The following is a 144,179-nucleotide window of genomic DNA, read 5'->3' as shown; positions in this document are numbered from 1 at the left end:
ATATACTACAGATAGCCACGCACAGTGGTAGTTTCTTAAAAAGTCAAATATATACCTGTTACACGATTCAGGCATTCCTCTCCTAGGTATATACCCAAAAAAAAGAAAGCATATATCCTTATGAATGCCATACAAATATTCACAACAGCTTTATTTGCAATAGCCCCAACTGGAAACCCAATTGTCCTTCACGAGGTGAATGGACAAACTGCAAATATACAAAATAGAATACAATTGAGTAATAAAAAGGAATTACTGATATACTACACAGATGAATCTCCAAATAATTATGCTGAAAGACACCAAAGACTACAACTGTGAGTCTGCTTATATAAAACTCTGCTCCTTCTCTAAAGTGTTGCCTTTTTCTTGTTAATTTTAAAAGTGCTTCATCTTTTAAGTATAACTTAAGTATTCACAAATATTTTCATAAAGCCTGCAATTTACCTCTTAACTTTGTTTACAGGAATTGATTTTGCATTTTATTTTGGTTTGGTTTTGGTTATATCACCTCATTTTATGATAAAAGTTTCAATACGTGTTTATTGGTCACAATAAGGACTTGGTAGCAATGTGAACCTATGAGTGTAAGAATCCCCCGCTTCTAGAAAAACTACAGGTGTATACATCCTAATGAAGCAAGTCAAAAGCAAAGCCATGGACTGGGGCTGTAGCTCAGTAGCAGAGCACTTGCCTAGCATGTATGAGGCACTGGATTCAATCATTGGCACCACATAAAAATAAAGGTTTTGTGTTCGTCTACCAAAAAATAATAATAAAAAAAGCAAAGCCATCCTACATGAAACAAAGTACAGTAACTCTCCTACTTTAAATAACCTACTTATCATTTTGGGAAAGACTATAGAATCCTAATTTTGAAAATAAATTCTCTGCAAACATTTAACTAATATTCATAATAAGATTCAGAATTCCAGTTGGAATTTCCTAGAGCCTACTCAACCAAGGGATGATAACAATTAAGCTTTGTGCTCTAATCACTAGCACTTCACCTTTCTTCACCCATGGTAGACATTGCTGATTGATCACCGATTCTTTCAGAGCCCTGATGTGATCTAAAAAGCTTTCTCTGTGTACCTTTCCGGGGAGATAGAGTTGGCATGTAAGACAAAACCTTTTGCTACCCTGGTTCTAATCCAATCTTCCATATTTAGAGGAATAAATGAAGGGCCAGGTTGAAAATGTGACTGAACGCATATTGTCAGTAAGTTAGTTGCAAAGCCAGAGCTCAAAATCAGTCTCCTGACCTCCAATGTACTGCTATGGCATTGCTGTGTACTGCCTCTTATGTGTCAAGAACATCCCGGTTGGTTAGAGCCAGATTAAGGAGGAGCCTCATTAGGTAATCAACGGTAGCAAAAATGCCCAAGAGATACAATGATAAATGCCACAAAGTGAAATACCTGTCGTAGGGAGAGCTCCAATATGGCATTGCACAAAATACACACAAAAAAAATATTTGCAGAGGGAGAGGGGAGTAAGGGTCACCTAACTTGAGTATTAGGCCCAGTACCAACATTCAGTCTCCAAGCTAGTGGTCTGATTAACATTTCTCTGCAGAGCTGAGCAGTAATAAATTTTTAGGAAGAGTAAAGAAGATAAAGGTTAACAAAAGCTAGCTTTCTTCTTTGTCCTTCTCCCACACATCATCTACTTCTTCTATAAACTTATTTTGAACAAATATTTAAAGACCATCGATTTAAAGGACCACCATATTATAGGCCTACCTTAAATACCAAATTATTGATTCTTCATAAGCTCTCCTATGTCTCTATCCAGCTCAACCCCCACATAAATTCTACCCATCCTTCCATCTCAACTACTCTGCAAAGGCTTCCCCGACTCCCACCCCACCTATGGTCACCCATGTCTCCTAAGTCTGTTTATTATCTATACCAGAGTAGACTCTGGGATGGGCCACCTGTTATCAACAATAATCTCTCTATGCAAGTACATCCTGCTGCTTCTCCTCAAGCACAAACTGTGCCTTGCCTTGTTTGTATGCCAGGCAGGAGCCTGACTGATACGATCAATGCTCAGAAAATACCTGTTTGTTCAACTGCAATGAGAAGAACTCACGGTAACTTCTGGGCTTGACTTTCAAAAGGTCCATGGAGATCTCTGAAGAACACAGAGTTTCTTGTCTTCAAAGGTCGTATCTGACTGGGTCCTGAGTCATCTATGGAAGGTTTATGCTTGGGGAGACATTATAGAAATTGCCTTACAGGTTTCATGACTGATTCTCATTTCTATCACACTTTATACATATAGTAACAACATATGTCTATTTCCTCTCACATCTAAGGCCAGTAACTTTGTGGTAAGAGCCTACAATGGAATATATTTTATCCTCTATCAGGAGGGTTAGAATTGGGGAGTGAGATAAGAAAGAAGAAATTGTTGATGGTTAATAACTTGGGCAGGAGCCAGGCACAGTGACTGATGCCTGTAATCCCAGCAGCTCAGGAGGCTAAAGCCAGAGGATCGCGAGTTCAAATCCAGCCTCAGAAACTTAGTGAGTCCCTAAGCAACTTAGCGAGACCCTACTCAAAATAAAAAATAAAAAATGGGCTGGAGATGTGACTCCTCGGTGGTTAAGCACCCTTCAGTTTAATCCCTGGTACCAGAATAATAATAATAATAATAATGTGGGCAGAAATAAGAGAAAGATGAGGTGGTTGGCAATGTGAGTTCATTGATGCATACAAATCTTTATCTAGAACAGGTTTCTAAACTAGGGAGAAAGTTTGCCCTTCCTTTCCAGTAGATTGCCAGATTATATATAGTACACCACATTCACACATCCTAAAAATTATTGTTTCTCTGAAATTCAAATTTAGCTAAGCATCCTCTATTTTTATTTGCTAAATCTGGCAACCCTACCTCAATATCTTAAGACATCTTTTATTGTTGCAACCTAGGGATCCTACTGGTACCTAGTAGGTAGAAGCCAGGAAAGCTGTTAAACATTTTACAATGCATACTCAGCCCCCCACAGCAAAGTATGATCTGGTCCAAAATGTTAACAGTGTCACTGCCAAGAATCCTGATTTGGAGCATAATTTTGTTGGGCTGGGATGTAACTCAATAGTAGAGTGCTTGTCTTAGCATATGTAAGACCCTGGGTTTCACCCCCAGCATCATCAAAAAACAAACAAATAAAAAAAAAGGATAATTTTATCATTATAAAGTACCCAGCATCACTAAAATAGCACAACAAAAAAACAGCACACATAGATAAGCCCAGATGTATGTCTGCCCACTACATCCGAAAACCTGTTTGCCAAGTTTCTTTTAACTCTAAAACTAGTTTTATAATGAGCTAGTTTTATGATGGTAATTTCTACAGCCCTGAGATGTGACAAAATTCAGATCATATTTGGGGGTGGGACTCAGAATTATTAAGTAATTTCCAAGGATTCCACGGAGCCCTAAGACAGAATTAAAATCCACAACTGCTAAATATATTGCTCATCCCAATAAAGCCTGCCTGTCTGCTTGTATTGCTCAGCTCTCTATGTTCAGAATGAGGCCATTGTAAAGCATTTGAGTTTTCAAGAGGAGATCAAAAGTTTTCACAACTGATTAGCATCCAGAAAGTAACATCCTCCCTTAACCTTGAGATGCAAATAGCCAAAGATTGTCAAGGGATCTGAAGGGCTGGAGGATTTGATGGAAGATCAAATTCCCCACATTTCCAGGGCAATTAGTCTCACATGCAAAGTCACAGGAATGGGCTGCCCATTCTCCATAAGCAGTAAAGCTGTGATAAGACTCTGAGCTTTAGGAACCTGGACTAATTGGCTTACACCCACCCAGCAGAGTTCATTATCGTTATCCCCATTTCTTAGAGCAGAGCAGGTAAATGGAAATATTTTGACTCTACCACGGAGGCACTGGTCTCTTGAATATTTCTCATTTCAGATCACGGTAACTAAAGTTCAGGTACCAATGGTTGGGATTGCTCTGTTAGTTATTCATATTAGTGGGAAGGAAAGGTCTGGAATTAGGCCAACTCTCTTTGCAGGCACCTCTTAAAATTATGCTTGAAGGTGAGTCCTGGACTCCAAAAGGTTTAAAACAGTTCAGCACTTTTATCTTATGGACACAGAAACCTGGGAGGAAGTTGCTGTCAATTCCATCCAGGACTTTGGAGCATGAGCTAAATTGATTTTGAAAGATCTGATTGCTAAACCACATCCCTCTCACTGGAGCCCTGGGCTGGAGTCACTGCTGACTTCTTCAGATAGGCCATGGTAGTCGAGTTCCAGCCATGTGGCAGAGAGCATTTGGTGACTCAAATGCAGTCTGTTGTCACAATAGATTTTCCACTTGCAAACATAGTTAAACATGTTTTTTGTCATCACCCTGGCTCTCTAAAGAGCAGCACATCAGCATCCCCCAGGACTATTCAGTGACTAGGAAATCTTCCATTGGGAGGCCCTGCACCACTGGAGAGATGTGACAACCTGACAATCAAGGGCTTTCACCTTGATATTTCCCATTCCCCGGTACTGATGCGGCTTTGTCTTATTGGAGCTGGCAGTTGACTTTCTCAAATCAATCAGCCGAAAGATGCTGGTTGCAGAGACCTGCTCTAGGAGAAAGTGGTCATTAGAAGAAGCTGGTAGAATCTACACAGGCAGGGTCAGCTATGGGTGGAACAGCTCATGACTGGCACCTCCAGCCTTTTGGCCTTACACTAGCTTTTCATAAAGAAGGTGAGGCTGATAACAGGCAGCCCTGCCTGGGGTGTTCGTAATAATGAGGTATAGTCATTTAGAACAAGGTTCTAGTCTTTTGTCTGTTTACTAGCTTTGTAACCTTCCACGAAGTTATTCTTTAACCATAGTTTCCTCCTCATCTATGAACATGAGAATGATACTTAGACCATAAGAGTCGCAGGGGGCAATAAACAAACCACTGGTATATGGTAAGGTCTCAATAAATGTGAACTGTGTAGTGACAGTGGTGGATGGGTTTTCCTCCTCCAAGTCACAAGCGTATCTGAACCTGCAGGCCTATTCAATGACACTCACAAAAATGCAAAAATAAACAGGAAAAACAAACAAACAAAAAACTCCAGGTTGTGTCATTCTCCTGTTTGTCCTCTATCCCTATCCAGGCCCAGTGTTCTCCTTCTGCCCTGTTTTTATCAAACATCTATACCAACCCGTTGACCTTGACTCAGCCCTCCCAGAGGCATTCTGGCACACAATATAAAAGCCCTGTCTCTCCTTACTTCAAAACTCCCACTGTGGCCATTGCTTTGGTCTCCTCAGCCAACACAGCATATATAATGAACAGGATCTGGGCACTGGCAGATAACAATGCTACCCTGAAAGGAGGACCAGGAGGCCAGGCACGTACAATGGCCTCCCCCAACTGATCAGCTACAGAGCCATTCTTTTGTCCTTACTGGCCCATCCAGTGGGAAACCTCCCAGTTGAGGCCACATTGTCCCTCCATAGGCTACTACAGAGATATTCATAAAATCTCTGCAGCAAAGAAAAACCACTGCCCTTGCTAGGGAGCCAGTAGGCCATAAGTTCACAAAAGTTAGTAAGATCAGTACAATGAGAAGAGCCAGGCGAGAAAACTGGGCCAGGGCATTGGGAAGTTTGCATTGGGGTCAGAGGAAGAGAATCTCTTACTGCATGAAAAGCAAGCAACTCTGGGAACCATAATTATCAGGGGACAAAAGAAGGCACCATATCCTAGAATGAGAAGGTAAGATGCTCAAGGTGGAGGACCGAGCTACAGAAAGACCATCTTCTCCCACTTCCCCTTCTTATCACCCAGGACCTACTTCCCTGAGCCAAAGGCAGCAGCTGTCGGGCTGGATATGCATATTCATGGCCCCACACTGCTGCAGACAGAGGCGTGAATATTTTAAATGAACGTTTTCTGTTTCTGTCATGAGCTTGAAAACCTTTGCAATCCAATTGGGGAAAGCAAGAAGTTTGAGGGGAGAAATTATAAACTTTGGGGGCTTAATGAGCCACAGACTTTTCATCTTCAGGGATTGTTGGGTAACCGATAGGACAGAAAAAGGGGGTGCTTTATGTGGGGCTTTTATCATGCCCCTCTGGTAGGTCACCTTATCTGGGAAAAAGAACTCAGAAAGAATAAATGCAGAATAGAGAAACACAGGCTCCTAACGTGACTCAGTTTATAAAGTCATTACTCACGATTAGCTGAAGCAGTTGACATATCAAAAGTAATTTTTACTGACTTCAAAGGGTGGCATTAACATTTAGCACATACCTCCCCAATGCTTCCACACCTAAAAATTAAAAGGAAGAAAAAATAAGGTAAGAAGATATTTTTAGAATACCACCGACCCCCTCAAAAAATAATCTCAGTGGCTTGAGAGAGAAAAGTGTACTCCTCATTGCTAGTAAAGTTTATTGTTGCATGCAGTCACCGGGAGCCCAGATCCTTCCAGTGGATTCTTTGAATGGAACTGGTCAATGAGAGGAAGAAGGAACACAGAGAAGCTTGACCAGAGAGGACTCACATGCCAGCTTATATTACACTGCTGGGAACTGGTGTGTGGCCCAAACTCAATGCAAAGGGACTAGGAAAACAGTCCAGATGCATGCCCAGGCAGAAGAGGGGAAGGACTGGTGAGCACCCACACAATCTTTACACAGAAATCACCCTTAACTTTGGCACTGAATGAGTTTCATGTTTGGTTTTCTCCTTCTTGGCAGAATATAAAACGCAGACATGGCTACAATTAGCAAGATTGATACTCACAGGATCCAGAGGAGTGATGATCCTTCCCTAGACTGACACATCCTGTCAGGTCTGCTGTCACTTCTTATTTCCTGACTGTGGCAGACACAGTTAATTAATCATGAAAAGCTTCCCTATAACTCCAGTCACAGTGGCACAATCCTCCTGGTCCAGAACCACAGACACTGTGGATCAATGGATTAGAGTTGGCATACAAAAACAAAACCAATTTGTATCCCAGGTTCTTTCCATCCCTCAGATTTTGTTCATGAGAAAATGGAAACCTAGGAAGGGAGAATAATTTCATTCATTCATTGATTATTCAAGGTTATACTGTGCCCCTACTATATTCCAGACACTATGCTAAGCTCAGATGATGTTACTTCGAACAAGACTCAGACCTGTCTTCAGGACTTAAAGAATGGGAAGTCACATGAGTGAACAGGTGATTATAATACAGTGTAACAAGTGCTAAGAAAAAGGTGAGGGCAGGATTCTATAAGAAAACATGACCATGTTAAGATGACATGACACTTGCTTAAGATGGTAAAAAAAGACTTTATTCAGGAACTATTGGAATGGGGTTTTGCAGTAGGGGAGAGATTGGGCACAACTCCAAATCCAAGGAAGAGTGGGAATTTATAGCTAAGAAGCAGGGTTCAGGTGTCAGTAGAAGGGAAATTCCTAAAAGGATAGGATACTTGTTTCCAAACTGACATCATTGGATTCTTGCTAAATGCAAGCCAGGATGACCAGAAATCAAGGGTGCCAAGTTCTTTCTAAATGGAGTTAGTAGGAATTTTTGCTAAATTTGGGCCAGGCAGGTCTGACAAAGATGAACCCTAAAGGGGTCAGTAGTGACAGTTAGCCTAGTCATGATGATAGTTAGCAAAACTTTCTGGGGGAAAGACCCATCCATTCATTCTCTTAAAGAATGAATAGACTTTAGCCAAGCAAAGGGTGAAGCTGGGAGATAGGAGCATTTCAAGCAGAGAAAGCAACCTAGACAAAGACCAAAAGGTGAAGGAAGATGTCATCTACAGAAAACAGCAAGAAATTCAGCCTGACTGGATCCCACAGCATAGAGACATGAAATTGATAGTATATCAATTAGCTACTGCTGTGTTATAGCCAGTTTCAAAACTCGGTGGCTTCAAGTAATGACAGCATTATTATTGCCCATGAGTTAAGGGGTCAACTGAGCAACTCTAGGCTCAGCCAGGCTAATTCACAGCTAAGCAGCTCTAACATGTCTGGGCATCAGTTAGGTGTAGACCAGGACAGCTTTGGCTGTGATGACTGTCCTCTCTTCCAAATCCCCATATTCTAGCAGGTTAGCCTGGCCCTGTCCACTGAACAATGACAGGGTTCTAAAGTACTCTCAGTTCCAAAGTGATGCAGTGCCACACCCAGTGTATTTCATGAGTCAAAGCAAGTTACAAAGCCAGTCCAGAGTCAAAGGGTAGGAAAATAGGCTCAACTCCTTGAAACCACATCATCTTTTTGCAAAGCTTATGAATACAAGAAGGGAGAATTATTTGCACCTATGCACTCCAACAGTGCATGCAACAGACATCAGTAGCAAGAAGGAAATCTGGAGACAGGTAGGCCCAAATCATTAAAGTTATGTGTGACAAACTCAGGGAAGCAATGGAAAGCTGTGGAAGTAACATGATCAGATACACAAATCAGAATGGTGTTGCTCTAACCTGAAAGAGAGTTGAGGGAGACCTGGATAAGGGCAGGAGGGATGGAATGCAGTGGTTAGTTTCAAAAAGTAATTAGGGAGAAGAGGAGGAGCACTTAAGGGTACATCACTGACCAACAGCAAACAGATTGAAACAAGGTCTCCATCACACTCTGATGCCACTTCCCTTATGGATGTGTTCAGTCTGGGATTTTTCTATCCCTGCACTACCAGGTACTGCGTCTCCTTAGCCTCTCTCTGAATCCACCACCAGGAAACAGGTACACTAAGGTCACTGCAAGTAGTAAACCTCATGCAGATAAAAATTCCAGCTTATCACACCAACAGCCAGAGATGGAAAGCCTTCAGAGACAAGGAAATGACGATAGACCCCAATAGCTAGCAAGTCTGCCTGGCATGGCCTGGATAATCATTAACCACTGGTAGATAAATAAATCCTAACTGTTGCCTGCCCAGGAGCTTGTTTCTCAGGGATTTATGTGAGAAGCACCTCGGTTGCAAATCAACACCTTCCATTATGAGCACCCACCCTTTTGACTTTCGATCTGGGGCTTACATTTGAAAAACCAGTTTGTTCTCTCTTAATCCTTTGGCACCTCCTCCCAGTCAGCAGTCTTCAGACCTCAGTTCAATCTCAGCTGCTCGAGTGAATGACTTCTTCAGAGCACCTCACAGTGAATTACATGCATGCAAAATAAATATTGCCTACATTTTGTCTGATCATTCTATCTGATCATTGCAACCACACCCTCCAAATCTGATTAAATCTACCTAATTCATCTTGTACACCATGGTGACAAACTGTTTCCATTTATGGCACAAGTTTGCTCCTCTATCTTGACCATACACCACACTTTTCTGCCAAGTGGCTCATAACAGTTTGTGAAGGTTGTTTCATTTAGCATTCCTCCTTGGGGGCTGGGTACCAGCCAGCTCTCACCATTTCTGTTTACTCAGGTGTGGTGTGATAGTTGATCTGCAAAGACAGTCTCAGTAATTCCACCCAGCCCTCCTATGCACATAGATGGAACCTGTCTCCCCACCTCTTGAATATAATTTGACCTCATCATTTCCTTAAAGCAACAGAATAGGGCACAAATGACAATGGGCAACTCAGTAGGCCTTGCAATCTCTGGTGTGACCTTCCTGGAACTCCTGTGGTGTTACTTAACAAGAACCTGCCAGATACCAATGGTAGCTTGTCTGAGCGAGATTGCTGCAAGAGTCAATGAAAGTGAGCATGCCAAGTCCCCAGCACATAGTAGGTATTACAGTACATGTTAGCTTCTTGCCTCACTTTCTATGGTAGTTTCTATCTGGGGAAGACTGGAATTAATTTTTTTTAAGAGTAAGAGAACAGCTTTTCCCTTTTCCTTGCTCAGAAATGTATTTAGAACCTCGCATGCTGATGGCCAGTTCAAGTGTGTCAAGTATGATTACCGTCTGAAGGACAGCAGCAGGGTTCTTCAAAAACCCCTGCCTCTCACTGGGAGAAAGGGCTCACTTTGTAATACATTCGCAAGCAGTGAGAACAGAGAGTACTTTGAGTTCTGAATACTAAGTATAGTTCAAAAATCCAACTCATTGGAAGGGAGAAAGGAAAATCACAGGTTTTACAACAAAGTCACTTTATAGGTTCTCAGAATCACTTGAAAAGAGCTATTTTACTGTTTGCCTGCCAAACTTGAGTGGTATTTTTTTTTTTTTTTTTGGTCCTAACCACATAGGTCTCCATGGGTCACCAGGGCCTCAGATGTACAGGGACTGGGCTGATTTAGCAGGAAAAACCAGTCTAACTACTGGTAGGCACTACAGCAGGTGGCAATTTGCTCCCTTCTTGGAGCCCTCTGAGATTCACAAGGAGAAAAGGTGCAGTAGGTGGATGGGGGTGGCAGAAAGGGTGGTGTGACATTCTCTTGCCAAGACTGTGTGCGTGTGATGGCAGTACCACGGTTAAATTCAAAATCTGGATAGCCATTAGTAGAAAGAGTGCCTGCTACAACACCTTGGCCACCATCAGAAAATACAATCCCTCAGGACCTGTAGCCTTTCGAAGGCCCACATCCAAGACCCCGAGGCAGGTCCTTCCATTCTCTGAGACTGTGCCAGCACAAAGGCATTGTGGGGACAGAGAGCAAACAAGGAAGGATATGAGAAGTCAACACCCACAGTCAGATGTTTCTGCAGGGCACTTGGGTGGGGAAACTTCTCCTATGCCAATATTCCTCCACCTAGGAGCTAGAACTGGACAACACAACCCATGAATTGAATCCTGCACAGAAGTGGCTTTAATGAGGAGAAATTGTGACTCAACACTCCAAGTTTGAGCAATACCACATTTTTAGTTTTCTAAATCCACCTTCCACCCCAACAAACCAAGGTCAGGGAGAAACCTAGTAGTTGTCATTTCTGTTTTAGTTTCTTGCTCTCAGAACATGAGCGCTGATACAGTCCTGGTAAAGTGGAAGTCAAGACTCTGGGCTGGCAGTCGATGGCGTGGCCATTATCACCACTTCTCCTTCTATGACATGCCATGGCTGGAAGCTGCTCGGGGTTCCCCTGTCTTCCTCTCCCTGGGTCCGTAGGCCACAGAAACTGAGATGCTCTTCTCGAGAGCCCAGAATCTGCACAATCACCCTCTGGCCAATGGCCTGCCATATTTGAAGTGCTTTATAAGAGATGGCCTCTAATTGGTGCACTCTACACAGAAGCCTACAATCCCTACCCTTCATAGTCTCCAAGAAGGAAGACAGGGCCCTCCTCCTCTCACCCAGAAAATGAAGAGTGTTACCAATGCACCTGCACAGCAGAACACAAAACTCAAGTTTACCTATCCTTCCCTTAGATATGAATGGAAAATTTACCTGTTCATTCTTTGGCCCTGATTCTACCACAATGAATGAGGCAAAGCATAGGCTAGATAATTATTAATGACAGCCTGCCAGATACAGAGCCATGACTGTTTCTCCCTCCTACCACTTTTGGTAAAGAGCAGTAAATTTGTTCACGAAGTTGTTCACACTTTTTTTCCCACAACAATGTGGACATTTTACATTTCCTCACCACAAGTTCACTTTTCAATATAATTACAATAGGAGGCACAGTTAGCTTACTATTTGTGATGATCCCTCTACTTATTACCATCAGCAACATTATCATGCATTACCATTTACTGGGAGCTTATGTGTGGTGAGTACGGGGCATAAAGGCTCACAGCTGATACTCCTGTAGCACAAGACAGGTTAACAAGAGAGAAACATGTAAACTATTTGAATGCAGTTTTAAGTGATGCAGGAACCTTCAGATGGAAGACTCAAAGACCCAGGGGAAGCTACTGGATTTAGGTTTAGGTTTGATGAAGCAAGTACAGCCATATTAGAAATATAACTGGACAAGGTAAGAGGATGATAGACAAGAGCTAAAGGAAGTAGATTGCGTGGGGAAACCCAGCCCAGCAAGGTCTGTTCAGATTCTTCTTGGCCCCTCAAGCTGGGTGCAATGCCTTATGGTTATCTGTAATCCCAGATACTCAGGAGGTAGAAGCAGGAGCAAAGCAAATTCAAGGCCAACCTCAACCTTAATAACTTAGTGAGACCATATCTCAAAAAATAAAAAAGGGCTGAGGATATAGTTCAATTCTAGTACAGAGTACTCCTCAGTTCAATTCCCACTGCAAAAAAAAAAAAAGGAAGATTTTTCTTGGCCCCTCAGTTGTAGCCTTCTGTGGAATAGGGATCATATGACCTACTTTCAAACAAAATAGATCAAAAAATTTATTTATGACCAGATTTTACACAGAAAAGCTGGGAGAAAGAGAAATATTTTTAGGTTTTATGGTTAGCAGAAAAGGATTTTTCCAGATTCTATAAGCTGCCTTGGGAAGTGAATTCCAATTTCAACAGCTTTAAACAGCAATGGAGGGTGAGAAACAGGAGGCAGAAGAAGGTGAGAGAGAAATTCTGTGTCTGAGGACTTTACTGTGCAGTATTGATTTCTGAGCCCCAAGATCAGCATGGCATCAAGAGCTGTACGTGTATTGCCTTATTTTATTCCCATTACAATCTACTAGAGTATGCATTTTTATCCCCATTTTTCAAATGCAGAAATCAAATTCAGAGAGATTAAATTGTCCAGTATCACCACCTAGTATGTAAAAGAATCGGTTCACGAATATGTGGCCTGAATCCAAAACCTTAGCCTTAACCCTCCACGATCCACAGTGTTCCCACCACTGACAATATTCCAAGGTGCCTCGCTGACATTCTTTGATCTAGCCACTCCTACCTCTCCAGGCTGGTGTAAGGTCGCATTTCAGGTCTATCAAAGAACTTACAACTTGCCTGAACCTGCCCTACAGTTTTATACCTCACTGTCCCTCTGCCAGAGTCACCTGCTGAGCAAATCATACGTCCCACACCAATCAGCTGAAACAGGAGCTCCTTTGGGAAACCCAATCTTTTCCCTGCCTTGGGTTTTTGTCCTCACTCTGTAGTCCCCTAGCACCCCAGGCATTCTGCAATCACTGTCTTTACCACATTTTAGTGGAATATTGCATTTTCTCATTTATTTGTCCTTCTAGACGTTAAGCTCATTTAAAAATATGGAAGATATATATGCATGTGTTTATATATATATATAAAAATATGTGTGCATATATATGTGTGTGTGTGTGCATCCCATGTTTTGGGGAGTTATATATTTATATATCCACATACACCCATAAGTACACACACACACACACACACACACACACATACACACACAATACCTTATACCTGCATCACTTTTTTTAATCTCTAGCCCTTAGCACATCATCATTACTCATTAGATATTAAATAGTTGCTAACTTGCACTGCTGATGTTAAATGAGTTTCCAATGCCTATCTAAATATATTACCTACAGATTTGGACCAACAGATAAAAATAATCATCATTGGGTTGAGGATATAGCTCAGTTGGTAGAGTGCTTGCCTAGCATGCACAAGGTCCTGGGTTCAATCCCCAGCACCACCAAAAAAACAACAACAAAAAAAATCATCATTTCATTCAACCAATATCACAAAGTCACTAAAAGAAGGAACCTGAGAAGATACTTGATTACCTCAAAATTTAGTTCCCTATGGTACATAGACAAAGATAACAGGATAGGTAATAAAATAAGGAACTGAGTTCAAGTTTCTCTTAGCAAATTTTCAGCTAGGCAATCTTCTTGACCTCTCTGTGCTTTGGTTGGTTCATCTGTCAAATAGGGTTAATTGTATCTCATCATCAACCACAAATGGTTAGTGAAAGTCTCAACTAAGATCATGTTTATGGAAATACCTGGTATACTGAGAACATCAACTAATGAAAAGCTTTTGTCTTGTTATTGCTTTTCACAGAGCCTAGAACATAGTAAATGTACAATTGCTATTAAAATAAGTTAATAATTAAATTCTCTGTTTCCTAGTTGAGCTATTAATAGATTAACTAATTTGCCTAAGAGTCCTTCTGTACTTTAATTGCCTTAAGAGAAACAGGTTTTGTTTTTGTTTTTGTTTTTGTTTTTATTTCCAGCACCAAATACAGTGCCTAGCCCTGGGTAGGTACTCCATGAACATCTGTGGAAGGAAGGAAGAAAGGGAGGAAGAAGGAATATTGCATAGCTAGGAACAACTAAAATTCCAGGGATGACAAGATCCTGGTCATAGATCTGTTCTATGATGTGGCATTAGGTGCTTTACGGGTAAATGGTTCTCAGAGTAAGGATTTCGACCAGCAACAGCAGCAGCCTCTGGAAACATGAGAGATGCAGGTTCCCAAGTTCCACCCCAGATCTTCTGAGTCAGAATCTCCGTGGTGGGGCCCAGCAACCTGTATTATAACAAGACCTCAGATGATTCCAAGGCACGTCAAAGTTTGACAACATTGTTGGAGGAGAAACTTCATTCATTGCTTATATTTGATAATAAGTGGATGGGGGGAAAAGTGAATTTATAAATAGCTTTTAATAATTTATCCTAGAAACCTAAATACATTACTTTGTCATTCCCTATTATTTCAAAACATTTTTTATACAAAGGAGATACATTTCTGTAAAGAATGTGCTGATAACAAAATACTTAATAATCACATTTTTAAAAATAGCTAAGAGAAGGTTTTAAATGTTCTTACAGAAAGAAATATTTCAGGCAACAGATATGCTAATTACCGATTTGATTATTCTACAATGTATAAATGTATTGAAATATCTCGTGTTACTCTATATAAAATTATTGATCAACTAAAAATAAAGCTAAAATGCTGTTTGGGGTTAAAAATAACACTTACTGAATTTTTTAAAAGGAGAGAAGACTGCATGTTCTTTGCTAACTACATGGATAATATTGAAAATTATAGTGACACTTACACGCTATTTACTATGTGCCAGGCACTATTCTAAGCACTTTTTCTATCTTATTGTTTGAAAAAAAATTTATGAGGCAGGTACAATTTTTATTGTTCCCATGTTACAGAGGAAATTGAGGCATATAGAGGTTTGTATAATTCAGAAAAGGTCACAGAGACAGCAGACGGTAGGACCAGGATTTAGATTCACACAGTCTAGTTTCAGAGTCTGTGTGAGTAACTATGCTGTACTACAGATCTACAATTTAGAGATAATAACTATTAATATTTACAGAGAATTTAGTATTTTCTTCCAGATTGGTAAACATATATGTACTTATGTACACATGCATATGAAAATACATTGATAATTATAATTATTTACAACTTATTTACTTCCATTAAAATAACTTTATGTGGTTTTTACAACTTGGAATTTTTTTTTTGGTACTGAATAGAATCAAGGGTTGTTTACCCCTGAGCTACATCCCCAGCTCTTTTTATTTTGAAATAGGGTCTCCCAAAGTTGCACAGTCTAGCCTTAGACTTGCAATCCTCCTGCCTCAGCTTCCCAAGTCACGGGGCATGAGTTTCTGCATCTCATTTTTTTAAAGCTTTTTTAAAAACAAATATTTATAAATTTTAAAAGAATGTTGGGTCAAATGCTGTTGTAACCTAGTTCTTTTAATTTATAAAATATTGTGAGCACATTCCAATGTTATTATAATTCTAAAATAATTGTAATGGCTGTACTGAATTCTAATTAATTTAATCAATTCTGTTGTATAATCAGATCATAACCAGTGTTTTGCATGGTAAATAACACTGTCATGAACATCTCTGAATGTAACACATGATGATTATAACCTTCATTTTTTAAATCTCTGTATCAATAATAAAAGCTCATCTAAATAATGAAAACTAATTTTCTCCAAACAGTACATACAGTTTATAAAGTTTCTCACTTTAATGCTTCATGACAGTGAAACCAAATTATACCCACTGCCCAGCAGCAATGCTGCTTGATAATTACACAAGTCATTTAAAAATACTTTGAGTGATAATTTTATTAGTTTTATATTAAGAAAACCACTGACACTGTATCATCAGTGATTCAGAAATGCAGTATTGGAAGAAATGAGTGGCAATAATAGGTTGGAATATTAAGAACAAACAAAAGCTCTCCTTGAACGTGGATTCTTCCCAGGGGATAGGCAAGGTCTAGAATATAGCGAATGTTTGGTGAGTGAATACTAAGGCCCAGTAAACAATAAAACAAGCAAACAAACGAACAAAAAAAAAAAAAAAAAAAAAAGGAAAACCCAGAGAAAGGGGGGAAATAAGGTCCTCTTCTCCAACCTAGTTGAAAAAGGTTATTCATTCCAGTGTGGTAAATAACTTGAATATGATTCACATGCCAACTATAGAGAGGAATACTTAGCAATATGATAGGTTTACATACCACCACCTTCTAAGGCCTCAACCTCTTTGAATTTGACCTGGAGGTCTCCCAAATACATTGCCCAAGGAACTTGAGGGAAACCTAAATATTTAAACCAAATTGGAGAGGCCTGAGACTTCTGCTCTAAGTTAAAAATAATAGTAGCTCTGTGCCCACATTTATTATGTCAGGAAGGGGAAGTATAAATACTAATTCAGACCTAGCAAGAGGGCTCAGCACTGGGGAAGATTTTTTTTTAGAGAGGAGACAGGTTGATATTGTCAAATGTTTCAGTCAACTCTTCCTTTCTCTATATGCTATGTGGGGAAATCTGGAAAATTCAAACACTCAACACTTTGCAAAGTCAAAAAGACAGTATAGTATGGAACCGGGGCCTCGTATTCTAAGCAGATGTTAAACATGAACTTGGAGAAGAAAAGTTGTGCTGACCACAGTGAGCAGTTCATTTATTTCAGCATCAGAAACCTAAGGAGACCTCTTTCCCCATAATTATCTCATTCACTTTCTGCCAGAGGAAGATTTGGTATTGTGGAGAGACAGGTTCTACTGGCATCGCTCAGACTTTAGATCATGTAATTAAGCCTAAAGGTGTGCCAACTGTTGACTCAAACATTTAAGAATCCTAAAATGCTGAAGCTGGAAGTTGTTTCGACAAATCTCATTCTAGTATTTCTCAGTCAAGGAAATTAAGGCCCAAAAAAATGAGGTGACTTTTCCAGAATGGCAGAGTACGTTTGTGACAGAGTCAGGAGGAGAGTCACAGTCTTGATTCCCATTTCTGTACCACCAGACCACTCCTCTCACTGTCCTTGATCTGGTGAATGGGACCACCATCCACAGTCCCTCCTTGTCTGTGGCGCTCTTAGACCATCATCCATTGAACATTTTACTCAAATGCTGCTTGACTGGTTTTCAGCCCTTTACTGAAATCCTATGTATGGAGCACTGTCTACTTATCAATGTTCTAAATGTGAGTAAAGAAATGATTAGCAAGACAGGAACTTGTCTGCACAGAGGGGAGACAGGGAAGCAGACAAGATGTAACCACATAAACAAGATAATTTCAAGTTGCGATAAATACTATGAAGGAGATGAAACAGTATGATACAGCATAGGTGTCTAAGTTTGAGAAAGGTCACTTAAGGGATGGTGGCCTGGAAAGGTTTCTCTGTGGAAGTGACATTCCAGGTAATACCTGAAGTGCAAGGAGGTAGTTGACAGATCAAGGTGAGGCTGGGGATGTGGCTTAGTGGCAAAGCACTTGCCCAGCATGCACAGGGACCTGGGTTTGATCTTCACATTGCTAAATAAACAGATTATAAATAAATAAATCTAGGTTAAAAAGGTCTAGGGGGAAAAAAAAGCAAATATAAAACCCAGTTCCATCTCTGGCTAAAATGGAATAAGCACCATCTATCTTTTCTCTTCCACCAATAGCTATAAAACCTGGGCAGAAGCACCAAGCCATTTTAATTTAAACATTACATAGCAAATTAGAGAAGAATAAAATTTGAAGTATCCCTGCATCAGCTGTGAAACCTACCACTCTCTATCCTGTGTCTTTTTTTTTTTTTTTTTTTTTTTTTGGATTTCCAGTCTGTCTTCAAGACATCAGATCCCTGGAGCTAGGCACTAGGCACATAGGAGAGATCCAGGGACAGTTCTCTAGTTCTGGCTTCAGGAGAGGGGAATGGAGCTCCTAATGCTAAGTAGGATGGGGAAATCCTTTGGGTTTTTCTTTTCTGTTCTCTCTCATGCCAGCCCAGGGCAATCCAATGGCCATGGGAATGAGAGGACAGTAACAGCAGTAGCACCCACAGGACCTAACATTCTGGGGAGGGGACTCTCCCTGGCTTTGGGGAGCTGTGGTTCCAAGAAGATGAGAGAACACCTGCGGATTTAATTTTGTTGTACCTCTTGTGCAAAGAAGGCACAGTTGCAGGAAGTTAACAGGGAAGCACCAGGGCCTTGAATGACTGGAGAGCACAAGGAGGAGGAGCGGGCAAGGTGTCCCACCCAGCTGTCTATGATGGACCCCAGTTTGCATTACATATAAAGAGATAAACATAGAGAAATAGAGTAACCCTACGGAAAAGTGGATGAGAGATTCAAACACGCGTCATTGAAAGATATAAATGATTTTTACACACTAAAAGTATCAGTCTTGCTTAGAGTGAGAGAAATGTGAATTACAGCTGTGCCAAGATACCATTGTTCACTTACGAAATGGCAAAAAATCTTATAGAAGAAAAAGTAGGTCCAGAGCTTCAACATGTCGGCTTAGGACCAGACTTCCTCAACAGGACTCCCATAGCACAAGAAATAAAAGCAAGAATTAATAACTGGGATAGATTCAAACTAAAAAGCTTTCTCTCAGCAAAGGAAACTATCAGCAATGCAAAGAAAGAGCCTACAGAGTGGGAGAAAATCTTTGCCAATCATACTTCAGATAGAGCGCTAATCTCCAGAATCTATAAAGAACTCAAAAAACTCTACACCAAGAATGTAAATAATCCAATTGACAAATGGGCTAAGGAAATGAATAGACACTTCACAGAAGAAGATATACAAGCAATCAACAAACATATGGAAAAATGTTCAACATCTCTAGTAATAAGAGAAATGCAAATCAAAACCACCCTAAGATTCCATCTCACCCCAATTAGAATGGCAATTATCAAGAATACAACCAACAACAGGTGTTGGCGAGGATGTGGGGAGAAAGGTACACTCTTACATTGCTGGTGGGGCTGCAAATTAGTGCAGCCACTCTGGAAAGCAGTGTGGAGATTCCTTAGAAAACTTGGAATGGAAACACCATTTGACCCAGCTATCCCACTCCTTGGCCTATACCCAAAGGACTTAAAATCAGCATATTACAGAGATACAGCCACATCAATGTTCATAGCTGCTCAGTTCACAATGGCCAGATTGTGGAACCAACCTAGATGTCCTTCAATTGATGAATGGATAAAGAAAATGTGGTATATATATACAATGGAATATTACTCAGCCATGAAGAACGATAAAATTATGGCATTTGCAGGCAAATGGATGAAACTGGAGAATATCATGCTAAGTGAGATAAGCCAATCTCAAAAAACCAAAGGAAGAATGATATCGCTAATAAGTGGATGATGACACATAATGGGGCGTGGGAAGGGTTAGTGTTGGGGTTGGAGTTGGGTTTAGGGAGGGGGGCAGGAATGGAGGAAGGAAGGACTGTATAGATGGAAGGGAAGGGTGAGGGGGGGGAGGGAAAAAATGGCAGAATGAATCAAACAACATTACCCTATGTAAATTTATGATTACACAAATGGTATGCCTTTACGCCATGTACAGACAGAGAAACAACATGTATCCCATTTGTTTACAATAAAAAGAAAAAAAAAAAAAGAAAGAAAACATTCCAAAACAAAAAATATATATATATATATATATATAAATAAATAAATAAACCCAAAAGCCTGACAATGTATTCTGTGATAATACTACTTTGGGCAAAAGATCCTTCCCATTCATTCACAGAAGGTAAAATGTTCAACACCTCTAGAGGACTACCAATGTCTACTGAATCTGCATTTGTATTTTTCCGTGACCTATAAATCCTATATCCAAGTACCTATCCCCAAAATATGCTAATGGGAAAATGAAAAGTTGTGTGTATATTCTGCCAAGTATAAACTGGAATTATTTGGACTAGCAAAAGACTAGAAACAACCTAAATGTCCATCAGTGGGCAGTTGACTAAATAAAAGTTCAGAGTGCTACAGTGTAAGTATGTACTATTATCAAAATGCCATCAAGTGATACACAAGGGATAATAATGTGCAAGAAAGCAAGGCAAAGTTATTTGAGTAAACTATTGTTTAAATACACATGTACTTATATGTGTACTATATGCACCTATGTGTTTGCGTATATATGCACATGTGTATATAGATAATATGCTTATATATAAATTTAAAATAGAATGTTAGGGAACAGGGTGGGGGTGACAGTGAGAAGCTAGACTTCTGAATGTAACTTGTTTTATAGATTTAACTTTCAGCCATTCAAATGGTTAAATAACAGACAAAAATAAAAATGGAAACACTCCTTAAGAGATGAAAATAAAGTGAAACACAAAACTAAAATATAATGAGAGGAATCATCTGGTTTTAGTAATTTGACTGTGTATCCCTAGTGGAATATACTCTAAGGAGTAAAATTCTTAAGGAGAAAAAGAACTGCAAGAAAATTCTTAAACTATTTTCAATAATCATATATTGTTAGTAATGCTATTATAATTATTTCAAAACTATTAATATTTATTGTAGAATAGGCTAGATAAGTCATTGCTAATGTTGCTAAGAATCAAGATTCTCAACTGTGGTGGTGCATACTTATGACCTCAGCTATTTGAGAGGCTGAGGCAGGAGGATTACAACTTAGAGGCCATCCTCAGCAATTACTGAGACCTTATTTCAAAATAAAAAATAAAAAGAACTGGAGATATAGATCAGAGGCTGAAAAGACAGCTTCTTTCAGTGGGAGAGCATTTGTATATCATGTAAAAGGCCCTGGGTTCAACCCCCAGAACCAAATCAAATCAAAACCAAGGCAACAATTTCAATTAATAGACATGAAAAATGACCAAAGCAATTCTAAGCAAAGAAAAAAAAAAAATGCTAGAGGTATCACAATACCCAGCTTCCAATTATACTATAGAACTATAGTAACAAAAACTGTATGGTACTGGCATAAAAACAGACACATGGACCAATGGTACTGAATAGAAGACAGGGACAAACCCACACAGATACAGTCACCTGATCCTTGACAAAGGTGCCAAAAACATACAAGGGAGAAAAGACAGCCTTTTTAACAAATGGTGCTGGGAAAATGGGTTATCCATATGTAGAAGAATGAGACTAGACCCTTATCTCTCACCCTGCACAAAAGTCAACTCAAAATGGATTGAAGATCTGAGAATGAGACCAGAAGCTATGCAACTCCTAGAAGGAAACTTAGGGTCAACATTGCAGCATATAGGCACAGGAAACAACTTTCCCAAAAGGCCCTCGACAGCTCAGGAAATAATGCCAAGAGTTAATAAATGGGATGGCATCAGATTAAAAAGTTTCTATACAACAAAGGATAGAAATGTGAAGAGAACACACAGAATGGGAGAAATATTTAGGTACTTTTCTGACAAAGAATTCATATCAAAAATATATAAAGAACCCAAAAACTTAACACCAAAAAAAAAAAAAAAAAAAAAACCAACCCAATTAATAAATGGGTACATGAATTAAACAGAGACTTCTCAAAAGAAGAAATACAAATGGCCAATATGTGAAAAATGTTCAACATAATTAGCAATTAGGGAAATGCAAATGAAAACTACATTGAGATTTCATCTCACACTAGTCGGCATGGTAATGCTAAAGACTACAAACAATAATATATTCTGGAGAGGATGTGGAGAAAAATGAACACTTGTTCATTATGGGTGGGACTGTAGATTAATACAACCTCTACAGAAATCATTATGGAGGTTCCTCAAAAGACTAGGCATGGAACCACCATGTGAACCAGCTGTACCACTTCTAGGTATTTATCTAAAGAATTAAAGTCATCATACTAAGTGGTACATGCATACCCATGTGTATAGCAGCACAGTTCACAATAACCAAACTATGGAACCAGTCTAGGTGTCCATCAACAGATGAATTAAGAAAATGGGGTATATTTACACAATGGAGATTTATTCAGCCATTTAAAAAATGAAATTATGTCATATGCAGGAAAATGGGTGAACTTGAGATCACTGTGGTAAACAAAATAAGTCAAACTCAGAAGGTCAACGGTCATGTCTTCTCCCATATGTGGAAGCTAGAGAGGAAGAATAAAGGTAGAAGCATCTCATGTAAATCAAAGGTAGATCCATAGAATAAAGGAGCTGGGAGTGGTATTGGCGAAACAGTATTGTTACATTGTGTGCACGTACAACTATGTACCAACAAATCCCCCTATTATGTACAACTGTAATACACCAATAAAAATCAGGGGAAAAGAAAAGAAGAACAAATGATAAAAGCCTTAGAACATGACTATTTTTGGAAGGCAGGTATGTTCCTCACTATATCATAATGCCATCCTGGAACATGACTATTTTTGCAAACTCCAGATGAAATAATTAAGGCAATAATCATTACTAACGCGAATGTTACAATAGAAAGAGACTACCTCCTGAAGAAAACTCCTATCCCCACCCACATTCGTTTGCCAGGGCTTCCTTAATGAAGTACCACAGACACAGACGGGATGGATTAAGCCACAGAAAGTTATTTCCACACAATTCTGGAAGCTAGAAGTCAAAACTAATAAGTTGTTGACAGGGTTGGTTTCTTTGGAGGTCTCTCTTCTTGGCTTGTGGATGTAATCTTTTCTCTGTGTCTTCAGGTGGTCACTCCCGTTAACTGTCAGAATTTTCCTTTCCCTCACCCCCTTGCAGTACTGGGGATAAACCCAGGGCCTCTCACATGCTAGGCAAGCATTCTACCACAAAGCTACATCCCCAGCCAAGCCCAGCCCAAATACCCTTTTCTTTGAAAGGATACCCGTCATTTTATATTAGAATCCACTGCATTTAACTAAATAGCTTCTTTAAAAACCCTACTTTATTTGAAGGTCCCAATATGAGGTAAGAAGGGTTAGAACTTCACACATGGTTTTGGAAGGACATGATTCAGCCCATAACCCCACCCTGAAATACTCTTGCCAAATAAAATAGAAATCAGATGAAGCCCTCAGACCTGAACACCCATTTACAGGGAATATGGAGCTGATGTAGGAAGAAAACATGTTAAATAACACAATAAGAATGTCATCAGTAAAATTCAGGATTCGGAAAACTCTTCCAAACAATTAACCTGTTTCAATAACAAATAAATTACAAGGAGCCCCACCCCAAAGAGGGCCTTGTATGTAATCCAATTAAAACTTATATTTATTTATTTAGACAAGAGACATTGGGAAATCTGAACATTGACTAAGTATTGTTGCAGTGCTGAGAAATCATCATTTGTTTTAGGTGTGATAATGACATTGTGATTGTTTTTTAAAGCACTTGATCTTTAAGATACATGTTGAAATATTTACAGATGAATGATAAGATGCCAAGGATTTGTTTCAAAGTAGTTCTGTGGAGGAAGGCAGAGGACACAAGGGTGGCAATGTGTTAATGGCCTTAGCAGGGAGATAGGCATGTTGGGGTTTATTATAGTAAATAAACGTGTTGAATTTAGTATATGTAGTAAATAAACACATTTTAGTATTCATTCTACTTTTATGACTAAGTATGTCTTAATAAACATTTATAAATAAGTACATGGATGAATGGGTGCTCAGGCCATTCATTCCACCAAGCACAAGAAAAACCACTGAAATGCAAAGAAGGAAAAATATGGATCTAAAGGAGTACAACTGGAAATAAAATGTGGTTAACAAATGCTAGCAGCCACATTTTTAGCACACCAGCCAAATCCCAGGACAGGCACCAGGCAACATTATCTACCTATATTTATAGTTACAAATCTCCACTGCATTTCATCTTTATTACATTGCTGAAGCAGATAGGAAATTGGGTCATCCACATTTTACAAATAGGGAGTGCAAGACTCAGATGCCTAAAACCACAAGTTGGGAAGCACCTGACACAGTCCACGCCCAGGACCTTGGCCTGTAGCTAGCCTCCCTTCCCTCACTCCAACCCAGCTCGGGGGCCCAAAAGGGTGTAAAGTCAAGGCGGATTCTGGAGTCAAGACAGAATGGTCTCAATTTGGAAATAAACCTTTTGGTTTTCTGTGTTAGTGTTTAAGGAAATTTACTCCAAGAGTTTAACTTGCTTTGTCTTCTATGATTGCTCTTTCCTTTTAAAGGAAAAAAAAAAAAAAAAAAAGTAGTTAAAAAGGTCTTCATCCAACAAAAGTGCTTGGAGTCACATCTCTTCTGCAAGTTCACTTTTATGGCAATGAATTCCAAAAATGCTCTTTATTCCTGTGATGTTGTATCTTAAGTTAAGACACGATATGAAAACATGAAGGAAACCAAGTTCTGGGAAACATATGTACACCCTGCATCTTCTGCTTGGAACCACCAGATACTCCTCCAAGGCAGAACAATACTCCTTGGACACAATTCACACCCACACATTATCTCAAATACATTGATCTTTTTCATTTGCAGAGTATGTTTTGTTCTGTTTTTTAACTTTCACAATGCTCTTTTTAATAACATAGGGAGTTGGACTCCATTTTAGGAAGATTTCCATCAAAACAGATAAAAATGAAAGTGTCAGCCCATGAAGCTGAAGCTTGACGCTCCTTAGATGCTTTTGACTCAAGCTACTGAAACGGCAGTTTTTCTTTCTCCAAATTTTTACCTCCCTAGTGGATATTAGGGAAAGAGTTTGTCCCTTTCAGAATTGTCATCTTGACCTTGCTCCTCTAAGTTGTTTAGTCTCTGACCACTTGTCCCTCTGCAGAATGGTGAGGAGCTTCCCTTTGTGAATTTCCTTTGAGTCCAAAGGACTGGGCACAAATGAGGACATTTTTGTCTGTCCTCTCATTCATGAGAATACTAAATTTTCCCTTTCAAGTTATTTTTAAATCAAGTTATGTAAAAGTTAGAAAATAGGCTGACAAACCTACAAGATGTTGATGTTCACCTTTCATTTTAAAACTCATATCCAATCCCTGAACTGCAGTGACCACAGTGTATAATTTGTGTCCTATGTGATTGCTCTGTAAATAGCAGTTCTATTGCATATATTTCTTCGTGTAGTAAAGCATTAATTTGTTGCACATAATTGTGTAAAGCGAACCACAATATTTTGCAATCTTACTTTGTAATTTCCTTATTTTTAATATGCTGGTAGCTTCAAAAAAATGTAAGTGGCCCTGGCCTCTCCCAATATCTGAAAGGCCTTGAGAAAGGTATCTGAAGATCCTCAATATCTGAAAGGCCTTTTTAAAGTGGAAGAGGAAGTCAAAGCATTATGGTTTTAACAGTCACAACAGTTAACCTACACTGAGCACTTCTTGGTAGCAGGTGCTGGAGGGTATCCTAACTAAACTCACATAGCACATCTAGTATGCACAATTCACTTAATCCTCATGATGGCCCTACAAGGCTGGTATTACCTCCATTACACAGGTAAGGAAACTGCTAAGGAGTAGTGTTTCACACTTGCTGAAGGGCTGCCAGAGAAAGCGAAAGGAATTTGGAATAAATGCAAACCATTTAAGTAAAATGCTACTAAGAGGCAAAACCCTCCATAATGGAATTTCCCTTTAAAAGTCTCAAGATTCTAATCTTGTTTCTTGATTCTCATTTTCTCATATGAGAGTGCTGACTTCCTCTTTACCACTCTCTAGAAAATTCCATCCATCTTCAGCAGGGCTGTTCTTGCCCCAAGTTCACCCTTCTTCCTTTGCCAGGTGCAATGTGTTCCCTGAAGTAGAAAAATCTCAAAGTCCGAGTTACTCATTCTAACATACCACTCAGAACATGGAGGTGGAGGATGTCAGTATTCCAGGGGCCTGGTCTCTTTGGTGTCTCTCTGACAAAGTGACAATTAAAGATCTTTATTCTATCATGGCTCATCAATAAATGTTGGATCATCCTTGTATTTCCCAAAGATTAACACTGATTGTCAGACACAGTTCTAAGTCTAAACCAACCTATAAAGGTGCAAAATGGTGGAATGAGACAGATATCATTACCCTATGTACATGTATGATTACACGAATGGTATGAATCTACATCACACACAACCATAGAAACAAAATGATGTACCCCATCTGTGTACAATGAATCAAAATGCAGCCTGTAAAAATAAAAAAACTTAAAGTAAATAAATAAATAAATAAAAAGGTGCAAAGAAATGTCTGGAGAAGTTTCATAATTTGCAAATGTAACTTCCTCCACAACACAGGTAGCAATTCAAATTGTGATGACTGGTTTTATCTAGGTATTTCCTTCCCCCTAAATTGGATTCCCTTGGGCAAACCATCATTATCCCTATAAACGCACAGGGTGGGTAAAGACTCTGGTCTTTCAGCTCCACTACAATGCAAATAAGGTCATCTGAGGTTTTATTTTAAATTTTTTAAAATACACTTCCTCCATATTCTTAAGTCATCAGTAAAAGACTATGGTTGATATTCTTTGGTCACATTCTTCCCCAACATCAAAAGTATTTATTGAGAGTTCCCTGAGGACCTGGTTGTTATTAAACAAAGTATAACTACTTTCTTTGAGCCAAGTCCCAGGCCCTGGAGCTGCCCCAGAAAAAGTGGCAAGAAATCTCCTGTTAATGTGTTATTGTGGTAAGCTTTGTTTGTGGTTGGCCCCAAACAGGGATAAATCAGGCACTCTAAACAGTTCAAAGACTGTTTTGAATAAAAACAAGTAGTTCTCCTTGAATTGTTCACAATGCCCAGGATAACAACTTTTCCAAAGTACATTTCACATACTACATTGTTTCAATCTTATAATAACCCAGAGAAGTCTTTAGACTTGGCTTAATTGCCTACATTCAATAGACCAGGAAATTGAGACTCAGAGAGAATAAGTGACTGGACAAGGTCACTGAGCTAATTAATCACAGAGCAAAGTTTATCTTCTGACATCTTAGTCCAACTCCTGCCAAAGCATTGAAGATTGCCTTCCTTACATCTGTAAAGCATTTTACAATTATTCCTCCTAGTGCAGAGTTCCATAGGCATCTTTAAAAACTCCTTTAATCCCCATAACTGGCCTATCTTATGATCCCTGTTTTATAGATGAGGAAGGTTCACAAAATTATTTACTAATGCATCCTTATATAGTCACACTTGGAATAACTCCTAGCACCTTTAAGCGCTTTGTTAATCAAGAACACAAATTTGAGACACTGAAATAATCTCTGGGAAAAAATGACCTCTGAGTGGAAAGGACAAAGGTTTTTGATATAAATCAGGAGCCATCAATAATTCTAGTCATTATCATTGACATTAGGAATAACTTCTGAAAATGATAAGCTGATTTCAACAAGACACTAAAATCATTCACTGGGGAAAGAGTAGTCTATTCAACAAATGTGCAAGGACAACTGGATATCTGCATGCGAAAGAAAGAAGTTGGGCTCCTACTTCACAACATACACAAAAATTAATTCAAAAGAGACCAACCTGAATATAAGAGCTAAAACTGTAAAACTCTTAGAAGAAAATTTAGGGATATATCCTCAAGATCTTGGATTAGGCAATAGATTTTAGGTATGACACCACACATACAAATAACCAAAGTGGGGGAAAGTAGATGAATTGGATTTCATCAAAATGAAAAAGTGTTGTGTTTCAAAGAACACTCTCAAGAAAGTGAAAGATGAGAAACAGAATGAGAAAATATTTGTAAACCACATATCTGATAAGACTTAAATCTAGACTGTATAAAAACCTCTTACAAATCAACAATCAGAAGACAATCCAATTAAAATATAGGCAAAGGAATTGCATACTTTTCTGAAGAAGATACGTAAATGGCAAGCACATAAAAAGATGTTCAGCACTATCAGTCATCAGGGTAACAAATCAAAACCACAATGAGATGGGTAGATGCTTACAACCTGCTTAGATGGTTATAATTTTGAAAGATAGACAATATCAAGTACTGCTTCAGTGCTAAATTTCTGAGGGCAGGCTTCAACCTCTACATCTGCAGGAAAGACCTTCCTCCACAGCTCCAACTTCCATTGGTAATTCCATTTTCATCCTTGGTCTTCTCCTACCTAGGTATGTGTGGTAGAGTATCTGCAAAGACAGCCCTTAATGACTGATTTCAACCCTATATGCAGATGCTGCTCCTTCTATTAAAAAGTAGTATCTATTTCACCTTCCCTTGAATCTGAACTTGGTCTTGTGACTTGCTTTGGTCGAATGTGACAAATATGATGCTGTCAGTTCTCGGACAAGCCTTTAAGGGTCTGGCAGCTTGCAGTTTGACTTGTGAGATCCAGCTATCTATTAGGAACTTGAATTAAATGATTAAATAAGAAGCTACGTGGAGAAAAGGAGAGAAAATACTAGCTCGCTCCTTGCTGTTCCAGCTCCCTCAGCAGGACTACTAGACATTTGAATGAACCATCTTGGGTCTTCCAACTCTAACCTAATTGCTTCAGTCTACTCACAAGGTGCAGAGTCCAGATGAGCCATTTTCAGCAAAACTGCTCAAATTGAAGAACTGTGATAAAATTAAAAACCCACCACCACTATCACCATTGAAGTCATTAAATTCTGGAGTGGTTATGCAACTGTAGATGACTGAAACAGGTGGTAATAGCCTTTCACAGTGCTAGTTAGAGGTGCATGGAGAGACCCTGACCTTGCCTCCATAAACTGTCCATCACTTCATTCACTTTAATGAAACCCTGTTGAGTTCTGCTTCCTGCTGCAAACCCACCTAATAAAACAAACAAAACAATCACAGATTTTTGTTGGAATCCAGATGAAAATAAACAGGCTGCAGTGATACAGGATGTCAGAGAGAACAAAGATCAGGCACAGTAGTTAAGGAGAGCCTTCTTGAGTCTACCTATGTCAGCTGACAACTGCAGCAAAGAGGCTGATGGGAATAGGATGCCGGAAGAAGAGAGAGGGGAACAAACTCAGTGGAGGAGATACATCAGGTGCAAGTCATTGTTTGGGGTCTCTAAATGCCTTTGGATCTCTGAGGCATCTCTCATTTGTTAGGATGAATATTTGAAGTAGAAGAAAAACTAACAACAGGAATGATTCCCTGCCCCATTCACCTTCCACTACACATCAGGTGCAATTTTGAGGGGTCTGAACCCTACTGAGCATGCAGAAACAAGACTGAAAAACAGGGGAGGTGCTAAAGGGAACTTTTAAACCAAATATGAAAGCATAGGTTTACCTTTGTTACAAAAACTTGTAATTAAGGCAATATATCTTTATCAATTCACCAGGCAGAAATTTAAAAGTTATGGCATCAAGTGCTGGCGAGGATGTGACAAATGGCTTGTGAACATGCTGACTGGCAAAAGTGGAAATGGCTGAAACCTCCTTGGTCTATGTTCTGCCAATACAGCTGACCCTCCCTACCTGCGGACTCCAAATCCAAAGATTCAACCAACTGCAGACCAAAAATACTTGGGAAAATTGCATTTGTACTAAACATTTACAGATTTTCTCTTGTCATTATTTCCTAAACAATACAGTATGACAACTATTCACATTGAATTTCCATTTTATTAGGTTTTCCAAGTAATCTAGAGATGATTAAAGTATGTGGGAGGACATGTGTAGGTTATATGCAAATACTACACTAGTCATATGAGAGACTTGAGCATCCAAGGATTGTGACATTTACACACAGTCCTGAAACCAACCCCACAGATCTGAGGGAGAACTACATATAATTAAATGAGAAACATGTATCCTCCCCTGTACCCATGTTTTAGAATCTATTCTAAATACTAAATATAAAGATATATACACAAAGACCTATTTTATTGCAACCCTATCTATAGTGGTAAATAGAAATAAACTATTAATAAGAGCACAGTTCAATAAATAATGATACCTTTTTGGCATAGTACTAGGGATTGAACCTAGGTCCCTTACACGTGCTAGGTAAGCACTCTGCCACTGAGTTATACACCAAGTCCAATGGTATATTCCTATTAAAGAATTGTGCCATTAAGAAGAATGTGCAACACCTGCATTTATAGACGTGGCAGCTGTCTGAAACGTTATGGAGTATTTTTATTCTTTCAATTCATAGGGAATTGAACCTAGGGACCCTGTACCACTGAGTTATATCACCATCCTTTTTTATGATTTGAGAAAGGGTCTCACTAAGTTGCCCTCAAACTGGCAACCCTCTTGTCTCAGCTTCTTGAGTGACTGGGATTCCAGACTTGTGCCACCATGCCTGGCATATTATGCAGTATTTTTAAAAGCAAGCATTTATGCACAACATGATGCTAAAACCTACTTATGCACATGAATATTTGTTTATGTCTGTGTGAGCAAGAATAGTATGTGGAAAAATACACGTTGCTCTTTTAACACAATTACCATACAGCATGGAAATGTTAACTTTTTCTCGACACATTTTTGGATTGTTTAATTTGTTTAAACATGTACATTTACTTTTAATCCCCTTATTCCTACAACTCTTTCTGCCTCAGGCAACTATGCTTCTAATTTCTTTCACCTTAGTTTTTCTTGCTCTTGAATTTTATATAAATGGAGTCATAATTTTTTTCTGTCCAGCTTCTTTTGTTCACTATTAAGACCCATTAGGGTTGTTGAATATATTAGCAATTCATTCCATTCCATTTCTGAGTCATATTCAATTCAAATGTTGTACCACAACTTGTTCATCCATACCCTGTTGATGGACATTTCAGTTATTTCTAGTTTGGAACTATTGTGAATAAAGCTAAGAACAGTCCTGCATGATAATTTTATTATAGCTTTTCATTTCTCTTGGAAAAACACCCAGGAGTTGAATTTCTGGGTCAAAGCATAACTAGATGAGGACATATGGAACACATCTTACTTTCATAATTTAAAAAACATTTTAAAGAAAAAAAAATTGAAGACTAAGTCTGTATAAGCAGTAGTAATATTTGCTTTCTCCCCGCTACTCCCTTTTCTCCCACTAGATGTTTGGGTTTGTCAGATCATAACTTCCCAGGCCAGGTCAGTGACCCACCGCTTTCCAGGATGAATCATCAGAGATGGGGAAATGTTAATGCTACACCTACCCAAGAGAAACTAGGTTTCATATCACCACTCGAAGCCAAGAGACTCAAGTTATAATTCAAAAAACTGCTAGCACATAGGAAAAGCAGCTTCCACCAGCAGATACCACCTGCAAACAAAACAAAACTCATGACGCTTGTATTCTACAATAACAGGGCGTCACCAGAACACTCAACACTAAAAAGAAGAAGAGAGAGTAGGCTCTGAAACTAGTCAAATGAACACATGAAGAACGAGAGTAGCAACAGCCACTCCTCCACGAGGATTTGAAAACAAACCGTAAACCAGACCTTAGTAACTTCCAAATCCAAACTTGGATTTCAAGGTGCTACCCAATTCCCAACAATACCACAAAGACCCGTTCTCAGGAAGAACTGACAAGAATATGCTGTAAAATGAATGTGAAAGAACATGGATGTAAAAGAAAAATGGACTTATACGCTGTCGATGACAGATTTTAGTGGTGCTGCTGAGAATTAGCCTTGGGTACTAACCTACAGGAAGGTGAGAGGGTCACTCTTTCCTCCCATCTATAGCTGCTTAGACCAATGCTGGACACTTGCTCATTGAAGTTTGGACTCTAAGTGCTGTGGGAAACCACTGAAGTTTTTGTGAAAGCAGTAGCATGGTTCAATTTATGATTCCAAAAGGTTTTAGTGGGGCCAACTCAGAGATTTCTGCAATGGTTCAGATCTCAAAGATATGATCCTGATTGAAGGCAAGGAGAAGGGGAAAAGCCACACAGGCCTCTCCAACATCTAGAAGCAGGGAAGGAACAGAAGTTTCCCAAGGAACCTGAAATATGGGAAGAACCAGATGACTATGGGGTGTTGGAAGCAGAGGGAAGAGTTCTGAAAAGGAAAAAGGGATCAACTACGGCCTAAGAAGTAATAATGAAGAGTCTGTTGGTGACAAGGACAGCCTTTGGTTAAAAGAGAAAAGGGGCTGAAGCTGGAAGAAAATAAAGTGACAAGGAAGTGACTATTTCATGCTTGTACCTTCTTGTCACGCTTAACTATTTTAAAACTCCAAGGTTGGGCTGGGGCTCTTGCTTGTCCAGCATGCATGAGGCCCTGAGTTTGAGCCCCAGCACCACAAAATGAATAAATAAATAAATAACGATCAAATAGAAAACCAAAAGGCAAATCCTCAACTTGAAATGCAAGTCTTTCCGTGTGGTGACCCTGTCATCCATCAGGGTCCCAGCAGCAAACACTGGCATCCTCAGGGAGCATAGCTAAGGGCAGTGTAAGGAAGAGACAATTCACAGAAGGCCAGGCAGGGTGAGGAACCAGGATCTTGGAAGCACCCAGGAGTTAGCATCAACCTGAAGAGGCAACGGAAGGACACTCAGAACTGGAGCCATGGAAGGAGGGACACCTGGTACCAGCAGGAGCCACAGAGTGCTCTAGACAGAAGTATGGGACCAAAGTAGGAGGCAGGAGGCAGGGGCAGTAAGACCACCACCTCTTTCATCTTCTGATCCCCTCTCCCTAAACTGGCAGAACCCTCTGAAAACTGGAAGCCATAATAATGAAGGCCTTGGAGATCAGAAGACTGAGAACCATCCCACCTTGCTCACTTACCAGGTTCATCTTGGTCCATTCAGTCCCCCCCCCCCCGCCCCCCGACCTTCTTTCAGGTCCCAGAACATACCAGGCTGTATCCCTACCTCAGGCCTTGGCACAGGTTGATCCCTCCACCTGGGACATTCTTCCCCTCTCTTCACTGATTCCACTCAAAATTACCCTCCCAGCCTCTCCTTAAATGTCACTTTCCCATTACCTGGCCCTTGCCCCTATCCAATCACTGTTACATTCTCTCATTGTACCCTGTTCTTTTCTTCTGTGACATTCAACATAGTTTGTAATGGTAGACTTATTGTGGCATTATTTAATACCTATCTCCTCCATCAGACTGTAAACTCCATGAGAACAGGAATTGAGACTATTTTTCACAAAACAATTTTTGGCAATGAGGCAAATGCCCAAACAACAATTTTCTGAGAGACTTCATGAACCTTCTCCTAACACCCTTTTCCGCATCACCCTGGTCTCTGGCTGCAAACAGTTTGGCAATAACAGACCTTATAATTAATAGGACCATTTAACCTGCCAGGGGCTATGCTAGAAATTCACCATGGCATCTTATTCATACCTCACAATGACTCAAGAAGAATGGGCCTCTTATCGGTGCCATTTTTACAATGAGGGGGCTAAGATCTGAGAGGCCTAGCCACATAGCCAGATCACATAGCTGTGGAGTGGAGCTCAGGTGTGAACCAAGTTCCTGCAGGCAACCCTCCTGCACAGGGCACTGCCTCCTTATGTCTCCCCCTGTGGGGTTTGTGTGTTTCAACACATATCTTGTTTATTAAACTCTGGGGTGACATACCAGAACCCCAAAGTTGGTATCAAGATTATTTTAAATTGAAGACATTTGATATTCAACAGATATAGAAAGAAGCAGTCTCAGACACTCCCTTATCTGACTCAAAGCAGAAACCTGTGAGAAAAGAAGACCACCATAAATCCCCTCTACTCTCAGGACAGAAATGGAGAGTAACCTACCAAAAAGCCCCACCCTCGGGGTGAGGAGCATTTGATGGGTCTGAAGATAACAGAAAGAACACTCACAGTTCTACAGAAAAACATTTCCATCAACTTTCTAATCTCCATCTGTTCTCCCCAAAACCCCACTTGTCCTTCCTAAAGAAACCTATTTGTTCTTTCCATGAGAGTCTTTTCTCCCCGCTCCTCTTCCCCCGGTTAAGTTAGGTATGTAAGCCTCAATTTCTAACCACCTCTCTGAGTTACTCATCACAGCGTTCCTGCTTGCATGCACATTGCATAGATAAACTTTTTTTTTTTTTTTTTGGTGGTAGTACTGGGGATTGAACCCAGAGCTGCTTTTTAATATTTTATTAGAGACAGGGTCTCAATGAGTTGCTAAGCGCCTCGCTAAGTTACTGAGGCTGGCTCTGAACTTGCAATCCTCCTGCCTCAGCCTCCCAAACTACTGGGATTACAGGTGTGCACCACTGATCCTGGCTTAGTTAAACTCTTCCTTGCCAATGTGTCCTTTGTCACTTTAATTTGCAGGCCCCTGGGCACAGATTTAAAAGGGTAGATGAAAAGTACCCCCCCACACACATGATCCTAATTTCCTTGGGTTGTATTTATCTATCCCCAGGGAACATTATAGGTGCCCAATCGATGTTAAGTGTTGACTCTTTCCCAGTAGGAAAGCATACTTAATGCTGATTGCTCCTACCCCCAAGTCATCAGCCACATATATTCTATTTATTAAATAGTCTCTCCATCACTCTTTGGACTTCACTGCAGTAAGCTCTTTCTCTAGAATACAATTTTTTTGAGGAACTGATAGAATTTGGGGACTGGAGGAGCCTAAGTACAACTCAGGACATGGGGGGTTTTCTCAGGATATGTGACCCTTATCCAGAAAGGCCTGCCTCAGAAACCAGCCAGCCCATCCTTTCTGACATCCATCCCATGCACCCCTGAACCTGACTTGACCACACAGGATGCTCCCAGTCAAATGCTGCCAGGTTGCTTCACTAGGGCATCTTGACTTCCAATAAGTAGCATCTTCAGAGGTTCAGACACTAGGAGCAGCATGGCCACTCTGGGCTCAGACAGAGTGACAGAGACATGCAAGAGCACCTCTGTCTCCATCTCTCCTCCTGCCAGCACCTGCCCACACTCACAGAAGGCTGCAAACATGGTAGCCCTTTAGAGCACTACCAGTCGTTCTGAACAGGCTCACCTGAGCCCTGCTGACAGCTCCGAAAGGGGACTCAGTTTCACTCAAGAAAAGCCCAACTGTCAGCAGAACAGAGTTAGTCAGCTTACCTTTTGCCCAATGCGGGCCCCTCCGTGCCTACCTCGGGACTCTCAACTCCTCCATTGCTTCTTTTTTGTTTACTATTTCCCATGGCATTCTTTTCTGCCTTGTGCTTCCTAACCCAGGATTTGTGGAATTCAGAAAGCTAGGAAGGGCCATGTATCATCCAGCCCAGGAATCCCAAAGTTTGGCCACTCTCCCTTCAGGGTTTTGTTTTTTCAAAATGCAGATTTCTAGACTTCTGCTTAGACTTATAGTTGTGAACAACAGTTGCCTCTGTCTGCCAAGGTATGGCTTATCTTCAGAGTTTCTTTGGAGAACTCTTCTTTCCCACTTTGTGTGGGTCTACTGGGGCTACCAATTCCATTTTGTTGTCCTTCCTGGAGGTGATTGGCCCTGAGATAGGATTGTGGTTAAAAGTGGGCCAATCAGAGTTGTCTCCTATGATGTTAGCCCCCCCCCCCCCAGGATAAAAGACAACCCTATCGCTCTCCCTGTGGATGCCTAATTGAACACAAATGGTCCCTAGTCCCTATAAGGTAGGAGTCCTATTTATCACAAACTGCAATTAGGTAAAATGAGCATCAGAGAGTTCTGACAAAACTTAGATTACCAAGGCAAACTCCTGTTTCCGGTGTGAAAAGATTTCCTTGTTCTGCTTTTTCTTTCTTTAATTTTTTGCTGTTCTACTGTTGGGACCCAGGCTTGCGCCTGGCACGTGCTAGGGAAGCTCTTTACCACTGAGTGCTATTCCCAACCCCTCTTACTCTGCTTAAGCTAACTTTAATGGAGTTTCTGTCATTTGCAACCAAGTGTAGAGAATAAACCAAATCAGAAATTCAAGAGGCAGGACAAGAGAGTCTAACATTTTTAAATAGGTCCATACATTTCTGACGTGTGGCTAGGTTTAGGGCACTCTGACACATGAAATCCTCAGTTTATAAGGAAAAAAATGAAATCCACACAGTGGATTTGATAATAGCAATGAGGTAGAATTTAGGGAGTACGACTGGCAGGACTCATTATAAAGAGAATTTATATATATTATTGCATTGTATCTTGAGCACATCACTCTGAGTTTACTATGCTTACCTATTAAGCATCTATTTAGTTGTTTCTGTTGTTCGTTTTATGTACAGTCGTGTATCCACCACCAAGCACAGTGCCTGGAACATAGGAGCCAACTAAAATACTTGAATATTAAACAAACTTCACATAGGTATTATATTATTACTAGTAATTGTTATTACTATTATTAGCAGAATAGTAGTAGTAACAGTGTTGCTAACATTTACTGAGTGTTAATTTTGTGCTAGATACTAAGTTCTTTTTAATATTGCTTCAATTATTTGTCTGAAAAAAGTAGGTTTCTAGTATCTATCATAATATGCTTAGAAACAAAGTATCCTTACTTCTGAAAAGGAGGCAGGTATGATCAAAAACAAGACTCATGGCCCAAATACTAAAAGCAAGATGCACCTGTTTCTCTGCTGGGCCTGTTTGGGTAGTGCAGGAAGCAGAAGCCAAGATGGAATTAAAAGAGTAAGATTTATCAGCAGACAAGGGGAAGAGGGAGCAAGAATAGGAGGTGAGAGATTCAAAACACAAGGAAGTTCTGACACCTGTCAAGAGAGAGAAGAAAGGAAGGAAGATTGGGGAGGAAAAATGTCCAATTCCCACAATGCTCTGAGGAAATTGGACAGCCCAGGGCAAGGACTGTCCAGGAAGAGCCCAGCATAGGGCAGAAATGGCCTGGATCCAGCAGACCTTGAATATGGCCTTGGCAAAAATGATTCCTAGAAAGAGAGGCTGTTAGGAGGTATCAGACAACCATGCTCCTTGAAACTTCTATTAAACTCAGGTCTGGATGGTGCTGCCCTGGTGGATGCCATACCTTTGTGCCATGAATTTAATTTCTTGGGAAGGAAACAAACACCAAGGAGCCTACCACAGGAGACAAGTTAACCATATGAGATCAACAGTCAGCATCCATTGTCTACCACTATTCCCCACATGCAATTAACAACTGAGGATGTTTTCTTTCAAAATGCATTGGATTGGCCTCACAAAAAGTGTCAGTTCATTTACCAAAAAATGGTTTCCTGAAGATGGGTGGGTGGGGCATTTTCTCATTAATTTTTTTTTTTTAGCAAGGACATATTCAAATTGCCACAAAGAAGTTACTATGGAAACTGCTCCCAAACTTGCAAGACAAAAGATACAAATGAAACACTTTGTTGACCTGAAAATGTGTAGTATCTGGAAACCACTTTTGAACAAATCCCTCTGGTCTGGTTTTTCAGAGTCCTTTAGGGACTCTCCAAAATGAAAGGTTGGACAGGCAGGTATTTAGAGTCACATTGTAGATAGTCCCAGCTAACTTTGAAAAATGCCACAGGTGACAACTCTGGAGTAAGTCCAGATACACTCAAACTTGGTATTGGAATGAGAAAATGAGACAATGATGTTGTACTTTCTGGATAACTCTGGTAAGGCTAACTGTGCACTGCTGTGAACAAGCAAACAGGTCCAGGGCAGGGAAAGGTGGTTATTTTTGTGCCCAGCCCATTCAGTAGGTGTACTCTGGACTTGCTTGTTTGAAAGTTAACTTGGCCTGCTCTTATTTATGCAAAGTGGTTACTCTTTCTTATCTCCTCTGGCCAGATTTCATCCTTTGAACCTTTGGCGGGACATCCTTTCAACTGGAAACAAAACTTTTCATTTGAAAGTCCCATTGCTCTGCCTATCTCTATTTATCTTTTACCTGCCCTCCCCACCCACCACTCCAACTCACTTTGTGTGATCCCAAGCCTATCTTGGTAAATCTGAGTTAGCTCTGTCTTGATTTCTATTCTTTGTACTTCTCTGCCTAGCAATTCCGTCAGCTTGTGTATCTCTGCGTCTTCCTTCTCTGAGCTTACTTCAGCCTTACCGAAAACCCTTTTAAAGCGGCCTCCAGTAACTAAGTAATTGCAACTTGAAGGGAGGGCTTGAAAGGTCAGGGTTCAGAGGTTCTGGGGTCATTGTTACCTAGCCTCATCACTAGTAACCTTCAATTTCACTTCTTTGTGAATCAATCTTCATCTATTTTCTTCACTGATAATTCTTTCCTTGTAGCTCTTTTCTTACGACCAGTTCCTTTTATCACTCTGGTTTCAACTTAAACAATGCACTCCAAGGGGTTCTAAATATTCCCTAATGTTATTTTCCTCTTGTATCATAGTCTATAACATTATCTTATTGTTTACTCAGGCATTTGCTATCTACAATTAAATGCGTTCTTAGTTCTGATCTGTTTCTTCCAATGACCTTTAAGCTCCAAGGAAACTGGGGCCCCAGCTCGATTCCCCACTTTTGGCACACGAAGACACTCATCAAACAGTTGTAGAATGAAAAGAACTATACAGTTTAAGATGTTTGACCATATAAAATATGCTTGCTATATTTTGAGCATTGATAGCAATGAATAAATGCAAAATGAAGCAATGACAACTATTGCAAAAAAACCAGGAAAGCAGTGTGTATATATAGATATATATATTTACACGTTCAGAAGGTGAACCTGCCAAGTTCTTGGGTGTATCACATATGAAATACATATGTATGTTTTTGTATAGTGATGTCTTTCTAGTTTCCCGTGGAGCGTGAACTGAGTTTCTGACATTTATAACAAAGTATCTGATAGCTATGTAAATATAAAACCTTTGTATCTCAGAACCAGAGTGAAAAGGAATTTGGAATACTTCAATTTACAGAAACTACGGCTCAGAGATGCAAATATGTTTGAACACTCGGAAGCAAATACAGTCATTGGTCTGCCAATGAGGAATACATAGGCTGATCACGCTTCTGTGTAATTATTATAAATAACAGCAATACTTTACATTTGAAAAGAATGAGTGTGACTAGATTTTACACCCGTGGTTCTTAGATTGGGCGTGATCAGAATCACCTGGAGGGCCTGCTGGAGCACGGAGAGCTGGGCCCCGCGCAGTTTCGGGTTCAGGGGGTCGGGCTGCAGAGCCACCTCTGCAAGCTCAGCACGCCGGCGCTCTCGGCGGCGGGGAAAACCACAAGTCCCGGCGTGCCGCGCGCGCAGCGGGCGGAAAGCCGGGCGCTTCCGCTCCACGCAGCGCCTCTGCCGCCGCGTCTCGACGTGTCACCGGCGGCGCCGCGGCTGTAGCAAGGGAAGGAGCTGACTTGGGGAGTTCGAGGCGGCAGGCGGCGGCGGCGACCCCGGCCTGGACCTGCCCGGCACGGAAGTGTTCCGGGGTCCGTGGGGAACAGGAGAGGGAGGCGGCGGCCCGGCCCGCGTGGGACACGATGTTGAACATGTGGAAGGTGCGGGAGCTGGTGGACAAAGCGTGAGTATCGGGGGGCAGTTGTGGCCGAGGCCCTCGCGGGGGAGGGGAGGAGGGGGAAAGGGAGCCGGCCCTGCGCGGGGTCGCCGGCGTCACGCCCCCCGGCTCGCCCGGCCCCATCATGGCGGCGGCCGGCTGCCACCCGGGCCTGGGCCCTCGTCCCACCAGCGGGGCTGGGGAGGAAGGGACCCTCCCTCGTTTCAGCACATCTTCTCAGCCCCCTCCTGTCCAGCTCGGGGTCTCCTTGCCCGGACCCCAGGCCTTGGTGCGGACGGAGGAGGGGTCGGGTTGTCAGGAGCTGGGTCACTGCTCTGGCAGGTCGACTGTCTGTCTTGGCTCCAGGCTGTGAGCTTTGCCTCCTGAGCAGCAGGGAAGACTTGCGGGTGGGGGAAGCAGCGCACTGGCCCTCTGGGTCCCTCCGGGCATAGTACAGAGACCTTGGGCCTGGTCAGGGTACGCTTGCCTTGCTGTGCTCCTCTTAATTCCTTTCCTGTGAATCTAAAGTATTGGAGTGGGTGGTAGGTGTAACAAGTGGCCATTGTGGTCAGGCTGAAGTTATTCGAGGAGACTCACCTTTGCATTTCTAACACTAGTGAAGGTAGATCACCATATAGCTTCTTGTGATTCTTTTCCCCTAACTTTTTCACTGTACTACTTTTTTGGTGGCCTGCTTGTTCCACTCGTTTTAAGGTGTCATTAAGAAATTTCCCCTAAAGAATCAAACCACCCACGTTTGTATCCTGTTGACCTGTTTTTAACTTTCCTGACGGGTAAAATGACCAATGCATAGTTAACTCCTTTAAGACTGAAGTAACTTTAGTGATCTACTACACTAGGAAAACCTTAGCACTTAAATCGAGTATATGGGATATAACAGTAAGATCTAGGCCAGGAGGAAATAAAGTTTGAGAATTTAACCAGTCCTCTTCCTTTTGGGTTTTAGTGATTATGCAATAGAAAGCATGATGAGAAAAACAGTTCATTTGTGCCCCCCACCTAACCTAAACTCAGGAAGTGTAGATGGCAAACTTTTCTTGGCACTAGAAAACAAAGTAATTTGCAGTGACTTGGATAATGCATCAGATAGAACTAGAGTTTGACCTTAACTTTGAAATTTTCTTTGCTACCAAGAAGGCAGTAGAGTGCCTACAAAGCTGAGTTCAAACTTTGTGACCTTGGGTAAGTTACCTAATCTCCCAGTACTCCAGTTTTCTTTGGGGCAAAATGAAAATAACTATGCATATCTCCAAAGGTTGTGGATTATTAAGGGCCAGAGACTTAGATTGCTATATATAGCCCTTATGGAATATGCTTAGATCAGTACACATTAGAACCGTAGCAATGTTCTGCATTTAAAGCAAGATAAACCTCATTGAGAGTGAAGCTGCAGTTTGAAAAGTGATTCACTTTAATGATGTTCCTTTACAATTATTCATTTGACCATTGAGCCCTCATACTTTTTTGGGCTGTTTTGCTGTTTATATACCCTTTATTTTTGCTTACCAAAAAAAAAAAAAAAAGGTTCTTTTCCATTGGGTTCCAAAGTGGTGGTTTATTGTGTTTAAAGGAGTAGGATAGCAACTTAAATAGTTTCAACAGTCAAAAGAAGTCAAAACAAAACTGCCTCTTTGTTTGCAAGTTGGAGGATAGCAGAGTAAAACCAATAAAAACACATTATTGCCTTAAAGGACTGAATTTGTAGTACTTAAAATTTTGAAGAGACTGTACATTTTGCAGAAGACAAATCAGCACACTTTTCCTGTTATTGTTGATCCTTTCATATTCATTATCACCGTTTACTAACCATCAAATACTTCATGTTGTTTGCCATGTAAATAGTTGAAAAATAACTTCTGTCTTCCTTTTTACTACCCAATTGAGAATATAGTCTTGAACTTAGTTATTTAAGAACATTTAAGAGTGTTGCTACCAAGTGTTGTAATGCTTTTGTGGGTATCTGACATAATAAGGCTAAAACTTGAGGTTATTATACTGATGAGTACTCATTTAATTTTCATCTTTCATTGGCAGGAAGAAATTCTTCCTCCCAAAAGTAAAAGCATTTTATAAAACCATGTATTGTGGCACTATATCCAGTTAGACTGCACCTTAAAATGCCATAATGGAGGTAAAGTTGAGTTATAGAATGGTTACTCTGATTTTCAAAGGGATAAAACCACGGGGGATCAGGCACATGAGAGAATCATGAAGTAAGGACTACTCTGCTAGCTGGATTAAATTGATATGCAGAAAGACCATTGGTTAGAAAGTTTGGAGACATGAGTCTCTGACAGTACCATTTTGACTAGCCATGCGTTATGATTTGAGGAAGAATGACATGAATCTCAGACGTTGGGTTCCTTGTCTATAAAATGAGTAAAATCAGTGGGTATTTGAAGAAATGTTTCCATCAAAGAAAACTAAGTGGAACTGTTGCTTCACAATAGCAAATAATAATTTTAGAAGGTCACCCTTCAGAGACGTTGAGGCTGAAAAGGGCAGTTTTTTTTTAATGATAATCGGATGGGGGTATAGCTTTGTGGTAGAGTGCTTCCCTAGTAGAGTGCAAGGCTGAGGTTCAGGGGTTCAGTCCCTCGTGCCACAAAAAGAAACTGGTCTTCCATACATGTTTCATTTAAACGTTTTAGGCAATAAATATAGTCCATGACTCAGGAAAACTAAGACTTTTAATATATATTCCTATTCAGTGAGATTTACTTGAAAAGGAAAAATGTACTCTTTCAAATTGTGTTCCTTTGGAGTTACTCTTAGATTTAGTATAGTAGCAATTCTTAAGTATACTGCCTTTTGAGACCTTGAAAACTTCCTGAAAGGTAGGGAGATGTTTTCCACAATTGTTGCACCTCCTGGTTGTATGAAATGGATCTGTGTTGTAGAACACATTATGGAACTGAGGGAAAACAGATAAAGCCAGAGGCCAGCCGGAGTCTGCAGTGCCAGTTTCCTCCCCACTTGTAGTCAAGTTGCCTAAAAGGAAACTGTGGCAGGAAAAGATTGAGGCACCATTCCCACAACTAGGACTAACTTGACCATTGTCATTCTGTGACCTGCCTTTCTTTATTTGAAACAGTAATAAAATTAGATACATTTCTATTTGTCATCCCACACATGGTATAAATTGAAAATTGTTGCAGTTCTGTAATATTTTCTCTCCATATTTAGGGAATGTAATGAAGATGACATAGTAGTAGTAGATCAAGACTGCTACTTAGAATTCAAGCCCCAGGAACCCTTCTCTTCCCTCACAGGGAGTAATATATTAATGGTAAATCTGTTTCATCAGCAGCTCTGTTTTTGATAGTGATTAAATAGCTCTGGCTAAGGTCTTACGTATAGCAACTGCTGTGGATAGTTCATTTTAAGTTACTCTTTTAATTGTAACTTGCATTTTTTCCCAGTAGTTATTTTCATTGGTGTATACTTGCTTGTTTTTAGTTCTTAAATGTTTAAGTAATGTAATAGCTATAGAAACTATTCTCATAGCCTTTCTGACTGCTGAGGGAGAAACTTTTGCTTCTATAGATAATAGTTTCTTTTGTCGTTTCAATAGATAATACATTTATTAGTTTTTAGATCAGTATATTTTCTGAACTTGAAAAGTACAATATCTGCCTTTAAAAAAACTTACCACTACAAATATGCTGCAACATGAATGTATTACTGGTACTTTCCTCTCACCCTACCTTTGTTTTCCCTATCTTATTGGTAAATCTCTGTTCAGTTTACTTCTGGGAAACTTGAAAGCAGAGATTATAAGATGATTGTCAGCTTTCTTGTTTTCCTAAATCAACTTTTCTCTGAACCAATTATAGGTAATTCTTATTGCTGAAACAATGAATTAATTATCTTTCTTTTTTATTTTTTCGGTAACTGAACACAAGTGGATATCAAGAACTTAATTCCAAAGAAAGATGAGCTTAATTTACCACCCTACAACCCATCTTTGGGATTCAGCCCAGAGTGTTCTACCTTTGAGTGGAATCCCAGCCCTTTTTATTTTTTGAGCTACGGTCTGAGTTGCCCACACTAGCCATAATCTTGCAGTCATCCTGCCTTAGCTTTCTAAGTATTTGGAATTACAGGTGTGCGCTACCACACCTGGCTTGATTTATCTTCAGACAGCATTTTCTGGGGTGATTTTCTGTGGCTTAATATATTTAATATATACTCCTGTCCAGATGCTTTTTAAAAGCACATAACTGCCTCTTAGCATTTCCTGTGGCCCTTATTGTTAGTTTGCAAGTAGATTTCACTTGTTTACTGATACATCCTATAAAGTTCTTAATTCTTTTAAAATTTTAAGTACCACCTAACTAGTACTCCTAGCTTTTATAGTATGGCTCCAGAGTTGAATGTTTTCCGTACTATCATATTATTTTTCTATTTATTAACAATGTTTAATAATTCCTTTAGGTGAAAAGAAAATGTGCTAGGTGTGGTGGTACATGCCTGTAATTCTAGTGACACAGGAAGCTGAGGCAGGAGGATTGCAAGTCTGAGGCCAGCCTCAGCAATTTAGCAAAATACCATCTCAGAATAAAAAATTAAAAAAAACAAAGGATTGAGGATGGAGCTCAGTGGTAGAGTGCCCCTGCGTTTAATTTCTAGTACCATCCCCCAAAAAAGAAAAGAAAAAGTAGACAACTTACATACCTTTCAATCTTTTAGAAGTTTTGTTGTTTTATCTTTCATATTTAGATCTTCTATCTTGCTAAGCTTTAGTTTATTTTTAACTTTTATTATGCAAAATTTGAAATGTGTGAAAAAATAAACAGGGACCACTATAATGAATTTTTATGGACACATGACCCAATTTTAACAATTTAGCTAATCTTGAACTGTACTTGTAGCTGTCACCCCACTTTATATATTTGTTTTGAAGCATATCCCAGATACCATATCATTTCATTTGTAAATATATCAATTATATCAATCCTAAAAGGTAAGAATCATCTTTTTTAACTGCGGGGTGGGGGACCAGGGTTTGAACTCAGGGAAACGCGACCACTAAGCCACATCCACAGCCCTATTTTGTATTTTATTTAGAGACAGGGTTGCACTGAGTTGCTTAGCACCTCACTTTTGCTGAGGCTGGCTTTGAACTTGTGATCCTCCTGCCTCAGCCTCCCAAGCCATTGGGATTACAGGAGGGTGCCACCCAGAATCGTCTTTTTAAAAATCATAATCATAACACCATTATCATGCCTTAAAAGGTAATTCCTTAATATAAAATATCCAGTCAGTATTCATTTCTTAGTTGCTTCATAATACCTGTTTAGTCTTTCTTGTAGATATATAATATATATAGTGGATATAACTATCAGTTCTCTCCCTCCTTTCTTTTCCCCTTGCCATGCTAAGAATTACATTCAGGGCCTCCCTCACCATAAGCAAGCAGTCTTATTACTCATCCATTCACCAGCCTTTGCTTGATTTTCTTAATCTATTGGTTCAACCTCTACCCATGTTTCTCTTCCCTCTTGCTGTTTTCTTTGTTAAAGGAACTGGGTTATTTGCATTTCTCTGTTTAAATTTTGCTAATTACATCTCCATGGTGGTATTTAAATGTTCCTCTGTCCTCTATAACTCTTGTAAATGGAAAATCATGTCTAGTCATTTGATCAAATTTAAGTCCAGTTTTGGAGAGCAAGACTACCTGATTCAAAGTACATTTTTAATACTTCAAATGTTTCTTGTATTCAAAAAGTTAACTCCTTTCAGTCTCAGATACACATTACTTTCTTTGACAACATATTTAACTGTTTATTCTATTAGTTTTTAAGGTATCATTTTTATATGAACTTTCCTTGTTTAGTCAAATTATGTTTGTTTGTCCATCTGTGTATTTTATAGTAATTTGCTAGCCACTTGCACTTCTATACCACACTTAGGCACCAGGTGGTATTTAATGGATCTGGGAAGCCATTCATGGTTCAGAGATGAAAAATGGATTCAGATCTTAGGTCCACTACTGAGAAACAGTGATCTTGGATATTGGAGTGGTACTTCTAAACTAGAAATGATGGTACTTATTTTACATGCTCATGAGGATTAAATACCTTAGAATAGAACTTGATAAAAAATAAAGCTTTTGGAACACCTATTATTGTAACTGTGTTATGCACAAAATAATCTGTAACATCTAGAAAAATCAAATAGTGTTTGAGAGAATTATTGTTGTTGTCAACTTAAATTATTCACATGTATGTAAGGATTGTGTCTTAATGCATGAATTCAACATTTTCAGTGGATATTCTTTTCTAAAATTCTTCAGCTGAATAGACAGCCTAACCTACAGAGAAGAAAGCTTATTTAAATTCCTTGTGTTATTTTGACCAAATCATAAATGCTTGTACTTTAACATTGTAAAACATATTGCAGAAATACTCTTTCAAAAGCATGTTGAGGAATAAAGTCTTTGGACAGACATATTGCAATTTCCATCTGCCAATTCTCATATTTTGTTCAACTTGTTTTGTATTTTCTCAAGATTTTAGAGACACTGGTAATATAAAACATTTTTTTCTAAAACACCAAAGATTTGTTTTATGAATGCAAATTGAAGCTGACGATTTATCTTTAAGAAACCGAGCACAATATTAAGAAAAAGACTCCTCCAAAATATATGGTACTAGATTCATGATCTTCATCTGACAAAAATGAGCAGTATATACAAAGAAAGCACATTGCAGAAAGGACTTTCCAGTCGTTCGATACACTTGCCTACATGGCAAGAATGTCTTTTGGTTTACCAGAGCCCTTTAGCATCAGAATTAGGAAAGGACCATAATATAATTGCATATTTGAGGCAATATATAGTTAGTTATGAGTTCTGGATAGATTAAGCTAATGAACTATTAAATGTGAGTTGTTAATGTGCGACCGTGGTCTGGTATGCTTTGTACTTGAAGTAAGTCAGAATGAGTTATTTTAGAATGTTTTATTTTGACATGAATTTTGTTTAGTTTAATTTTAGGAGAGTGTTTAAATTCTAATATAAGTAATTTTTTGTGACTTTTACACATACTCACCATTATGTGGTAAATGTGCACACATGCATTTGTAATGTTGCACTTCTCATCCAGTTAGCTCTGTTTTTGTGGTAGGAAAGTGGTAAGCATTGAAAATTCAGTTTCTTGTTTTTCTTGACATTTGTTTTCATACCTTGTAAGCAGATCATTAAAGAATAATGCAAATAGGTATACTGGGATTTTTTTTTTTGCTATTTTTCTCATATTCATTATTGGTCATTTTTTAAAATGACAGTAGTGTGGAATAAAAGTATTTTTATTTACAGTTAAACCTACAGTGCTTAAATAATGTCCTTAGTTTGATGTGTTTGGCTTTTAGTTATACTATTGGTATTATGTGAGCTTTTGAAATGTGACTCATTTCTCATGAAGCCAATAAAAATTTTAACTCTCTACACTGTACATACAAGGGCAAGAGTGATTCTTTAAAAATACTTAGTGAGATCTGCCAGAACCCTCCAGGGCTTCTCATTTCATGTCTGCATGACTCTTTGCTGCCCCTCTGCCCTCATCTCTACCACTCCAGGCCCTCTCAGTGATCTGCTCAGTGTGTCCTGTGTTACCTAGTATGTACTCAAACACATCTGTTTACATGTATTTGTTTGCTACCTCTGATGTATAAGCTGCCTGAGGGCAGGACTTTTGTTTACTGCTGTATTAATTTCTAACAACTAGAACAGTATGTGATACATAGGTGGCCCTTGGTAAATATATTTTTGAATGCGTATGTTAAATTTGGTAAATGATATTTATTGGAGAGGATATTCTTTAAATCCAGATATTTCTAATAATAAAGCCAGTTGTTACTGAGAATTTGTCACGTACAGAAGTGCAATGTTACCCTCCACTTTTGATGAGGAAACTGGACACAGAGTAGTTCAGGAACTTGCTACTAGTAACACTTCTGGAAAATAGATTTAAATCAAGATAATCTACTTTCAGAACATATATAACAATCTTTTTCATATTTAATATATTCAATCTTTTTCATATTCAGTCTTTTTCATATATTAACAATCTTTGCTAATCTTTTATAACGTTATTTAAACAAAAAGAACTGTCACATGTCATTGTCATAAAAACGAATTATTAGTATTTACTTAGAAAAAAATTATAGCACTTAATATTCAGAACCAAATTTGGTGTTATTCTTCTTTCCCATAAGCACCCACTATAGAAGAGAATTTTACTGACCTCTTACAGTCCAATAAGTTAGGTGACCCTCAATGACAGGGTAGCAGACAGATCTTTCTGTAGGTGAAAAATCCTCACTATTGTATAAAGGTGATCTCTGTAATCATCCCTAAAATATGTTGTGACATCCATGAGTTCTATCATGTGCTTCAGAATCAGTGATCCTCTATGACCAACTTCTATAGCTTTTGAAAATTTCATAATCCTGGATCCTTATGGTATGGTCAGTTCAGTATGCCTGTAGTGTACTGCTTTATTAACATGATTTATGCACAGCTTTTTCCAATTTTTCCTATATTCAAAATGGATCACTTAGGAATAATTTTCCTTAGACCTTTATGTGTCTATTGAAGTACTGTATTTTTGGAGTATATTATAAATACTTAAGTGTTGTACAGTGACTCAAAATGCATTACTGATGTCCTTACTAATTGTGGCCATACCTTACAAGGGTCCTTCAGTGAGTGCATATTAAATGCTTAACACAAGCCCAGGATAATACTGTAAGATATGCAACACCTTAAGGTTCCCACTGGGTGGATTATGATTCTGTAAAGGAAATGCCTATAAAAAAGAAATAGAGAATGATATAGGATGGTATGATATCCAAATTTGAGGACTCTGAATACTGTAGAAATTCAGAGAGTGGGCAAAATGAAGCTGAGTAAAACCATCATGAAGGAGATGATCCTGGTATTTTAAAAATGTGTGTATACTGAGAGAGTGTTTCAGTCAGGTTTTTCGTTGCTGTGACTAAAAGGATCTGTCCAGGACAATTTTAAAGGAGGAAAAGTTGATTTGAGGGCTCATGGTTTCAGAGGTCTCAATCCATAGACAGTTGGCTTCATTCCTCAGGGCTCAAGATGAGGCTGAACATCATGGCAGAAGAGTGTGGAAGAGGGAAGCAGCTCACATCATCAGGAAGCAGAGAGAGACTCCACTCTCCAGATATAAAATATATACCCCATAGCCACGCCCTGATTCCTTCCTCCTCCAGCCACACCCTGCCACTTCAGTTAACACTCAGTTAATCCCACTGATTGAGTCAAGACTCTCAGAACCCAGTCATTTCTCCTCTGAACCTTCTTGCATTGTCTCACATGTGAGCTTTTTGGGGGGACACAAATCATAACAGAGAGGGAAGATTAGGCTAATTAATATCAGTGAAAAAGCTGAAACAGGTCAAATGATGTAGGCTCACTGATGAGAACATACTCTAATGGTTTTAAGCAGAGGATAACATCAGTGAGAACTTTTAGAGAATCTTTTCTACTAGTAAAGAAAGGTCCTTTTTGCCCCAGTCATATAGTACAAATTAAATAATTTGAAGTGTGCATTCCTCCTCTTCCTTCTCTTCCTCTTCAACTTAAGGGGAAAATAAATTATAAGTTTTTCAGAATTTTAGTGGTAGGTTGTGGAAAATTTGTCAATGTCAGCCTTCATGTTAGAAAAGTTGAATCTAGTTCCTGAGATTTGGTAATGCATCCAAGTTTAATCACTAGTGAAAAAGAAAAATCTATAACTTAATTTAAACAAAATATCAAGTATTTGAGTTGACAAAGACGGTGTCCAAACTTGACACTGTTGAGGTATAAGATTTCTCACTGTATCATTCTGTTGGGATTTTTTAGAAGTATATACATTTACTTAGTATAGGACATTTGTCAGTACATCAGTTTTATCAGGCAGAAGTAAAAACTCTAAAAGCGATATAATTAAATTACAACGTCAAGCATTTGCATTTACAAACATGTAGTTTTCAAATATTTTGCTACTGCAGGATGTCTTGTTTTATTGTTTTAGAAGGATTGTGTGATTTTTTTTCTTTTTAACAATTACTGATTACAGTACATTGTTTTAGATTTTTCTTCTGAAGATAAGACAAAGTATTTGATAAAACTACCCTAACAGAATGTTTTGTTTTATGTTGAGACTAAAGATAGAATGCAGGGGTACACTACCACTGAGCTGCATCTTCTACCATTTTTATTTTTTGAGCTAGGGTCTCACTAATCTAACCTCAGACTTGGAAGCCTTCTGCCTCAGCCTCCCAGGTAACTGGCATTATGGGCATGAGCCATTGTGCCCAGTTTATCAGAGTGTTCTAGTGTACCACCTGTTCTTAAAATTTTAAGGATAAAACTGGTCATGAGTATGGCAAACTTGTTCAGATTTCTTTGGGTTTCAATTTTATTTTTAAATAAAGAGCAATAGGGATAATTGGCAGGGAGACATGAGTTAAAATAAGTTTGCTATATAAAAGAAGACAAAGTCTAGTTTCCAGAACTGTTAAAAAATTAAATGAGCTAATAGATTGTGAACATCCTGTTAACAAATAGTCACAGTAAATAAAGTAATCAAATTCAGAAAATTAAGATTTTGTTCTTTTGTTTCTTTAGTTTTGACACTGTGAGAAAACTTCAAGAACTATAACCCCAAAGTGAGAAGTTATAGATGAATAAAAATTATTTTTCAGGTTAGTTATAATAAATAGGAATTAAAATTTTGGCGTAGACTTTTGTAAAATTTTAAGCCCTTTAACAGTGAAATTTTTACTGAATTTTTTTTTGGCCATTTTATCACACCTATAAAAACTAGAATTGGGATGTATAATGCAAGTTAAATCCTTAAACTATTCTTGTTTTTGAATACTTTGGGTATTTGATCTGGTGAAACCAGTTTTACATGATACCCCTTGGCAAGAAAAAATAATCTCAAACTGTTTCTTTATCTTTGAAAACAAAATCAGTCTTCTAAAAAGCAAATAACCTATACAAGTAACTTTATTGAGGTATGGATCACATTACATAAAATTAACCCTTTTATTGTGTTCAATTCAATGGTATTTAGTACATTCACAGTGTTGTGGAGTTAGGCAGATTTTCGCAAAACCTTATTTTGAAATTAAACCTGGAATTTGTAGGGCGTTCAGTTTTCATATCTTTTCAGTCTCCTTTAATGAAAAACTCCTTAACTTTCCTTTGTCTTTCATGGCATAAGGATACTTTGTTTTGTTTTGTTTTGTTTTTTACACAGTACTTGGGGATTGAACTGAAGGCCACTCTACTACTGTGCTACATCCTCAATTCTTTATTTATTTATTTTTGAGAGAGTCTTGTTAAATTGCCCACCTTGAACTTAACAGTCCTCCTGCCTCAGCCTCCCAAATTGGTGGCATTACAGGCTGTGTCACCGTATCCAGCGAATAGAATGTTTTGAAAACTGTAAGCCATTTGTTTTATAGAACAGTTTTCCAGTTTAGGTTTAGCTGACGTTTCCTTGGGTTATATTTTGAGCTGTTCAAACTGAAATACCACATTAAGTGATGCTGTGCCTTTTCCAGGAGAAATACGTGTTTACATATTCCTCATTGTGGTGTTAATTTTGATCACTTAGTCAAGTTCTTGTTTGGTTCCTCTAACATACTGTTTTTCTCATTGCAACTAATAAGCAATCTAGGAGGAAACACTTTGAGACCTCTCCTCATCAAACTTTCACCCCCTAGGTTTAGCATCAATGGATGCTTCTTGCTTGAGCCAATCTTTACTATAATGATTGCAATGATTACCCCAACTCCACCATTCTATCAGTTTACTGTAAACAAAAATCCTCATTGTTTTCTTGCCTCCTTCTTTCCATTCTTTCTTCTGTCCCTCCATGGATATTTCATTCAATGGGCTGTAATTCGTTACTGTCCTTTTTTATTTGTTTGCACCAGTCCTGGGGATTAATACCAGGGGTACTACCACTGAACTACATCCCCAGCCTTTTTTGTTTTGAGACAGGGTCTTGCTTAGTTGCTGAGGCTGGCTTCAAACTTACAGTCCTCCTGACTCAGCCTCCTGAATAATTGGAATTATAGAAGTGTACCACTGCAACCTGCTGTCCATGTTTTTTTTCGATATTGAAATTGCCTCAGATGGTGGTATGGGAGCCCCATAAAGCTAATCTATCTCCTTTTAACATAGCCATTTTCTTTTTAGTGTTTTCTCAGTTTCTGATATAAGATATTTTTGGATTATACTATACTTTTGCTGTTTTAGCCCTTAGTAAGCCCTGTCTCAAAGGACTCCTGGATTTAGTTGCTTTTAGTGGTGAGGCAGATATTTTTACATAGAGATTATATAGTTGATCATATGTAGAGAGATTTTTGTCATAATTAATTCATTGCTAGAGCTTCTTAGCATGCAGGATCACCTCATATTTCAAAGAGTTGGCACATGGGACGGAGCTTTCGGAATTGTGCTGGTAGTATTTTTCTTTTGAATAATTAAAGTTTAAGGTTTGTTATTTTTAAGTCTTAAGAACATGATTTATGAAGAAGGCTACATATATGTTCTCTCCCTGTTTTTCCCACTTGAGCAATGTAATTTGCTTTCCTTGAGTCAATTAAGTATGAACAGACAAGAATCAAAGCATATTTATTCTGATTAAGTCAATAAAATGCTTTTAGTGTATTATTCCTAATAGTATTTTCAATTACAGTCTTATACCTGTAATTCAGATACTTTTCTTGCACTGAAAGTTCATTTGGCTTTTGCATTGTTTATATTAGCAGCTAATTACTGAGTAATTTAAGAATCTTAGCTATGGCAGAACTATTCTAATTAGAATACTTCGGCACTTTATTTAGCAAACAAAAGTATAAAATATCTGTGAAATTTTGTAGAGTAGTGTTGAGGACTAATTGAGTTGTACATAATCTTAGGATATACAACATGGATGTACCTCCAAACCAAATATATAATTCATTTGGAATATGAAATTTTTTAACTTCAGTTGGGAAAAAAAATGATCATATGTTGAGAGTAGCATTTTTGCAGCAATTAAAACACAAAGAAGGGGCTGGGGAGATAGCTCAGACGGTAGAGTGCTTGCCTTGTAAGCACAAGGCCCTGGGTTCGATACCCAGCACCCAAAAAACAAAAACAAAGTCAGAAAACTGTACAATTTTAAATAAATGCACTTCCTTAATTTGAACATTAAGAGTTTGAGAAATTTGCTAGAGATAAGAATACTAGTTATGAATTTAGTAAAGATAATATCCCTTTAATCATCTTGAGACTTATGAAGAATAATTTGAAAATAAATACATAGTTGAAAATTTCTTGCTGTTTTTTTTTGTATCGTTGTTATTTTTGTGGTACCGGGAATTGAACCCAGGGGTGCTCTGAATTGAACCCAGGGGTGCTCTTCACTGAGACAGATCCCAGGCTTTTAAAAAAAAATTTTTTTTGTTTATTCTTACAGACTGCATTTTGATTTGTTATACACAAAGGGGTACAACTTTTCATTTCTATGGTTGTACACAATGTAGATTCACACCATTGGTGTAATTGTACAAGTACATAGGGTAATGATGTCTGTATCAGTCCACTATCTTTCCTTCCACTCTCTCCCACCCCATTTTCCTCTACACAATCCAAAGTTCCTCCATTCTTCTCTTATCTCCCCTACCCCCCTGCTACTGGTATGTGTCATCATCCACTTATCGGAGAAAGCATTTGACCTTTGATTTTTTGGGATTGACTTATTTTACTTAGCATGATATTCTCCATCTCCATCCATTTACCAGCAAATGCCATAATTTTATTCTTCTTTATGACTGAGTAGTATTCCATTGTATATGTATACCACAGTTTCTTTATCCATTCATTAATTGAAGGGCATCTAGGTTGGTTCCACAATCTAGCTATTGTGAATTGAGCAGCTATAAACATTGATGTGGCTGCTTTACTGGAGTATGCTGATTTTAAGTCCTTTGGGTATAAACTGAGGAGTGGGATAGCTGTATCCCAGCCCTTTTTAATTTTATTTTGAGATAAGGTCTCACTAAGTTGCTCAGACTGGCCTCAAATTTTTGATCCTCCTTCTGCCTCAGCTTCCCAAGTAGTTGGGATTACAGGTAGGTGCCTCTAACTGACCATAAATTATATTTCTTTTAGACTGACAACATTTCTCAATTATGAGTTTTTAGACTATATGATGATTATGACCATAATCTTGTAATGAATGAGTTGAAACTATAGTTGTGTGTGTGTTTACATATATGTATGTCTGATGCTGGGGATCAAACTCAGGGACTCACACGTGGTAGGCAAGCACTCTATATCTGAGACACATCTTTAGCCTTTAAATTACATTTTTAAGGCTTATGTAATCTCTAATAAGAAGACTCAGATTACAGGTCTGCCTCTCAGGTCAGATACCCATATTATCCAAGGGGACCAAGTGTTTTAACTAGGAATAAGGGAAGCCACAGGATAGCCTTGCTTGTTAATTTAATGACTATTTATTGGTCATCCAGAACTATTGTAAGTTCTTGAAATACAATTGTAAATAAGATTTGGTAAAGAGAGTTAAGTAGAATAAGTAATAAAGTAATGGTACATTCTGTAAGTATGAAGAAAAGAGGCTGAAGGTAGGAAATGATGAATACGGCTATTAAGTAGTGTGGCCAGATTCCCCTTTCTGAGCTTATGGCATCTACATTAAGACTGCAAAGTAGAAGATAGAAAGTGAAGTTTTCCAGGGAGAAGATATTATGGAGTAAGCAAGGGTAGTTTCAGGGATTTGTAAGCTATTGGCAAGGATTTGTTCATAAGAAGCTGGTCAGGAATTTTGATAAGCCAAGGAGTGAAATGATCCCACATAATGTAGCTTTTTCTTGTTGCTGAGTTAGTTAATGGATCAGGGTAGAGAACAAGAGTAGGAGGAGAAAGTAGTTGAAATCATGAGAATAACAATGATTAGGAACATCACCTCTGAAATCAGACTATCTGAGTTCAAGTCCTGAGCACATCCCATAATGGTTGGGTAATCTTAAGATATTTAACCTCCTTGTGCTTCACTTTGCTCATCTGTGAAATGGGGTTAAAAGCAATACCTGCTTCTTACAGTTGTCAGAGGATTATATGAATTGTTTGATGTGGTTTAGGATAATGTCTCACCCAAATTATATGTGTTAAAAGCCAATATACAACAATTGCTGCTGTGTTAAAGAGTAGACTGCTATTTATTTGACTCTCTTTGAAGGGAACACACAAGAATTACTGCTACACATGTGATATTGGCTCTGTAAGTTTTTCTATGATAACAGATTGTACAAAGGAAGGACATGCTTCTCGTATATGTGAGTTCCCAAGGTTCCTTGCAAAGTGAGAGTTGCTTACATAAAAGAATTCCTGCATCTGTAGAAGTGAAATCCTTGCCGGGAGGTGGCGCACACCTATAATTACAGCAACTCACGAGGATGAGGCAAGAGGATCACCTGACAATATAGTGAGGCCCAATCTTTAAAAGGACTGGGGATATAGTTCAGTGGGAAAAGCTCCCATAGGTTCAATCCCCAGTACCAAAAAAAAAAACAAAGTGAAATCAGTGATGGCTGTCAAAACTGTATTTGATGCTAAGCATGAGTAGAAATAGTGTTAATGTTAAATGTTTTTTAAATATATACATATATATCTTTAGATTTTATATTTAGTTCTTCAAATATTTCTGTTGGACATAGTCTTATGCCAAAGACATAAGTCTTATCACTTTTTAAAATCTTTTCTAGAGGTTATTGAGATAATTTCACATGACAGAGCAGATTAATAAATCTTTACAGCCATGCACCCAACTGACCTGAAATTGAAACATTTTTCCATGATAGCCATTTAAATTTTTTCTCCCTGAAGATGATATTTTTTCATTCTCCATCTGTATGTGATAGGTACAGTGTATTTATTTTAGTCCCCTCTTGGTCTCAACTTCCTTCCCCTCCATTCCCCCTCTCTGTTTCCAAGATATCAGATATTTTATTTGTATATTCACTTTTTAAATAAAATTTACTTATTTTCTTATCTTGTACTGAGGATTGAACCCAGTGCCTCACACATTCTAGGCAAGAACTCTGCCACTGAGCTACAACCCCAGCCCTGTATATTCACTTTTTTAAAAATATATTTTTAAATTGCAGGTGGACACAATACCTTTATTTTTATGTGGTGCTGAGAATTGAACCTGGAGCTGCACATGTGCTAGGCAAACACTCAACCACTGAGCTACAACCCCAGCCCTGTATATTCACTTTTTAAATCATTTTTTTACATACCATTTTATGTTGCTGGTGATGGAACCTTAAGTACTACTTTTATGTGAGGCATTCATTGTTAGTCACTGAAAGGGAAACAGAACTTCATATGATACAGTATGTACAGTCAATTCTTATTATTTGAGATAGTTATTTTTTTTGTAAAATCTACACCAAGCACAGACTGAACCATTGCTCTTAGGAGAAAATATAGGGTCAGGTTTTGTAAGCCCGTGGTCACAATGTTTTCTTTATCCAATCAGTACATAACCTTTTTGTGTGTGTTTTTGTTTAAGATGCCTTATTTAATATATATTTTATGATTTATTGTTGAACTCACTTTCTCCGTAAGGCACATTATAATCTTCATGAATTTAGGAATACTAGATAGCATTTCAGCACTACACTTGCAGGCTGGTCTCCCCTGCCCAGTGTTGTGGTCTCCAGCAGCACTCTACCACTGAGCTACATATTGACCCTTTTTAAATTTTTTTTTAGTTTGAGACAGGGACTAAGTTGCCCAGTTGCAGTCCTGCCTCAGCCTCCTGAATAGCTGAGATTATAGGTGTGTACCACTGTGCCCACTTTGCAGGCTGTTCTAAATAGGAAAATTGCTGAGAAGCCAAAAAATAAGAAAAATGTGTCACTAAATAGACCACAGAAAGAATACATGTTTATAGAATGAGAACTAAAACAGGGCAGAGTATCACCTTGTTTGACCTCAGCTAGGAATGTGTGATGGATGACTCAGAATTTTTGCCATTCTATACATGTCCATGAATGATCAGAAAATTACAGTGAATATTAATTTTGGGGTTACGAATATAATTCATTGCGCAGGCAAATTTGCAAATATGGAGGCCACAAATACTAAGGACCAACTCTCCTTTTTTTTTTAAATAAGAAGAAAAACAAAAAACCAAAAACACAACAACCTTAAAGTTGGAACAACAACAGTCAAATTGCTGCTGAAGTTCATGATTGTACCTGGGGTAGATGCTCCCTCATTGCAAAGCATGATGTAGACACAAGGCTATGCATTTAGGTATTTGTGTGACCAAGAAGAATCAGAAATGTAAACCGTGGGAGAACAGAAAGCATCAAGAATTTCATCATGCAATCCCCAAGTTCTCTGCTGTTTTCCTCTTTGTCTCTGTATCCCTTTATGGTTCCAGTTCCAGCTGAACTTCTGACAATCCCAAACTACTTTTACCTCTTTTTCAATTTCTCACCATCTTCAGACCTTCTAGAGATTGAAGAGAGACTCAAACCAAATCTTTTCTCCTCTTTCCTTTAGCTTATCCTAGTTAACAATAGATTTGGTGTCAGATGACAGAGCTTTGGTTGAAAACAAATCTCAAACCTAGATTTCGGAGCAACTTTCTTACTTTCTAAGCTCACAGAGACATTGAATTGTTCAGTCCTTTTCTGCATTTTCACCATCTGTGGTGTTTCACTGTGATTTTTACCACCACTGTCTCTGCTACCACATCAGGGGATTCTTCCTCTTTAACAGGCAGTCCTGTGGGCTTTGGTTCTTCCTCTGTTTCATCTCCTAGTATCTCTTCCTTTACCTTCCCATTCAACATGGTCTTTAGGATAGCCTGGAGCCTCTTGATGAGAACATGCTTTATTCCCTTGATCTTCAACCTATGACCAAGAAATTCTTGCTTTAGTTCAGCAAGTTTCAGCTTACAGAACTCCATAATCTCTTTTGCCATTTTGTTACCTTTCCCTTTACCGCTTTGTGAAGCTTAGACTATATTAAAGGAATTAAGATAAATTCATAAATAGCCATTATACACAACTAACTCTAATATACAAGAGCTATAAATATGATGTTAGATTTGATCAGAGGAAGGGGAGATTATGACTTGGCAAAAATCTCAAAGGATTCATTTTTGCATCTTTTTAAAAACCACTTTTGATTTTAACTGAAAGCATGGATGGGGATTTCATGAGTGCAGAGTCACTGAAGTAAAAAGGAAAGGGCATGTTGGTAATGTAGTAATGCTAATCAGCTACTAATGTAGTATAACTGTCTCATGAAGGAAATGAAATATAAGGGACGAAAGAAAAGGTGTAGGTAGTTTGGGGCCGTATCACTAGTTCAGTTAGGACCTTTTTATAGAGCTGTTTAAGAATTCTAATCCTTTCGTCCAGCTTATTTTTATTGGACATCTACTGTAACCAAGTCTGTTTCAGGTATTGGGTGTCTTTGAGCAAGGTGCTGGATTTTGTGTCCTGTGAAGTATTTTCAGTCTGAGAGGGAGTTGGGGACATGAAGGTAAACAAAGGGCATATAGACAGAACCCCCCAATAGTTTGGGTACTTAAAGAAGATTGCTTGGCAATAGTGGTGCTTAGATAAAAACCTGCCAATGAGGTAGATTTGGCTGGGGCAGAGGACTTAGAGAAAACAGCCTGTACCAAAGGCCTGTAGGCAAGAATGACACAATGATGAGACTGAAGAAGTAAATTGGTATATCATATAAAGAACCTTTTATGTCTTGTTAGGGAACTTGGACTTTATCTTGAAGGCAATAAAGGATCTTGACTGGGTTTAAAATGGGATAGGATTTGAGGTTGAGCAAGAGTTCTCTTTAGCTCTAGCCTTGGAGGAAATTATAAATAGAAGCATAGAAACTAGTTCGAAGGCTGTTGGCCTAGGTGAAAAAATGGTGGTGGCCCTGGACTAGGGTAGTGTCAGTGTGGGTAGGGCAAAGTGGACAGACATATTTGAGCGTTACTTGGGAAATAGAATTGAAAAGATATAGAAGACTGAATGCTAGATGGAGAAGAAGGGAGAGAAGTAATCAGCACTGTCCACTGGTAACAAGGGGAGGAAAATGTTTGAGGAAAGATAGTAATGAGTTTGTGGCGGACTGACCCAGCCAGCACTGAATACCAGAAAGATGAATATGGTGATGGTTTGGAGAATGAACAGAGACATGCCAGAAATAGATTGTTAACATGGCTCTTCTAGGATTTAGGGCTAGTGGTTAGTGTTTCTGTTTTTAATAAGGAATTAACAGGATTGGGATACTAATGGGCAGTAGACACTGAGAGAAAAGGCCTCCAAAGATAACTCCGAACATCAGCCTGCCGAGCCCCTGAGATCATTTTTCAGGATGAAAAATTATCTTTCTCAGATAATACATAGAAAATAACTTACTGTGAAAAGTAGTTCTGATTTTAAGAATAATAATCATATTTTCACTCTTGGGACTTGATAAAGCCAATTCTTTTGCATATCTCACATACATACGTAGTTGGCCCTTATGAAAGTGTTAACTTTTTCATGTGGCATTCCAAAGAAGGAGCTGTCGGTCTGTGAGTAAGAGGCAGTGGGGAGAGGCCATCCATCTGTCTCTTTTCCTGAGCTCTTTACCCTGTTTGTTTAACTATAAACTATAAAATGAGCAAGATATGAAGGAAAAAAGAAAACTTAGAAAAAGAAAGTATGGCATGAGATTATCAAATAAGGAGTAAGAAAACAAAGGTAAAAATAGATGAAAATTTCGAAGGGATTGAAGTTTAAATGCATTTTTTGGAACCCAATGTAAAAACAAGGTTCAGAAAGAGTAAGAGTCCAAATAGGCAAGACAGATGGATATAAATATACCCCAATTAGGGGCTGGGGCCATAGCTCAGTGGTAGTGCTAGCCTTGCACATATGAGGCACTGGGTTCATTCCTTAGCACCACATAAAAACAAATACAAGAAAAAAAGATATTGTATTCATTTACAACTAAAAAAATTTTTTTAAAAATATTTAATTAATTATACCCCAATTAGGATGGCTGTTATCCAAAAGACAAATAACAAATGATAGTGTGGATATGGAAAAGGGTGAACTTTTACACACAAGAAAGTAAATTAGTCCAGCCATTACAGATGATAATATGGAGATTCCTCATAAAGTAAAAATAGAACTATTATATATATGGTCCAGCAATCTCACTTCTGAGTATATATCCAAAGAAAATGAAATCAGTATATCAAAGCCATATCTGCCCTCCCATGTTTATTGCAGAACTGTTCACTGTAGCTGGAATAAGGAATCAACCCTTATAAGTGTTCTTCAGTGAGTGAATAAAGAAAATGTGGTAAATATAAACTGGGGGTACAAAATCCTATCATTTACCGCAACACAGATGAACCTGGAGATGAATCAGGCACAGAAAGACATATACCATGTGATCTTACTCATATGTTGGTCAGCAAAATTACAGTTAGAAGAAATAAATTCCTCTATATAGTAGGGTAGCTATGGTTAACAATATTGTATTGAATATTTCAAAATAGCTAGAAGAGAGGATTTACATGTGTTAGTAACGGACATGCTAAATACTATGATTTATTACTGTATATACATGTATCAATTTAATACAAAAATAAGACAAATACATAAAAAAAGCAAGACAGGAAACTTAAGATCAGCACTGAAGAGGTATCAAGAGATTTTTAAAATATGCTCAAGACATAAGATTTAAAGCACATTAAAAGTCTGAATGCTACCTAAAAGGAGTTTAGAAACATAAAAATAAAAGACCAAAGGAATAGCAGCTATTAGGTAGAAAATAAGAACCGGTAAGAACAGGAATGGTAGGATCTAAAATACAAATCAACAGTATATTTGATAGCTTAAGGAAAATATCACGGGGCTGGGGAGATAGCTCAGTCGGTAGAGTGCTTGCCTTGTAAGCACAAGGCCCTGGGTTCGATCCCCAGCACCCAAAAAAAAAAAAGAAAGAAAAGAAAATATCACTTTTTTAGAATAGTATATGACAAAGTGGGTTTCTTGTGACACTTAACAGGGTATTCCAGGGAAAACATTATGTTGTCTCAGAAGTTCTGGAAACATACAGCCTCCTCTTGAAGACTCATGATGTACCATTAGAGTAGTAAAGTTTCTGAGAGGTGCTACAGTAATAAAGTTGTCTTTGTGTAAACAGCATGACCCAAACTTCCCAGTGGTACTCTTTTCTCAGATCTGTTATCTGCTTGGTAGTGTTTTTCAGAAAACACCATTTAGACTACTGTTCCAGAGGAAAATAAATGAAAATCTCTAAATTTACTGAGAAACATCATGAAGGGAAAACAGCTGAAAAGAGAAAAAAATTTTAGATTACTGATTGGCATTCCTAAGGAATAGTGACCTGTTGAAGCAGTAGTGTTCTGCACGTACCCACTGAAAAGAGAGCAACTCTGTAACCTTACGTATATAGCCAGAGAACTGAGAGAAGCCAGACTGTTGAACCAGGGGAAGTTAGGAGCAATCCCCTGCGGAATTAAATCACCCAGCCATGGCCAAGTTTTTTCATTATATAAATAAAAAATATTATAGGCCAGGTTTGGTGGCACACACCTGTAGACCCAGCTGTTTGAGAGGCTGAGGCAGGAAAATGGAAGTTTGAGGTCAGCCTGGGCAACTTAGAAGCATTTTAAAAGGACTGAGGATGTAACTGGGTTTGATTCTCTGTACTGTTAAATAAATCATAATAAATTAAAAATGTAAACAAATGTACTTTAATTATTGCCACCCTTATCCAGCTGTTTTCATATAGTTGTTACAAGTATTTGTATGATTCTGCTTTTTTTTGGTGGGGTGTGGGTACTGGGGATTGAACTCAGTGGCACTTGACCACTGAGCCACATCCCCAGCCCTATTTTGTATTTTATTTAGAAACAGGATCTCACTGAGTTGCTTAGCACCTCCTCTTTTTTTTTTTTTTTTAAATAGAAATAAATGTGCCCAGATTCACTATTCAGAGAAATTCTATTCTCTGAAAGCAAAAAGAGATGGCAGTAGATTTATATATATAAAAAAGTGAATGATAAAAATTTTCTAGCAGTATGATTTCATAGTCAGATAATGCAGGAGAGTAAGCTAGTAAATGATTATAAATAATAAAAACTTAAGAGGCAGCCCAGTAGGAAAAAACTTAAGAGGCAGCCCAGTAGGAGAGAAACACGTGCACATGCGCCCATTTTGCTGAGGCTGACTTTGAACTCAGAATCCTCCTGCCTCAGCCTCCCAAGCCACTGGATTACAGGCATGTGCCACCTCGCACAGCCTGATTTTGCTTTTTAAGCGCCCTTTTTCTGTGGCAGTAGAAAGGAACTTTCTAGTGTTTTCTTTTCTGCCTGTTCTTGTCACTACTTTGTTCCAAGTACCATTGTTGCCACATTTGGGAAGCTATGTTTCATCCTCCTTCTCTTAACCACACAAATTATTTTTCCATTTGCCTGCCATAAGGCACCCCATCTCCCAATTCTGTCAAAGTGCTTCTTTGGAAAACAGTAACTTAGTGCCATGAGGCAGCTTTTAAGAGCCTATGTAGAGACAGCTTTTCTGTTAGCCTGCCCATTTCACTATAGCAGCAGCACCCTTGTGTGGGCGAGGGAGTAGAAGGGCATCCACATAAACATCAAGATCCAGTGAATGTCCAAATATGTTTCCTAGTATAAAGTTTTGTGTTCTTGGAGAGGAAAAATGGTACAGAAACTAGATATCATGGTCCTTCTAAAACCCTTTGTTCAGCTAGAAACTTCATGGAGTAAGTCTTGTGGGCTGCATTTTTGGTATTTTGAAAGCTCAGAATGTCTACTTCTCCCTGCCCCTCCTTGTGCTAGGAATTGAACCCAGGGCCTCATGAATGCTAAGCACATGCTGTGCCTCTAAGCTATACTCTCAGGCCCTCAGCTGTTCTTGATATTCCTAAAATATAAATAAACACATACACACACGTGGGAATATGATGATGGGCCCAAGGGTGCCCTACCACTGAGCTGTATCCCCAGATCTTTTTATTCTAATACAGGGTCTTACTGAGTTGTTGAGAACTTTATACTTGTGATCCTTCTGCCTCAGCCTCTCAAGTTGCTGGGATTACAGGCACATGCCTTGATAAATATAAATTTCATATTAGATAATTTCCCTTTGTGTTTTAATGGTTTAAGTCTTTAATATTTGGTATAGTTTGCTATGGAATGTGCAACTCCAGTATTTTATATAAATGTTAGTTTGAGAATCCAGAAAACTTAAGAGACTTTTCTTATTGATGATGTCAGTTTACCACAAAAGGAGAAATTGCTACTTAATATAAAACCCTGGCTTATAGTTGATGGTTCACCAAATTATTAAGCCGTGTGAACTTCACGTACCAATTCAACTTAACAGTGAGATAGCAGTTGTTCTGTGGCGGGACTTGTGTGAATAAATTCTTGTTCTGTCTTTAGTGATACTCATTTTTAGCTCTTAGGCCATTTCTTAAGTAAAAGAGTTGTTTCTGCCTTACAGTGTATTCTCTCCCAGAAATCTTAATTTTACAATTCCACTGCTTCAAATAAGTGGCTAGTTAACCATGACAAGTTCTGCATAGTGACTGAGGTATGGGTAACTAATAACGTATTATGCCACTCTGCTCATAAGGGGCCATATTTAGGTTGCAGTTATTTAATCAAAAAATTATACAGTCAAAAAAATCAGAAAACTGAATGTTGAATTCTTCACACATACCTAATCTCCTTAACAGTAATATATGAGGAATTTTCAGACAAAGAAACCAAGGTGCACACAGTTGTTGATTTATCCAGGGATCAAACAAGAGTTAGTGTATGCCAGAGATAAAGATTCAGGCCCTACTAGTCTTAATAACTTATCAATCCATTAATATAGGTATTACTTGCTTGTACACAAAATAGCCTTACAGGATGAAGCAATTTTTGAAAATGCATAAATGAGCAATATGTTCCTTTATTGTTGCCTGTATGTCAGAATAGTTCCTGAAATTTATGTTGGAATAGTCTGAAAATGGGCTGCTATCAAATGGGTTATTTTATTTGAGATTGCTAACCACCAAAATTGTAAGAAAAGGGAAATAGTTTTATAGTTTCTTCCTCCCATAGGTCATAATTTAGTTGTGGACATCAGGATGTTTTTCTTGGCTTATCTCATTCATGTAGTTTTCCTTGCACATGTGTTAAATAAATTAGTAAACTATTTCCTTAAAAACTTGCCGATTCAAGTCTCCCTTAATGGTTATCAAGAAGCTGGTACCTTTTGGAAAGTTGAAATACACTATAAGAGTAAGAAATTCTACTACCATCCTGGTTTATATATTTTCATTTTGGATCAATTCCTGTTTTTTTGAGGCATTGAAACAATTGTATGTGGTTTTTAGTGTTTCCCAAGACTTTACATTGAACTATAAAAATTTAATGACCTTTTCTATAAAATGAATTAGTTTCTGCTTCTGTACTTCATATCTTCCAGTGAGCAATCAATTTATGTATCCATTTTCGTTAGTCTAGTAGTTGGCTTACCATTTGAAACTAAATTTGGAATGTTGACTTCTTCAATGCTTGTTCATTTAATCTTTCTAACCTTGAATTTTATATTAACCATAAAATAATGATTTTCTGCCTGATTTTTTTGAAAAACATTGACAGCTTTATACTAAGTAATGAATGTATTGATATTGTGAATCCTGGAAATTTGAAATGTGAGTTTGGTTAGTTTTGTCCCATCCAAACTGATAATGAATCCACACTGGAAGTTTTCCTAGGATGTTAGAAACAAATACTTCTTTAATGCACAGATTGGAATTGGGGTTGAAGTGAAATTTTAAATGTTGATTTTTTTTTCAGTTTGAAATATTTAGATAAAGACTATTTGCAATACTTATAATCTGTAATGGATATTTTTAGAGACTAGAAAAGAAAGTACTGTGTGGTATAAATCAGTTAATGTCAGCTACTAATAAGAGTCCTCAGATTAAATTTCTTTTGTATTAACATTTCTTACTGTGTAACGAATCTTTCTAAAATGCGGAAGGTCCTTGGCTGGACTTTTCAAAGTTTTAACTTTATAAAACAAATCTAGCCAGACATAGTGGTACATACCACTATCCCAGCTACTCAGGAGACTGAGGCAGGAGGATTCTAAATTCGAGGTCAGCCTGGGAAACTTAATGAGACCCCTGTGTCAAAATAAAACAAAAAGGACCGGGGATGTAGCTCAGTGGTAGGCATTTTCCTAGCATGCATGAGGTTAAGTCCCTAGTACCCCCCCCCCCACACACACACACAAAACAAATCTGGAAGATTTGTAACAAAAAATAATTTATTATTTTGTTATAACCCAAATCTGAGGTGCATGGGTGGCAACAAGTCATTTAGCCAAGCCAATCACTGGCATCCACCTCTCAACTCAGCTTTGTTCTTGACTTCTGGAGGATGGTAACAACTTAACTTCTGTTTGGGCAGGCAGGGAGAGGGGGAGCTCAGAGAAAGCCAACCTCTAGTTCTAAATGTGGTAGTAAAGTCAACAAAAATGACAATACACAGAAAGTAAATACTTTACATCGATTAAGAGAGGAACCCAACAAATTTGGCAGTAGTTTGTTTGGAATGATGATGCAATCAAATCTATAAAGAATCAATGACTTTTTAAAAAGTATCTTGCCATGCAAGTCTCTACCTTAGAAATAAAACTTGGTGACTCTAAATATCAGTTACTCTTAGAGAGGAAATATAATATGCTTGGGATACTTTCAGTTTTTATTAATTCTGGGAGTGTCTGGAGTCTGTGTAAACATTTCCATTCTCATAATTCTGAAGAAACACAGGGTCTTCTATTAAGCTTTCAAGAATGTTAGGAGTTCCTACAGCTTTATTTTTCTGCTTGCAGAATATTATTCACTGCTTTTATTCTTCCTTCCATCCTCCCATGAAACTGAAAACTAAAAAATACTTTCATATAAAACACTTTTATAGAATTTGTGTTTCTGCTTTATCTGTGAGTAGTACCAATAGAGTCTAAAAATACTAAGAGTACTAAGAATATTAAACCACATCAATTAACAGTGTTCAGTAGTAGGAAAGTGTCAAGAGTGATTAAAAATCAGTATGTTCCTGCTGAGTTTGGAGGCGCGCACACACCTATAATCCCAGTAATGCAGGAGACTGAGGCACATTCAAGGATAACTTGGGAATTTAGTGAGACCTTGACTCAAAATAAAAAATAAAAAGATAAAGCACCCTTGGTTTAATCTCCATTGTCTCCCCCGACTTAAAAAAAAAAAAAATCTGTTATTCAGTTCACTGTCCCCATGATAAACACTGAAATTAAAGGCCAGCCTGGGTTAGAATGAAACAAAGTATTTGGTCCTTCTGTTGGAGAATAGTTTTGAGATTAATAGAAGAGTACAGTCCTTACTTTTCTTGTTATTTAAAATAGAATTTCAACAACAGTTATACCAGTTAGGGGTACTTTTCTATAGTCTTACATCATGTGGGGAGAGAACAATTAGAAATGGTGTTTTCAAGCATTAATACAACATTTTCTGTGGTTTTAATGTCAGGCAGCTTAAGTTTGGACTTAGACCCTTTGTTTTGTTTTGTTTTGTTTTATTGTCTGGACCATGTTTTTAAAATACTTTGGGTACCAAGTTATAGTAACTAATTTGATCTTTCTTTGAATATCCAGAATTATTCTGAAATTAGAATATTTTTTAAAGGACTCCTTCCTTGAAGCCTGGCAGGAAGTTGCAATTTTATTTATTTGATCTATTTTTTTTTAACTGAGATCTCTGAAGGATGAAGTATAATATTTCAGAGCAAATTCTTGATGGTTATTTCCAGAAGCAAAAAGTTTCATATTTCATTATTTAGAATTGTAGTTTTGCTCTTGGGAAGAGGAAAACAGAAGGTATATAATCTAGCGTGATCTTTTGTGTGAGTAATTGAAATCATAAGTAATACGCACATAAACACCCCAAATAGATATGATATCATGGGGGTTGAAATAGACTTTTTTTTTTTTTTTAAGTAAGCAGGTTACTCTTTTCTGAAATCTAGTTACTGCAGAAGAATGGCTATGAGATCCTCAGTTTTTTCATGTTTCTGATTTTAGTTTTTCCTTCTCAATCTGATATTACCATGCTTTCAAGAGTGCATGTGTAAGAGCAAAGAACATGGATTTTCTTCTTTTCAGTTTTATGGTTTGTATCTGATATTCTCTAAAAACCAAAGAAAATGTACTTTCCATGACTGACAGTATCTTTTTTGAACTTTTATTCAACATTTAGTTCTAATAGTCCCACAGTTTGATGTTGCTTTTGATGTTGTCTTATATATTAATTAGTAGGCTTTTATTTATGAAAACTTACTAATAATTTCAGATAACATTCTGATTTTTCAGACATTGTGGCATAGTGCAAAATGAACTTTACAATGCTCTAACAAAGTTCTAACATATACTGTTGCTTATCTACCGGTTGTGGAATTCTGAGTTCATATAATTTCACAAAGTCGTTGCTATTAAATAGATTTTCCCTCTCTTCTCACATTTTCTTTTCCTAAGTGGGACAGAGAAAGCTGCTAGGGATAGAGTTGTTGCATTTGTTTCTTTCTGTACTTTCCATTATTTGTTTCCTTCCTATGCTACACGGGGAACAATAGTGAATTTCTTGTTCAGCACTTTAGCTGTTTTATAAATAAGGTACTGTATAATCCAATATGATATTTTCTGTAGTAAAATTAATTCTTCTGTTGGACAGTGTTGTTGCTTGTGTGAAGACATTATTCATTATTCATTGTTTTGTATTTTATTTTCAAATCAAGAAAAGACTTTAAATGAGTGGTGAACAGAAACTATGCAACTTTTAGGTGAAAATGTAGGGGCAACACTCCAGCATATAAGCACAGGCAACAACTTTCTCAATAGGAACCTGAAATTTACAAAATAATGTTAAGAATTAATAAATGGGATGGCATCAAATTAAAAAGCTTTTTCATAGCAAAGGAAACAATTAGGAATGTGAAGAGAAAACCTACAGAATGGGAGAAAGTTCTTGCTAGGTACTTTTCTGACAGAGGATTAATATCCAGAATATGTAAAGAACTTAAAGGACTTACCATCAAAAAAATCAAATAACCCAGTTAATAAGTGGGCAAATGAATTAAACAGACAATTCTTAAAAGACGAAATACAAATGACCAAAAAATACATGAAAAAAATGTTCAACATCATTAGCAATTAGGAAATGCAAATCATAACTACACTCAGATTTCATCTCACACCAGTTATCAAGTTATCAAGAATATAGTTATCAAGAATACACTTAATATAGCTCAGTGGTAGAGCACTTGCCTAGAATATGTGAGAGACTGGGCTTGATCCTCAGTGCCATGTAAAAATAAATAAATAAAAGTATTGTGTCCGTCTACAACTAAAAAAAAAATTTTAAATGAATACACATAATAAAAAATGCTGGAGAGGATGTGGAGAAAAAGAAACACTTTTACACTGTTGGTGGAACAATAAATTAGGATAATCACTGTGGAAATCAGTGTGGAAACTCCTCAAAAGATTAGGCATGGAACCACCATATGACCCAGCTATACCACTCCTGGGTATTTATCCTAAAGAATTAAAGTCATCCTTCATACTATAGTGATACATGCATACCCATGTTTATAGCAGCATAATTCACAATAACCAAATTGTGGAACCAGCTTAGGTGTCTATCAACAAATGAATGAATAAAGAAAGTGTGGGATATATACACAATATACATTAAAAAAAAGAAGTTATGTAATTTGTAGGAAAATGGATGGAACTTGAGAACATTGTTAAATGAAATAAGTTAAACTCAGAATGTCAAGTGTCATATGTTTTCTTTCATATTTGGAAGCTAGAGAGGAACAAGGAAAACATAGGTGCAGGTGCAGAGGCAAAGATCTCATAACAGGGAGATTAGTAGAGAAGAGGGACCAGGGAATGGGGGAAGGGGGGTGCTGGGGAGTGATACTGGCCAAACTGTATCATTCTATTGTGTGCATGTACAAATACGTAACAACAAATTCCATCATTACGTACAACCATAATGCACCAATAAAAATGTGGAAAGAGAAATAAATAAACAAGTGGATGACAAACTGGATATTTGTCCAGCTAAGTGAACTAATCAGTTTTTCTACCTCAACTTGTCATTTCTGTAGCACCACAAATTTTCTCCTAACAGCCAGAGTTATGTATTGCTGTATTTAAGGTAGACTTCTTGTTTGTTGATAATAAATTTGTTACTGTTCACAGGGCTATAATGAGATGAAATATATTTTTAAAATATGAATATTGAACCTATAAAATGTTGTTTATGAATAAGGATAATGTGATGAAGGCCATCTCCTTATTTTAAAAAGAAAAAAAAAAGGTTATAAGACACAAGATCCATTATCAAACTTTTAGATTTCTTTGTACTATTTCCCTAGTACTTCAACTAGAAATGTTAAAAAAAAAAAAAAAATTTCCCAACATAAATGACTTGTTACCTGAGGAAAGATTCAGTGTTCATTTCATGAGTGTTTTATGGTTTAAAAGTTTTTTAAAAGATTAATAATGAACAGGGAGCATAATTTTTTTGTATAACTTCATTATTAAAATATTTTTTTAAGCTGGGCATGGTTGGTGCACACCTGTAATCCCAGCATCTCAGGAGACTGAGGCAGGAGGACTCAAGTTTGAGGCCACCCTCAGCAATTTAGCAAGGCCTTATTGCAAAATAAAAAAGAACCCAGGGTCTGGGGATGTAGCTCAGTGATAAAAATCCCTGAGTTCAATCCCGAGTACCAAAGAAGAAAAAAATTGTCCTTTTTTGAAATAAAAATTAACAGGTAACTTTTTGATATATAGATTTTGATTTAAGATTTATTCTTTCCTAAATAGTGTTTTTAAAAATCATGTTAATTCCAAAAGTAATTACTTAAATTATTCCTTGTAGCTTTATAATTCCAAAAGTAATTACTTAAATTATTCCTTGTGGCTTTATACATGTGCCATTTGGTGTACACATTTTAATACATATACAGATATTTGAGTTAATACTTTGCTGCACTTAAAAAGCCTGATAAAAGTTATTGAAAGTACAGATAATATTTGTATCATCTTATCATGCTTGACTTCCCTACAAATAGTTATGCTAACTGTGATACAGTATTGGATTTGTTTTTTAATAACATTTAATAGGCTTATTTTGGTTACAGTATGATGCTCATGGGAAGAAATTTGGAAAATATGGGAAAGTTTTAGGGAGAAAAGATACTATTATTTGAAACCCTTGCTTGGAACTAAGTTGTGTCTGTCTCTGAGGGCCTGAGTCTACATATGATAAAACACATTTAAAGGTCTCAAAGTCTCAAAATATTTCCTGATCTTACAGGAAACAAAGTCTTATAACAGGCTTAAAACAAAAAGAAGAAACCAAATGAAATATGTAGACCCATTTGACTCCATTTTAAAAAAAAATAAAAGACACACTAGGAAAAATATTACTTATTGCATTATTCTCTTTCAATTTCCTTAATTGTCTATTAATGGAATCAGATTATACTTAAACTTTACCTTTTCTTTTGGTGTAGTTTTGTTTTAGAAAGCATATACCTGACTTTGTAAGAGAAATAAAATGTCAGTAATAAGGACTGTTCCAGTTTTCTCTCATTAATCCTTGTGCTGATTTTTCAACTAGTTCTGCCTCTAAAACCCACACCCAAACTTAACTCACTATTTTATCAATATAAAGTGGTCAAATAAAAGGAGAATGTAGAATGGGTAGGGCAGATAAAAACAAGATACTTAGCCCTTGACTAATTAATATAGACTGTACTCACAGTCTTAGAAGCGGGTGCAGAGCTTGAGGACGTTACCTTTTAGCAGTTGGTGAGCAAGTGGTGTTGGTTGTCCTTTCCTTGGGAAATCTTAGTTCTGTCCTACCTATTGTTAAGGTGTCTTGAGGAACAAACAGGGAAGGATAGGGTAGAAGTAATGATAAGCTGCACACACATAAACAATGAAGATTGCATTTCTTAATTTTATCCACTTAAGAAGCAGTGGCTCAAAATTGCTATTCAGTAAAATCTTCACAACATGAGCAGCTTCCTGTATTTTTCACTCTGGTTATTCCCTCATTCCCTCTGCTTTTTCTTTTTGCCTGACATCAGAGACCTTTAAGTTTTGTTGTTATTAACTATTTATATTACTAATCTACCCAGCAGTAGGTACTGTTACATTTCCAGAGGGATCTTAATCATCATTGATCTTCAGGTCAGAAAGGAACTTACCTTATCTGGTCTGGTCACTCATTTTCAAGACTATTTATCTTAAGCAGAAACAAAGTTAAAAATACTGAGTAAACTTAGAACAATGTGAGGAGAGTTCATTTTGTGCTTTCTGGTGATTATTAGATTGTTTCCAGTCTAAGATAACATTTCAGATAATTCAATCTAGATAACATTAATGGTAGCAATAGAATAGTAAAAAATACAGAAGCATTTGAAAATTTTTTCTTTTTTCCCCTCCATTTTACATTTTCATGTCCGTTTATGTTTGAGAAAATTAAAAATGGGTAAAACTCTGGAGATAGATGGTGGTGATTAGCAGAAGCATTAAAATTCATTAGAAATTTTTATAGGTTGAGTTTTCCTTTGATATCCCTGCCAAGTTGGTTTAAAGTGGTATATAGGAAATTGTTTTGGTGTTTCAGATCATTTTTAGTTATGTTCTTAAGTGTTATAATGAAAGGAAGTGCAGGTTTAAAAAATCCTGTATCCAAGTACTTTCAGCCTTTTAAAAAAGGTCATAATAGTGGTAATACAGTGTAAAGAGATAAAAGTTCTCAAGTTAGTAATTTCAGTTTAGGATTGGTACAAGTTCAGAAGTCACTACTTTGTGGAGTTAGTCTAAATGCTATAAAACTTTACTGGTATTTTCTGTAATTCTGCTAACAATGTATTCTGGACCTTTGTCTGCATTTTGCATGTCTCTAAAATGATTAGAGAGCCCCCTCTAGTGTCTGAAATAGCCATTCTTCAGACATTTCTGTCAGTCATAGGAAGTTTCAAAAATTAAACTGGTTTTTTCCTTTCAAACATCGGAAAGTAAATTTTTTTTTTTTTTTGAGAGAAGGGTTACTGGAATTATGAATAGAACATGGATTGAGGGCAGTAGAAACATGGGAAAGGAAGGATTAAAATACCATTTCTGTCTTTTTAGAAACCATTATTTTTAAACAACCTGGAATGTAGCCAAACTATACAGCGTTGTTTTGTTTTGGTTTAGTTTACAGTTGTTTCTGGTCAAGTAAAGCTCAAAAATACTTTGTTTTGGAATTCTTCATACTATCAGATCTGATCTTGAAAGAATTCTTTCCATTTTCTGAAAGCAACAGTTTTATTGGAAAATAGCTTTAAAATACAATTCACTTCCTGGAAGTAGATTTGTTTTTTGTTGTTATAGTTGCCATATCCTTCTGTAGTTATACTTTATAACGTATATTCTAAGGCTCCCATTGTTTTTCAACAAAGGAAATCAGGCGATTCTTAAATTATTGGCTCTCTGCCACCTCTCCAAACACACACCACTCAAACACACAGGCCTTAAGCTCAGCATCTTGTGAAGGGTTATGGAAACAGGGCCCTTCTCGTTTGACCCATGGGCCTTTGTAGCGTGAACAAGGAAAGTAGTGTTCTGAAAGCTAATGCATTTATGAAGGCTCTGGTAAAAATATTTTGTGTCCATGGACTGGAGATTAACTTCTTTCATCTTGTTCTCCAACAAATTAAACAATGCAGAGAGATTTCAAAATGTGCACTCTTGGTAGTGAAATGCTTGGGTGAATTATAATCCTTATTGCTATTGTTCATTTTCACAGCTGCATTTTGGCACTTTTAACTGCTTAAACCATGAATTCTTCAGCCACCAGGACAAACAAAAGCATTCTAAAATCTATCATCTGTGGCATCGTAAATTGCATATCTGTTATTGGCTGCCTGGGTTTTATTTTGGTTTCATTGTTGATAAAAATTAGGGATAAAATTACTCTTCTACATTTATACATAAAATTATTATCAATAGTATCATTATTGGATTTTTATGAAAATTCATTAAGCTTTAAATTTTGAAGGGACTGTAGAGATTATGTATTTATTTAGTACTAAGGAAATAATTTGTATTTATTTTATCAAATTAGTTGTTGATTTAGGAGGATGCTATCTCCAGCATTCGAAAGAAAATACCAGGATTTCACTTTTCTTCCTTAGTAGAACAGTGTTCTGAATATAAATCTAGAAGCCAGAGTTACTTGTTGATTTGGCAAGTCACATTTACATGCATAATTGTTCCTTTAAAATTTGACCCAAACCTGTTTATTAGTCTCTTCCCTGAAGTTAAAGAAATTGAAGGGATTAAAATAAATTTGAAGAGGTTTTGAGTGACAAATTCAACCAAGCCTTCCTTATTTAAAAAATAGTACTTTTAGATGAGTGAAAAACCAGATAGCAAAAAGGGGGCATAATGTAAGTAATAGCTACCAAACTCTGATATTTTTAAAAAGTTATTATTTCTAAGATTTAATTTTAAATGGAAGATTTGAATTACATATTCACAGGTGTCTGTTATATAACAATTGCTCAGTAATAATTGGAGCTTTAGATGGCAAATGAATACTACTATAATATGTCACATTTTCATAGTAGGTCTTTATTCCTTCTCAGAATGCCTTTGAATTCTTAAGTTCATATAAAGATGACAAATTGCATTTTAACCAAACATTTTGTCATCATGTCTTAATTTTTCAGTTATTCTTATTAAAGTAGTATTTCATTTTTAAAAATTCTAATGGTTATTTCGATCAATTATAATAACATGTGTGGGCATTTCTTATATGTCTTTCACTGTGCTAAACATCATTTAATATGCTGTCCTTTGATGTGTTATTTTTATTTGTTCCCATTTTATATTTGAGGAATTTGAGATTAAGATAATTTATTTTGCCAGAGGTCATAAAGTGTGACTGGTGTCACAGCTTTCTGATTCCTAGAGCCCATGTTCTTGCCTATTGCTGAAATCTTAAGGGAAAGGTAAATATCATAAATATATCTGATGGAATATTATATAGCAAATAAAAGGGGGGATAACTACTATATGATGACAGGGAAAATGTATATTATAATAATAGATGAAAAAAGCCTAAAGGATTACAAATATGTGTTCAAAGGAGTTCTAAACAACTCTGATTATCTTTGATTTATCATTCCTTTTTTGAAAACATGATGTAGTATCTGTTGTGCAATTTTGCTTAATCTACAGAATTTTTTGTAATCAGTAAACCTAAACCTGCATGTAAACCAAGTCTGATCAAGAAACTGACAACTTAGTTTCATAATAAACTCTATCATGTTCAGTTTTCTTTATAATTTAACCAAAGCCATATTTTTTTTTACTGAATTTAGGCCAGCTCTAACGCAGTCTCTCATCTGTATTCTTGAAGGATAGTGGAATAGTAAAATCTTCTTAAAGATAGCTTAAATGTGTTATATTGTGTCCTTGGGGTAGTTTGTGCACAAAAGATGTTTTCTTTCCCACCCTGTAGAGGTAGCTCATTAGGACACCCATAGTGTCATTATTAAGTTTTCATGTGTTTCTCAGTTTTGATGCTAATCTTTGTGCGTATGTGCGTGCATTTTTTTTCTCTGCAGCACCAATGTGGTTATGAATTATTCAGAGATTGAGTCTAAGGTTCGAGAAGCAACGAATGATGATCCTTGGGGACCTTCTGGGCAACTCATGGGAGAGATTGCCAAGTAAGTGATAATTTGACTCAGCAATGCAGAAAGAATCAAAGCATCTTTACATAAAAATGTGAAATTTTCTTTCAGTTTTAAACTAGCTGCCAAATATAAATTTTGCATAATCATTCAGATAATGATGTACAAAGTTTTATACAGGGTTCATTCCCTTTAAAAATTAACTCAGAAAAAAAAAAAAACCCACGGTTTTTCTTTTTCGGTGAAGTTGCAAGACTTACTGTAGCTTACCATGCAAATTTTGAAGTATGAGTATAAAATACTTGAAGTAAAGTTAAAATATTTTTTTCTGATGAACATCTGGGCCACTGTGTCAGTGAATGAAGAACTTGCAGAGTATGATATTAATTAGTGGGGCTTACATATTATAGGTATTGTTTAAAATATAGGAAAGACATTTTCAAGGAATGTATCATCCAGATTTTTTGAATTAAGCTTATTCTTTTTTAAACCCTTTGGGGAAATATAATAACTTAGAACAAGCCTGCCATCTGCTGTCAAAATTAACATATTGCAAACTCTTGAGGAAAAATTACTGTTTTTTTCAGGGCTACATTTATGTATGAACAATTTCCAGAACTTATGAACATGCTTTGGTCTCGAATGTTAAAAGACAACAAAAAGAATTGGAGAAGAGTTTATAAGGTATGAACATAAGCCTATTTTATAATCTAACATCTTGAAAACAAATGCTTGGAATTTAAGGCACACATACAGAAGTGATTTGGAAGCACATTAAATCCTTTAAAAGAATAGTTTAAACACATAAAAGAAGCATATTTCTTATTTGTGTTCTATTTCCCAGTCATCGTAAACAACTACTCTTAATGTAAAATGTTTAAAACTAATGCAACTTTTAAATGTTGAATATTTTAAAATTTTTTTCCATTAAAAATGTTTGCACTTATCAGAATAATTCATCTCTAATCATACACATGTTTAGTCTGTGAGCAGTTAGGATGAAAACAAGTCTCATGTAGTTTGTCATCGCTATGTAAAAATTTGCCTAATTTGTAATAGTAGGATTCTAACAGTATTCAGCAACCAAAATATATTAGTTCAGAATATAATTGAAGATTCCTAAATACACAGACTTAACCTTTTTTTTTTGGCGGGGGGGGGGGGTGTCCCAGGGATTGAACCCAGCAGGGCTTAACCACTAAGCCACATCCCCAGCCCCTTTTTTATTTGGGATAGGATCTCACTAAATTGCTGAGGGCCCCCAAGTTGCTGAGGCTGGCTTTGTCAATCCCCCTGCCTCAACCTCCTTAGTCACTGGGATTATACAGACTTAAGTTCTAATATTTTAAATTTGTCAACAGGTATGTACTCTTTATCAGATTCCTTTCCTGATATCATGTAATACAGAATTCTAAAGGTGTCATTTGATTTTACAATCCTACCATATATTTTTACTACTCAAAATACATATCATAATGACATAATGAAATGACATACCATTCATATTTGAAACTTTGAAAGTTCTGATTTTCAGGATCAAAAATCTGTTTTAGTTCTGTTTCTTTTTTTTATTGTTATCTTTTTCCCACATTTTTATTAGTGTATTAAAATTGATGGGATTTGTTATGTATTCATACATTCACACAATATAACCAAATAATTTTACCACTATCACTCCCCAGAACTTCCCCACTCCCTCCACACCTTCCACTCCTTGTCCCTTTCCTATACTGATCTCCCTTTCATTTTTTAGTAGATCTGCCCCTGCTTTTGTTTTCCTTTTTCCTCTCTGGCTTTTGCATATGAGAGAAAACATGACCCTTAATCTTCTGAGTTTGGCTTTTTCACTTAACATGATAGTCTCTAGTTTCATCCATTTTCCTTCAAATGACATAATTTCTTTTTTGGCAGAATAACACTTGATTGCGTATATATCCCACACTTTCTTTATTCATTCATCTTTTGATGGATACCTAGGTGGCTTGATTCCATAGTTTGGCTGTTGTGATTTGTGCTGCTGTAAACCTGGGTATGCATTAATCACTGTAGTATGATGACTTTAATTCTTTAGGATAAATAGCAAGGAGTGGTATAGCTGGGTCATATGATGATTCCATGCCTGGAATCTCCATTCTGATTTCCATAGTGATTTTACTAATTTACTGTCCCAACAACAGTATAAAAGCGTTCCTTTTTCTCCACATCCTCTCCAGCATTTATTGTGTGTATTCTTAAGGACTGCCATTCTGACCACTGTGAGAATAAATCTCAGTGTAATTTTGATTTGCATTTCCCTAATTACTAATGTTGTAGTTCTGTTTGTTATGTTTGTTTCTGAAAACATTCACTTTCTTTCCTTCAACTTGCATTATAGTTACCATGAAATAGTGGAATTTCTGTAAATCAACTGTGCTTTCAAAAATTGAAGTTGTGGTTAGTGCTTATTTTTGTTTTTTTAATTCTTGGGTAAATTACTTAAAAAAAAAAAAAATCACTGTTGGAAAGAGGTTTTGTGTTCCTCAGTTTCACCAACCTAACCAGATTTTCATTAACTAAGTGAAGTTTGTTCCAACAAGATTACGTTTAAAAGGTACAGTTCAGTGCAGTTTTTAGTATATTCACAAAGTTGTTCAGGAGTTACTACTGTATTATTTCAGAACAGTTATATTACCCAATATTCATTAGTAGTCATTTTTAACTTGCATTTTAGCAAAACCTCGGGAAACACTTTAGTTTTTCTTTCATTAGTTGGCATCAACTTTTTGATGCAAAAGTTCTATCATTAACCTTTAAATTAAATTTTACCTGCAAAGAGTACTGTAGGTTTATATAAATGCCAAATAATTTTGATAGTTCTATTAATTCACAGTTCAATAATACCTACAGAAGTAAAACATTGAGCCAACTTTTTAAAACCTCATTGTTCATTTGTATCATGCAGTATTGTTAAACATCAAATTAATGATTTAAAAAAAAATCTTTGACAGTATCTATTGGATAGTTCATAAAGATTTATATAGAGGAACTTAAAATGATTATATGTTCTACAGTATGTAAAGTATAATACAAGGTAAAGAAACCCTCCTCACCACTACCATGATTATTTATTTGCAAATGTTGAAAAATTTTTAACCATTTACCAAAGCTTTGCCAGAATTTATTTCGTGAAATCATTTGGTGCTTTGTATTTTTACAGTCCTTGCTGCTCCTAGCTTACCTCATAAGAAATGGATCAGAGCGTGTTGTTACAAGTGCCAGAGAACACATTTATGATTTGCGATCCCTGGAAAATTACCACTTTGTAGGTGAGCAATAGAAAAACCTTATAAGCAAATTAAAACAGTAGTTGGAGTTGTCAGTCACCTGAACCAGCTTAGAAGCTTCTCTGCTCTAATTAGAATGTGACTGTTGCTGGTTGTGTGACGAGTGCAGAATCCAAGACGTGGGGCCCTAGAGTATTAATTAGTGAAGACAAGAACTTGCAGAAAAGACTGGCTAATAACAACAGAACCAACACAACATGAGTGTTCGGGTTTATATTAAAATATGCACTGGAGACTGGTCCCCTGTGGTGTCCATAAAGGAATAGCTTTAATCATATGGGAAGAAAAGGTTAGAGCTCCAAAACACACACATCTGTTTGAAGCTGGGTTTTCCCCCCCTCCCACCAAATAATATTTACTGTGCAAAGGCAGAAGGCCAGAATGTGTTTTGAATGTGAAAGAGGCTAGAGAATGAAGCACACTTCATTTTGTAGCATGCCCTAGTTGAAAGTACTTTAAAAAATTCAGTTTTTTGGCTACACTAAGTCCTTATAATTAGTGTTCCCAAAATTGTATTGGGAAACCAAGACATTTGGGGTGCTTTTCAGTCATTAAAATGTTTGAGCAGTTCTTGTTTTGATTTGTTCTATTAAAATATAAAGAAAACATTTACAGATATATCCATTTCTTGTGGTCATCTTCACTAACCCTTTTTAATGGGTCTTTAATTGACCTACATAGTATTATTATCTGTGATCTATAAAGCAGAATTGCATTTTAGAACTTAGAATTTGCTGAAAAGGAAATGACACAGCTTAATACCACAATATGCCTCTTGTTTTTATATTTTAAAATATTGAAGTTGGTTTCTTATTCGTAGATTTACTATTTTTTTTGTCTTAGAGTTTGGTGCATAGTAAATGAATTCTTAAGATTCTGTTTCTTCCTTACCATCCTGAAGATGAGCATGGCAAGGATCAAGGTATAAATATTCGCCAGAAGGTGAAAGAATTGGTCGAATTTGCCCAGGATGACGACAGGCTTCGTGAAGAGCGAAAGAAAGCAAAGAAGAACAAAGACAAATATGTTGGGGTTTCCTCAGACAGTGTTGGAGGATTCAGATACAGTGAGTAGCAAAGATAGGATGGCATCCTAAGCATCAGCTTAGCTTCTCAAATATATTTTAAGAATCATTGAATTACTAAATACCAAAATGTATTTTTTTAGGAAGACACAGATTACTAAAGTACACATAGTACTTATTTTGACTACAATCACGTGGATCATGGAAATCTTGTCTGTTTTTATTGCAGGTTCAAGAATGCTATTTTAACTAAGCAAATTAGCTAACTGCAAACTGAGTTAATGTATAGAAAACAAAACAGATGTATATACTTCTTTGAAAAAGAAGTTTCTCTGACTCATACAGAAGAGCATAAAAATACCAAGTTTGATCAAGAGATTCATCGTTTTTATTCAAAATCAGTTTAGCTCACATTTTTGTCTGCAGATATGTGTTCTTCAAGTCAATCCAGCTTCAGTCTCTGTTCCTTAAGTTAATATATAACTTGAGAAAAATATTACTGACTGTACTGTCACTTTTTCATCTGGATCTGTTGTTTGTTGTTCCTAACACATTTAAGAACAACTAGAATATTTATCTATAATACTTGTTTTTAATGTAGTAATATAAAAATAGGATGCTTGGTTCTTGAAACATACACAAAATTAAGAATTTTCTTCCATAGCATGTTCATTTGAATTTACCCTGTCGTCTGTGAATTTTGACAGTTCCTTGGTCTTTTTGTATCTCTGCAGACAGGTTAGAACTGTGGATCTTTGCAGTTACTTACTGGGACTCTCTAGTTGCCACTACCTATAATCAAGTTCATTTTTATTTGGATTATATTGAGGTCTTAGAACTGTGTGAAAATCATCCATTACTTTGCGATTACTCATAGAATATTATTTCTTTGTTCCTCTTGTTTTCTTATTCTCAAAGGAAAAAGTACTGCTCTCAGGTTATTTCTATCAGCAGAAAAATTCCCCTTTTTAGGTCAAAGCACCATGTAAAAGTTATTTCATGAATTAGGCAAGAATGTTTCTCTAAAAGTGTATGTTTTCAATTTGTTTCTGGTGGAGAGAAAAAAACTTTTTGTATTATTTACTTAAGTATGTATTCTTTAGCTTGTTTACTGTAACTATGGGAATTTAATATATTTTTGAATAAAAATTGCAATATGCAACTCATTTACTCATTCTTCTTGCACCCTTTTTGACTATTACAATGTTCAAGTATATCAGAAATTTAGAAAATTGAGAGTTTTCAGATTCAGTCACAGCAAACTAATTGCAGTATTGGAGGAAAAGTTAAACAACCTCTGTGTTTGGATCACATTCTTTGCTAAATTATTTTTCAGACTGAACTAATGAATTTTAGCTATTTTGTGTGTTTTATCATCCTTACCTTAGTCAGTGTCTTACCAAAACCCATGATGTTTAGCACTAATTTAGTATGATCTTCACCAATAATAATCACTTTGGTTTTCATCTATTTTCATTACTCTTGCAAATTTGTTTCTTTTCAAAATCTAGTTCATCACATTGCTACTGAAATGGCACATACATTATTATAGAAAATTACTTGCTTCTGAAAACCCTTCCTGGTTGAAGTTTTGTTGTCATGTTTTCTTAAGTTGGTGATCACTTCTAGGCTTATTATGGATACACACACACACAGAAATAGATTCTTTAATTTTTTTGGTGATGCTGTTGATTCAACCCAGGGCCTGTACATGCTAGGCAAGCACTCTACCATTGTGCTGCATCCCCAGCCCCTAGTGCGATACTTTTAAATCCTCAAACTTCGACAGAAAATTTTAGCCTTAAAGTTTTAGCCCACAATTCAGCAAAGTGGATTTGTACAGTCTCCAGAGGGCATGTATGCCATTAAAACTGGTTAACAGATGTTTGAAACAATGGTCTGTTAGCTACCTTTTGGGTTATTTTGTTGTTTCTCATTGTCCTTTCCCTTTTCTTTCTAAGCTGCCTTAATTTTTTTTTTATTAAACTTCATTTGCTTTCTCTGCTCCCACTCTTTATTCCTAAATTCAATTTGGACACAGAAATGGAAAGATTCCACTTTGTGTCTCTATTGGGCTCCAAAGAGTAAGGACTAATACAAATCTTAACACTTTTAATCTTTTGTTCACTACCATCTTTTCTCTTCATTCCATGATTCACACAGAGGCTCTAGGCTTTACTAGCCCCAGAATGTTTCCATTTGGTCTTTGACTTTATTTATTTATTTATTTATTTATTTTGCGGTGCTGGGGATTGAACCCAGGGCCTCGTACTTGCAAGGCAAGCACTCTACCAACTGAGCTATATCCCCAGCCCAGTCTTTGACTTTATGATGTCATCATACTGCATAATTCTAGTGTGCACAGTTTTTAGTAGCTGGAATATTCTTTTCACAGTAAACAAAATACTTTCCCATGCCTTAAAATCCATTGTTTTTCTGGTTTGAGCCAGCATATTGGGACATGTAGCATTCAGAGTGGAGTTCCTTTTGATTGACTGATTTGATTTGATTAATATTTGAGATGACTGTTTCTGTGTGTTGCCCAGGCTGGCCTTGAACTCACTATCTTAAGCAGTCCTGCTTCAGCCTCCCCTCCCATGTAGCTGAGACTACATGGAGTACCACTACATGGTGGAGACTACCACCATGCCTGCCTTCCTTTTTTTTTGTTTTTTTTGTTTTAAGACACTGTTGATATCTAGTACTTTCCTAAAAATTTTGAAATGATTAAGAAATAGGAATGAAACCAAGTATTAAGTAATATTTGAAAAACAAATAAGATTTCTATTTCTCTTTTGCTTGTAGAACTTGTGTTGATTTTTGTGTTTTCTACTACTACTTTCAACAGCCTTCAGGAACTTCCTGAATGCTGCACATTAAGGTTTAAAAGTTTTCATAAACAAAAGCTTTTGAATCTGCATTTCTGCTACTTAATGATTGGCATTACATGCTGTGCCTTGCCATAATTGTGTTGATTCAGCACTGTCAGAGCTTTCTGTTTTCCTTTGAAAATGATTTTATTATGAGGAAAAGCTTCAGAAATAAGGAGTAAGACACCTTTTGAATTTAATGTCCTTAGAGTTGCTTCTTTTTTTAATGTGTTATATAGGTGAAAGATATGATCCTGAGCCCAAATCAAAATGGGATGAGGAGTGGGATAAAAACAAGAGTGCTTTTCCATTCAGTGATAAATTAGGTGAACTGAGTGATAAAATTGGAAGCACAATTGACGACACCATCAGCAAGTTCCGGAGGAAAGATAGAGAAGACTCTCCAGAAAGATGCAGGTATTAACATTTTGTCTCCATGTCTCTTAAAAGGGTGCTAAATTTATGCAACTAGATTTTTGTTTGTATTGGCAAACAAAATTCAGCCCTAAAAAAATAATAGACTTTTTGAAGAAATCTTAAGTTCCTAGAAAATTTGCGCATATAGTACAGAGGGTTGCCATATGTACCCTCTCGCCTCCCCGTTTCTCCTGCTTAACATCTTACACTACTATGGTACATTTGTTAACAATTGAAAAACCAATGTCGATGCTTTTTTATTAACCAAAGTCTATAGCTTACTTTAGAGTCCGTCATGTTATATATAGTTCTATAAGTTTTGACAAATGCATAATACTTACCATTAAAGCAACATGTAGAATAGTCTTACCACCCTAAAAGTGCTCCATGCAAAAATATGGAATGTTCATGAATTTACAACTCGATCCTTGGGTAAAGGCTGTGCTAGTTTTCTTATATCATTGCAGTGTTAGTACATGTGCTCCTGAAGCAAGTAGCATTCAACTGTTTTAAAGATGCTAGGTCAAACATTGTTGCAGTAGTATTGATATTCCTTCTGTTCTGTCTATGCCGGTTTGTTTCTAAAGTTGATTATCTGTCCTCTGTATTTTTATTCAGACCTTCTTGGTCTTCTTTTGGAATTTCTTGCCCCCAATAAAAACATTTACAGATTATACGTTTACAAATTATTTTGCATTTTGACATCAAAAGATCCAGGGAGCTAAGATACTCTTGAGGAATAATGAAATCCATGTAGCAAGTTTAAAATAAAGATAGAGGATTTGAAATTTAACTTTTCACATTATATTTTATTATGATTTTATACAATATGTACCAAAAAACAAATCCAAGTGAATTTTGAACCAAAAGTTTTCTAGTGTAGACTTGTATTTTTATAAACTTTATTTTCTGTGGTGGGGCATTTATATTTAGTTTTACATAGAACATACTAGAACTTTGCAACATTCATTTTTTGTTCTTACCTACCAGTATAGGTGTAAGCTTGTTTTTCTTCCAAATTAAAGGGCATCTTGTATAGTGCTCAAGTTGCAAGGCAAATTTTATAAGACCTTTATTATGTGTGCCTTATAATATCCCTATTAAATAAGGTGGAGTAAAGACTTTATTTTTATTTTGAAGTGAAACCCAAGGCCCATTCAGATTGTGTGGACCCATCTAAAATAACAGTGATGGAACTGAGTCTTCAAGTACATTCCGTAACTAAGTACTTTTTTTTTCCTACCCAAAAATATCTTAATGGTTCAGTTTTAGGGGGCATTAAAATGTAAAAACAAAAATATGATCTAATTTTCAAACAGGTTCTGAAATTCATTTAGTGTATTTGTTTAGTGTATATTCAGTATGTTTCCATATTTATTAAATCCATTAAATACCCCTGTTTATTTTTTAATTAATTATTATTATTTTTTTTTGTACTAGGAATTGAACTCAGGGGCACTCAACCACTGAGCCACTTCCCCAGCCCTGTTTTTGTATTTTTATTTAGAGACAGGGTCTCACTGAGTTGCTTAGTGCCTCTCTTTTGCTGAGGCTGACTTTGAACTTGAGAGCCTCCTACCTCTTCCTCCTAAGGTGCTGGGATTATAGGTGTGTGCCACTGAGCCTGGCTGAAATATGTCATTTTGAAGACCATTTCTGGAATATGATCTTTGAAGGGCCAGAGTTTAGTACTTTGTATCTCTTCTACAACTACATTTCCATCTCCTTTATACTAAAAGGTACCCATATGATAATTTGATGATTATAAATACCAAGTTTGGGAAACATTGCTTGCTTCAAATATTCTATGCTAATTTTTTTCTTAATTAATGTTCTTTTGGCTTGTGTAAGTTTTTGGCTTCATTTGGAAAACATGGTAGCCATGTATTCTGTTGAGATTTCCTGATGAAGTGGGACACAAGGAAAGGTAGACTGGTTAGAAATATAGCTTTGTTATTGTTTTTCCCAATACTAGGGATCAAACTCATGCATGCTGGGCAGGCACTCTACTGCTGAGCTACATGCCCAGTCCTACATTCTAATATTATTAACTTTTCTTTCCTTTTTTCTTGCTTTGTCTCCCTACTCTACCTGCCCTCCCCCCGCCATTTTCCCTTATTGTAGTTTTTATTTTTCCCCATATTTTTCCTCTAAGAGAAGATCTTGGTTTTCTAAATTTTTTTATATAGAATATTCAGTTTTAAAACACTAAAGATAAGCAAATATGATTTATCACAATAACAGGCACACCACAGACTTTTCATCTTAGACTCTGAGAGACAGATTTTTAGACGAAAGTTGCATGTCATCTCTGACTTTACTAGAATTTCAGACTTTAGTTAGTTATCAGGAATTCTTGAACTTGATCACATATGAAACTTTCATTTCATTGTGTGTGCTAGTCAAATCTTATGTTCTCAACTTATAAAGAAATTATCCTTTACTGACTTAAAATTGGATATCAAAAAGGTAAGAAATACAGTTCTACTTATAGGACTGATTGTGGGAAGCTTTGGGTAATTTTTTTATTCAGAGATTAGTAAGAGCTCTTGACCACTTAACTTGTAGGTTCCCTTAAAAATGTTTTCATTTTGGACTGGGGTTGTAGTTCAGTGGTAAAGTGCTTGCCTAGCGTGGGTGAGACCCTGGGTTCAATCCTCAGTACCACATAAAAATAAATAAAATAAAAGGTTAAATTCTTTTAAAAAAATCTTTAAAAATGATTTCACCCCTTTGCTCTGTATGAGAAGTCATTCCTTTTAAATCCTTTATTTGTACAACTTCTAAATTAATTAGTAGAGTTTGCTTTAGATTAGTTTGAGCTAAATTGCATCACTAACAGTCATAGTTTAAAGGAGAATTTTAAGCATTTCATTTCAGGATATTTATAAATTAAACCATACTCTAAAATTAAATAATATAAGTAGTGGAACCTTTTTCAGGTTCTCTCTCTTTTGCCTCTCTTTCTCCCTTTCTCTCTGTTTGTACCCAGGCAAGGATCAGGGGAGAAGGGGGCACCAGTCCCCTGTAAGTGGACAACAGACTAGACTGACATTTTCATTCCCAACATATAAAAATCCCAGTTTTTTACTGTTGTGTTTTTTTGCATCATTAAAAATAGAAGAATTTTTTTAATGTGATCAAAATGTGATCATTTCAGAAACAGTTTCAATATAGTTGTTTCTTTGAAGCAATTTACATAGTTATGTAAAAGTTTAACCTCCAAGTATAGTAAAATACAACACAGTTGTAAAGTTGCATTACCTCATTTTTTTTTTCTTTTTGCATTTGCAGATAAGCATTTAAACTCTTGAATTGAAATAGGGTAATATCTTTGAAGTAGTAATATTTTACTGTGTTATACACCTTGGTATCTGAGAGTTGGTGAAGAATTGTGTTATAAAAATGGAACTGTAGCCATGTACACAAATAAATTTAAAAAAAAATCATCAAGTGCAGATATTTTAAATGCCACAGTATTGACAGTTGATTCTGATATAATCCTACTATTTAATCTTTTAATTAAGCTTTAAATCTATAACAAAAACCTGAGTTATTTTAGGCATTTTTTATTTGTACACATTTTTGTAAATACTTTTTCATAGCAATGTTTTAGATTTACCTAGGGAATTCTGCAGATTCCCACTTCCCCTCCCCAATACATGCATATCATTATTTCAGGCAGCTAGATAACATTCTGTTGATCCCTGTCAAATAGTCAAAGTATGGGATTTTGGAGTTACTGTATTTGAAATTCTCTAACTCAAATCACTGAGGACTCCATTTAAAAATAATCCCAAGTCTTATTATTTTGCTTCATTTTTAATATCTTTTAGTGACAGCGATGAGGAAAAGAAAGCAAGAAGAGGCAGATCTCCCAAAGGTGAATTCAAAGATGAAGAGGAAACTGTGACGACAAAGCATATCCATATCACACAGGCCACAGAGACCACCACAACTAGACACAAGCGCACAGCAAATCCTTCCAAAACCATTGATCTTGGAGCAGCAGCACATTACACAGGAGACAAAGCAAGTCCAGATCAAAATGCTTCAACCCATCCACCTCAGTCTTCAGCTAAGGTGGGAATGGCAGGAGCTTACACATTTCACATGGTTTATTCTTATAAACTACTTTTACAATTTCAATATTAGTAGGCTTAGGCATTTCTAGGTAATCATATTAATTATAGATCATCTGGAATGTATTACTCAGAGTCATTAATAATAAGAAACCTCTTTGGGGAAGGAAAACTGTCCAATTGCTGAATGATTATGTACTTTATGTGCAAGTAGAAATGACACTCTTGATTCATTTGGGGGAGGCTGTAAATCAGAATATAGTGCATTTGTTTCCTTCTATTAAGCACCACTGGTTATGAAGCCATGAACTAAATTCACTGAGGAAAACATGACAGAATTAAGAAATGACAAAAGATGGACAAAGAAGATGGATACATTTGAGAAATAGTTTCATTTAGCCTTAAGATGGTGCCTATAAAGGAGGCTTATTTGCCTCAGTACCATCAGCGCTGTAAGAAGCACTGCCTCTTGTAACTTCTTTTGTTTTTATTCACCACAGAAATAAAATCATCTCGGTAGCTAACCACAAGGTAGTCTTTCAGATAGAAATCAGCCAAAGGGGGAGATTTGCCCTGGAAGATTAAGTTATTGTTTTTGTCACTCTTCCCCTGTTACAGTTTTCCATCTTGTGTCTTTGCAATAGATGTAGCTAAAAACTGAGGGAAACATCTTAAAAAAAAAACTAGCCAGGCATAGTTAGTGGCAAGAACAAGAACTATCAGTTTTTTGCCAGATATCTTCCTGAACTGATGTATAATTTTCAACCATTGTGATTTTTTTTTTTTTTTTTTAGTTTCAACGAAAACCTCAAAATTATAACTCAACTTTGGTTTAGTTAAAAAGGGAATGACTCTTTTATTTCTTCATGATCTTAGATTTCCCCTTCTGTAGATAAGTTACTATTGCCTGTATAGGATCTGTCACCATAATTAAAACCCAAATACATGGTGACTGTCATAAGAAACTCATCTAAGGTGGCATGAGGAAAATTATTGTAACAGTAAATCAAGATTTGTATCTTGTATCTTACAGTTTGCTTTTTGTTTTGTTTTTTACTTAGATCTACTTTGATTTTCGCTTTGACTGTTACCTAGAGCCCGATATATAGTAGCCTCTTTAGTGCACCCCAGTGCCTGAATCCCATTAATGTCTGGCTTTGGGGTCTTAAACTATTTGAAATACCAGTTTGTAGTACAACCTGAGTTTGTCACTCTGCCTTTTTTTTTTTTTTTTGGTCAGTACTGGGGATTGAACCCAGAACCCCCATGCTTGCTGCTCTGTCCTCTGAACTACATCCTTAACCTTTGCCATAAATATTTTGTGTTTGTAGTATAACCTTTTGTTTTGTTTTTTGTTTTTTTGTTTACAATTTAAAAAAATACAGAAGGCTGAAGTTCTTGAAGTTATTCAGCTGCTTTAGATCCCTTGCAGTTTAAACACTCTTTTGAGCCACAGTGTAGGAATTTTAATCCTTACAGTTCAAATTAACATGACTAGAAATTTACAGTGTTATAAAATAATCAGTTTTGATGAAATTCATAGAATTTTAGCACTGGGTAAGAAATTGATCTTTCACTCAATGGACATTGATTCTTAGGATTTTCTAAAGGAGCTTTTTAAGACTTTATAGTTCAGCGTCACTAGGGACTAAAAGTATATTGTGATGGGACATGAATTTTTTTTTTTTTTTCTTTCTTTGAGATTCTGAACTGAAAACAGTCTGGAATGTGTGGATTGCAGTGCAGTAAGAAGAGAAATGAGCGTGGATGTCAGGACTGCCCCAGTACTGGGCATAGAATTCCTTAATGTTTATTGCCTCCATCAGGACTCAAGGCTAATACTCTTTTTCAGAAAACTGTATCTGCCCTGACTTAGATCAAGATGTTTTTACAGGTGTTTGTGTTTAAGATGGTCATTAGAAATTGGTAGAAGTGGTTTTAGGGGGAAAAGTAATAGAAATTTGTTTTCTGAGCACATAATCATGTGTTTGTTTTCAGACTTCAGTGCCTAGCAGCAAGTCATCTGGCGACCTTGTCGATCTCTTCGATGGCACCAGCCAGTCAACAGGTAAGCTTCCACACAAGTTTTTTCTTTTTAGTAACCTTGGTTTCAGTTTTCTTTTTTTTAATGCCATATAAAAGATGGTTTGAAAAATAAAATTTTTAATTGAATTTATTTTCCTTGTGCATTATTTGGGGAGAATTGTTTAATTGGATAAATAAAAAAGAAGGTACTTAAATATTAGGTTACTCTCTCCCTCTTCTTTCTTTAGCACCTATATCCTTTACCATTCTATGGAACTATCATGTTGGTGTTTATCTTTTTGTATATGCATCCGTATCTCAAAGTTTGCTCTTAAAAGAAATATACCCAGTTTTATACCTTTTTCTGGTCCTCAAGCAAATGTAGAACCTCTTCGTTGTAGTTTGTAAATGTGAGTAAAATAGTACCTTCAAATCACTGTAATACTTTTATTTTAATGGCACTATATACATGATATATTACTTTCTCCCTAATAGTAAATGGTATCTTGAGATGTGGTATTCTTTTTGCAGTTTTCCATGATAAAGATTTTGGAGACTTTATAGTTCCCATTTTTAATCTTTTAAGATTAACTTGGAAAAAAATTTATGTTAAGTCTGTTACTTCGAATTCTTTTTATGAAAAAAGAAATGACTGACTTTCCCTAAATCTTACTAACAGTTTGGATATGCCTGGAGTTTATCTGTCTTTTTTTTTCATTTATTCAGTAGATATTTATTGAACCAGACACCAGTCTGGGCACTTGTGTAAGGAAGTTCTTACCCTCTTGGAAAGGTTAAGTGAAGGAAGTAATCATTAATCAAGGGGACACAGATAGTCACCTTCTTATAAACAGACTGAGTGCTTTGGAGGAAAGGGCATGTGTGAATGTGTGTTTAACTGCCTGCCAAACTTTTTTTTTTTTTTTGCCAAATGTTTTAAGAGTACTGCAGCAGAACAGTTTACCAAAATGTCCTCATAGATGGGATTGATGACTTCTTCAGTTTGAGTTCTATTATGTGCTAGATTTTTTTTTTAATTCCTGATAAATCATTTTCAGGAAAATTGATAATACATGGTTGCTTTTGATACTTAGGTAGTTTTAATAAACTATTGTGTTATAAGTCAAAAGAACTCAAGAAATACAATCTATTTTTAAAGAAAGCCTTTCCAAACCTATTTAAAGTTCATTTTACATTAAAATGTAAGCCAACAAGATTGGAGTATATCTAATATACATAAACTAAATCTGTCATTCCCAGTTGTGTGTAATGACTTTTCAAAGCCAAATTGTTTAAAAACTTTTGCATTAGCATATAAATCTGTGATGGAAATAACTTTTCATTAATGCATTAGTACATGTAATTAATATAAAGTTTTCTGTTCTTTTCTCCTTCCTACTTGCTATCATAAAACTTGTACTAATATGAATTAAAGGATACCTGGTTTTTCTGTTTCTGAAATCCTTCAGTTCCTTTCTCTTTTTTCTGTAACTTCCTAAAATTATTCTTTAACCTTTATTAGACTATAAGTGCCCAAGGTTACAACAGCTACTTTACTTATTTAACAGTTTGTGATGTTTAACATGTTTGGGATTTGAACTGTAGTATATTAACTGATAGCTGGCATGTAGTTGTATAATATAGACATAGTATCACAGAATATCAGTTATTTTGAACTTCCTGGCATGCAGTAATAAAGAGCCCCTTTCATGTATCTGTGGGAAGTTTTAACGGAGCAATCAGAGAAGAATTAACTAGGAAGGTCCAATAAATGTATGTAACTTTTTTCTCCATGATATCAAGATTTCTTTGAACAGAGAGAATTATTAAATACCAGCATGCTTCTTTTGCTTGGCAAGAAACCTTTGAGTAGTTTTTCTTCTCTAATGCAAACAGTAGATTGACTAATTAAAATACAAGTAGCAATTATTAGTAGTACAGTAATTGAGACTAAGTTTAAATGAAATCCAGGGAAGGTTTCTTGCCTTACAATTTTATTTTACTTTAATATCTCTAAAATGCAGCTGAATGTGAATTGACAACAGAGTATTTTTTTTTAAATATCTTCTATTTGAAAACAGTATGTAAAACCAGGTTTTGCAGGTCCCCTTCATTCAGTACATAAATTTAGTGACCCCATTTCTATTTATATATTTTAATAGTATATTTTAAATTGAATTCTGCAATAAAAGGAAATTGGATATTAAATCTTTAGCACCTACATGAGAAGGTGTAAGAAATCTACCATATTAACATTGCTGTTTGGTATGTCATTTGGGTGTCATTTACCAGATGTGCCCATATTTATAATAGTACCATCATGCAAGTAATATGGGCACAAACTGTAAAGCTAAGCAGATATGGCATCTGTACCACTCATCAGATAAATATCTCCTTTGAGAAAATGCTCAGATTTTTTTTTTCTTTTTTAATGTTTTTTTTTTTCCATCCTTATTGTTAGCATCTTCAAAAGTGTATCTGGTAAAATCATTGTAAAATATCTTACTAAATTTAAAAGAACATATGTGAAACCTAACCATCAAGATTTACTTGAGATTATCTTGATAAATGTCCTACTGTGATGATGTTTGTTCTTTTAAAATCTGTACTTTTGGTGGTTCTTATATATAGTACAATTCTAAGTATTTTAAGAATGAATAATGAAGTATCTAGAAACTAAGCCAATTAGAAATAGGACAGAATCATTCCATGTCCTTTTTTAGTATAAATCTAAATTGTGTTCTCTGTCCCTTTATAATTAAGGAATTTAAATTTTAGTTAACATACTGCTACATAAGATAGTTCTCTTATAGTAAATGAGTTTGAAGAGATAATATACCATAATTGGTACAAGTAGGACATGCCTTGCAGTAGTTTTTGAATTTTATTAATTAAAAAATTTTGGAGTATTAAAATATATTAGTTCATAATTTTCATTACATTTGGACCTGTTGCTTTTGTATTCAGTAATCACCCACTCGCCACCCCTGCACACACTGAGGATTGAACCAGGACACTTTACCACCGAGCTACATCCCCAGCTCTTTTATCGTTTTTATTATGTTCTTTTATTATGTTCAGTGATTATTCAAGGGTAATGCATGCTTACTTTAGAAATGTGGACAGCAAGAGCTTCATCCCAATTTAGATATATAAACTATTAACTTGGGTTAGCTTTCTTTTAAAAATACAATTTCTATATTTCAGTCAAAACCTCTTTTAAGCATTTATTGTGTGACAGGTCTTTCCAGTCTTCTGGATAAAGTTTGTTTTTGTTTTTTGTAAAATGCTTCTCATCCAAGATCTCACTACCATTTTCTTATGATAGTGCATTCTTTCACAGAACTTTTCCTTGCTTTGTAATCTTAAATCATATGTTCAGTTCCTTATTTTCTGAACATTAGTTTTTGTTTCCAAGTTTTTCACTGTTATGGACAAAATGACATTTCTAGCACTTCTTAAAATCTTCCATTTTGGTAAGGAGGAAATAGTATTTCATATTATTTTGCATTTGTTTGTTAACTGAGTTTAAATACTTTTTGTTTATTTACTGGCTAATTGTGACTTGCCTATTCATGTCCTTTGTTTCTTTTTTTCTGTTGGAGATATTCATCCTTAGTGATTTTTTAAAAGTTCTAGTGGATTATGGATGATATCATTTATTTGAAAATTTTTTATTTCATCATTTATTTTACTTTTCTATAAAAATTCTTCATGCAAAAGTGTTTTTTTTTTTTTTTTTTTTTTTTAGTGTAATCCAGATTAAATTCTTTGTTAGAGAAAATTTCCATTTCTAGTTGAAGCTCTGTATAGCCATATTTTTCTTTTTCACAGTATTGCTTTGGAAAATACATGTTCCCAGCTGGTGATTGTAAATAACCTCCTTGCTGCCCTGAAAAGGCAGATGGAAATGGTTCATTTATAATGACAGCTCTCATGTGGGAATCTTGAAGGATGGCTCTTGTGAAAATTAGCAGTCTTCCACATGCAGCAATTTTTGGTAGAATCTTTGATTTACATTTCCTCAGATAGCTGTTATTGGGGAAAATTCTTAAGCATAAAAGTTTTCTGTTGAATTTAAAATATTGGTATGAATATTATACATATAGGTATTTTCCTCCTAGGAGAGAAACTTTTCCTAAATAGAGTTTTAATTTTTGAGAGTTTTCAAAGATCATCTTATATAAAGTACTAATTGAAGCATAACATAGTACTTAAAAAGATTAGAGAAAAAGTCACATCTCTGCCAAAGAAAGGTGGCTTCTCTTTGTAAAATAACTATGTGCATGTTTCCATTATTTACTCCCAATATTCTTAAATTAGTGATGTTGAAACAAACTCCCTGTAGTATGAGTAAAGAGGAATTATATTTGCTATAGATAAATTATGAACACAAAATTACTTCAGTGTACTTGGTAGAGGGTGGAGCAGCAGAATAAACAAAGTGTAGGTATTTGTCTGAACTATTAAATCCAGGAAAGTAAAATAAATATTTATTTATTACCAGTTTTTAAGTTGTGATCAGTGATGTATTCAGTGCTTTTATCTGCCCCATGAATTTCTCTTGGTATCCTGCACTAGTTAAGATTTGAAAAATCCCTACTTGTTTGTCAAAATAAATAACTGATATTTTTTTCACTGCCTTCCTGGGTGAAGCAAATGAAAATAATTCCCAATTTTCAAGTCCCTTACTGTTACAGTAATTGATTAACTATCATCTTTTACCCAACAGCATACTTTGATCAGTGTTTTTAACATGAAGGAACATTACAGAAAACAAACATGAATATTAAGCAGCAACTGTTTGCAACATTCATTTCCCTGTTAGTTTTTATTAATATCTATGCTCGTTTATTGGTTTTAACATCTAGCTCATTGGTCTTTTGTACTCATCACATTTTATCACAACCTGTGTATTGTGTACCTTTAAGAAAGAGAAAACCAGATCCCTGTGATATCATCTTTTAGATGCATTAAACAGTAGACATTAGCCATAGTGTTAGTTGGAGGGGGGAACCTGTGGTTGACATTAGTTTGCTTGTGAGTGAGAATGTATACGTGAGCATTTTGCACTTTTAATGTGCAGGAGAAATGAGGAATTAGTTATACCTGCTGATGGTTGACTACAGTAAATGTGCATTAAAAAGAAATACATATACATCTATCAGAAACTGATTTGTTCCTTTTATTACTGCTGGCCATTTATTAAGAAAGGAAGATGGTTCTCGTTTAATTAACCCAGTTGAGTGTAGCAGATGGGGTAGAATGTCTTGCAGCGATAAGACAATTCAGAAATGGCACCAGATGTTGAAAGCTGTCCCTGGTGGTGTTTGAGTGCAGCCCAGATGTTCCAGTCCCACCTGGCTAGTTTCTAAGCACTGCAGGCTAAGCAGCTGTGATGTAACCTATATAATGTTCACATAACACTAAAAGCACCATAATTGAACTGCTGCACTAGACTTCTAAGGTTGTGACTCTTAAGAGGTGAAATCTTTAAGGACAGACAAAGTAAGGACAGCTACTTAAGGCTTTAGATCTTTGACTATTTCCTTAATGTGAATTAAAGAAAATGTTAAAACTTGAAATATCGCTCTAATTGCAGATAAAAGTAAATGTTTTTATCCATGTAGTGTTTATACATAAAAACTTGCATGAGAATGTGATGTATACAGAGAGATTGATTTGTAGAGATGATTTGGATCTTGCCACTTTAAACATACCAATTTAGAAGTAGTAGCAAAAAACTATTATTTTTCCATGCATTAAAAAGTACAAATATTTAGACCTAAGCAACTTAGTAAGACCCTGCCTCAAAATAAGAAAGAAAAAGAAAACAGACTGGGGATGTGGCTCAGTGGCTTAGCTCCCCTGGGTTCAATCCCTAGTACCAAAGAAAAAACAAAAAACAAAAAAACAAGTATTTACTCTTTCATGGAGTAAAAATGGGGAAAAAAAAAATAGTCTGCTAAGATCATTACATTAGTTTTTTCTCCCTGTAGCTATTTAGATTGATTTTTTTTTTTTTTTTTTTTTTTGCAAATCAACTTACAGTGTTTTCCCCCCTTTTAATTTAAAAAAATTTAAACATACCAAAAAAAAAGTCCTCATTTTCTTTCTTTGGTTTATTTGTTAAAATGCTGCTTGTTCTGTACCATTTGATAGAAAGTTCCAAACAACATAACATTTTGCCCTTAAAATACTTCACTTTGTATCTCCTTGCAAGGACATTCTTCTTTATAACCACAGTATGATTATACTTAGGACATTTAGCATTTAAAACAACAATACTGTTTGATATACAGACCATATTCTAATTTCCCTAGTGTCTCAATTCTGTCTTTTCAGGAAATAATTTTTTAAAAAATCTTAGAGTTCATTCAGGTATTGTGCATTTCACTTCCGTGTTGTGAATATCTTACTCCCTAATAATATTTTACTCAGCTTTAAGCATCCCAGGGAAGATTCTTATAAAGAGCGTAGTTGAGTGCATAAAGGGCCTGTCCTCATTATGCTTGTGAAATGTGAGTGAGGAATCCCTTAACCACGATGTAAATAGCTCCTGGGACGGGCCTGAAGCCTTCACATTGCATTATTGTGTGGTGCTGAGCAAGCTTTTGGAAATCTCATACAGTTGTTCTCTGAGTCTACCAGTTTAACTTTTTTCTTACTCTTAACTTCTAGGAGGAACAGCTGATTTTTTCGGGGGATTTGCTGATTTTGGCTCAGCTGCTGCATCAGGCAATTTCCCTTCCCAAGGTATGAGATGGTTTGATAGACCAGATATCCGGGTGGGTAAAAAGGTTATCAGTACAAAACTCCCTCCCAAAAATCAACTTCTTTTTGTTGTTTTTTTTCCTTGTCATATTTATAATTCATAATTCCCAAATAACTTATTCACAAGGTAGTTTATTGGGCCAGTGTCTTTAATGTGCCAAATGAGTTTGGTTGGCTACTGCTTAGGTATAGCTAAAAAAAAAAATTGTCCATATGCATATGTAACTCTTCGTTTGTATGGGGGGAAGGTGTAAATAAATATAAGTAATCTATTTTAGCGTAAAAATATTATGATATATATTTAGTTCATGTAATTTTTCAGGAATGAAACTTAACAACTTTCCAAAATGAACTAGCCAGGCAACCTTCTGAAACTGCTAACCAGTGACTCAGCAGCAGGAAGATCACAAGTTTGAGGACAGCCTGATCAATTTAGTGAGACCCTGTCTCAAAATGAAAAATGAAAAGGACTGGGAATGTAACTCAGTAGTAGAGCATCCCTGGGTTCTATCCCCACTACTGCAAAAACTTAATAATAATAAAATTAGAAATAATGCTGCTTGTCACAGTTCTTTAAAGGATAAAGTAATGTCTATAGAAATATGTAGAATAGAGACTCAACATTGTGATGGGCTGACAGATCTGACTCCATGAGAATGTTATAGGCCAGACTCTAAGGGACATGACTAAACAAACTCCATTTTGCTCTGAGACTCCATGTTATGTAGGAAATAAGCTTTTCCCATGGGAACACCCCGCCTGTGTGCCCATCCTCAGTTACTTGGTGTGACATGTTTAATAATATACAATGGCAACTCCTATGTAGTAAAGAATTGCTCTCTTTGGATTCCTATTGCTCCTAAACAGTGTACCATGTGAACAGTGATTATGTGGATATTAGTAACCATTTTTTAGTTTGTCCTAGGTAAGGATCATTTTGACCCACTTCCCCCTCTGTTGATGATCTCATGATGTTAATTTGTAATTTTGAACATAGCAACAGACACTTAGGATTGATGTGATTTTTGGTATAAGAACCCCTACAACCCTGTGGTTGGGGCTGTTCTCCCAATAGCCATTTTTTGAGGCATTGTGTGAGACAGTCAGCTGACCAGCTTAATAAAGACTCTCAAATTTGGACTCCTCAGTGGTGATCGGTCTGTTCTTAAGTTGCGCCCCATAACAAACATGAGGTGAAACAGGAAGGAAAAAATGTAACTTAGTTAGTTTTACTGTGTGTTACAGGTAAATTAGTTTTGCTATTAATCTTTATTAAAATTTATATCAAGTAATGTCTGATTTAGGTTCCTGAGGAGGCAGGAAGAAAATGCATAGCTTTTAATGTGGTTTGGGGTTATTTTTATACCCTACTTTTGTAAATTCTAAGTACTGCCCAGAAACTAGAATTATTGAGTAATTAACTGCTTCATTTTGGAAGTGTGATTGTGCCTTCTAAGGGTTGATACCTTACTTTAGGCAAATCAAAGCAGAAGATAAACATTGCCCTAATTTTATAAACTCCCTGTGTAATTCTCAAAGTTTTTATGTATATAAATTTGCCTACTATGCAAATAATTTGAATATGTTAATGTTGCTTAAGTGATGCATCTCTTCATCTGTATGCATGTGATTAATATAACCTGATCACCATTGTGCAGGGGGCTGAAACTTCTGCAAAATGATTAATCATGTCTGAACAATGTATGCCCCACTAGAAATCACTTCCTCCCATGATTAATCATCTCAAATATTGAGTTTTCAGATGGGGCAACACATTTTGCCCCAGTTTTTTATTCATGTTCTGCTTTATACATCAAGCAAATAGAAAATCAGCATAAAGTTTACATTTATCCAGCAGCTTAACTTAAATGGGTTCAAATTGTTTAATATATAGAACTAATTGTAAAACTCTTTAAGTCTTTTCTTCTATAAAGAAGATCAAAGACATGCTTTAGTAGAACCCTGAGATGATGAATATTAGCCCAGTTCTTGTATTAAATTGTTGATAGAGCTTGGGGTTTCTAAGTGAATTGTTTTCTCTTTTGAGGGTACGTATATTTTAATATGGTAATAGGAGAATATAATTTTAAAGACTATGTTATTGTTCTCTTTTGGTATTTAGCATAATGAGATATAGTATTGCAGTGTTTGGTTACTTTTTTTTTTTCCTTGTCTTTTTTTTTTAATTTATTTTTATTGTAAACAAATGGGATACATGTTGTTTCTGTTTGTACATAGAGTAATGGCATACCATTTGTGTAATCATGCATTTACATAGGGTAATGATGTTTGATTCATTCTGTTATTTTTTCCTTCCCCCCCCACCTCTCCCACCCCTCTTTTCCCTCTGTACAGTCCCTCCTTCCTCCATTCTTGCCCCCCTCCCACCCCCCATTATGTGTCATCATCTGCTTATCAGTGAGATCATTCATCTTTTGGATTTTTGAGATTGGCTTATCTCACTTGGCATGATATTCTCCAGTTTCATCCATTTGCCTGCAAATGCCATAATTTTATTATTCTTTATAGCTGAGTAATATTCTATTGTACATATATACCACAGTTTCTTTATCCATTCATCAATTGAAGGACATCTGGGTTAGTTCCACAGTCTGGCTATTATGAATTGAGCAGCTATGAACATTGATGTGGCTTTATCTCTATAGTATGCAGATTTTAAGTCCTTTGGGTATAGGCCGAGGAGTGGGATAGCTGGGTCAAATGGTGGGTCCATTCCAAGTTTTCTAAGGAATCTCCACACTGCTAGACAAAATCTATCTCCAAGTTGTAAATGAACATAGAATGCAAAGAGAGATGTTAATTAACTTGGAAATACATACCATTCACTTTAAGATGACAGTTTTTATGTAGCTTTTTCTTCACCTTTTGCTATTTGACTTCATAATTCGTATTTATCCATTCTTTTCTTAAGGAAAAATTTATTTACTTAGACTCACATATAGCCAAGTTAAAAAAATTTTTAAAGTATCATCTGCCTTTATAATACTTGTGTTCCCAATGCTTAATATATATATGTAGACTTCCCAGAAGCTTGACTCACGCTTTCATACGCATGCCCAAAGAAGAGAGCGTGCAGTGCCTGGGCCCTCCCTGGGTCCTGGACAATGATTTCAGTCACAGCAACAATCCTAGGTGTCACTTAGTGTATGTTAGATTATTTAATCTTTACAATGTAGACTTAAAAGGGGAAGCACAAATAGGTAAGTAATTTGCTTAGGATAACACAGCTAGTAAGGTATAAAATCTATGCTTTCAACCACTACAGTCTTAGCAGTTAACCTGTCAATTTTTTATTGTATTCAACTTCAGATTAATAATTATACTTTGAAATATAGTGATAGCATTTCATTTGTTTTATTAACGTTAGCATGAGTTTCCTGTTCCCCCTTTATATTTAAATACATTGGACATTTTCAGTGGAAGCAAGAAATATACTAGCAACTATATCATGACTGTGGCCCTTGTGTTGTTAGTAGAAGCATAGTCCAATGAGAATTTCTTATAAAGTTTATTAATCCTATCCTTTATTCATTAGTTTTTTCCCCCTATTTTTTGTTTTTAAAAATAAAATTGATCTTATGAATTTGAGGTTTAAAACACCACAAATGAAAGGTTTCTCCTTGAACCTTTCCAAACAGTGAATGAAGTGAATAAGTTGAGTTCTCTGATTTTACCATCTCTTCACTTAAACATTTTGTAGCTGTCAGCAAAAAGTTTAACCAGTTTAGAATTTCCTCTTGCTTTCTCAAGTCCCAGGCTGAATTGTATTTGTTCAGCTGGAAATAGATTTGATATGCAAACTTGGTTGAAGGGAAGTTTTTATGGTAATTTCTGTGTGTCACCTACAGACCTCCAGGAGATGGGTTTTACTTTATATGTGAGAGTTTGGTTTTTTTTTCTTTGCCACCTTGTTAACACTCGTATAATATTCATGAGAAGGAATAACGTCCAGATGGAGATGGGGAGATGGTACCTGCAGATGTTAATCGGGATGGACTCCGATCAGTTCTAATTAGTTTCAGTTCATAGATGTTACATAAATTTGTTCTGTGTTTTTCAGAAAGTTTCTTACCCTTGTGGTTCTTTTTGTCTTAGTAACTGCAACAAGTGGGAATGGAGACTTTGGTGACTGGAGTGCCTTCAACCAAGCGCCATCAGGGCCTATTTCTTCCAGTGGTGAGCTCTTTGGCAGTACCTCTCAGCCAGGAGTGGAACTTGTCAGTGGCTCACAACCAGCTATAGGCCCACCTCCAGCTGCCTCAAATTCTTCAGATCTGTTTGATCTCATGGGCTCATCTCAAGCAACCATGACATCTTCCCAGAGTATGAATTTCTCTTTGATGAGCACGAATACTGTAGGACTTGGTTTGCCCATGTCGAGGTCACAGGTAAGTTGTCTGCTTTCCTTGGAAATTGTGATTCAAAATCTTTGAGATACTCTAATCATAGATTAGTGTAAGACAGAAAAGATAAGCTCTGTGTGTGTGTGTGTGTGTGTGTGTGTGTTTCCATATTGCTTAACAGTTTGAGAAACTTGGTGTTAGTCATTGTGTGAACCTCGTAGTGCACTCACACAAGCTGAGGTGCCTGTGCTGGCACTAGGCAATATAATTTTACATGGTCCATTGTTGATCAGATGTCATTACATTATAAAGCAGCACATGATGGGTGTGTGTGTGTATATGTGTGTGTCTGTGTATAGACACATACACACAGCTTCACACATTACAATTGCTTTTTACTCTTTCCCCTAATACAGTCATTCGGGTTGGAGAAGGCAAGACCTTCTCACCCGTCTTACAGTCCCTGTAAAGCCAAACATGGTGTCCTGCACAGAGGAAGGAAATGCAGAATATTTATTAAATTGTAGCAGATTGGTATTTAGTTGTGTTCAAAGTTTGTTTTCAAGTTAAAGAAATGTGTGTTGTTTCACCCATGATATTCACTTGTTAAATTTCTGGGTATGTTCTTGAAAAAGTATCACTCATTGTTTGTAAACCATTGTTGCTAACATAGAAAATTGTGCTCTCAAACGGTGAAAGTTTTTCCCTATGCTGAGCCCGCTTTCCGTTATATAAATGTTACAAGGCTCTTCTTTCAGTTTTTGTTTTCATAAAGGGAAATGACTAAAATGGGAGCTTAATTCACTTTATATAGTTAAATCTAAATTACCTATTATCAGCTGTAGAATTTATACAAATGCAAGGTTGTAAAATAAGTTTCTCAGTTATACCAGGAACTTACTATTTTTGACTCAAGCTGTTGAGAATATTTGTTTATAATACTAATTTCTCATTTTAATATGTGAGAATTTCCTCTTTTGGGTGTTAGGATGAAAGAAGAGAAGAAAGAAGCAGAAGGTTAACTGCTGCATATATCAGAAATCAGCCTTAACATATGATTTAAGCTTAAAGCCAGTCTGCTTTATTTGCAGTGGTAACAGTAACTATTTTGTGTTTCTTTATGTTGGTCCATTTTTAATTATTATTCCTGTTCTTAGTTCTTTCCTTTTTTTCTGTCCTGTTCTTAATTATCCTTTTTAACTCCCAGGCATCTCTGCTTCTTTCTCCTGAATTTCTCCTTGCTCCTGAATTGGTCCATGTGCATATCAAATTCCACTTGGGTTGCTTACTGCAGGCAGTAGAAGTGTGCACAGAGCAGGGAAATGTCAGCCATGTGAAATATAATTTGCTGTTAAACGGTTTTACCTTTTATAACTTGAGAAATCATATCCTGAATTATGTTTTGTAAGAATACATTTCCACTTATGTATTTCCTCAAAGCTAATCTCAAGTTGGTAGTTACTCTGAGCATTTGCCAGGGATGGTGGCTTGTAGGCTTCGGGTTATGGGAGAATAATTGTTAGTGTAGATATATTGTTGGGTTTTTGACCCCAGAGCTAATTAGGACATCAGAGGGACCTGTTTAGAAAGCTAATGATTCAAAGTACTGAAGACATTAACATAGAACATTTGTGGTTCTTTTTGGTTTTAGAAATTCATTATTGTGATTAACTTGCCATCTGATAATCTTTATAGAACAGATGCTTAATTTTTAGAGCATCTTTTTTATTTTTCAGCCTTTGCAAAATGTTAGCACAGTGCTGCAGAAGCCTAATCCTCTCTATAATCAGAATACAGATATGGTCCAGAAGTCAGTCAGCAAAACCCTGCCCTCTACTTGGTCTGACCCCAGTGTAAACATCAGCCTGGACAACTTACTACCTGGTATGCAGCCTTCTAAACCCCAGCAGCCATCGCTCAATACAATGATTCAGCAGCAGAGTAAGTTAAGTCCCATCAACACATTCCTCTTCTTTGTGTACTAGTAACCTTTGGCCTTGATGCCAGGACTGCCTCACGCATTGAAATACAAGTACTTAACATAAACTGCAGTCAGGCAGGTTTACTGTGTATTTACTTACGATCTTTTTGCATGAAGCATGCTGTGTCCTTCATCCTTCCTGACACATGTGTTGGCTTTGTTTTGCTTTTGGTAGGATAACATGCATTGTATTGTGAGTTTGGGGGCTCTCATCAGTGAAATAAAAACATTTGTCCTACTGTTGTTTTTGTGTAAATAATGATGTAGAAATAAAAATCATTTAAATTCTACAATCTACATATAATTACATATTTCTTTCCGTCTTTTCTAAGCATATTTTGAATGCTTGGGATCATTTTGTCTATATTATTTTATTTCTTGCTATTCTCATTTGACATTAAATTATGATTTTTTTTTCCTTTGTTGGATATTCTTAGGGAAAAAATTGTTCAGATCTTTTTTTTTCTTTTGCCACCCTGGGCATCAAACCCAGGGCCTTACACATGCCACACAAGTGCTCTACCACTGAGCCATGTCCCCTGCCTATTCTAAGACAGGCTCTCTCCAAGGTGCTCAGGCTGACCTTGGACTTTTATGATCCATCAGTGTATAGTTCCTCTTGTCAGTTATTTAAATTGTTTTCATCTTTTTGTTACTGTAAATAACTCCATGAATTTGCATAAATCTTTGTACTTCTGGTTTTTTCCTTTTAATTCCGAAAATAGAGAAACTAAATCAAGGTAATACAAACGTTTTAAACTTTTGACAGACACTGACTCTTGACAATCTGTTAGGAGACTTTAGCAGTAAGTTTTGTGGGAGTATTTTTGTGTCTGGTTTTTTCCCTACTACAAGCAGTTTCTCTGGGAAATCAGAGCAAGAGCCACTTGAATATTTGTTTTAGAGTAACCAGTGCAAATTAATTGATTTCTTTTATAAAATCACTGTGGAATTGTATTGAGACCAAAAGTGTCAGATGATCAGGAAAATTGTATCATTTTTCTGTGAATCTGAGAATTCAATTTGGTAAAGTTCTTTTGTCTCTTTTCTTTTGATAGATATGCAACAGCCTCTGAATGTGATGACTCAAAGTTTTGGAGCTGTGAATCTCAGTTCTTCATCAAACATGCTTCCTGTCCGACCACAAACTAACCCTTTGATGGGGGGACCCATGCCTATGAGTATGCCCAATGTGATGACTGGCACCATGGGAATGGCCCCTCTTGGAAATACTCCAATGATGAACCAGAGCATGATGGGCATGAACATGAACATAGGGATGTCAACTGCTGGGATGGGCTTGACAGGCACAATGGGAATGGGCATGCCCAACATAGCCATGACTTCTGGAACTGTGCAACCTAAGCAAGATGCCTTTGCAAATTTCGCCAACTTTAGCAAATAAGAGATTGTAAAGAAGCAGATTGAATGAATTTTTAGCTGTGCAGATAGGTGATGTTGGGATGGAAAATGATAATAAATTCCCCTTTCTTTTTATGAATTAATTAAAGTAAACCTACATAAAGAACCAAAAAGGCTGTTTTGTAAAAGTGAAATATCTAGTGTTTCAGAAAGCCAACCAAAAGCACTTCAGTTGAGACAGTCATTTTTCCCAGTGAGGATAGACCACAAATGAGGTGACGAGACCATTGAAAGCCTTTATAAATTGAAGAGCCCACTTAATATGGTAATTTGTGGAAAGACTGGAATAGGGCTGAATCTCTAATTTTATACTTTTCTTTTCCTGAGGAACTTGATTTTTCTGTCCCTGAATCGCCTTGTCATAATTGGGTCTGTTCCTTTTACTACCACTCTTGAGTCCATATATGAAATCATTAAAGTTGGATGATCAGTTTTTTATAAAAATATATATTTTTGTCCAAAAAAGGCATACATATGTGATTATGGCTAAATCAAAGGTAACTGGAATGTATATACTTTTGCTAATGTTCCAGGAACACTGCTATTATACTATCCAAATTTTTATTGTTAACAAAATCTCTTTAAGCAATTGGTGATAGCTGTGGAACTTTTCTCATGTCTTCTGCTATAATTATCCTGTGCAGAACTAGGAAAAATATTTTTTTCAGGACTGCTCTATGGTTTCCTTTAAAAGAAGAAATAAAAAAGCCTTCAGTATTTTTTGTTTGTTTTTAGCAGTCATTATTTACAATTTGCAGTGATTAACTTGGCAAGGCTTTCTTCCGTGTTTATCCCTGTAGCCATCATTTAAGTCAGAAACAAAGAGAAAAATATTTATTTTTATCTTTTTTGTGTCTTTTCAAAAGATTGAAAAGGTAAAAATCCATAAAACCTTAAGTTAAATATAAATGTTAGAACTCAACAATGTTCACTTTTAGATTTTATACAGTATTTGTTTTGTTTTGGTTTTGAGTGTATATAATATGACATTAGCAATACGGTTCCAATAGAGAGGAGTTAAAATATATATTATTAAAGGAGACCTGTAGCAGTCAAAGATTTTATTGATTTAATGACAAATAAAGGAAATTAATTAAAATGTTTTTGTTTTCCTGCTGTAATTCTGCATTAAGCTCACATGAAAATCATGATTCTAGAGTTTGGAATGCAAAATTAAATGTTTCAACCTCAAGCTGGGAATATTTTTTAAAATAAATACTATAATATAGGCATCAGATTATTACCTCCCCACTTTATGTTAAAAATTTTTTTATTAAATTGATAAAACTTTGTTTCCATTGTATTCATAATGTTCTGTTATACATAACATTAAAATGTTCATTAAAATCAATGTTGAACTGCTGCTGCTTTTATTCTGTTAGACATTTGAGACCATTTGAGGAAAAAATAATTATAATTTGGGCAAAGTAATTTTTATAAATAATTTACAATTATTTAATGACTTCTCTATTCTTTCCTATCAGGCTCTACTGTTAGGAATTAAAAATGAAGCAGCAAAGATATCCTGACCTGCTCCATTCTTGCTAATGTTCCATCTACAACATTTCTAATTAGGCAGAAATTCATGTACTTCAGCTAAGTGGTAATGAAAAGTGATTCATTTGCTGAATAAGAGATGAGAGAGAGTGTAATTAGCTGACTGCGGTTTTTAATCTTTCAACAATTCAATGTGTTTAAATTAGTTTCAAAGAATAGGAGCTTTCAAGTGTTGTTACTTCAGAGCAATCAAGCCAACCTCTGGTGGCAGCATGTAGACTATCTTCACTTACATTTAAAGCTGGGAATCTTAAATAAATTTTTTCTTTAAACTGGAATATATTTTCACCTTCTCTAATATATACATGGTTCTTAGAGGAAGTAAATATTTTTTTTTATCTGAACATTTGTGTTTGAAATTTTTTTCCTAATAGAATTTGTCTCTGAAGCATTTTCCAGACCCTGCCTTCCTATGTTGCATTTCTGAGGATGCAAGGGGTACTCCTCTCCTTTTTTATTGAACCTCAACTTTAGCATTTGCTGTTTTACCAATATTTATTTCAGAGCTCACTAAAAGAGAAAAATGTGTAAGAGTTGCCCTGTTGAGGGTCAGTCCAATTTGATAATTTGTCTCTGAAGGAGGGTTACTAAATTGGGAGGAAAATACTCTGCCTTTAACTCCTTTCTTTAATTACCTATTGGACTCCCTTCTGTCCACCTGACATCCCTTTCAGCCAGAGCTTTTCTGTTTCTGTCTGTTTTACTCTGCCTAATTGTGTGAGGGTACATTTATGTTCTAGCAGTGTACATACAGTGAGTCTACATAGCCACTCCAGATTAATTTTTACTCCCTTCTCCAGATTTTTCTCTGACAACTTCAAGAACCAGAAAATATGCATCATGTCCTTACACGGTACTTGGGCTGGATACTTCCTTTTGTGTTTAAAATAAATTGCCTAAATTATCCATAGCACTATTGATTTTGAGGTAGTCACTAACAAGTTGGAGCCCATAATTTCACTTGAATCTGGAGGGAAGAGTTCATACTTCAAATATTTGTGTAAGTTCTATTAGCAGGAAAACTACCTTCTTTCAGAACTTGAAATTGTCTTGTTAATATCATGATGTCATCATGGTATATTTTCTGGCTAAGATATTAGGAAATAAAATCTGGGCACTGAACACACCCTATATCAAATGATTTTCTGAAACTGGCTTTGTGTCACTCCTGGGTGACTGGGTGTGTTATGGAAAGAGCATGCACTTGGAAGTGGACAGAAGAAGTTTCGTTTTAAATACTTTCTCTCTGTGAGCTTGACAATTTACTTGACCTCTCTGGGCCCTGATAGGTTTTTTTCTAAAATGGACTTTTAAGTGTTGAGTGATTCAATAAAATGATAAGGTTGATATGTTCTGTAAAGGTTTCTCTGCTACCTATGTTTTTAAATTCATGTCAACAACTTTATATGTGCCTGTCACTGTGCTTAACACTTCACAAGAATGTCATTTAATTTACACAGTAAATTCGGCTCACATCCCTGTTTTATTCCTAAAAACAAAGTTAAGAAAGCCTGAGAGATTGTTCTAGTCAGTTGATTTCTATTCGAGGATTTTGCTGTCTGGAGGAACTTAACTCCACTTATTTTTTAACTGTCAAGGAAATTGTTAATGAATTGTTTTTGACTCCCTTCGACTTAGTGCAGATGTGAGGGAGAGAACTATTAAAATGAGCTTTTGTCTAAGATTGGCCACACAAATCTAGTTAGAATGTTCTCTTTTACAAGCTGTAGAAATCTCTATTAAACTATTAAAACTGTATTTCTTAGTTTTATGGAGTATTCTAATATATAAACAGTCACATGAAGACAAAAATTATGAAAGATGAGTTTATATTTACATTTTTTCCATTTGTGGTGCTAGGGATTGAACCCAGGGCCCTATGCTGAGGATGCAGGCACTCTACTGAGTGAGCTGTAGCCCCAGTCCTGTGTTTACCGTTAGCTCATTAGGACCTTAATATTTTAATGATGGCAGGCTTGCTGGTCCGCTGTCCCTCGCTAATAGCTCCTGCTGCCCACCGGTTTCTCCAGTAGTGGGAAAGCAGTCTGTGACCAGTGCCCAGACCTACCTTCCCTGAGATTTGGGAAGGATTTGAAGTCCTGGGCAAAAGTGGGTTTCATTTCTTTTAAATAACTTCTGAAACCTTACTTTTCATTGGGTTTTTCTTAATCGTACATCTTGGGTTTGTGTTCATTAAATGCTCCAAGCACACTTTTTTTCGATTTTATAATGATACGGGAATGTCATTTGTTCTCATGACCCCCTTTATACCCCTTCAAAACTAAGGACCCCAAAGAACTTTTGTTTATATGGGTTTTATCTATCAATATTTACTGCATTCGAAATAAAAACTGAGAAGCTTTAAAAATATACATTGGTTTTATAACAAACTCATTACATGTTAATATAAGTTGCAATTTTAGTGTATAGTTTTAGTTGTCAGTGAACCTTTTATTTATTTATATGTGGTGCTGAGAATTGAACCCAGGGCCTCACACAGGCCAGGCAAGTGCTCTACCACTGAGCCACAGCTCCAGCCCCAATAAGTTGCTATTTTATAAACTATATTTTCTAAAATAAAAATTTGTGAGAAGAGCAGCACTGCTTCACATGTTCGCACACCTCTGTGGCACCTGGCTTAACAGAGTACAGCTGGGTCCTCATCTGTTTCTGCAACCTGCTGTGATAGGCTGGTTTGGCGGAAGCATCACACATGAAGTGTCTGGTCTCTGGGATTGGTGGTTTGAAAGTGGGGGAAACTGTAGCTCCTTAGAAGACGTCTTGGCCCTTCAGTGGTCCTCAGACTGTACACTGCAAAATCCCACTAGAGAATTACAGGAGTATTTCCTAGTGCACAATTATCCATTTGCTTGGTTTATAATTAATGTGATTTACTTAAAGGGCAAAGAATTTTGTTTTGCTTCTCACTGACCATCAGTAAAATACCTGTCACATGAGATGGCTCACCGGGTACCGAATACTGTGTGACCCCATAGTTTTTGCTCAGTTTTGAGATTATTTCTTCTGATGCACATTGCATATCTACTAGTCTTTATAATTATTTTTCAGAGAAGCATTGACTAAAAGACTAGATGTTGAATTTTGAGTGAGTTGTATACTTTTTGAATCTCTCCTTATATCCTGGAGAATAAAAAGTGTCAGCCTGAAGACCTCTGACTTGTTTGCAAAGGGGCCTGGCAACTCTTTGTACTTTGGCAACACCTCACAGGTAAGGATGGCCCTGGAGAAATAGTGTATCCATGTGCATAATTTCCTTATTCTTTGTTGATAAGTTTAATCCTTGTCATGACAAGAATAATCCAGCAAGGCTTCCATCCAGTTCACAAAAGGGCAATACCAAAGACTGCTGAGCACTTTGTGTACCTCGCTCACCCCATTCTGGTGACATGAAACAGTTACCTACTTGTGATAGAGAACTGGAGAGTCAGAAGCTGAACGAATTTTGGAAAAGGTGATTGTGTAGGGTCCCCAAAATGGAGGCTGTTGATTTTCAGTGACTGATCAGGGTCCACAGTCAGCCATCAGCAAATACATTTGGCCTGGGTTTTACCACAGAAAGAGGAAGAGAATCTCAGGCAGAATTCCTCATCTCAGAGCTTTGATTGGAAACTAGTATGTAGTTGCAGAATTAATTTTTGTTAAACAATGAAGTGGTGATCATGTGATCTTTTGTGTCTTGATAATTTAAGTATTTTTTTAAATGCAATTAAAATATAAATAGTGGACTAGTTTCTGATGCTCACAAATTAATACCAAAAAGAATCATAGTGGTTCCATGATGTAGAAAGCCCAAAACTTCCAAACAGGAAATGAGATCGCAGTATTGTAACAGTCACCAAATCACTACTCGTGTTTCTTTGTTGTGTTTATGTGTCTACTGCCTGCACTAGCTTGACTCATGTGCTCTGGTGACTGGGAAGGAGACTCAGAGCGCGTGGAAGTGTGGGCAGGTGAGCAGCGTTAATGAAGCCCAGTGTCAAGGTGCTGTTGGAAAGAATGGGAGAAGGAAGGATTTAGATAGGGTGATTGGGGAAGGCCTCTCTGAGAAGGGATGAAGGAGGAGGAGGAAGCAGTTGTGCTAAGCCAGAGTGGAGTTATCCCGCCACAGATAACTATGGCACGTGAAGACACTAAGTGGAGAAAGAACTGCCAGTTTGGTGGGTGTTGTAAGTACAAGGAACCAAAACAAATCAGCAGTGCTTTTTCTTCAGCAGAGGAGTCAGTCAGGCATTTCAGGGGCTCACTTTCTGGGTAGAAAATGGCCACCAGTTACAGGAGGGTTCTGGGTTTTTACAGGTTATGCTGAGAGGTGACTTAATCAATGGAGACTTCAACAGAACGTGTCAGTTTGGGCAATCAGGAAAACGTTTGTAAAAAATGTTGAAACTTGGTTTTGCTGGGGAATGATGGAGGGTCCCAGTGCTTACCTTTTTTCCTCCAGGCGTCATTGTATTGTAAAGGATCAATGTTTATCCAAGAACTGCCATTTTAGAACTGATGTGTGCTTCCTTCCCAGGATTGTCTTGTCACTGGAAGAGGATTATTGGGGAAGGACCGATGTTTTGCCGCCTTCTTCCCTCCCTCTCCCCGGGTCACACTGTCTTGGGTTATCATTTTCCATATTCTTCAGGTGTGAGTGGAGCTTCACATACGGGAGTGGAGTGGGGGTGATAGGCAAGCACATACTAACAACTGGTGTGGAAGGTGCTAGGTCATTACTTCACTCTCCTCGAATTCCTCAGGACGGGTGCCACCACAAGCAGAATCTTCAGAGGACCACAGGCCACTTGAGCCTTCTTTGCCATGGTTATCACAGGGTTCACTTTGCTTGGACTTTAAGAAATTCAGTGGACACTAGGCTATTTACCGTCAAACCTCAAATGCATTAACAGTTTACATGTGGAAAGTGTGGATTATTTGTGTGTAAGGGGCCATTTATAAAAGTAAGTTGAATATATCCAGTAATGATAGCTTGCATTGTCTATTAAAGTTTACTGAGTGAATTCACGCTCATTTCTTTCCAGATTTGCACAACAGCCCTAAATTAAGAAAGTAAGACAGTTACTATCCCCTTGTTAAAGGTGAAGAGACTGAAGTTGGAAGAGATCAAGGTAGTTAGGGAAGTCACAGCTCCTAGGACACATTCAGTCCTCCTTGGAACTCAAATTCAGTTTCATTCCACTATCCCTCATTACCCTCTGTAAATCAGACCTTTGAATTTAAAGATTGTACACAGCATAGAGATTCAGCTTTTTCTTGCATATCTCTGAGCTCAACCATTTTGTCCCCAAACTCCATGTAATGCTCCAAACACAGTAGATAGCTAATAAATGGTTGTGAACCAATATGTTTTTTAAGTAAGTGCTGAAATGTTTATGTAATCTATTTGTATTTTCTAAAGGTCAGCAACAAGAGATGAGCCACAGAGCAAATAAAAACTGATCTCTTCTGAAGTGTAGACCTTTTGTTTATTTTGTAGAAATGGTGATATAACTTAGCATGAGACATTAGCCAAATCTCAAAGCAAAAGAATCCAGCAGATTCAGAGTAGTGTAAGACAAAGGTACTTCAAGGATCAAAAGATGTGTCCAGAGTAAGCCAGCTGGAGCTGATTGCTTGGTTACGGGACCCATTTCAAAATGTGCATACATTATTTTCTAAAGGGTGTGTGTTCTTGGCAATTTTTTATTTGCTTCTATGATTCTTGCACTTGAGAGAGAATTGAGATGCCCAACTTCCAAATAAAACTAAAAATGGAGTTTCTAGCTTTCAGGTGTTCTTAAGAGAGTATTCAAATTGACATCTTTAAAATAGGGCTTTAAAGGGCATTCAGAAATACATAGCAATTTGAAAAAACTACTTTTATTGCCAGTAGTTGTCCTAATTTTTGTGGGGATGGGGAGGATATTTTCACCTTGTTTTTTTGTTCATTGCTTGGTGATGCTGGGGATTGAACCTAGGTCATTAGCACATGCTAATAGGTAGGCACTCTATCACTGAGTTACAGTCTCAGCCCAGAAATGTTACCTTTAATGAAAGCTGTAAGTTTTGAGGCATAAGTTACACAAAGAACCATTTTTCCAAGTCCTCTTTTATAGGAAAGTAATAAAACTAGATAAAAGAAATACTAAAGTACTTTAATTTGAACTAATGTACTATGTTTATCAGTGTTGTCCTTTCAATGTAATTCCTACAATAAGCCATGAAAGGATATTATAGCTGAAAAACTTGTCCGTTAAGAATTTTTCATATACCTTTAATTCCTCCGGTGAGGAAGTGTGGATATGTGTGCCTGTACACATACAGTATCTCTCTATATTATAAAGGTTGGTTCTTAAATACTGTCTCTTCACCAAATTTTTTAGTTGTCTCAAGAGTTCTCAGATTTGAATGATAAAAAGGGTGCCATAAGGTACCGCTTTAGTAATTAACTGGTTCTTTAATAAGGCCTCAATTACTTTGTTTCATGAAAAGAAAAAAAAAAAAATATGTTCCAAGACAGAGTTACATTCGACATCTGGGAACCTCCTAACAGCTGGCTACCTAATGAATATGCATCTGCTTAAGAGGCTGTAGACCATTAATAAACCAATAGATGTAAAGCAGAAGCAATCTTTGTCAGCCTCAAATGAGATTGGATGCAATGTGCTGTGAAGTGTCACTGTCACATTGAATTGAGTTTGGGAGGTTAACAGTCAACCCTTAGCTACTCATGTCTTTGTGTATCCACACTCGTACTGACACTTTCCAAAATGGCGGCCTCATTCCCAGGCGCTACTTTTTTTTTTCTCCTTGAGTGCTGGAGTTAAGGTTTGCAAGGTGGTGCTTCAAAAATGTCTTCCACTCCCTTCCACTAAGCCATGTGTTCTCTGAGGGTCTTTAAAACAAAAGACCCATCTCCAGATGGGAAAGGAAATATCGGGATCAGATTGGAGAAACAGCAACTCTCAGTGAAAGGGTAAATGCTACAAATGAAACTTCTGTGCTCTGCAGGTAACTTGGCACCATCATTTCTTGGGTACTTCCAAGGGAGGGAGCCTCTCCTTCCCCACGCAGGCAGGTACTTGGGTGTTGATCATCTTTCTACAAGCGACTCTAGAGTAAGTGGTCTCCATCCAACAATGGTGTGATTAGGGCCCATTACCCCTGTTTCTTGGGTGAGCTGTCCTGAGGGACACTCAGAGAAGCCTTGTTTGTGTTTGCATCTTCTGTGAAGGGAGTTGGGACCAAGAAGAAACTACACTGTCACAACCAAACATGCAACCATGACTCTTGTCATCTCAGTGCTCAGACAGATTTTGGGAGAATTTATTAAGGGTAAGTAGGAAGACTAGAAGTTTAAGTCTCAGGGGTTCTTTCAACTACCTTCCATATTTCATTTGACTTCATTTTTAAAATTATGATAAAATACACATGTTGTATTTTAGGTGTAAAATGTAAGGAACATGTATAAATATTGTAAGAATGCTAAAGAAGTCACTGGGCCGTTTCTAAGTGTGTAGTCAGTGTCATGACCACATTCACGTTGTGCAGCCGCCACTGCCATCCGTCTCCACGACCTTCCATCTTGCCAAATTCTGATCCCATCAACCACTGACTCCCTGTGGGCCCCTCTCCATTGCTCTTGGTGACTGGTGACCACCTTCAGCGTTCTGTCTCTATAAATTTAATTACTCTAAGTACCTCATATAAGTGGGTTCCTGAAGCATTTGTCCTTTGGAGCCTGGCTTATGTCACTTAACATGATATCCTCAAGTTTCTTCCATGCTATTTCATGTTTCAGGATTTCATTCCTTTCTAAAATGTACTTGTTCTGTTTTTTAGGATTTTCATTCTTTTTTTTTTTTTTTTTTTTTTTTTTTTGCTTTTGGTACCAGGAATTGAACCTATGGGGACTTAACCACTGAGCCCCCAGTCATTTTTTATTTTTATTTTGAGACGGGATTTCGCTAAGTTACTTAGGGCCGGCCTCCATAAGTTGCTAAAGCTGGCTTTGAACTTGGGATCCTCCTACCTCAGCCTCCCAACCTGCTGGGATTACAGGCCTGTGCCAATGCACCTGGCACAATTTCATTTCTTTTTAACACTGCATATTCCATTGTATGTATATATCACATTTTATGCATCCACTCATTCACTGATGGACACATGAATGGTTTCCACCTTTTGATCATTGTAATAATGTTGCTGTAAACATGGGTGTAAAGATACTCGTTCAAGTCCCTGCTTTTAATTCTTTTACGTATATCCCTGGACGTGGAATTTCTGGGCCTGGTGCAGTGGTGCAAACCTACACACTGCCCAGTGACTTGGGAGACTGAGGCAGGAGAATCCCAAGTTCAAGGCCAACCTCAGCCACTCAGACTCTCAACAGTTTAGAGAGACCCAATCTCAAAATAAAAAATAAAGAAAGTCTGGTGATGTAGTTCAGTGATAATCCCCAGTACTCCCCCCCCAAAAAAGGAACTGAATCATATGCTAATTCTATGTTTAATTTAATTTTTGTTTTTTACATAGGGTCTTGAACTCATGTGCTGTCTCAACCTCCCAAGCAGCTGATAGTTTTACTTTTTGAAGAACTGTCCTTTGGCTCATTTTGGGTTTCCATTCTCCTTATCTTGACAGAGAGCCCTTGATCAGATTCCATTTTCTCCTTGGCCTTTTCCAGGGGCAAGTCCAGTAAAACCTTAGACTTTATCTTTCTTTCCCATCTCATGGCTTGAAGAGCCGTACCAGGGCGATAAATAAAAACCATGGGGAGACTGGAATGTGGCTCAGCAAGAGAGCACTTTGCCAGGCACACACAAGGTCCTGGGTTTGGACCCCAGTGCCACAAAAAGCAGGGAGTGGGGATCAAGATGTGTTCATTCACAACAGAAGGGTGGTATGGATTCTGTCACAACCTGAGGATTACAGGGGCATTGAAAGAAACCATGTTGTCAAAGACAAATGTGAAAAGCTCTGAGCTCCCTGTCGTGTGGGTGGCTCCTCCGTTAAATAAAATCACCTTGACCCCCTGCACAGAATCATTACCTTCCGCACGGGGATGTGCAATGATCCATTTCCCCACCATGATGGCCACCTTATACGTCATGTTACAGACAGAAGGCCAAGCATCAAAAGACCTAAAATGATGGCTTGGCTCTGACAATGGAAGCGTTTTTTGTAGGAAAGGGCAGCTTGAATCGTTGATATAAACATAACAATATTCTGAACAACAAGCCAACAGGAAATCCTGTGTTTGGGGGTGCCATAATAGTCTCTAGCCCTTAGCAGGTTGAAGGGCATTTCTATGAAGGAATTACAGTGCCGGACTCAAACTCCCGTCATTTCAATACAAGTGTGATGAAAAACCAAGCTAGGCGCGGTGGCACAGGCCGTGATCCCAGAGAGGCTGAAGCAGGAGGATGGCGAGTTCAAGGCCAGCCTCAGCAACTTGAAGAGACCTTGTCTCAAAGAAGGCTGGGGTGTAGTAAGGTGGCAGAGCACCCTGGGTTCAACCTGCTACCCAAAAGGAGGGAGGGAGGGAGGGAGGGAGAGAGGGAGGAAGAGTGAGCAAGTGAGCTAAATGTTCTTTATTAAAACAAAAGACAACTTGTAAAATTGTGATCTTCTTCTCCACCCCTTGTAACATATTTGCAAGACAACTACCTTTTATCATTTAATTCTTTTTCTTTTTCTTGCCCTCACAACATTCCACAACTTTCTGAGGTGGAACAAAGGTTCAGTGGTTCCAGTGAGGAGCATGATCTGAGACCTTGGTGTTCCTCTCTGTCGAAGTTGTATGTCATATTCTGATATCTCTAAAGTCCTGGCCTTCTTTTTGTCCGGCTGCCCTTCGAGCTCAGAAGGACTTCTCGCAGATAGCGTACAGTGGCCTCCTCGCTAGTTTCCATGTTTCTAGTTTCTTCTTCACTCCCAGAGTCTTGTTCACCTCCCCTCAACTCAAACTTGACCCATGACCCCTTCACTGGATCAAGCCCAGCTCTCAAGGCCACCTCACCACACCTGCCTTTCCAGATGGCTCTCTGCTCCTCTAATTTGCACCAACCGAGGAAACCACTTCTTGCTCTTGGCATATTCGGTGCCTGGATCTCCCCTGGTGCTGCCTGCCTATCCTGGTACCAACTTCCAGGAGGCCTTCACCTGGACTCAGGTCCCTGCACTCAAGTACCCATCCTTCTCTGTGAAAACTGAGTAAGTGTCCTCTCTTCCCCACATCTCTTGGACAATTATATTAATAATAACCATACGGTAGGCACTCATCTGGGATAGCTCCTGCTCTGGATGGGAAACGGTTATAGCAACATTATAACTGCAGTTACATTGACCTCTGTTGTCAGATGTGTGTCAGGCCCATGCCAAGAGGCTTACGTATGTTATCCCATTGATTCCTCACAATAACCTGGGGGCTGGTATCTCAGAGAAGTCACAACTTCTGCAGGGGGTTGATTGTGGAAGCAGGAATATGGCAGATAAAATTGCCCTTGAAAAATCCCTTAAATTATATGTGGTTGTGTGTCTCTAACCCTAAGCAACAATGTATGCATACAAATGTACACAATCATGTAAAATATATAATAAAGTGGGCCTAAATGGAGTGTCATTTTATGGCACTGAGACTTTAAACACGGAGACACACTCAAAGGTCCCATTATGAGAGACAAAGGAGTCTATCCAGCTAGGCAACAGCAGACTTGGGCCTTCCATCGTCCCCGCCAGGCCATATGTGCACGGCAAAGGGTCTGCAGAAGAGCCTTGACTCATTCAACTGCTCCTGAAATAATGCGTGATCCCACACCTCAGGTCTCATTGACAGATCAGGCATGAACTGGTGCTCAGTGGTACAAAAGAAAATGGCAGCCCAAAGTCCTGGCAGCTCAAAGGTCACACCAGGTCCACCCAACTCCAAAGCTCCTGCTTTGGGCCACCTGCTGAAGGTACCACCTTTCTAGGTGTGGTGAAATGGCCAGCTGACATTTGGTTGCCTCACAGTATGGTTCAGCTCTGCATGTTTTCCCCAAGACCACGCCATCATGGAAGCTCAGGCCCGTTGACTCTGTCTGTACTTGACCGCCACAGTACTCAGTATGTATCTGCTGTGTGAAGGTAGCTTCATGCCTGTTTAGGATTACACACATTGTTCTTCTGCCATACAGCATAGGCTTATCCTTTAAAAATAAACATGCACACAGAACACCTCCCTTCTGCCCACCATGTTTCAGCTACTAAATAGGAAATATGTTAACCTGTTTCCAGAAAGAGAAATTAAAGTTCTATGACTTTGTCGATAGACCTAGCAAAACAAACTTAGACTAAATATTTCCTGAGAGATAAAAGTAAATTCTCAAACATTTAGCACCACTAATACCCAATGAGATCATTTTTCTGAAAAAAAAAAAAAATCTATGATTTTGAAAGTGAGACCTGTGCACAAAGGGCATGGAATATTCATTTGTATTTATTTTATTCAAAACATAGGAAAGCATATGACTCATAATTAATATGCAGCCTGACGATAATACGAGAATCTGTTTTCACATTCGGTGGTAGTACACTAAAAGTTAGTTCACAGATAATTCTACCAAAAAAGGTGAGATTACTACCAGGTGTGAGAAAGGAGTTGCTAAGACCCTGGACAGCCACTGTGGGCTGAGAATAACATGGACTTTGCATTAATCAGATCAGTGGATGGGCAGGGGAACTGAGGTCCCCCTTCACGCAGAATGTCAATCAGTGGCAGAGTGAGGTTGGATTTGGGGAACCCTGGCAGAGTGCTGAGCCATTATAATTTTACAGCCTCCAAATAGAAAAGGAAAACATGTGACAGAACTGAGAATGTAACCTGTTGTTTGATTTCAGGCGGTGACAGCCAGTAAAACCTATCCAAGAAAGCTCTGGCAAATAACAGTGTTTGGTTTTTCAACAGCTAAAGGCAATATTTTCCAACATGTAATGTTTTGGTTTTGCTCTTGCTGGTTTTGGTATTGTCTCATGAGCTTTGGTAATACATAAATATTTTTAAATGTATAATTATGCCCTTAACTATCTGATTGCTTTCTATTTATGGCAAGTGAGGCTGGCATTTCATTTATTGCGGTGATAGAAAAGACCATTTTAGAATGTATTCATTTGCATAACTAGGAGAACGTTTAAAGAAAATTATTTCTAAACTAACAATAGCATGATAGTCTGACATGGCAAAACTTGTGATGGTCATATGAGCAGGCCGAATGTTGGGATACCCTGGAGTGGGATGGGACTGCATGTCCCTTGGCAAGCTCGGACCAGGGTGCCATGCGAAAGTTCTGGAGCAGGTCAAAGGTCAGACTTTTTTGTTTATTACATTTTCCATCCAGATTCTTATGCAAGAAATGTCCCCAATGCTCTCAAGGTGCTCCCAGGGGCAGAACTACTGCCCCCACAGGGACACATGTCTGTAGGAGTCCATGTTTCTGTCAGTTACCTCCATGGTTCAGGGCAGTGACCTTCTAGGTGGGTTCACATCAGCCCTGGGAAGAAGGCCAGATGACCCATATGGGCACAAAGGGCATGGAATATTCATTTGTATTTATTTTATTCAAAACATAGGAAAACATATGACTCATGATTAATATGCAACCTGACAATAATACAAGAATCTGTTTTCACATTCAGTGGTGGTACACTAAAAACTAGTCTACAGATAATTCTACCAAAAAGGTGAGATTACTACCAGGTGTGAGAAAGGAGTTGCTAGGACCCTGGACAGTCACTGTGGGTGTGTGGGGGCTGTTTGCTCTGGCACACCGGCTCTCTCTCACCTCTATGCTTGAGGTAGGACAAAGGACCCCAAAGAGTCGATTCTTGGGTATACAATGTGTGTCCAGAGGGTCACCTGCTGTGTTAGTAAGCTTTTCAGGTGTGACCAGAATACCTGACAAGAACAACTTAGAGGAGGAAAAGTTTATTTTGGTTCATGGTTTCTAAGGTCCCTGAATGACTGACTCCATTGTTCTGGGCCTGAGATGAGGCAGAACATCATGGCAGAAGCGCATGGTAGAGGAAAACTCATAGAAACAGGAGAACAGAGAGGAGAGACTGGAAGAAGCCAGGGACATAGTCCTGAAGGTCACAGCCCCAGTGACCTACCTCCTCCAGCAGGCTCTACCTGCCTACAGTTACCTCTTCCCAGTAGTCCACATTATTAATCCATCAAATCGATTAATCCACTGATAGGGTCAGAGCCCACTTGATATGATCATTTCACCCCTGAATATAGTTGTACTGCCCTTCACATGAGCTGTTGGGGAATGTTACAAATCCAAACCATAGTACCCTCTTATCTGAAGGCTCACAGTCTTAAAAAAAATAAAAATAATCCTTTGAAGATCTTGAAACTCAAGCATCTGACTCAGTTCCAAATTTAAAAAGAAAAGAAGACCCCAACCACAAATGGAGTATCCCCAGATTGTCTTAGCCATCATCTATAACTCAGAATTAATTTTTCCATAAAAATGGTTTACAGTACTGTGTTTTCTTAGGACCTATTTAACACTTAATGTGACAGACATGGATGTTTGCAATGACACTTTACAGACTGTAATGTCATTACAATGCCAGTGATCAAATAGAACCAAAACTGAGTAAGAATAGTTCATTTTGAAAGGTGGTACTTAGAGAAAGCCATGATAATGAGCGTAGAGACTTGTGGTGACTTGGAAAGGGCCTTCTGGTCTCCTTAGAGGACTTGAAAAATACACAGAGCTTTCTCTTGTTCAAGGTCACTGCCAAGCTCACAGCTCTCCTCATAGTTAATACTAGAACAGGGCTAGTACACGCTTTTCACTTAGATTCATAATAGGACCCATTTGGGGTTGGTGGAAAGGAAAGAACAGCTAGTCATTTATATCTGATGGAGCTTCTTCACCCACATAGTTATTTCTGAGTATCAAGTTTGCAAATATCTAACCTGTTCTTTTCTCCTTTGAAAGGAATTTTCTTGCATCTCTGAGAGATAATTCAGCTCCTGTTGGAAATTGGGTCCTGTTGGAAAGTGGGTATTAAAAAGTTTCAATAGTCCAGATAAAGGGCCCAGGGAGGGAATGTGCTGGAAGGTTATTTCATCACAGTTAAGAGATTATGGGGTTCCTTTCTGATGTTTCCCTTGGGGACTCAGGCAGCATGACATTTTTTTCCTGTGTTTGAAAGCAGCACCCACATCAGATTTATTGTTTGGGCCAGGCTGTGCTTTCCAAAGAACTTAGCATCCATGGGACAGTGTGGGAATTTATGAATATTTTAAAGTTCCATCAACACATCATGAAGGTGCTAAAACAGATTGGAAATACATAAAACATAGCTGTAACCATTTCCAGAGCATGACAGTGGCAGGAAAGAAGAAAGGGATGAAAAACAGCTTCATCTGCAAGTTTTTCACCTCCCAGGACATGCTGTAACAACAGAATTCATGCACGTTCAGAGAGTGATTGCAAACAAGCGCGCATGCCGGCAAAACACGGGCAATGGTAACATAACAATGCCACCTACATTTTCCTTCAGTCCTTCTCCAACCTGCCATTCACAGCTCCCCAGCTTCTCTGTGTCTCTGAACTGCCTTCCCCATTCACCTCTGCTCACTTTTAATTTTATTATTATTAATTATCAATTAGATTATAAATCCCGAGGATTGACCAGAGGTGCTCTACACCTGAGCTACATCCCCAGTCCTTTTTATATTTCATTTTGAGATAGAGTCTCCCTAAATGGCCCAGGCTGGTCTTGATCTTTGGATCCTTCTGCCTCAGCCTCCGGGGTTGCTGGGTGTAAGGCGTGTGCAAAGGCACCTGGCTGCTGTGTTTTGAAAATGGCGTTTGCATGGTCTGAACTTCTCATTTACATTTTTCCCCCTTGTGGATTGTCTGTCTCCCCACGGGAGCAAGGAACTTGGTGGTTCTTCTTACCCCAGTGTCACCAATATCTAGAACAGGGCCTGGTCCTCGTTCTTAGTAAATCAAGGTGGACAGAATAAATGGCTTGAAATACAGAAAACACAGGGGCGGGGGCAGTGGGGGAAGGTAGACTTACAGAATTTAGATGGGAGGAACTCTAGGGAGAGTTATTCAGTGGAATCTGAGATTGGTGAGGATATCCGAGGCGATAATAGAGGCCATGGATAGTGTCTGCTAAAAAGATAGTAAACAATCAATAGAGGTGGTCAGTACGGTTTTATTTTTCTAATACTGTTAGCCACAAAAATGACCTGGCTTCTGGAAGTTGGTAGTGCTCTTATTCAGCCCAGCCAAAGGATTTGGTTCCTCTTACCTGACTCTGACCCTAGAAATAAACTTCTACTCCAAGTCTGAAGGCCGCCAGGGCCCAGCCCCACCCAGAGTCACCGCCAGACACCTGTCTGCATGTGCCCTGCTGGCTAGCGCTGCGTGCGCAGGCTCCTTGGAGAATATTGGGTGAGAAATCCCTACAGGACGGGGCTCAGCTTCCTTTGTTCACATTGTTTGCTTTGAAGACCTTCACACGGCTCTGAGAAATCAATAAGCAGCCTGCCGCTGACCCAGACGCATCTCCCTCTGATTCTCCTCTGGGAGACCCAGCTCACTTCAACGCACTGCTAAGTAGTGAAGTGCCGGCTCCCTCTGCAAATTAAGGCCCTTGTAAGTAATCAAGGAACACCCAGCCTAGCTTGCCAAGGGTTTTCCATCCAGCCTGTCATTAGATGAAACACAAGTCCACATTCCAGGTTTGCGTAATGAATAAGCCTCAAGTTAGGTTTGCTGTGATAGGGTTATCAGTCATTGCACAAATTAATTATTTAGGAAAGCCCTTTCTGCAGTGGGGTTTCATTTAAGTTTTGCCCCTTGATGTACGTATATAAAAATGACTAATCCGTCGGACACTGCTATTGTGCTTGTGCATCTATCACTATCGGGCCTTTTTTCATAATTGGTTTATTAATTATAGCATCTTAATGATCTGTTTAAAATAAATAAACCATTTGCACCATTTCAAAGGTATTTTGTGAGGCTCAGCTGATATTAAAATAGCACCAGCCTTATGTGCTTTTTCAGCAAGTGACCTAATTAGTTAATAAAGTAATTGAATATTAAAAAGGATGTTGCAAGTGATTAAAATTTAAGAGCCTTCAGAATGTTATTAAAGCTATAAATCATACATCACTGTTTTAATTTGCATAGCTACAGAATTACTAATGGTCCCACATGTACACGGGGCTTGGCAATTAGTCCTTTAACAAAATGTGGGTGATGTTGAGGTTCCAAATTCTTTCAACCTCTTTTGATAGCTACATAAAAACTTGCTTTTGCCAAATTAAATATCTAACTGTGGAAAACTCTGCTTGCTGTGTTTGACAGGTATATATATTTCTCCATCCAACAAATATTTATGAAAACCTACTAAGTCCAGGTACTGGGCTCGGGTATAACGGTGAGCAAAACAGACGCAGTTTGAATGGAGGTTGTATTCTGGAGCTGGACTCTAGATACAGAGAACCCAGATTCACGTATAAAGGTGACAAGGAGTTATGAAGGAAAAGTATAAGAGGCTTTGAGAGAATTTTGCTGGCAAATGTGATCTTGTCTGCTGGAAGAGGGACAGGACACTAAACTCTAGCGGAAGGGACTGGACTCCAGCTGCTGATCTGTGAAGTCCGGTTCAGGCAGGAAACATGGTGAATCTGCTGAAAGTGTTGGGTGCTTACTTGAGAGACATCACACCTTCCTGCCTGTGAGAATCCCAGTTCTGTTGGGCTACAGGGCTAGTACTAAGCTCAGGGGTTGTAGACCCAGGCCTAGGGATAAAGGACAAAGCATGTAAATCAACTACTGCAATGCCATTTCCCTTTGCCTGTGATTGGTTCAAGGGAGATGTGTTCTGAGGAACTCTAGGAGGCTTTCTGGAAGAATTATCCTCCCTAATAAAATTAGATATATAAGGAGAACACCCCTCTTCTCCAAGCCTTTGGATGTCATTGTGAGTAGAAATGATGATGGAGCTGTAGCAACCATATTGACACCATGAGGGGAAGGCAAAATAAGCAAACAAATCACACACACACACACACACACACACACACACCCTAAAACCATGTTTGGTTGCTGAACCAAGCATGGAAACTTTGAATGTCTGAATATATGAAATCAGTTTCATGTAGTGCTTGCAACTCGGTTACTTGAAGCCTAAAGCATTTTAATTGAACCAGATAGGTTAAAAATGAAGATACCAGAGACTTAAAGACAAATTAAGAGGCTAATATAATTGTCTAGCGAACAGTGATAAAATGCTAAATTATGGTGACGACGAACAGGAGGAATAACAAGTGAGGACAAGAGCAGAGTTGAGGTATTGTGGACAGAGAATCAACAGAATTTGTTAACTTTCTAGCCATCCAAGGTGCTGGGGAATAGCAACTACTATGTGCTGAGTATTTCTTCTGTGCCGGCATTGTTCTGAGCGCTTCTCATGCGGTGTGCCATAGAATCACTTCAGTGACTCTCTGAGGTTCTATTTGTTGTCACCATGATTGAATTTTTTCCGTCATGGCTTGATTTCCCATCAACCCCCACAGCCTCTCCCGTGCCTGGCAGGCAGAAGCAGGTGAGAATCTTCATTGCCCTGAATCTTGGAGACAGTTGTTGGCTAAAGTATTGCTTCCAACATCTTTTGTTTCATAGCATACATAGAAAATGATACTATTTAAGTTACACACAGGGACAAATTGGAGGGAATTTGAGGAATCTATATGGGACTTGGCAAAACCTTTCTTTACTCTTCACATTATATAAGAAAATAAAGTTTAAAATGTAGAAAAGACATTAAATACTGAGTTTATGCTGAATTTGTATAGAATTCCTCCAAAATTATCTTTTCAATTTTTAATGAGAAATTTGCATTTGCTTTTATGGACGTAACTTTTTAATATCAGATTTTATGCTTGAAGTAGCAATTCCTGATCTGATTTCGTAGTCCCATCGTCTCTTTTTTTCCAGTACAGGAAATTGAACCCAGAGGCAGTCTACCACTGAGCTACACCCCCAGATCTCTTTATTTATTTTAAGACAGAGTTTCACTAAGTTGCTGAGGTTGGCCTCAAACTTGCCAACCTCAGTCTCCTGAGTCACTGAGATAACAGGTGTGTGCCACCACACCCAGCCGCATCAAGCCTTTTTAATAATGGTCTCTTCAAGTTCTTGATAGACATCACTAGCAATAAACTTCATTGCCACAAGTAAATGATTTTGAGAAGTAAAATATTTTTGAAGTCATTAGAACTTTTACAACATCCAAATCCTATTTAAAGAGACCAATAGTTTTTTTCCTTTTCGTTCACTGGCAATTGCAACTGTGTGATTTTCAAAGTGGAACTTTCTCAAAGTATTTCAAAACGGGTGACAGTGCTTTAATTGGTGCATACCACTCATGCATAGTTAGTTACTAAGCACAGTCAGCGTGAGCACCACAGAAAGGGTTCATCAGTCACAAACAGCAGAGAATCCAGTATCCAGTGAGGACAGATTCAACACTGCCTGCCATGAAAACACACACACACCCAACGCTGTTGGACATCCAGCGGGCTCTGCTTTCGCCTGGGCTGTGCTTCCTCCGTGAATGTGTAACTGCAGGGTCTCACAGGGTCCCACGCTTAGTTTAGTGCTCTGCTGACGCCATCTTGAAATTATCAGTAATTCTTGCCAGGTATGGTGGTACACACCTGTAATATGGGCTACACGGGAGGCTGAGGCAGGAGGATTGCATGTTTCAGGCCGGCCTCAGAGATTTAGCAAGACCCTGTCTCCAAAAAAAGAAAGACCGACCAGGCGTGTAGCTCAGTGGTAGCATGCTCCTGGGTTCCATCCCCAGTACTGCAGAGAAGAAAGACAAATTGTTAGCTGTTACGGAACAGAGGGCTCCATGTTTTCATTTTTCACTGGTGCCCGCTTCTTGGGGACCTGGAACGTGAGCTCCTTTAGGAACTACCCTGTGCCCTTGCTTACGCTGGCTGCTGGCATAGCCACCACCAGCTTCTGAGATGTGAAGCAACTTCTTAGCAGCGGCTTTCAGCCCGCTCACATGGAGCTTAACAATGTGGATGTCACTGTGCTCTGTTCACAGGACCCCAGGCCACACTTTTGTATCTTACTCCACTCAGCCACCTCAAGGGGCTCCAGTGAAGCTTTTAATGCTTGTGGTCGGACGTGACCAACCCAGAAGTTCCCAGTTCTCTAAGAGCTGAGGCTTCAACTCTAGGTCAGCCAGCCGTGACTCACCATTTGGCAGTCCTGTGGTGGGCGCATCCCCAAATCCCAAATATGTGACTTGCTGCTTAATCTCTCTGACTGGACATGGTGGCATACACCTGTGGCCCCAGCTCCTGGGGAGGCTGAGGCAGGAGGATCACTTGAGACCTTGAGTTGGAGACCAGGCTGGGCAACACAGTGAGGCCATATCTCAAAAGAAAAACCAAAACCCGTCTCTGTGACCTGAGATTCATTGTTGGTCTACCAGATCCTTGCTAAAGCAGGTTTCAAAAGGAAGAGTAAATCTTGGATGTTGAATACACACTCCGTAAGAGGCTAGATATGAGGTCTGATCACCGAGGGCCGACTCAGAGAACTGAAGTGGAAGTCAGAGCTGAAAGGGAGCCTTCAAGAATCCTTTGGGCTCTTCATCTGACAGGTGAAGTTTACACCCAATTCTTCCAATGATTTTTTTTTTTTTATCTGGAACCTCTGCTTCACTCTTGGTGTCAGGAGTTCAGCTTGGTCTCTATTAGAACGGCATACATATTTGTATAAGTGTGTCTCCAACTCATTCACTACTTAAGTAAAAGTAAAAATTTTTCTAAGTAAAAACAGAGCTAAGCCGGTAAGGACAGGCAACTCCCAGCACAAGGAAGGCAGTCTTTCCTGCCAAAATACTTTTCATGGAGCAACAGATGTGCTTGGATTGGCCCTGGGGACAGTGGAGGAGCAAGTGAGAGGACTATGTTGACATATAATTGGACCTGGCAACATGGAGAAGAGGTCACAGTACCAGACCCCAGGTTCCCCACATGGAATATCAAAGACACTAATCCCTTTCTGCCCTCAGAGATTAAGATCACAAGTCCACATCAGTCTTAGAACAAAGCTCCATGACATTCCCTAATTACAGTCTTACTGCTCCAGCAAATCTTGGGCAATGAGAACTTTGTAGAAGTTAATGTTATAGAGTGGTTTACCTGTTCTTCCTCGTGTGTGTGTGTGTGTTTGCACACATGCCTACGTGCCTATGCAATCATTAGAAGGAGATCTTCTGGTTAAAGTAGCCAGTAGTTTCACAAGCACTGGAGGGGAGGCAGTAACTGTCCCACTTTTTAATATTTGGATTTTCTAGTCTAGGTAAGTCTTCTGGCACTTATAAAATCGCCTGGCTCTCTGGCTGCCAATGAGAGGTTTTCCAAAGATAATGAGAAGGCTATAATCAAACAGTGCTGAGATAACAGGAAGGGTTGCAGCAGGAACCCACAAGGTCAGGTAGACACGAGAAGATAAGTATAGCTATTCACCTTCTGGTCCCTCCACAAGCTAGAAGATTTTGTGTTTCTGCATTGCCGAATGTCTTGTTCTGCCCTGTGGAATGTTTGAGCCCAGAACCCTATGTAAGCCCATGCTCTAGATGGGGCTCAGCTGGGGACCGGAGGACCTCACAGACAGACTCGTGGCTGGCCTCCAAATGAGGCTGCACACACAGTCCCAGACAAGAGGACTGCAAGGTGTCTGTCATTCAACTGGGTGCTTCGACTATACCAGAACTTGTACGAGTGACTCTCTTTTGACATTTCTTCATTTTAAAATGTGTTTAGGAACGGGAAATAATGGAACTGACTGGGCTCTCTTTCAACCTTGAGGAGGTTTTGTGTGTGTGTGTGTGTGTGTGTGTGTGTGTGTGTGTTCATGTGCATTTGTCCTCCGCTGCACATTTTCAAAGCTGGATTGGATGTGAGATGCTCAATTAGTTAGGAAATATGTTTTTATTACCAACACCACTATTGGTTATAGCTTGTTCTCCATAAGGAACTGGCCAAGCGGGGAATTTAACATAAACAGGCTACAACTAGAATTGGGAACAAAGATGTCGTGACGCCAACATGTCTGCTTTGCACATTTGGGCTTCATCATACAATGTGTGACGGGAATGTGTAAGAGGCACAGCGTCAGTGACAGTACTGGCCGAGTGTGAACAAAAGCTGTGACTCCTGTGCTAAAGGTAAATGTCAGTTCAACCTGGGTTTGTTGCGTGTAGGTCTGCTCTCCCTCCCTCCCTCCCTCCCTCCATCCCTCCATCCCTCCCTCCATCCTCCATCCCTCCATCCCTCCCTCCATCTCTTCCTTCCTTTCTTCATACTAGGGATCGAACTCAGGGTCTGGTGCACCCCAGGCAAAAGCTCTCCCACTGAGACACATCCTAGCCCTTTTTGAAATTTTATTTTGAGACAGGGTCTCACTAAGCTGCCAGGCTAGCCTCAAACTTGGGATCCTTTGGCCTCAGCCTCCCGAGTAGCTATGCCTGAGTCCAGACCAGTCTAGATTTTAGAGCTATACAATTTATGGCTCTCAGAAAGACTTGGTTTTGAAATTCCTACAAGAATAATAATTCCATTGTTTCAGGTGCGAAGTTCCCCAGTCACTGATCCTTTTTCCACTAAAACTGTTTTATAATCTTTTTTTGCCAATACGACTGTTCCTACTCAAAAGTGCGTATGTTACATAACAAATGCAAATTCTGCACATGCAACGTTAATAATACACAGTACATTGATCACTGTGGTACAGGAGCTGTTTGCAGATGGCATGAAGACAAACATTTAAATTTCAATAATTATTTAACATAGACTTTCAATTTAAGGCAATTTCCCAATTTTTCATTGGTGATAGTGATGTGCAACTTCCTTTAAAGTCTAAGTTAAAATGTGAATCAATTTTTAGAAAAATAGTGAATAAATAAAAATGCAGTGGTCTGCTTATGATAAGACAAACATTGTGGAGCTGCTCAATAAATGACCCAAGTTTTGGAAACAATAGGCTGTGTAACCCCAGGAACCACGATGTCGGCCTGAGGTTGAATTTCTGATAGTGACAATAGCGACAGTGACGGAGCCATCTTGGTGGCCAGTGCCACACAGGGGTAAGGCGGCTGCCTGATGCCTCAGGAGCGCGCTGCTCACGTGACGCTAATTGGCCCACACAGGAGTGAAACTCTGACCCTTCTCTCATTAGCCACATGCTCAGACCAGCTGAGCTAGCTCGCTCTGGGTCGCTGGGGTCCCTTGTAGGAAATTACCATTCCAGTGCCCTGTGACCCTCTCGTAACCCCAACTAATGAATGTCCCATGGAGCCTAATGTCATTCCTGGGGGAGCACACAGCTCTCCCAGCAGCCACGTTGATATTCTGAAGCTTTAACCCAGGGAGAACTAATTGAGGAAGCAAAGAGAACTTGGGAAACCTAGGAACCACCTTTCAAACACCTGCGTGCTGGAACAAAGGAGGAAAATACTACCTGCTCTGTCCACTCGCTTGCTGGTCCTGGTCTCAGGACACAGAATAGAAGCACAGGGAAGTTAAGAAAGGTGCTGAACATCACACAGCAAGTTCATCAAACATACATGGCATGATGCATCATGTATGGGCCCAAAGCATTAGGGCAGGTAGAATTATCCCTGTTTTCGAGTCAGGATACCAAGGCTCAGAAGTAATTAGAGATTTGAGGATTCTCCCAGAATTGCCACATTCTGGAAGTAAACCCATCCTCAAATTGAAGGGCATTTTTACCAGATGGACAGCTTGCCAAACCTTTCTGTTAGTGACCCCTTTGAAGTCTCAGGAGAAACACTCCAGTTCTTCAAACAATCTTATTTTCCTGTACCTTTAGGACCTCCAGAGTTAAGGCTTGAGAAGATGTTGCTTAGATAAATTTATAGTCAAGGTCAAGCATTCTTTCCAAGTGTTGGAAAGAAGAGGATGATAGACTTTCTCATTGTGTACAGAGGAGATGGGAAAGGCCACTATTCACTGTCTTCTTTTTAATAAGACTTTTGGAGCAAAACTCTTTCTAGAGTCAAACTATTGAATAAAATACACCACCCTCTGGCACTTACTTGGCAACTTCGCAGAGCTTCAGCTGGCCTGTTGCCCCCCAGAGTACCCACCTCCCTGGTCCTCTGTGTAAGCCACCGAGCCCTGTGTGTGTCCACCTCCAGCTGAAGAACAGCATGAATCAGAAGGAACTAGACATCTAAGGCAAACCACCAAATCATAGTTTGACGGAGCCTTCTGATTTTTGATTTATCTAAGGGTACGACTTAGCTTACCCTCAAAATTTCCTGGTTAATAATGCCTGAGAATGTTACTATTTTAAAGGTAAAACTGGCTAACAATAAGGAGAGAGATCTAGATAGAATTCCAAATTCACCATTTCTTTATTAGCAGAGAGATGTTGCCAAGTTACTTAACCTCACACAGTCTTAGTTCCCTCACACCTAATGGAGATGAGATCTGTTATGACGGATGCATGGGAACAGAGCAGTGCATGTAATGTGCTCAACACTGGGCTCACATGCCCAAAGTGACAGTATTTCTTAAAGCATGATCTGTCTTCTGCCCCTTCACAAAGTGTGATTGAGTGAAAGGTGGCACAAGCTACCAAGGACCAAAAAGGCAAAGATAAAGCTCTTCACTATCATAGTTCGGATGTTGAATGTCTGTTCCCCAGGGTGGTGCCTAGTGGGAAGGGTGGGACCTTCAAGAGGTGGGGCCTAGCGAGAGGTCTTTAGGTCATTGGGGTGTGCCCTTGAAATGGTCCTAGGGAGACACCAGTCCCTTCCTTGTGCTCTTTTGCTTCCTGGCCATGGGGTATTTTTGCTCAACCATGTGCTCTTTTCATGATTTGCTGCCCTGACAAGGCCTAAAGTACTGGAACCTTCAAAACTGTGCAACAAAGTAAATCTTTGCTGTGTTGACTAATGTATTTCGTTAGAGTGATGAAAATCTAACACAATTACAACCTTATTTTCAAACTTTCCTTTGAAGACCATACTATATTCTCTTCACCATAAGCTGCTGGAAAATTATGCTTGAGGAAAGGGAGGGAGGTCTTTTGAAGGCCTTGGCTTGCCGTATTTGCAGACGGACCTCTTCTGCCCTGGTGTTCCAACCTAAAACAACAGGCTTTCCTCTGTTTGTCACAAGAATACATCTGCTTACAGCCTTGGTGTGGAGGCCCAATGCTGGTCATAGAATCATAAGAGAGCCGTGACCTTTCTCATAAACGGGCCTTCAGGTATCAATACTGGGTGGAACTGACCTGTTCCAAAGGGACACAGTTGCTGAGAAACAAGGGCTTCAAGACGGCATTTCTGGGGGCAATCCCATGCCAGTAGGTGGGAAGAGGGTAGGTGGGATGACAGTGTTCTTCAGGGAAGGGAGGAGCCCTCCCTGTTTAGGGAGAACAGCACTCCCTAAACAGGGGCACTGGGAAACCTTCTTCTACCGTGCACTCCAAGCACATTTACAACCAGAGTGCCATCCGGCAGACTCCTGGGCTTCAGAGTAGGTGACTTCAACATTGGTACCAAGTGTCCATATCGTCACTTGGTTGAATACGGCTTTTTTTTTTTTCCGCCTTGATTATCTCAGTGCTGACTGGTGAGCATCCAACTACAAACTGCAGCAGGAGATGCGGCTCCTCCCAGGATCTCCAGTTAAGCAGTTTTCTTTAACCCACTGCCACCTAGTGGCAACTAAGCAGACTGGAAAACACCTCGTTAGATCCGAGGAGAGAATGTGATTGGCAAGAAAGTTTTTGTTTCTTGCCACTTCTATCCAGGAAAAACAGGAGACAAAAATGTGTCTCATTCCACGGGCCTCCACTCCCTTGCCCACGTTTAAACCTCACTGTATTCCTAAAATTTCAAGTCAGCGCTCTCTTGAGCCTTATTTTTATCCGTGAGGACATTCTCCTCTAATCAGAAGTCTCTACAATACAAAACAAAAAGGCAGGGACCAGAACTAAAGCCTCTGGGTCTTGCCTCCACCCTCCTCCACTGTGGTGGTTCGAAAGGTCAAGTGCTGGGCTGAGCCCAAGTTAACTGTCCTCTCAAGTGGGGAGCTGCATCTCATCTCAACAGTTAACTTGGTTTCCCCTCTAACAATCAACATGCTTTTACTTGTTCACCTTACCAGGTGACTTAGTTCTGGAAGCACATGGAAGAGAGCAAGTAATCAATGTGACAAAAAGCTGGGCAGCTCAGCTTCTTGTACATGCACAGAGGAAAGCTGAGGCAAACACGTATTTCTGGAAAACTGAGGATCAATTAGGCAAATGTGCTAAAACACTCAGAGGGGAGCAAAATCAATAGTGACTTCAGTAGATCACAAAGAGAATGGCTTAATGCCAATAAGCACAATAAATTCTCACGGCAGTTACCCTTGCTTGGGGGCTTGGAAGAGAAAATTCATAATGTGGACTGAGTTACTTTTCTAAGCATGAACTTCAAATAAACTTGGAGGGAGGGAAAAATACCTTGAGAATGGTGACCTAGCTGTGTGTGCTGTGGTACAGAAAGGACACAGGGTCACAATGATGCGACTACAGAAGGCTCCAGATGCTTTACCCTTCTAGACAGGCCTCTGCTCCTGGGAATGGACTGCCCTGACTCCCCACTGCCCCTCAAAATCAGCAGAGACAAAGCAGTCAGTACATTAAATCAATCATATTTATTACAGTTTCCAGACGCCCATATGACACATATCTAAAGCTTAACATTGCAAACTGATGTTATTAGCAGCAATCCTCCCCAAACAGGAAGGGTTTCAATTAACAATTAGGAGCAATATAAAGATGAGATTACACTCACGGTTTTTCTTTTAGCAGCTGGTATATGAATACAGAAACTACAAACACATAGAGTCACTCAGCTTTAGCCTTGTCTAAAAAACATTAATAAGTCATGGTGTACAGGGGAATCCCCCGGGTTGCCCAACAGAAGGCTGACGTCTTCAGATGTCAGTGTGGAATAAGCAAATTAGTTTTAAAGACATGGCTCACTACCTGCTTTACTGTCAGGACAACAGGAAAAGAAGTGAGTAGCTGCCCTAAAACCTAGCTCCACATAATACAGCCAGATAATCAGAGTTTAAATAATACCCCTAAAAATTTTCAGACATTTTCTTCACAGATCTAAAAACATCACATCAGACATAACATCAGATATTTGCTCCAAAGGACTAAAAATCAAAAGCAATTGCAATGTATTGGGAATAGCTTTTATAGCTTTCCTAAGGGACAGTTCCCATCTTTTCAGAGAGTGTTTTTAAAGGAGCAGTAACTCTGGTAGCTTATCAAACTACTTTTTATTCTAAATAAATAAAAAACCAACTGAAAGTCTCAGGTGTACTTATGTTTCCTTCCCTAGATCTCTGAGCCATCCAAAGCCATTTCTTGACAGAGAGCTTTCATTTTTATTAGAAGAGTGCAAGAGAACTTACAAACATTTGAAAAATACTCAAAACACTGAGAGTAAAGGAGGCCCAACCCTTCTTCAGAGGACAGAAAATGGTGACAGGAACCCCAAAGGCTTATCTTAAATCCATAAGCTCAACTTGCCAGAAAGTAGTGACAGACTGCCCACCTTTGCAACGTGGGCCCCAATCCGATGCGTTTGCTTTACAACCACTAAGAAAGGCCTTCTGGGAGAAGAGAAACGCAGATCTGAGAACACAAGTTACTGAAATGGGGCTGGCTGCACTGTGTCTGGCAAGGGAAAAGAAAAATTGAAACAGTTGCAAAACTATTATATTTGTACCATGATACTCTTCTCTTATATGAACCTTGACCTTTCCACAGCAACCATTTCATTCTGAAAAAATAAGTAAAAGAAAGAGAAGTTCTGGGGCAGCACCAATGACAGCTAGCTGTCTTTGAAGAATTTTAATTTTTTCCTAAAGGCAAAATTTAGAGAAAATTTAAAGCAATTTATAGAACCAATTCTATTTCATGACTTTGCCCATGTGAGCTGCTAAAGGAGTAGTGCAAATAGAAATACAAATGTCCATTCTGTATCAAGTTAGGTTTCTAGTTCTTTTTCCTCAAGGGGTAGAGAGGTACAGACGCCTGTGAGGCTTGTGGGATGGAGGCAGGTCATACATGACCTGACATCTCTGCAGGTACTGCTTGGCCTTTACACCACTGGGGCAGAAGCTGCTCCTGATCTGCCTGTAGCACAGGTATGTTTTTTTAAATTGTTCTATTTAGTTAGACATGATAGCAGAATGCATTTTGATTCATTGTACTCAAATGGGGTACGACTTGTCATTTCTCTGGATGTGCAGGATGTAGAGGTGTTTTTTTCTATGCACCTAGACCTTAAGGTCAATGTCTCCCAGGCACATTGAGTAAGGTGCTGACTGGTCCAAAGCTGCCTGCCTCCGCACAAGACGGTCCCCTGAAAGGAAGCAGAAATGCTTCCCCAATATGAAAACAACCACCAAGTGCAAGTTCTACTAATGGTGAAGCAGTAGAATTGCTTCTGTGTACAAAGAACGGCACCTGAAATTGTTCTAAGCGTGAAACCAAATCTTGAATTTCTTAATCACTTGTTACTCTCTAACAAAGCTGAATACTCCTGAGAAGCCTTCCTCATGGCACAGGTATGTCCTGTGAATTGTCTTGGAAACATATTTGTGTGCCTAGAGATTACTTTGAAGAACAAAAGTTGGATATTCAAAAATATGTACAGTTCTTAACGAGCTTCCCAAGCTGGATTCCTTGGAGAGTATTAGAGACCAGTTCTGCATTTCAGCTGTGTAGGGCCCATCCCAGGTGAGTTGGGGGAGGAGGGTGCCTGCGCTCTACCATTACTTTGCCCTTTCCTTCTCCTGAGGAAGACTTCAGTTATTTCTATAACAACTTAAAAAATATTTATTTATTTATTTATTTAAGGTGCTGGGTATAGAACCCAGGGTCTTACACATGCTAAGCTAAGCACACACACTACCACTGAGCTACTCCCTCCGACTCCAGAGCAATGTATTATAATGGCCTAGATGATCACATTGTTTTAGCAGCAATATATTATTAGGACCTATTTTCTTCTTTTAAAAAATTTCTCCAATGATAAAGAGGAAGGAATAATTAAAAAGAACTGACTTCTCTAAAAATAATTATCATTATTTGTATGAAATATCACATTTACTCGGTAGTATTCATTCCAGAATCACTGTCCAAGCAAATAAATGGGCTCATATGGCATATCTGGTATATTGCACAGTTCAAAAATATTTTTCTTAGAACTGTCATGCGGGGAGAAAATAGTAAATCAATCCTTATGTGGATATATGAAAGTTATACATAAACATAAAAATTGGCACGTTTAAAACAAATCAGGTTAGATTTAACTAGGTACTAGAATGAATGGACACTGATTATATTCCCTTTGATTCCAAATGTCTACATTATTGGGAAAACTGTAATATGGTTTCTAAATGAGGGACAAGCAGGCAGGCAGATGAAGACAGTCACATAGAAATACAGATAGGCAGGATAGCCTGATGATTAAATAGCACAACTATTTATTTGGAAAATAAGACTTTTGGACAAACTATTTAGAAGAGAATTTAGACTGGTTAATTCCAAAGAAAATTGTTAACTTGAGTTTGTGATCTGGAACCTCTTTAAACTTTAGAGCATCTGATCTGGCTCTAGAGTACACTTTAATGTGCATTTAAAAATAAAAACAAGTAAATATAAAACAAAAAAAATTTCTGCAAATTCCCCTTTGGGGACCTGCCATCTTTAGATGCTCATTCTCCCTTTGGTACTATCATATAAACCCCTTGCAAAGTTCAAGGGAATGTTTTCTGATAATTGTCAGAAAAAGGTGGGGGCTGAGATGTGGGGGGAGCAGCAAAAAAGGTCGCTCTTCTCTTAACTGAAGATATTCTTCTGAGAACTTCCACTGTCCCTCCAGAGGATGGAATGGAATATGGATAACAGCTCCTGAAGTTTCTCTGCCTTCCGATAATAATTACTAGACCATAGTATGTCACCTAGGAAGATTCCTTGTTCATATAGCACCTGCCTTGCTCATAAGACATAGAATTCTTACAGAGCTATGAAATAGAGATTGTAAAAATTGTTCATGGCACTTAAACATGTTTAGAGGCTGTAAAATGCCTTCCTAAAATTCTTTGTCGCAATGCCCCTGTGAGGTAGGTGTCTAATGGGAGAAACTGAGGCACAGAGGGGTTCAATCTGCTCACCTTTCATTGTCTGGTAAGCCAGTGGTCCAGCTAGCAGAAGAACAGGTGTCCCAGCTCCCTAAACTTCATTCACCCTGCTTCTCAGAAGGCTTATCCAAGGACAAAACAAGTAGAGCAGGGGAAATTCTTCTTTTCATATATTTTAACTGGTTAGTTATTTCTTATTCTCACTTTGAACATAAGTTATCTAAGATAAAACAAATATGAACTAATAAAAAGTCAATATTGCCTAACAGTCTGTGTCAAGATGCAGCCTATTCTGCACTGTTGATTGAAAAAGCACATAATGATTCAAGTAGGAGCATTCCCAGGTCCTGTGGTTTCCTGTTACCCAAGCAGGGCTGTAAGTGAGGTGTCTCTTTAGACACCACCCACTGTACTTTGTAAGCCTCTCTTTGGCCTGACATGTGGGAATAAAACTACCATCCTTAATTCTTGGTAAAATCATTCTGAAAGATTTTCTACACAAGGCCAGCCCCGCCTGGAAAGGGGACTCTCAGCCATGTTATGTGTGTTACTGAGTTCATGAAGAACTCTTTGAAACCAGATATGAAGGTCACAGTCTCCTGCCACAAAGCTCACAGGACAGTTCACACTATGTACAGCAGGGTAATACCACAGGGTACATGCACTAGCACCATGCCACAGAAGTCAGAAGGACAAGAAGCCACCACACAAGCATGTGACGGTCCCATCTGGTGTGCTGTTTGCAGAGGCTACCTCTGGTTAGGGGAAGACTGATGAGGTCCTGCATTCTTTCTACAACAAGGAGAGGGAGCAGAGCAGCATTCACTGCTGCCTGCTTTGAGCACACTAATCTAACCTACCTAAATTTCACCTCTATGTTAGTTGGTAACTTTCCTAGATCTTACAGATATTCAAAGATAATAAATTTCATTTCTTGATCAAGAGAGAATGGTGTAGAGCAAAATTCACAGGTCAGTTACAAGAGGTGGGTGCAGGTCTCTGGGGCAATTTACATTGCTACTTATAGAGTCAAATTTATGACTAGTCAGGATACAAGCTTTAAAAATGAGAATTCTTTTTGAGACATTTTTCTATAATCTCTGAAGAATGAATTCCACTTATATTGTGACCCTAAGTCAAATGGAAGATCTTACATTTGGTCTGAGAGTGTGAAGTAGACCATGACACCCAGTCAGATGCCGTGTACCTAAGCATGGCTTCTGTCTTGACAGTAACTCACATGCCCACCCTCATTAAGGCCTATCCTCCCCTTGATCTCATCATCCAGAGGGTCGAGCCTGCTCTGTCCTCTGCAGGTGCAGTACCAGAGGGAAGCATTCCAATTCAGGGTTTCCTTGGGATACTAAGATACAGCAGAGTAGCAATTCATGCACTTTATTTTTAAAAACCAAAGCTCAAGTGAGGCTGAGCTGGTTACTGTGCGAGGTGAACCAGCAGGACATTCTCACCTCGAATGAAAATCTGATTTATGTGTCGGGTGAATACCTGCTGGTAATCCACCTTGGGCTTTCGCTTTTTTTTACGGGATTGGCTCCTGGAAAGGGTGGTAGCCCTGGAAAAGGTACCTCCCGTACTGGACCCTTCTGTCCGTGTAGTCCTCCCTGACAGCTCTGATCTGGACTCCTCCCTTGCAGATGCCTGCAGGGAAGAAGGGACAGAGCGGGAACGCTTGCGTGAGCCCCGGTCAGTGTCTCCTCTTCCCCACACTGAAGCCACCTTCCAAGTGGATGTTTGGGAGTATCTGGACAGAGTGGAGTCTTCAACTGCAGACTTAGAATCTGCTTCCTTCTTGGAGGAATCTTGAAGTTTCAGCCGATCAAATAGCTATGAGGAAAGCAATGACAAACATTAGCCTTCTCTTTAGCCTTCAATCTCCCTTTTTTAACACACAGAAAAAGCTCAGATTCCTTAATTATGCCCTGTAGACTCCATGCATTGCAATTTTTAAAGTTAGTAATGACTTTTCTATTTTCAGCCATAATTTGGATAAATCATTAAGTATGTCAAGAGAAAAGGAATCTGTTTATTTCTGTGGTATAAACCTGGAAGACTTTTAAGCCTTATAAAAGGTAACTTGTTTTCTCAAATATGCAGGTGAGAAGCACATATGCATTTGAGATCAGCTGAAAGCATGAGATGAGAGACTAATGAAGACCCTGGTACAGGCAGAAGAGCTTTTGATCCCTGGGCTCAGTGATCTTAAATCCTAAGCAGGATGGGTATCCAGGAAGTCAGGGGAAACTGCCTACCCTAGTGAGAGTCAACGAAGAATCCCGCTCATACGCTTTGCCTAGAACAGGTTTTCGGTAGGTCTCATCCACATCAGTAAGTGCCTAGAGGAATGATTCAAAGGGTGGGGGGAGAGGCAGAATTAAAAATATTACTTTTTTGCTTTCAGTGGGAAGGTTAGAGTAATATCTATTTGTAGCAGAACTAACTTAACAGGTGACTCTGCTCTTGGACAGAACATAGTAATTTCTAACACCCTCTGCTTAGGATTTCCAAGCTGTTATCACCATATAAGAACATGAGTTTCTCCTATGAATGGTAAGGGCCTTTACGAGTGCATGGTACAGGTTCTTAAATTTCAGTGTGTGTATATATATAGAGAGAGAGAGATCCAGAAGCCTATTAAAATACAAAAAAAAATTCAAGTCTATTCTTAGAGACTCTGTTCCAGTATGTATGGGACATAGCCCTTTTTTTAAAACCAGAAACCCCAAGTAATTCTGATGCAGGATAGCATTACACTTTGAGGAACACTACTGCTTCTTTACTCTCCTCAGTTTCTGTGTAATATGATAGCAATTAGCAGAGCTCAACCAGGATTACTGGTGAGATTTCATCACTGAGATCAACTTCACAGGGTAACTGTCAGGATCAAGTGAGATGTAAATCACCCTATGAATTTAAGCTGATAGCTACATTTGTAATATGATTATTACAAATTATTATTATTATTACCATCAACAAGTATATCCTTTTAAATCCTTTCCCTTTAGGTAACAGTATAATAACAGAATTTTTTCCTACATTTTAGAAATGAGAAAGCAGAAACTCCAGAGTCATTCAGCCATCACGAGGTGAAGTTAGGTGTAAGACTAGAAACTAGAATTCGAATTCTGTAATGGCTGAAAGAATAGTCTTAGGAGTCAGAAAGTCCCAGAATAAAGTCTGGTACTTCCATTTACTAATGTGTGACCTGGAAGCAATCTTGCAATTTCTCTAGACTCAATTTCTTCATTTGTGAAATGAACAGTAATAAAGCCTACAATTCATTCATTAATATATAAAGCCTTTAGTACAGTATCTGGCACATAGCAAGTACTCAGTAAATGTTAGCATCTATGGTATTATCCAGGAAAATGCACCGATGGGGAGAGTTAAAAAGGAAAGTTGGAGATGGAAAAGAAGGAAAAGAAACGGGAAAACCCTGGTGGTTCTTGGTTGACTGTCTCATTATTACCACAGTGCTACAACATACCCCTTCTCTCCTATAAACGTCGAGTGAGACAGTAAGTCTCTACAATGCCTGGACACTCCTGAGGAAACACCAAGCAGAGTGCTTCATTTATTAATGTCTGCTTCACCCTATCCTTAGCTATCTTCCCTAACTCTGTAAAGTGAAATTCATTTCTGAAATTTCTGCAACTACTACCATGTCTGCTTAGTCAAAATGAGAAGTCAATAAATATTTTTAAATAAATTAAAGAATGGCTGGTAAGAAATCAATTTAAAATCACTAAGTAGATAAAATAATTATTCCTTAAGGCTGAGTTTCTCAACTTTGACAGTAATGACATTTTGGACCAGGTGGCTGTTATGTATGGATGTCTTCTGTACTGAAGGATATTTAGCAGCATCCATTCCATGACCTCTACTCATTAGGTGCCAGTAGCACCATCCCCACAAATGTAAGAGTCAGAAAAAGTATCCCAAGACATTACCAAGTATCTGGGAGGAAGGGAAGAACAAAATTGCCCTGGTTGAGTACCCACTATCTTAAGGAAAAGGAAGCAATAAAAATAACTTGTTGCTTTTGTCCAAGAGTGTGTAAAGATTTTAGGTCTTCTAAGAAGTTATTCTGTTGATTTTGCTTAATAAGGTTTCTCAGGTCCTATAGACATGAAAGATTTCATCTTTAGTAGGTTCTCCAGCCCCCTTAAAAAAGGTTCATTACCATATTCCAGAACTTGTCAAATGCGACAAGGAAGCCTGTACAGACGCCCCGGAGTCCCTTGAAAGTGCGGATGTGAACATTCACCTTCACCCCCTCCCGGATACAACGATGCAATTCACCCAGAGGGCTGCCTTCGTGCACTGAAACAAGAAAAAAGAGTCAGTACAGCAAGAACATTTGCCTTCATTAATTCCAGAATTAAAGCCAAGACCACTCCGCCACGTCCAGCAATACAAGAAGCACAGTGACAACCTCACTGTCGGAACTGGAAAGCCCAATGAGCAACACAGCTAGTACAGCCAACACACTAAAATGAGACTGCTCCAACACAATGCAAATCAGCCACGCATAGGGATGTTGTCTCAACGTTCTGCTACCTACGTATCTTCATTCTGTGATGTCACTGATTCTAAGTTATGTCATCATTTAAGAACTTCTGCAGGCAAAAACTGAAATACCACATTAAATATACAGGTCAGCAGCTAGTGCCTCAATTCTGTGCTTTTAGACAACTCTTTTCAGTATAAGACTCATGATGTCACATATATAGCTTGAGATTTCCCAAGAACTGAAAACCCTATTCACAGGTCTGAAGGAAATAAACTGTGTAACATATCTGCCTTTAAACCTGTGCCATCCTCTCAAAGACAATGCCTTTAGGTCCCACCAACCTAAGCTGCTCCATGCATGAGCTCTGGAGCCCCTGGAGTTTCAATGCACAGCCTATTTATACTAGGAGGAAAAGCCCTGGTTGCATTCCAGTACTTGATAGCATAAAGGGCTCCAATGAGACTGCTTATGAGCATCGTGTGACGAGAACAATATGACAATTCAAAGGAATAAGGGTGGGACTGTAAATTTCAGCATTTTACTTTGTAGGGTACTGGGGAGGCACCTAGGTTCTTGCACACGCTAGGCAAGTGTTCCACTGCTAACCTGGATGCCCAGTTCAAATTTCAGCTTTTATTCATTTGTTTATATTTTTGAGGTACTAGGGATGGAACCCAGGGCTTCACACATGCCAGGCAAACACTCTACCACTGAGCTTTATCTCCAGCCCTTGTTTTCAAATTTTATTTTGGGATAAAGCCTACGTTGTCCATGCTTAGCCTCCTGCGTCAGCTTCGGGAGTAACTGGGATTATGGGCGTGCTCCACCATGCCTGGCCCAAATTTCAGTTTTTATTTTGAGGGATTATTTTTTCAGAGCTTGGAAAAAAGGATGGATATTTTTAAATTCATGTTAATTTAGCTCTCACAATATGCTGGCTCTAGTATATATAACCTCTCTCCCCCAACATATACATCCATATACAGGATCTCCTAAATTTGCAAGGCAAAATTCTTTAGATAGTATTTGTCATTGATAGTAAACAAAAAGAAAATATACTTCTTTTGTTTCCGATGGCATCCAAGAGTACAGTCCTGCACTGCCACTAATTTAGTTCCTCTTGACTACTTCACCCTCATTCATGAGTTGGCATATAAATGATGGTCATGATTAATGAAAGAAAACACTCTTGGGAGAAAATTACTTAACAGATGAAAAACAGGAGTTTACTTCAGCATGAAAATTATCATAAACAGGCAAAATGGCAGAAATGATGGAAAGGAACAGGAAATCCTTGGTCTGACCTTCATCATCTACCTTTCTTCTAGCAATGTTTTGAAGTCCTTTGAGACTCTGATAAGGGTGTGTGTGTGCACACACATCTATCTGCATATATCTGCACGTATGTTACACGCTGTGCTAAATCAGGCATTGTAAACAACTTTCAGGTCACTACAACTAACGCATGACCTTGGTTAGTACCTTTTCCTTAAAGGTTAAGGATTCCCCAGGTTAGAATGACTTCTAGATTAATTTCAGGAATAATTCTCTACAATTCAATTTCTTGGAAACTGATCTAATTAAATAAACGGCAAACTTGGGATTTCAGCTCTTACATCTGTTATTCTCCCTTGATAATTTTTCTTCCAAGATTTAACAAGGAGTAATTCCAGGGAACATTTCTCTCCTGTGTGATAAAAAATACAACACTAGCACCACCTATGAGAGTAAACTGTAAAAGCAAAAATGATCTCCCCATTCTGAATCAGAATGTACATTCTCTTTGTGTCTCTTTGTGACAGACTTCCACCAGATATGAAATAGGTTTCTAAAACTTAGTATGACAAAAAAAAAGCCTTAGCTTTGAAGAAGGTTATTCTTCTAAATCCCCTTCTCTATTGCCACCACTACTCTTCGCTTATGTCATTACAAACTGAGTTGACACTTTCTTCTCCATCTGTGGTCATCACTAAGTTCAGATGACAGATTCTCAAAATTAAGACCTGTCCTATCTCATTCCACAGCACAGGTCAGTCCAGAGCCTTATCAGCTGATTGGCTTATTACAAGTTGCCTGCTCTCCTAACTCACATTCACAACAACATTATTTTCACTGCTGCCAGCAACATTATCATCCATGACTAGGCCTTATGTGTGAACCAGGCACTCTGGTAAGTTTAACTTTACCTACATTATTTAATCCTCATAACAATTCTAACACATAGGTACTCTTATTTCACCCCAATTGAAACATTTAAGTAATTTGCTCAAACAGGAAGCCAACTCTCAATATAGGCAAATTAAACACATTCTGACTTGGGGCATTTAATCATGACAATTTAAAAGTAACAACTGCAACAACAACCCACAATAACATTGACATTTAACATTTATTGAAAATTTCCCTATGTACTAAGGAGCATTAAATGCTTTTAAATATGTTAAACAATCTAATCCTGAGAGTGTTGCCTAGATATTACTGTTTTCATTCTACAGATCAAGAAACTGAGGCCTAAGAGTTTAAAGTAACTTACCTAAAGTAAAACAGAAGCTGGAGGAGTCAGTGTGGAAACCTAGGAGGTTTTCACATCTGTAAAACTCACTTAAAAAAGATGGAGTTTTCACTACAGGTAAATTACTCTAAATAGCCTGATTAAAACACACAAACAAATGAAAACCCCCACAAAACTTCCCCACCATGCCATTTCTTAACTTCAGATCCTAAAGCTTACCTCTTATAGGAACTTTTTTTTTTTTTCAATAAATCTAATCCTCACCCATGTGTCTGTCATTTCTTTGCTTTCTGAAGCTCATCAACTCTTTGGGATGTTGACCCATCTATGGATAACTAGGGCACAGTATCTTGATTCCAAGTGAATATTTAATCATGGGAAGAGGATAAATCTGGTGTTCACATACCAGTATAGTAGAATGCAACATAGTACAGCTAAATAAAGCCACCCATAGAAATATTTCTTTCCCTAGATAATCTCTGTAGCAAAGCAGTTAACTGATAAAATGGAAATAAATGTTACAATCTGAGACTTGGTGTTCATTTCAATAACCTGATAGGAGTAAAATATACAGACAAAATAAGGTTCCTCAAACTGGTTCATTTTAGGAACAAAAACATAGCCTTTTGTGTTATTGCTGGGTAAGCAAGCTAGGTAAATCCTAACTTGGGCAGGGATGCTCTGCTCTGGCTGAGTAAGCCATCCAACAAAGGCACCCATAACAGCACACAGTTTTTCAGGATGCTTGTCTCTTAATAAAGAAATTTCTAGGAATGAGGCTAAATAATCTTCTTGCATAGCACACCCCTCCTTTCAAAAGGAAACTATTTAATAATATAACAATTTAATTATCAGGATACAGATGCTGTGAATGGCTAAGTAGGTCATTGTGTTCACAGGGCAGATGTCAGAACTGCTTGCCAGATGACAAAGGATACATCCCTGGGTTGTTCTTATTCTACTTATACAAGACCTAACTCACACATTAGAACCTCTGTTGTTAACAGCTGCACTCTAAGGATCTATTAGGAAGCTGGAAGAAATTCCCCGGTGCCATTTACACCTTCAGAACTTAAAATAACCTGCGCATATGGTAATAGGAGCCCGACAGACACAGTCCTGCACCCAGTCAGGCAGCGTGGCTGTAAAGCAGCGCATGTGTTTTAGTGGCATTTTGTGCCTGCTGCATTCCAGCACCTGTGATCTAGTAATGTGAACATATGTGTATCAAGACCCTGCGGCCCTTCTCCAGCTTATTGCACCCCAGAATGAGCTGTCGCTTCCTGTGTAGGAGTTATTAGATTATGTCCCTGTGCCATCCAAACATCTCTCCTCACTTCATCTGATCCCCAAATCCCATTGCTCAAATACTCTCCTTAATACTGGCTGTGCTCTTCCCCCAACTTCTCCTGAATGCGCCCTCCTCTACCTCCTTGGTGCCCTGGATCTCTCATCACCTCTGCAGACCTTACGATGTCCCCCAAACTCATCTATGTCCAGGCCCCACCATCTCCCTCGGTGCCCCATCTCTTCCGCAGACCCTCTCTGTGGGCTCACCACTCTCGTCGCCACTTCTGGGGACCCGTTTTACCTCTGCAGTCCCTGCCCACGGCTCCTTATTGCCAGCACAGCCTTAACACTCTGCCCCCACTGCTCATGCGGACCCCCGGCTACTCCAGGCGACCTGCCCCAAGCCGCGTTCCCCTCTGGGCTCGGGCAGACCCTCCCCGCGGCGCGCGCGGGCGGACCCTCCCAGACCCTCCCCCGGCGCGCGGCCCCGCCCCCGGCCTGTCCGACTCACAGGGCATTCGCGTGAGCACGTTGCGCGGCGCCTTCCTGCTGCGACCCGGACCCCGCCGGCGCGCCCCGGCGGTCCCGTCCTCTTCCTCCTTGGCCACCATGAGACGGCGGAGGCGCTGGATGCGCTCGGGGTCCGGGGCGGGGGCGTCCTGGCGGCGGCGGGTCCTGCCCGGGGGTCCGGCGGCGGCGGCGGGGCCCCCAGCGCCCGCGGCCGCGCCCCGCGCTCGCCCGCGCCCGCCGCCCCGGACCCCGGTCCGGAGGAAGCTCTCGTACTCGGCCAGGTTGTTGAAGCAGGGGGCGTTGGGGTAGGGGATGGGGGGCAGGCGGGGCGCGTACAGGGCCAGCATCGGGTCGAAGCTGTCAGAGCTGACATCCAGCCGCGGGCTGGGCGGGCGCGCGGGGCTCCCGGCGAGAGCCGGCCTCGCCCCCCGCTCCCGCTCCTCCATGTTTGAAAGGCCCGCAAGCCGAGGCCGATGGGAGGAAGGAGCGGAGCCGCCAGAGGGCGGCACTGCGCAGCCGCGGCGCGGGGTCGCACTGCGCCGGCGCGACCGCCGGGGGGCAGCATCTGTCCGCGCTGGGCCCCTGCTGAGGGGTGTGGCAAGCGGCTGCAGCCGGCTGGGGCCTCGCTCTGCCTCCACGCACAGCCGACCGGTTCACGCCGTCACCAGAGCTTTATCTGCTGTAATGCGGTGTTTCCCCGTCTATCATTATCACTTAGGGGGTTTGTTAATACTCCATATCCCCCGGGGTGCGGAGCCTATAATCGGCATTTTAACATCCTGAGAATTTCCTGAGGATTAAGAGGTACTGCATATAGATTACACGATAAATGTGTGAGCCAACACTGTTTTAAGTGTACAGTGGAACCCTGAAGGGTGGTGGATCCCAGTCCACATTCCCTTTACCCCCGATAAAGAAATCTGCACTAAGGCTGGAGAGAACTAGGTATAAAAGAAAATTAATTCTATCACCTTCCTTTCTCTCTTACTAGGGTTTGAACCCAGAGGTGCTTACCACTGAGCTATATCCTCAGCCCTTTTTGTTTGTTTTGATACAGTCTCACTAAGTTGCCCAGGCTGGCCTCAAACTTGAGATCCTTCTGTCTCAGCTTCCCCAGTTACTGGGATTACAGGTGTGCCCTCCCCATCTGCCCCTGTTTACCGCTTCTTCTAGTATGGCAAAATAACTGGAACAAGAATTTATAGAACTGAACTTGTTACTTTTTAGCTTCAGTTCAGCAGGGTTTTTTTTTTTTTTCTTTGTTTTGTTTTTTGATATTAGAATGACAGTCTCCTCTAGAGGATATTTCCTCAGGCGGCAGGGCCAAAATGTTTCCAGTCACCTACACAAATTTCTTCCCTAACCAGAACGACTCTCCTAGACTGCGATCAATTAGTATTAACTCTACACTGGTTGCTTTTGTGTACAGTTTAAGATTTGGAAAGGAAGCCTAAGAGAATGCTATAGAGAAGAGCACCTTAGCAAGATGAAAATTGATAAAACTTTGAAATATGCATTGGAACGAATACATATCACAACAAAGATAAAATAACCATCAAGCAATGGCTTCTAGGTAATGAATGGAATTACTAGTTTCCTTATGGTTAGTATTAAGCCCGGCTTATTAAAATCTCCAGCCAGACCAGGTGTGGCAGCGCATGCCTATAATCCAAGCCACTCAGGAGACTGAGGCAGGAGAATCACAGGTTTGAGGCAAGACTGGGAAATTAGTGAGACCCTGTTTCAAAATAAAAAATAAAAAAGGCTGGGACATGAAATAAATACAACCTCCAGCCTGAACAAAAACTCAAAAGCTGTGGAATTGCTGGCAGTCCAACAAATCAGTGCTTGTCCCACATGCTCTGATAAAATCAAGTGACAGTCTTCATGGTGTCTCACAAGATCTGCAGATCACACAGATTTTC

General features: G+C 38.3%; 2 protein-coding genes and 1 pseudogene across 3 annotated transcripts; 1 reads left to right on the top strand and 2 right to left on the bottom strand.

The window, feature by feature from the left end:
• Positions 1 to 39,125: 39,125 nt before the first annotated feature.
• On the top strand, positions 39,126 to 103,928 carry Clint1 (clathrin interactor 1). Of its 2 annotated transcripts, none has more exons than XM_047556131.1 (12): positions 39,126 to 39,345; positions 74,205 to 74,309; positions 74,861 to 74,957; positions 77,470 to 77,578; positions 78,498 to 78,662; positions 81,730 to 81,907; positions 85,744 to 85,990; positions 87,988 to 88,057; positions 94,696 to 94,770; positions 98,905 to 99,197; positions 100,943 to 101,093; positions 102,192 to 103,928. In XM_047556131.1, exons 1-12 carry the CDS (start codon positions 39,305 to 39,307, stop codon positions 102,536 to 102,538), a joined length of 1,878 nt encoding a protein of 625 aa, XP_047412087.1. In that variant the 5' UTR covers positions 39,126 to 39,304; the 3' UTR covers positions 102,539 to 103,928. The 2 variants fall into 2 exon arrangements, with proteins under 2 accessions (XP_047412087.1, XP_047412086.1); XM_047556130.1 differs by having other exon boundaries at positions 39,127 to 39,345; positions 100,889 to 101,093.
• Positions 56,778 to 57,386, bottom strand: LOC124987134 (SAP domain-containing ribonucleoprotein-like; annotated as a pseudogene).
• A 25,963-nt stretch (positions 103,929 to 129,891) lies between the features above and the next one.
• On the bottom strand, positions 129,892 to 142,702 carry Lsm11 (LSM11, U7 small nuclear RNA associated). The gene is made up of 4 exons (XM_047554681.1): positions 142,256 to 142,702; positions 137,613 to 137,752; positions 135,682 to 135,765; positions 129,892 to 135,256 (listed from the first exon to the last, which is right to left on the bottom strand). Exons 1-4 carry the CDS (start codon positions 142,698 to 142,700, stop codon positions 134,846 to 134,848), a joined length of 1,080 nt encoding a protein of 359 aa, XP_047410637.1. The 5' UTR covers positions 142,701 to 142,702; the 3' UTR covers positions 129,892 to 134,845.
• Between the last annotated feature and the right edge of the window lie 1,477 nt (positions 142,703 to 144,179).

This window comes from Sciurus carolinensis, chromosome 6 (genome assembly GCF_902686445.1).
Source record: "Sciurus carolinensis chromosome 6, mSciCar1.2, whole genome shotgun sequence".
NCBI classification, from domain to species: domain Eukaryota; kingdom Metazoa; phylum Chordata; class Mammalia; order Rodentia; family Sciuridae; genus Sciurus; species Sciurus carolinensis.
This window is presented reverse-complemented; position numbering and strand designations above follow the sequence as displayed.

What these genes read in the sequence shown, in the direction of transcription:
- Clint1 (XM_047556130.1), top strand. Translation starts at nt 39,305, where the DNA reads ATGTTGAACATGTGGAAGGTGCGGGAGCTGGTGGACAAAGC. An exon ending in CACCTCAGTCTTCAGCTAAG is followed by an intron (nt 85,991 to 87,987) that starts GTGGGAATGGCA and finishes GTTTGTTTTCAG; the next exon opens with ACTTCAGTGCCTAGCAGCAA. An exon ending in TGGCACCAGCCAGTCAACAG is followed by an intron (nt 88,058 to 94,695) that starts GTAAGCTTCCAC and finishes CTTAACTTCTAG; the next exon opens with GAGGAACAGCTGATTTTTTC.
- Lsm11 (XM_047554681.1), bottom strand. Translation starts at nt 142,700, where the DNA reads ATGGAGGAGCGGGAGCGGGGGGCGAGGCCGGCTCTCGCCGGGAGCCCC. An exon ending in CGTGCTCACGCGAATGCCCT is followed by an intron (nt 137,753 to 142,255) that starts GTGAGTCGGACA and finishes TTCTTGTTTCAG; the next exon opens with TGCACGAAGGCAGCCCTCTG. An exon ending in CTTCGTTGACTCTCACTAGG is followed by an intron (nt 135,257 to 135,681) that starts GTAGGCAGTTTC and finishes CTTTCCTCATAG; the next exon opens with CTATTTGATCGGCTGAAACT.